The sequence below is a fragment of the Schistocerca cancellata genome, chromosome 1, assembly GCF_023864275.1.
Source record: "Schistocerca cancellata isolate TAMUIC-IGC-003103 chromosome 1, iqSchCanc2.1, whole genome shotgun sequence".
NCBI lineage: Eukaryota > Metazoa > Arthropoda > Insecta > Orthoptera > Acrididae > Schistocerca > Schistocerca cancellata.
The window spans coordinates 711,992,901-712,135,306 of NC_064626.1; the positions used below are offsets into that span (position 1 = coordinate 711,992,901).

Consider the following 142,406-nt stretch of genomic DNA (forward strand, 5'->3'; position numbering starts at 1 on the left):
TAAAGGCCACAAATTCAACCAAATAGTTAGGAATTACAATCACGAACAACTTAAATTGGGAAGAACACATAGAAAATGTTATGGGGAGTGCGAACCGAAGACTGCGTTCTATTGGCAGGACACTTAGAAGATGCAACAGATCTACTAAAGAGACTGCCTACACTACGCTTGTCCGTCCTCTGCGCGTTGTGGTATCCTTACCAGATAGGATTAACGGCGTTCCTCGAGAAAGTTCAAAGAAGGGCAGCATGTTCTGTGTTATCGAGAAAAAGGGGAGAAAGTGTCACGGACATGATATATGATTTGGGGTGGACATCATTAAAACAAAGGTGTTTCTCGTTGCGGCAGGATATTCTCACGAAATTTCTGTCTGCAACTTTCTCCTCCGAATGTAAAAATATTTTGTTGACGCTGACCTAATAGGGAGGAACGATCATCATAATAAAATGACGGAAATCAGAGATTGCACGGAAAAATATAGGTGTTCAATAGTGGAATAAGAGAGAATTATTGTGAAGGTGGTTCGATGAACCCTCTGTCAGGCAATTATGTGCGATTTACAGAGTAAGCATGTAGATGTAGATGTAACGTAGCAGCAATTTGCAACTGGTCGAAGGCAACGCCGGGTTTTCCATATCAGCAGAGGGGAGTTCACAGTCTCACGGAAAGTAAGACAGAACATGCTTCTCGTCACGTCATGCAATAACGAAGAAGTTGTGACTCCAAAATGTACTGTAATTGTGAAGCAAATGTTCTCCACGTTACTCTCTTTTGTTTTGCGTATTCTATAGAGCACCAGGAAAGTTCGTTACCACAACAATAGTAAACAAAACATTTCATATCTCTGTAGGTAATGTATTTCTCATTTACCACCTTGTTCCTTGGCAAAAAAGAGTCACCCTTTAGCGTCCCCTAAATTTGGGAAACTTCGTTAACTACTCCGTGTGTGGATAACGGACAGCGAATTATCATATTCTCATATATCGCACTGCTTGTGTGGTTACGACGTAGGACCTGCCTTCGGCAGAAACTTGGTAAATTCCTCGCCAGGACATTCTGGTTTTGGTTTCCCTTGATTTCACTATACTATTGTAGGCGAAAAAAAATGTGTGTGAAATCTTATGGGTCCTAACTGCTAAGGTTATTAGTCCCTAAGTTTACACACTACTTAACCTAAATTATCCTAAGGACAAACACACACACCCATGCCCGAGGGAGCACTCGAACCTCCGCCGGGATCAGCCGCACAGTCCATGACTGCAGCGCCTGAGACCGCTCGGCTAATCCCGCGCGGCTATTTCAGGCGAAAGTTGTCAACAAGGTCACAGCCAGTTTTCATCTTTTCATGCTGTTCAACTACGCCTCTAATTATTCTACCCTTACTTCTCTCAGGTGTTACTTAGACTTTGATGAAGCCTCGTCGTTGAGGAGATATAAATTGCCAATAAATGTTCAGTAGTGAACTTCGCCGAAAGAAATGGGAAAATATAGAAAGCCAAAGGATAAATCACCCGTGCGGCTCCAGCTGGCCTGGTCTAACGTGGAAGGGCTGATATCGGCCGTGGGATATCGCACGCCATGCAGCGACAGCCCCCCAAGCAGGCACGCATCAGTGTCAGGTGAACAAAGCGCAGCAGTTTGCATGCCACGACAGCATCACCGCTATCTTCTGGGCCGATGCCGTCAGAGACTAAGAACGCAGACTGCGGTGCAGGACAACGGTGTCGAAATGGAATGAAGAAAGTGGTCTAGCGGCCACTGTTATTAACGGTTCACTAAAGAGATCTCCCTCGGCAATTAGTGCATTTACACCTAACTCATTAACGTTAAATTACGCCGCGATTTCTACATCTACATCTACATTTATACTCCGCAAGCCACCAAACGGTGTGTGGCGGAGGGCACTTTACGTGCCACTGTCATTACCTCCCTTTCCTGTTCCAGTCGCGAATGGTTCGCGGGAAGAACGACTGCCGGAAAGCCTCCATGCGCGCTCGAATCTCTCTAATTTTACATTCGTGACCTCCTCGGGAGGTATAAATAGGGGGAAGCAATATATTCGATACCTCATCCAGAAACGCACCCTCTCGAAACCTGGACAGCAAGCTACACCTCGATGCAGAGCGCCTCTCTTGCGGAGTCTGCCACTTGAGTTTGCTAATCATCTCCGTAACGCTATCACGCTTACCAAATAACCCTGTGACGAAACGCGTTGCTCTTCTTTGGATCTTCTCTATCTCCTCTGTCAACCCGACCTGGTACGGATCCCACACTGATGAGCAATACTCAAGTATAGGTCGAACGAGTGTTTTGTAAGAAACCTCCTTTGTTGATGGACTACATTTTCTAAGGACTCTCCCAATGAATCTCAACCTGGCACCCGCCTTACCAACAATTAATTTTATATGATCATTCCACTTCAAATCGTTCCGTACGCATACTCCCAGATATTTTACGGAAGTAACTGCTACCAGTGTTTGTTCCGCTCTCATATAATCATACAATAAAGGATCCTTCTTTCTATGTATTCACAATACATTACATTTGTCTGTGTTAAGGGTCAGTTGCCACTCCCTGCACCAAGTGCCTATCCGCTGCAGATCTTCCTGCATTTCGCTGCAGTTTTCTTACGCTGCAACTTCTCTGTATACTACAGCATCATCCGCGAAAAGCCGCATGGAACTTCCGACGATATCTACTAGGTCATTCATATATATTGTGAAAAGCAATGAGCTAGCCGGTATGGCCGTGCTGTTCTAGGCGCTTCAGTCTGGAACCGCGTGACAGTTACGGTCGAAGGTCCGAATCCTGCCTCGGGCATGGACGGGTGTGATGTCCTTAGGTTAGTTAGGTTTAAGTAGTTCTAAGTTCTAGGGGACTGATGACCACAGATGTCAAGTCCCATAGTGCTCAGAGCCATTTGAACCATTTTTTTCAAAAGCAATGGTCCCATAACACTCCCCTGTGGCACGCCAGAGGTTACTTTAACGTCCGTAGACGTCTCTCCATTGAGAACAACATGCTGTGTTCTATTTGCTAAAAACTCTTCAGCCACACAGGTGGTCTGATATTCCGTAGGCTCTTACTTTGTTTATCAGGCGACAGTGCGGAACTGTATCGAACGCCTTCCGGAAGTCAAGGAAAATCGCATCTACCTGGGAGCCTGTATCTAATTTTTTCTGGGTCTCATGAACAAATAAAGCGAGTTGGGTCTCACACGATCGCTGTTTCCGGAATCCATGTTGATTCCTACAGAGTAGATTCTGGGTTTCCAGAAATGAGATGATACGCGAGCGGCACACTCTTCCTAAGGGATACGTTGATCGCACGTCCACGCTGATTTTTGTTACACTTAGTGCTGTGAGACAACTCTATGCAAATGCTGCAGTTCTCGTTCGTCGGCCTCTGCGTTCTCTGTGGTGACAGGTAATCCATTAAATTTGATATTTTCGGCACAGTCTTGACATCTCGGATCTCGTAATATTGAATCGATTTCCGAAGTGGAATGTCCCATGCGTCTAGCTCCAACTGCCATTCTGCGTTCAGAATCTGTCAATTGCCATTGTGCGGCGGTAATCATGTCGGGAACCTTTTCACATGAGTCACCTGAATACAAATGACACCTCCGCCGGTGCACTGCCCATTCATACATTGTGTACGAGATTCTACCGCCGTATATGAGCATGAATCTTGTCACCTCAGCGTAGCTGACGAAACGTGGGTGAGCCAGAAACAAAAACACTGTATTGGCACCACATGCCGCCACCAAAAAACTAGAAATTCAAGGCAACTCTCTCTGCTGGCAATCATGATGACAGTCTTCTGGGATACTGATGTTGTCACTGTCGTGCATGTATTGTGAAAAGAATCAGCCATTGTTTTAGAGGCGTATATGAAGTCTCTGAATGAACTCAAGAATCGCTTTCAACCTCTTCTGTCCCACAATAATCCAAGAGAAATCTTGCTCCAAGACGACAATGCACACCCACACACAAGTCTCAGAACTTGGAAACACATCACTAAACTAAGAAGGAGATAATTTCCTAATCCACTCTACAGCGCAAGTGTGGTGCCCTCTGATATCCTTCTGTTTTGGGCCGCGTAAGGATTCTCAGCGTGGGAGACGATGAGAGCATAATTCATGCAGTTACAACAATGGTACGAGCACAGGACAAGATCTTTTGCCAACAGAGAATATATGTTCTTAAACAGCGCTGGTGTAAGCCGTAGAATGTGATGGGTACTACGTAGGAAAACAGCACCTGAAAAAAAAGGTTGATTGATATATTGTCACCAAACCGTAACTCTTAAGAAAATGATTGAAGGGCATAGTTTATTGAACGGCCCTCGTATTACATACTTGTTCTTATTTCTTTTACATACAATCACAGATTACGGTTTTAATAATGCCCATTTTCGGTCCTGCATTGGTGTCTTCAGAATCCATCAGTTTCACATGGGTAATGGTGAACATAATATCCGTAAAATGCTTTGAATACGACAGTGCAGGTCGTGGACACTGTGTCAGAGTCAGAGACATACTATCTAATCAAAAATATACAGACACCTGTTAGTGGCCATTAATATGAGATGCGTCCACCCTTCATCTTTATGACGGTTTGAACTCTGCTAGGCCGGCCGGTGTGGCCGTGCGGTTAAAGGCGCTTCAGTCTGGAACCGCGTGACCGCTACGGTCGCAGGTTCGAATCATGCCTCGGGCATGGATGTGTGTGATGTCCTTAGGTTAGTTAGGTTTAAGTAGTTCTACGTTCTAGGGGACTTATGACCACAGATGTTGAGTCCCATAGTGCTCAGAGCCATTTGAACCATTTTTTTTTTTTAACTCTGCTAGGAACATTTTCAGTAAGGTGTCTGAATGTCTGTGAATGGAAGATAATGGCCGAAGTCTGGAGTTAAGTCGACGTTCTCACTCATCCCAAAGGTGTTCCACTGGGTTCAGGTCAGGACTCCGGGCAGGCGAGTCCTTTTCACGAGTGCCACTGTCCACAAATCGTTGCCACGCAGATGCTGGTCTATGACAGGGAGCATCCTCATGCTGATACAGACAATAATCGTCTCCGGACTGTTCCTCTACTGTACGCAGTACACAGTGTTGTAAAATATCTTCACACACTTCCGAATTTGGCGTTTTATTAATTGCAATAAGGGGACGACACCCTACCTTCGTTAAGCATCCCCGCACGTAGAAAAAGAAATCCACTGCTGTGCAACTACACTATACGTGACAAATTACTGGAAACAGTATTTACATTGAAGTACCTAGGAGTAACTATCTAGAGCCATCTTAAGTGGAATGACCACATAAAACAGATAGCAGGAAAAGCATGTGCCGGACTAAGGTTCATAGGAAGAATTTTAAGGAAGTGTATCTCATCCACGAAGGAAGTGGCTTACGACGAGCTTGTTCTATCGATTCTTGAGATTCTTCGTCTATCCTTATCAGGACTGATTGAAGAGATAGAGAAGATCCAACGAAGAGCGGTGCGTTCGTCACGGGATCGTTTAGTCGGTGCGAGATACTCAACAAAATTCAGTTGCAGACATTACAAGAATGTCGTAATGCATCACGGACAAGTTTGGTATCGAAATTTCTAACGAGCACTTCCCAGGAAGAGTTGTACGACATATACTTCCTCCCATATACATCTCACGAAATGGCCCGACAAGAAAATTCGAGAAATTAAGCTAATACAGAGGATTACCGACAGTTGTTCTTCCCATGCGCCATTCGCGAGCGGAACAGGAAAGGGGAGATCAGTTAGTGGTACCACAAGTACCGTCGCCCACATACCGTTCGGTGGCTTGCAGAGTACGATTTTGTAGATGTACCATAACACCACCTTCTCCGTACCTCACTGTTAGCACTGCACATTATGGCAGGTAACATTCTCTAGGACTTCGCCAAATCGAAACCCTTCCATCGGACTGTCACAGGGAATAATGTGATTCATCACTCCAAATGACTCATTTCCTGTCATCTGTGTCCAGTGGCGTAGCTCTTTAAACATTTTCAAGCATAAACGCTGAAGTCCATTGTGCTAGCTGGACTGCTCAAGAGCGATTCCTTCTATTGACTTCATTCCATTCTCTACAACCACATTCCGCAACGTCCGTTAGTACAAGAGTTCTGCTTGGTCTTGGTTTGGGTGTACTTCTTCCTTTGCGTTTCCATTTCACCATCCCATCACCAGCAGCCGACTAGGCAGCTTTAGCAGGGGTGCAATGTCCCTGGTGGATTCGTTACTCAGGAGCTATCCTCTGACTAGTCCACGTTCGAAGTCGCTGAGCTCTCCTGAGCGACGCATTGTGCTGTCCCTGCATCTCCACTGCTGAAGCTCTCCGCCGCGTATTAAACAGGCGGGTCCGCCATTCGTGACGTCCAGTGGCCAAGTCCGCGTTACAAAGAGTTTTCCGGATACCGTTGATCAGGTAGCATATATGCAGTTTTGGAGATCTGATCTTTCATACGTTTCTCATGTACCTACACAATGGCGTAAAGTTTACATCATATTTAGTTTTTGGTTTTACAATTTTCACGTAAAACGGTGTCGTAAACTGTAAACGGTGAATATTAGACTCAATTTAGAGAAAAAAAGCAAAAATGGTGAGATTATGAAAGCGCAAATCACCAGCAGCTTAAGAATGTATGAGACGATGTTAAACTCCCATGAGCAGTGATCACTGTTTAGAGAAAAAAACTCGTACTTTATTTCAGTAGAAAAGGAGTGTAATAAAATAAAGGAGGGGGTAGCGTTCTGACGACTAAATTGTGGACAACTGATGAAATACTTCAACTTACAAATCAGAGCAGAAATTACAAGAAAGTAAAGAATGCAATAGAAAGCCAACATTACAGGTTTGTTAGAAATGAAATTAAGATAGGATATCGTAATGGATAAGGTTGACAACAAAGGAATTGAAAAATATATGGTAATAGCAAAAAGTCATCTTGTTTACAGGTAAATAAATGTGGTTTCAAGCAAATGAAACGTAACTTCATTAAGATCTATCATAATCAGCGGACACTGGACATCGATCTTAAAATCAGAACAATAGAGTAGTAAATGGCAGGAGTACATCGAAAAATCGAAAGCCTTATAAGAGAACGACTGTCCAACACCGTGCCTTATGTGGGGGAAGGAGAGGTCACAGTAAGCGGGGCGCTGAATGATTTGATATCAAAGAAGTCTGCAGGCCTGTATGAGAAATTGCCGGAATTATTGAAGTGATAAGGAAATTAAGGGAATTTAAATTATTGTACTGTGGATAACAATCAAAATGTTCTGAACGAAATATTTACCATAAAATGACGAGAAAATCATTATCATGCTAAAACGCTTCTGAAGAGATACGAAAGGAGAGATGCAACAGTAACTAAACATCCAGTCTGACAATTCACGCTTATAAATTAGTGATTACAACAATGTACAACACCACAGAAGCAAAATTAGAAGACATCGACTAGCAAAGAAGCAATTCGCACCTTGCTCGCTAATCCATGGAAAGAAAAAAAGAAAAGAATTGGTGATTTTATGCTTAAAGGTTGTCTTCGACAATGTTTATTGGGATAAAACGCTTAAACCCTAAAAAGAATTATGATGCAGTTTAGAGAATGAGTAAATATAATACCATTAAAAACACCAAGGTCAGGGATAAAAATATAAAAATCAAGATGGAGAAGGTCTTGTACGACATTAATGCAGAAGGCAGGGCTGTAGCTTATGGTACGCTGTTTCCTGACACATACTCCTCATGGTTAGAAGTGTCTGGACAATCAGTCATGTTGCTTCCAAGAACACTAGGTAATTTGTGATACCTTTTCTAGTTATTAGATTCTGATACAATGAGTGCATTTGTTTTTGTGTACATACAGAGGTGAGCTAAATAGATGCTAGGTTCTTAAGCTACAAGAGACGCTCTAATTCATCCGAGAGATTGTCTGTATAATCGCTCTTTGCGTTAATAAAATTGTTTGAATGTTGTTTGTACAGGATTGTATGAGAAAAAGAGAGAAAGGGCAATTAAAATGATGAGAGGAGGAACTGAATCAGCGGATCCTGTGTTGTTGGCCTGTCTTTAACAAGATGATGCGTCACCGTGGAAAGGTAATTGAAAAGTTTTTTTGTCAGCATGAACCTTGTAACAAAATGACTCTAAAAAAACTGGAACGGACTTCCTAATCTGGCTACTGAATTAGGATAGGTTCGGTGCTTGAACATGCTATAATCATTTAAGGCTGCAACAAAGGGGATGATCCATTGCATCATTGTATTAGAACGACCGACAACGAATATTTGCTAAAAGACATTAAAAATTAGATTAGGACAAGAAATAAATTAAGCAATATGAAGTGAATAAACTAAATATTCATGACATTATAATTAAACCTAAACAGCATGTCAGTACAGGACACCCGCTTTTAATCCACCCGACAGGCAAGAGCCTCAAGAAAAAACGAGTCTAAGAAAGTGCTCAGATACCAGAATCTGTCCTTCTAGAAAACAAATTCAGACCAAAATAAAGCTAGAGGGCGAGCTACAATGTAGTTCACTATATCCTTCATATCAGGAAGCTGTGTAGATCATGTTAAATGTGATATTATATCTGTCAGGCACAGCCTGCAGCTTTGAACAGACCAGTAAGATACTTCCTATACAGTTCCTCGAACTGTGACGCAATGGTTCCTCCCTTGGGAATAAGAATATTATCACATCGATACAGAAAATGCCCAAATTCAAACTGTCTTCACAGTGCGGTAAGCATCTTGTTGAGCAAAATATTTTCCAAAATACTTGCGTTCGCTTTTTCATGGATCAAACTAAGTGGTCCAAATCCTAACCAATAAAAACAGTCCCAGATTGTCACACCATCTCCACCGAGGTCCACCGTCGGCAGGACACGCTCAGGTAAGTACTGTTAGCCTATCCTCCAATCTCATCCACATTCGCACATCAGTGTCGTATCGCGCATAATTTCTCGCCAGCCCGCAAACCTCCTATCGCTAAAAATGCCAGTAACAGCGCTTTCGTTCCACCCCAACAAAATCTTGGTATTAGTGGCTTCTAGGTGGGTGGATGGCCGTGGCAACTGCGTTCTTTAACGCCTCAGATGATCGTTCTGCCACTGATTGCAACGTAAGTCGCCTGCAACAGATGACAAAGAAGACTAACAATTGTTTCGCACAGTAACCTTCTTGGTAAAGTCTGAAACTGGGCGGCTTTTGTCGCTTATTCTTCGGTCTCACAGAGCGATGATTGCGCTTAATGCTTTTCTGACACGCTGTTCGACAACTACAGCGGATTTGTGCACGATTACCCTGTGACATCTCTGATGGAAAGGCCACACTCGTGAACCTGGTTCCAATTTACTCACTTCTCTTCGTTGACTCGCACTGATAAAACACGACTACGACGATGCCACGATGCGCACACGTTTGATGCGCAGCCTGCCGCAAAACTGAGGCGTGCCAGCAGTCTCTTGGCTACGTAAAAAGTGAGAATTCGAGACGTTCTGCTATCTATGAAATAAGGTGGCCGAAGTACAGAAGGTATTAAAAGTAAAATCGTGTAGCTGAAAATAGTTCTTTTTTCAAAAAAAAAAAAAAAAGAAGAAGAAGAGTCTTCCGTATTCAAGTACTGGCGTAGGATTGACGAAGACGTTATTGATAATTACGCGTGTGTATCGTAGCTATATGTGGGAAAGAGGTGTGTACACAGTAGAACCTACATTCATTTGAAGTGTGATGCTAGAGAAGAATGATAAAATTAATGACAGATAAAGTAAGAAATGAACAGATGAAGCCAATGGAAACGCTTACCTGGAGAAGGACAAATTAGTGGAGAATGAGATTGGGACAGGGCAGCCAAGTATGATTAACTTGATACTCTAAGAAGTGGAGGAGAATATTTGTAGAGCAAATGCGGAGACATGTTCCTCAAACTTTTTATGGAAGCATTTAGTGTAGTGAGGAACAAATTATCATAAGATATGAAGGGTGGTGGACGACTTCCTCCCGCCAAAAAATTGATTTTGCTCTGAAGTAAATGTAAGGTGACATGTTTTTCAGACATAGAGAACTGTCTCATGGATTAGCAGATCTAAATACGAAACATAAAACTTCAAGTGTGTGTTTGCGCTATTCCAATAACAAAAATTTCTCTGAGCACTATGGGACTCAACATCTTAGGTCATAAGTCCCCTAGAACTTAGAACTACTGAAACCTAACTAACCTAAGGACATCACACACACCCATGCCCGAGGCAGGATTCGAACCTGCGACCGTAGCAGTCCCGCGGTTTATTCCAATAACATGACACCGTTTCTTCCTCATGAGATACGTTAATTGCTTCCCGTCGCTAAGGCTTCTGTTATAGCGAGATGGCCTAAGTGCTGTTTCTGTCTGTGGAACGTGAGATAGCGGAGGCCTCGAGTGTCTTGCGATATCACATGGCTTGCACAAAAGTGAATGAGCTCCTCAGAGAACATTAAACACAGGAATTTACGCACTTGTATATGTCTCAGACTATAGTCATGCTATTTGCTAGAGTTTTCTAGGTTTGAACAAGTTACTAAGAATTCTGAGCAAAAGCATTGCTCTCAACTTGGGGGCGAGACCCTGACTGTCCACTTCATTACTGTAGCCCCTCACTTTATTTTTTTCTCGTAGATCTCTTTCAGGTCTTGCACGGTATTCAAGATTTATTCTGTGGAGGAAGATGGGTTAGATGAGTTATAAGATCGAAATGGACACGTACGTCAGAAAGTAATCGACAGTTGCCTTATTCAAGGAAACATACGACACTGTAAAGCGATCATAACCTCGGACATCTCGGAAGACACATCACATTTTTATTAATGTGCAGATGATTAAAATTATTTAAATGTAAAAGAATATCTGAATTTACCTGGATGGAATGCCGCTTTGATGTAGCTCTTTAATTATAAAAAAATCACAAAAAGAAAGGTATTTCGTTCAAGAAAGGAACTGTTCAGAAATTTATTGCGCTCCTCTGACGATCGCGTCAAAGGCGTAAGTTTTTTGATGTCTCATGATCATGTGATCACATGATCACAGAGCGAAGCGAAGGTAGACACACCCAGCTGAAGGGATATCATTAAGAGGACAGCGTTGGATATAGATGAGTGGTTGTCGATGGTACAAGAAAGACTCGAGTATTACAAATAAAGTAATGAAACAAGTACAGAAGTTATTTCGATGTTCCACGAAGCGTCAAACATAATTGATGAAGGTTGTGTGTTCGGTAACAGTTTTGTAATTGTAACAGTTGGTGCCAAGAAACAAAGTGACGATAATTATTTACAGTAAAAAACGACTAATAGTGGCTTTACACTTTAATTTAACCATTTCCGCATAAAAATTAGAGCAGCAAACATGTACGGCGACGTCACCGTGAAAGGAACGACACGCTCAAGCAGGATTCGCTACCATGATGCGGTTAAAACAGAGGACATTATTGGCATGTTCTGGAAACTATCACTTCAGGCGTAGAAGACAGATCAAAACACACTAACAAAAAGATGGTCGGATTCAGTGCTCAAGAATTGATACTGCATATCGCACATTCTTTCACAAAGATTTTCTTTAGAGATCAGATTAGATCATACAAAAATAAAACCGTTTGGCAAATAAAAAGTAAAAAAAAAAATGTGATTTGCAGAGTTATAAACATCGATAGACCGTTGTTATGTCACAGAACAAACATTCGGAATTGATGCATTTAATTAATTATACACGAACTGCAGAAGCAAGAATGGATTTTAGCAATAGAAGTGTGGAGTTACGGACTGCTAAGCAAAAAGTTGTATTCTTGTTTGAAGAAACCTGGAAGAAGAAACTAAAGTCGTCATGTTTGCGATTTCTGAGAGAAGGCCTTTAAGTTTTATCTGAAGATGTGGGTAGTTCAGGACGAAATACACACAACAAAAAAAGTTTTGCATCACCCCAGCTGCCAGAACTCCGAAAGATAGACGTTGACTGTGGATATTGTATCACAGACACAGTCCCTATGACTGTTCAGAAAAGCCGGCCGAAGTGGCCGTGCGGTTAAAGGCGCTGCAGTCTGGAACCGCAAGACCGCTACGGTCGCAGGTTCGAATCCTGCCTCGGGCATGGATGTTTGTGATGTCCTTAGGTTAGTTAGGTTTAAGTAGTTCTAAGTTCTAGGGGACTAATGACCTCAGCAGTTGAGTCCCATAGTGCTCAGAGCCATTTTTTTGTTCAGAGATGTCACTAAACCCGCTCAAAGATGTAAACAACCTTGCATGAGCAGCGCCTAAAATACGGAGGGGGTCCAACAGCTGATCAGTTCCAGTCATTCCACCAGGAAGGAGGTACACGGCTCGTGTTGTCTGTACTTCAACCATGCCTAGATGGTCAATACCGCGGTTCGATCGCGTCCACATTGCTACTTTGAGCCAGGAAGGGCTTTCAACAGGGGAAGTGTCCATGCGTCTCGGAGTGAACCAAAGCGATGTTGTTCGGACATGGAGGAGATACAGAGAGACAGAAACTGTCGATGACATGCCTCACTAAGACCGCCAAAGGGCTACCACTGCAGTGGATGACCGCTATCTATGGCCTATGGCTCGGAGAACCCTGACGGCAACGCCACCGTGTAGAATAATGCTTCTCGTGCAGCTACAGGACGTCGTGTTTCGACTCAAACTGTGCGCAATAGGCTGCATAATGCGCAACTTCACTCCCGACGTCCATGTTGAGGTCCGTCTTTGCAATGACGACACCATGCAGCGCGGTACAGATGGGCCCAACAACACGCCGAATGGACCGCTCAGGATTGGCATCACGTTCTCTTCACCGATGTATGTCGCATATGCCTTCAACCAGGAACGTCGGAGACGTGTTTGGAGGCAACCCGGTCAGGTTGTACGCCTTAGACACACCCCCAGCAAATGCAGCAAGGTGAAGGTTCCCTGCTGTTTTACGGTGGCATATGTGGGGCCGACGTACGCCGCTGGTGGTCATGGAAGGCGCCGTAACAGCTGTACGATACGTGAATGCCACCGATAGTGCAACCATATCGGCAGCATATTGGCGAGACATTCGTCTTAATGGACGACAATTCGCACCCCCATCGTGCACATCTTGTGAATGACTTCCTTCAGGATAACGACATCGCTCGACTAGAGTGGCCAGCATGTTCTCCAGACATCGAACATGCCAGGGGTAGATTGGAGTTTATGGACGACGTGACCCACCAACCACTCTGAGGGATCTTCGCCGAATCGCCGTTGAGGAGTGGGACAATCTGGACCAACAGTTCCTTGGTGAACTTGTGGATGATATGCCACGACGAATACAGGCATGTATCAATGCAAGAGGACATGTTACTGGGTATTAGAGGTACTGGTGCGTACAGCAATCTGGACCACCATCTCTGAAGGTCTCTCTGTATGGTGCAATATGTGGTTTTCATAAGCAATGAAAAGGGCGGAAATGATGTTTATGTTGAGCTCTATACCAATTTTCTGTACATGTTCCGTAACTCTCGGAACCAAGGTGATGCAAAACTTTTTTTGATCTGTGTAGTTTCCTGAGGACAAGAGGGCAGTTTGCAAATTACCAATGTGGTCGAAGAAAAAGCATGTCGATAGACTGCGATTGGGATGTTGTGGATGTTGAAGAAGAAGGGATAATGGCGAATCATTATCCTATGCAAGACGGTAAATCGAATTCTCGATGATGTGACGAACTGTTGCACCCTAACGATTTAGCAGAGTACTTGGCGGTACAAAATGTAGAAGGAGCAGAAACTGAACGATATCTCTACAACGACCCAGAAGCAGTCTCAGAACTTTAGGATATGCACCAGCCGGCCGGAGTGGCCGAGCGGTTCTAGGCGCTACAGTCTGGAACGGCGTGACAGCAACGGTCGCAGATTCGAATCCTGCCTCGGGCATGGATGTGTGTGATGCCCTTAGGTTAGTTAGGTGTAAGTAGTTCGCTCAGAGCCATTTGAACCATTTTTTGATATGCGCCATATTTTGACATCCGATTTACAAATTATCCTGAAGAAGTAAATAACGGAAAAGATGGAATATGGAGAATTATATAAAGAAAACAGACGCTTGAAATTCAAATGTTCTGCCATGGAAAAGGAACTGCAAAGCGCTGAAACGACTGCAGAGGAAGGTAATAAGGAAAATCTTCACTCCAAAACCTGATGATTTCAGAGATTGTTAGCAATACTGATGACCCTGTCAGTGGACACTCAGTACAAGAACTATCAAGGGAAGAACAAGAATGTTTTTATGCATTTGTGCAATGCGACGATCGTTGTGTGACGGATAGGAATTTATATTACAACTTGTCCCTTCATAACTATGAATGCGAAGATCATTCACATCAAAGCAGTGGTAGACACGGCAAGTACGGTTTTGGTCGTTTTGGACAAAGCTTTCAGTGAGTGTGAAGCCATTAAGTAGGCCTGCAATGGCGACTCCAGACCAAAAATGACCTTTTAGCCTAGGGTCGTTTACTTATCAGGAGCAAGGATGTCATCAGTTACCTTAGATGTTGACCATATGATGTCACTGATGATCTTGAATGTATGACATCATCACATCCCTTCCGCTCACATCTCCAGCCAATAACACACCATAGTAAATTTCCTCTTTCTCTTTCTCTGTAAGCCTATTTTAATAAGGCAGCAACATTATAACATGTTACAGAAGGAATGAAAGGAAAAACCCAAACAAAAAGTCCTATAGACATCAATTTTATTACTTTTTTTTTACATTTTCGTTCAATAAATCACAGTAACTTTGACTTGCAGCACAGATCATTTGTTATCTTATGTTGACATACAGTGAAAACATACGAATTTAATCATCATTTTCAACATTTTTAGAATATCATTTATTGTGAACAGTAGTTTGTTACAATTTGGGTAAATATTTTACATATCTCGAATAGATGACCATGTTTTGACAACTGTATCCATCTCAACAAAATCGAAATAACGCTGAATACATTTTGTATGCAGACTATGTACAATATAAATAATATATACTAATGTAACAGTCAATCTGTTGTACAGAAACAGTTCAGTGTAATACGAGTAAATACATTCATACCTGTCAATCCACTTAAAAACCAGAAAGTGTTCAGAATCCCTTAAAGCACTCCCTCTCAAGCAAACATATTATGTGAGAACTAAATACTGTTCTGCATTAAATAGATAATCACAAAAATCTTCTTTTAGAGGTTGGACATTAATATCTGTTACAGTTCCATTGCATGCTACGTTATTAATAGGAACTGACACTTTATGTACCTACGAAAAAATACGTCATTTTGTATCACTATTTTCGAAATCATCTGTGTCCTTGTTGCTCTGTATGCCATGATAGATCATGCACATGCATCTGTTGAGGAAGTCAAGTTCACTGATAGTTGATAATCTTGACAGCAGATATATTTCGTACTCCTTCAGATAAAACAACAATGCTGCTCCATATTTGGTGTTGACGTGTCTCACACTCAATACTGGGTGCTGTTGTTCCTTCTCCAATGACAATAGTCTTTCAGCGCATATTGTGCTTCTGGCCTCATCCAGGCAGGTCAACTTCTGCAATAGGTAAGCAGAAGAATCCGTGCTTTCTTGCATTATGACAAGCAATTGATAAGCAAAATATAAATTTTATAGTAGAAGAGATGTGTAGTGCACGCCAGACTTTCATTTTGTGCCCCAAAACGAAGAAATCGTTGAACAATGATGAGCATTATGACTACACTGATGGTGACACTGACAAGCTACTTACAACGAATTTTCTGGCTTTATAACACACCACCGTACTGAGGCAACAAGTTCCAAGTTATTCCACCCAGCAAAAAATATGATTAGTAGCATTAATCAGTAAGTCCTCTCTTGTCAGCACATGTATCATATTTAGTTTCCCTCACTTCAAGCAACAGGATCATGGAGGTTTTCATGCTTTGAGGTGTGTAATGAAGGAAACTCGATCTCAAAAGCGCGTGTAGCATCTCCACATTATAAGCAACAGGAAACAGATATGCACATCCAAGGAACTCTATTACACATGTTGCCTTTCTTCGTCTCTGTGCTGTGTGGATTACAGTGGCTGGTAATAATCACAATTTTGCTGTAAAATTAACTGCTGCTGTTTACGTCGAGCGTAACAAGCCAAGCCGCCAAGCCTCGCACGTCAAAACAGATGTCAGCAGTCGCCATCCTCCTCTGGGAGGTAAGGTAGGCGCTCGCTCTTGCTTCGCAGACTGCTGACAGCCATCGGCCATTGCCCGCCGCTAAATCACACTACAGTGTTAGAAAATAGGGTTGTGTGACGCACCCTCAATTTTATTATTGATCTCTGTTGATGATCTAAAAATAGCCCTGTAAGCAAGATTTTAAGATCTTGGCAGCGATAGTTCAAGAGCTATTTGCAAATGGTCGTTGTTTAAAAATGGATCTAAGATTATATATATGAATAAGCCACAAACACTAAACCTAGTATGAGGATTAAATCGTACATCATGTTCAAATAGTGTGCAGTATTTTGTTTTAGTGCTAATAAACTATCATTTTGAATTACATCAAGTGAAGACTAAATCCGTTCTCTCTCATACCAATACATATGTCTTCATCTGTCAATGATGATTCATCTAATCCTAGGTATTTAACTGAATCAATAAACTTTAAATTTTTGTGATTTATCGTATAACTAAATTTTTTAATAAGCACATAAGGACCTTACAAGTTTTTTTTTTTTTGCCACTTTTCGAACCTTAGAAATACGGTGTCTTGCCTCACAGATCAAAAATGCCAGAGCCAGTTTACATTTTTGGAAAAAATTACTTTTGCATCGCAAAATTAATTCCATATCATTTTATTGGTCGTCTTCCTTAGTGAAGAATCAGCTATTACTTATTTTGCCCCTTCACTATGTGTTTCTTATGTCGTTGTGGCTCTGTTTGTCTTCTTTTTGTATTTTCTCACATTGCCTTCAAAAGGAAAACCTGGTACAGCCATAAGAAATTTCAACAGAACATGATAAATTGCCCATAGTCATAAGTTTATGTTTAGTTACAGATAAGTATTTCGCCATGCATTGCCATTGTTGCCAAGTTGCAGCATAGCTTTAACAAATTGCTCTCCATAATACACCAAAACGCAGCATTGTACATTAAAATGAGGTGTGTCCACACTTTGCCTTTATTGTGCTGGGCACACATTAAGTGAGGTATCTGAATATCTGTAGAGGAATGACAGCCATTTTATCCACAAGACTCGAAACCAAATAGGCTACTGACGTTTGTCACTGGAGTCTGGAGTGAAGCTGACGTTTTCACTCATCCCAAAATGTTGCATCGAGTTCAGGTCAGGATCAGAGCAGCGTAGTCCATTGCAGGAATGTTATCGTCCACAGACCATTGCCTCACAGATGCTGCTTTATGAGAGGTTGCATTGTCATTGTGATACAAACAGTCATCGCCTCTCAACTCTTCCACTACTGTGTAAAGTACAGAGTGATGTACAATATGTTCATACAGTTCTAAATTTAGTGTTTTCTTAAGCACAAAATGGGAATCATATCGTAACCACAACATACACAGCCATAGTGTAATACCACCACACAGTGAGGTATATTAATGAGAACAGGATACAATTTTCTAAGAGTAACTTAAAACAGTTGGTACGGGATGGGATATATACAGGTGAATCACCTAAAACTTTCTGCGCAAATATTGCGGAAATGCCGTAGGGTACTCTCTGTAAAACCGAATTGGGATACCATCCAGACGTGGTGATTCAATTGCTTTCAAATCCTTCAGTTGTTTCTCTACGCCAAGGATGCTTATTACTATATCGTCCATATGGGATTCAGTCCCAGGGTCAAATGACTGTACGTTTGTACGATTCTCCTGTGTGAACAATTTCCTGAACGAGTAATGTAAAACTTCTGCTTTCCTTTGCTATCTTCAACTACCAGACCAGACTGGTCAACAAGGAACTCAATATGCCTTAGACTCACTTAGCCATTTTACATAGGACCAGAATTTTCTCATGTTTTTTACCAGATCTTTTTCTAAGGTACGATGGTGGTAGTCGTTGTATGCTTCGCACATAGATCTTTTCACAGGAGCACGAATCTCTACTAACCTTTGCTTGTCGTCATTTGTGCATTTTCTTTTGGACCAAGAGTGCAACAGCCTCTGCTTCCTCAGCATCTACCGAATTTAGTTATTAAACTATGGCGGATCTTTTCCATCCTTTATCCACTTACTAGACACATAACTCTCTAGACCACGATTTACAGTTTGCTTGTACTTTAGCCATAATCCCTCTAGGCCCATCTTGCTGGAAGAAAGTAATGTCAGTTCACTCTCTAAATGGGATACTAACAACGGCTTATCTGCTCTGTCTAGCAGAAACACTCTCCTAGCCTTCTTGACTGATTATTATTAACTTTCAGAACCACAGTTGTTATAATGACATCATTATTGCTAATACCCGTTTCTGTACTGACATTGTCGATAAGATTCAGCCTATTTGTATCTCAGGGTCTAAGGTATTTCCATTGCCCATTGGCTGCTCAAGGCAGTTTTCAGAAAAAGTGTTCAGAAGTATTATGCATGACTGTCTGTCTGTGGCCCCCACAATGAATCCATAGACGTTCCAGCCAATACTTGGTAGGTTGCAGTCGCCTCCAACCAGTATTGCATGATCAGGGCATTTATGCCCTACTGACCGTAGATTTTCTTTGAGTGGCTCTAGAACTGAGGAATCAGGTGGCCAATAAAAACATCTAGCAGTTAATTTGGTTTCACCTACACCTGTTATACACGACCAGATAACTTCACTGTCACACTCCACTTTGAGCTCAATAGGGACAATGTTTTTGTTAACTGCAAATGAACACTCATCTTCCTATTGTTTCTAATCTGTCTTTCCGATATATGTAGGTGAGAAAAAATTTACTACCCGTTTTGTCAAGAAAATTGCCCAGATTCCCAACTAGCAGCATGATACCACCGCAAGCATATACCTACAAGATAATTAGTGATCAAATAAGCAGTTGACAGGGGTCTAATGCTATTAAGCTATTTAATACTTCGAGTGGGTCATTGCTGTGGGCTAACGTTTGTGTGTGGCAACAGACACATACAATAAAAGGTATATTTTATTATTGTGCAATTAAACAGTGGTTTAGCTTATGTAATGTTAGTTTATTTTATCATTGTTTAATTAAACTAAGGTTAAACTGTAATTTGGTTCAAAGGCCTATATGTTTACCTTGGTAAGATAAAGACATCTATTCTTCACATATGTACAAAGTGTGCTGCATGCCCACTCATGTTATGAAAAATGGCGCGCTCACTTCTGGGTTAAGACTGCATGATATGTTGAAGTACTAAATGTTTCACTCGAAAGAAATGCAGGGACTGCCACTTTAATCAGAGAAGGGTTAACTGTATTCAAAATTGAAGGATTAGAATCAAGCAGCGCAATAGATATAAAAGTTTTTAATGTTACCCTCTTTAATCTGTATACTCCTTCATGAACCTCCAACAAAATGGCAGGAAAGATCATTTTTAAAGAAGAAATTATTTATTTGTTATGAAGAAATCTTAAAGACATTTAATTGGAGGTGATCTTAACTGCATTTTCAACAAAAAGAATCAAACTTCGAATTTTAGTATCTCTAATGAATTAAAGCACCTAGTCACTGAGTTAAAACTTAAGGATTCTTGGGAGATTAGATATCTCACATTTTGTTGAGTGTTCACATTAGTGGCTCCAAGTCCTTTAGTAGAATCTACAGAACCTATGTGTCATAGTGTATGGAAAGATCTTTGATTAAAGTTGAAGCAACTCCCATGTATTTCACTGACCACTGCTGCATGTTGGCTTGCATCAATGTTGTGATATAACTGACACGATGGCTTGGAAATCAGTGGATGCTAAACATATCATTGTTACAAGAACATGACTTAGAAGACAGTTTGAAAGAAGCATGGGAATTATTCCTCCATTCAACTGATAGTCATGTAACAGTGATGGAATGTTGGTGCAACAAGACAAAACCAAAGTTGAGGAAAGTTACTATCCAATATAAAAAATGGTTCAAATGCCTCTGAGCACTATGGAACTTAACTTCTGAGGTCATCAGTCCCCTAGAACTTAGAATTACGTAAACCTAACTAACCTAAGGACATCACACACATCCATGCCCGAGGCAGGATTTGAACCTGCGACCGTAGTGGTTGCGCGGTTCCAGACTATAGCGCTTAGAACCGCTTGGCCACTCAAGACGGCTGTCCAATATAGTCAGCAACCATACCTAGAATTTCATTACACACTGTTGAAGAACTTGTACGATCAGACAAATGCATCCAACATTCACTTGGAAGATATTAAAGAAAAGACAAAGCCAGATTCCTAAACATGAAGAGAAAGCATGTGGAATGACTGAAATTGAAATCCAAGGACAAAACTGTGCTGCAGGAAGAAACTACGTCTCTTTATCATCTCCTGAAGCACACCAAGAATAGACAATAAACCTTCATTCATGAACGCCAAACTACTAATGGCACAGTCCTCACATAACAGGAAGCGATAATGACAGAGTTTCTTATTGTTATGAAAATCTCTTTATTGTGGGTCAGATATGTGAGCAGTCTCTTGAACAATTCCTTGACGTCACGGCCCCACAGCAGTCAGAAGAGGAAAATGACGATCTTCTTTTAAATTTGTTGAGGAGGAAATATGTGAGACCATATGTAACTTACCAATAAAAAAGTCTACAGGACCAAATGGCTTGCCCATTGAACTTAATAAGCGATACTTGGTGATAAGTTTAATCAGTTGATGAATGAAGTTATGCAGAAAAAACCGAAGAATGAAGCAACCAAAAACTTAAACAGCTTTTCCCCACTTAGTTCCGATTATAAAATAATCTCAAGAATCATAAACAGCAGACTTTTGCATTTGGTCAAAAATAATGTAAGTAAGCTTCAGTCATGTGTACTTGGCAGAACAGTATTTTAAAGCATAGTGGAATATAGAGAGATAATGACTGTATTCTCTGTGAAAGTGTAGCAGAGTATAGAGATATAATGACTGTAATCTGTGTGACTGATGTAAAGGGTGCACTCATGTTTATTGATTTTCATAAATCCTTTGACCAGGTGGAGCATAGGTTTCTTACTGAAGTTTGAGAAACAAAATGGGTTTTCATGGACGAATTCTAAATATAATTAAGAACATGGCAACAGGAATCAGTGTTAATATATCAGTAAATATCAGAAAATGAAGCGGATACAGTTAAGATTGGAGTTCCTCAAGGAAGCCCTTTCTCTATCCCATTATCTGTGCTTTATTTAGACCTGTCCTCCTGTAATGTTCATGCCAGACTGTCAAGAATAACATTATCAAGGCATCAGACAGTCATAAGAGTGTATGTCAATATGCTGAGAAATTTTGATGATACTTCCAAATTAGAAATAATTATTAAAAAGTACTGTCTTGTGTTGGGAGCAAACACCAATGAAAATAAAAGCAAATGTTTAAATCTACTGGGCTTTAAGTAGATTAATATAGAATGGGCTAAGGTAGCTGGTCAGTGTAAAGCATTTGGAACAACTGTCATTACTTGTCCAATGAAAATCTCAAATATTAATTGGAGAAATATGTCAGGGCAAAGAGTGCTGCCACCAACTACTTGCAGAAATGAGAAGTGTTCAGAATAGACACAAGAACAGCCCCTCTAAATCTCAGAAATGGAAGTTTAGAATTAGTTGGCATAAAAGACAAGGTCTCCACAGTTTTTCTAAAAATGACTGCTACTATTCTGAAAGAAAAGGCAGACAGCATTACATCTAAATAACTTTAAATTCTAAGGCCCGAAAATCTCCAAGCACCAGTACATGTGTAAAAGAATAAATCAGCGGTTCCAGCATCTAAGGATGTATTTTTTAGAAATAAATTACCTCTCCAATGAGATCACTACTTTGCAGCACATAACACATAATGGTCAGAGACATTATACGTCACAGGAAAAACATGAAAGGAGAAACAAAATTGAAAGAACACATTCAAATATCGAATGGGATTCTGTATGAAAAAATATCAACATGGGCAGACTTTCATCTGAAATACTTACAGCATGATACAAGACTGTAAATATTACAGTCAACACAAATGAAAAGTTGAATACAATTGGGATTAGCCAAACAAACCAGTGTCAGAAAAATAATCTTCTGGATACAGTAGTACATAGATTTACATGTGCTGCCATTACACAAACCTGGAAATGGCTCAGACATTAGGTAGCTACTCTTACAAGATCTTCAACTGACGATTTTGTACCAACGATGCTTTACAGGGCACAGACCCATCTCACTCATAATGATTTCTTGCCTTGTGGTGCATCAACCCTTTCATACATTTCATTCTTGGAATAACACTATAATTCCTTCTCTATAGCTTTCTTCCAGCTATCTGCATTTGGGCTGGCCAGGGCTTCTTCAACTAAGTGACATCCACTGTTGAATGTTTGTACAGCCATATACATCTTATAATCTGCATACAGCTTAGGTTTTATTATATGTGGTGAATGCTGTAAGTATATGTCCTCTGCTGCTGGAGTTTCCTGGATCTCTTGATCCATTTCATCTACAATAAACATATTTGAGTACTGAACAACTTCATCAGGTCCTTTAGTTTCTAACTTTACTTGTAACTTTACATGTACCTGGGCATCTTCTTCAGGATAAGTATCTACACATACTTTTTCACCATCTGTTAGATATCTGCTAGCTATTACCCTTTTGTAATTAGGATTTATGAATCTGCAGCCTTTGGTGTCTTCACCGTATCCAATAAAAATGTGTTTTCCAGGTTTAAAGTCCGACTTTCTTCTAAGAAGCTCGGGAACTTAAACCATGGCCTTACATCCAAAAATTCTTAGATCAAGTTGAGGATTCCTTCCAGTCCCAACATCATATGGAGTGTCATTTGGTACAGCTTTAGAAAGCGATCTGATATTTATATACGCTGCAGTTACTACTGCTTTTGCTCAATGACATTTTGCTAATTCTGCAGCCTTTAATATGCTCCTTGTTTTCTCTACAGTTGTTCTGTTAACCCATTGTGCTACTCCATTTTGGGCAGAATTATAACAAACTGTTGTTTGGTATCTGATTTGAAACTCACTCACTTGTTCCCTAAACTGTTTATTGACATATTCAGTATCATTGTCTGATCTGATAATTTTTATCTTCTTACTAGTCTTTCAGCCATGGCTATGGAAATTGACAAATATTTCGCTCACTTTGTCTCTGTGTGTGTCGGCTGTAAGCTCATTAGATCTATTTTTATTTGTTTTAAACGGTAATCTGGCTGGTGTTTTGTACACGGATTTCACAAAGTAGGTTACAACTGTTACATTCCTTTGTCCCCATAGACATAAGCTGTAACAAGACTATACTTTTCATATTAAGATGTCTGAGTCTTCAACATCATAAAAACTTTTCATACATTGTACTGGATAATTATTTCCAACTTGAAGAACATCTGATTTATAAATATCCTTTTCTTTACTTGCTGTGGCTATCACACTGCCATTCTGATCAATTATTTATGCATCATTCAAAGCAAAAATTATCTTGTTGCCTTCATTCACTACGTCACTGACTGAAAGCAAATTTGTAGCAATATTCTTCACATAATGTACTGTAGTTTCTTATGATTCATCTTTAACATTCAAATTAATCTTTCCTACCAGTTCACATTGTAATTGATAATCATCCACTGTTGAAATTCCAAAGTTTGTTTTTGGAGAAACATCATAGAAAGGTGATTGATCTTTGTTAATATGCATAGACACTCCACAATCCAGGAACCAAATTGTACTCTTAATTTCAGTTTTACTTGAGGAATAATTTGCAGTAACTGCCTTAACTTTATTGCTTGGATTTGTTGCCTTCCTTCTTGGACCTTTGATACCTGACTTTTTTTCTTTTGTACGTGTATTTTTTGTGCCATTCAATGCATATTGTCCCACAAAACATAGTTCTTCTTTTGTAGTTTGAATATAAAGCCGCTTCGTCCTGGATAGGATATTCTTGTACATTCTTAAGATCTTGTAATGTCTTGACTTTTATACTGTCATCTGTGATTGGTATCCCTGAACTCTCTAAGCTGATTAACATGGGGGAATACATATTATGTAGTCCTGCTACTAACAGTGTACCAATTCGTTCTTCTGCAATGTCGAATCCAATATTTCGTTGGTGAATCGAAGTGGAGATGATTTTGTTTACATATTCATCAACATTTTTACATTCATCTAAATGTGTGATGATAAATTCTCTTTACTCATATGCTTCCCTAGTTAAACCTCCATTTTCAAAAGCTCTTCTTAGACTGTTCCATTCGTCCTTCGCTGTACTCGCCTTTTCTGTATTAATGTAATTTACGTGATCAACTGGAAGAATTAATTTGGATTTTGCCTTACGATCTTTTTTTCTGGAAATCTGAATCCATGGACTTCAAGGTTCGATCAATGACATCCAAAAGGTCGTCCAACTGTAGACAAGCTTTTACTGCAAATTTCTGAGCTCCATATTTCTCTCAGTCCATGAGCTTCTCAATCTGTGGTAGCTCGGCAGAAGCCATTCATGTAGTTACAATATAATTACTGTAAATTACAAACAGATCACAAACAATGTTTTCCACCATTCAGTAGTCAAACTTTTCCAATTCCGTCTTTCTGGATCCATAACCATTTAGATTACACATGTCCACTGTAAAATAATGTTGATGGAGATACACTACTTAGCAACGTATGTTTTACTGTTTCTAACATGTTCCCAGCACTTTACAAAGACTTACGGTATATAACACAGAACATCAAGGCATAAATACCTATAAATACATGTAACAAGCAAGAAGATCTGTACACATTAACTCACTGCCAATATAATAAATATTTTTTCCACCAGTTCCAATATTCCCTAATTAAAACACAATGCCACCCATTGGTTAATGGGATAGTACATGAGCTAAGTCATTAATGACCTGGTAGCTGACAATATGACTGAGTTCCTTATGTACATAAAATTGCGAAGTACTCAGACCACAAAGAGAAGAATAGAAATATACTTAATTTTTTTTTTGGAAGAGTGGGCGTAGGATTCCAACAGCAACCATTAAACAAAAGAAATATTATGTGAAATCTTCTGTGGCATTTTTAATCCTTTTTTTTTAAAAGAAAATTATATCTAAACGTACTTCAAGCAATACATCAATATAATTCCTGGCATTATTCCTATCACCACATTCATATGGAAGCAATAACTTACTTTTCTTTATGCATTGAGAGAAGATCCCTTCAATCATGATTTAATTATATAATCAAACAGAGACCTCACCAACTAGTAGATCATCCAGTCCGTTTTTAAGATTTTGTATTACAGTTAACAACTCTGATTTATTTATCAGTAATGAAAAAACCAGGAAAAGATTTTTGAAATCATATGTGTGGAGTGTGGCATGCTATGGGTGTGAAACGTGGACTCTCAGGACAGAGGAACAGCAGAAGCTAAATTCTTTTGAAATGTGGTGCTATAGACGCATGCTCAAAATAAAATGGATTGACAAGGTCACCAACGAAGTGGTTCTGGAAAGAGCAGGTGAGAAGAGAAGCTTCTGGAGTTTCATTGTTAAAAGAAGAGTGCAATTTACAGGCCATCTATTACGACATAAAGGACTCCTGAACACAATCATAGAGGGATATGTCGAGGGAAAAAGACCAAGAGGAAGACCACGACTGAGGTACATGGATCAAATCGTGAAAGATGTGGGATGTGACACCTATAAAGAAATGAAGAGAAAAGCTGAAAGACGCACATAATGGAGACAAGCTGCCATTGTAGCTGTTGCAAACCAATCCTTGGATTGACCACTACAGAAGAAGAAGAATGAAAAAAGACGTTGTGTTACCCTTGGAAACTTAAGTGAGATTCTTATTTTTGAGTTTTCTTGATTTATCAGTTTGTGTGCTACATCCACACAGTGGTGATAAAAAATAATAAAAATTTCATTTAGATTTTTACATTCCCTTTTTCTCTCTTGGGTATTGCATTTCCACTTTGAATTGATTATTTTCTATTTTTGTTTATATAGAATCAAACTTTATTAGAAAATTTGTTTGAAGTAGCAATTTCATTATGAAAAAGGCCAGATTTATTTTCTGTTGTCTTCTTTTCTTGATGAGAATTGTAGCTTGTCTGTCATTAATTTATTCCACAATTTTCAGGTAACAGTTTAAATTCTTCCCTGAACTGAATATATATATATCGATGTGATCAAAAGTATCCGTACACCCCCAAAACCATACGTTTTTCATATTAGGTGCATTGTGCTGCCACCTACTGCCAGGTACTCCATATCAGCGACCGCAGTAGTCATTAGACATCGTGAGAGAGCAGAATGGGGCGCTCCGCGAAACTCACAGACTTCGAACGTGGTCAGGTGATTGGCTGTCACTTCTGTCATACGTCTGTATGCGAAATTTTCACACTCCTAACCATCCCTAGGTCCCCTGTTTTCGATGTGATAGCGAAGGGACACATACAGCACAAAAGCATACAGGCTGACCTCGCCTGTTGACTGACAGAGACCAACGATAATTGAAGAGGGTCATAATATGTAAGACACAGACATCTATCCAGACCATCACACAGGAATTCCAAACTGCATCAGAATCCACTGCAAGTTCTATGACAGTTAGGCAGGAAGTGAGAAAATTTGAATTTCATGGTCTAGCGACTGCTCATAAGCCACACTCCATGCCTGTAAATGCCAAACCATGCCTCGCTTGGTGTAAGGAGCGTAAACATTGGATGATTGAACAGGGAAAAACTTTGAGTGGAGTGACGAATCACAGTACACAATGTGGCGATCGGGTGGCAAGGTGTAGGTATGGCGAATGCCTAGTGAACATCATCTGCCAGCGTGTGTAGTGCCACTCTTCATAAGTCATAGCGTGTGGCTGAGTGGTTACATGACAATAACATCCCTGTAATGAACTGCCCTGCACAGAGTCCTGACCTGAATCCTATAGAATACCTTTGGGATATTTTGCAACGCCGACTTCGTGCCAGGCCTCACTGACTGACATTGATACCTCTCCTCAGTGCAGCACTCCGTGAAGAATGGGCTACCATTCCTCAAGAAACCTTCCAGCACCTCACTGAACGTATGCCTGCGAGAGTGGAAGCTTTCATCAAGGCTAAGGGTGGGCCAGCATCATACTGAATTTCAGCATTACAGACGGAGGGCGCCACGAATTTCTAAGTAATTTTCAGCCAGGTGTCCGGATACTTTTGATCACACAGTGTACTAGTAATTGAAATTCATTTATTGTATTTTGTCAGACTTCTGTAATTTAGTTTCCTGGTTTTCTAATGTTAGCCTCTTTCTTTCCTTTTCAGCATATTATCGGATGACGATTTTCTAAGAAGTCTAAACTGGTTATGATACCACTTCTACAGGATGAGGATGGAAAAATGCAATAAAAGAATATTGTTTACAAGATAGTGGCTGTTATTTCATTAGGGAACTTGCTGAATCTATGTACACTTTTAATTCTTCTAAAATATAATATTACAATAATTTGACAATTGTTAAAGCTTGTGATTATATATCCTGTTAACATATGAATGTGAGGGAGGAGGAAGGTGAGAATGAAATTTGGTGAACAAGACTATTGATCCAATGTGGTTTAAACTTTCAGTGCCATGTAATCGTTGTTTGGATTAATTGAGTCAATAGACCTGTACTCCATGTTCAGTATATTTCCTTCGTTTTTTAAAAAAGATTTTTCTGCAACTTTTTAACCAGAATTACTCTTTTCCATAGACAAGGAAATAACACAGTATCTCAGTAAATAAAAGGTTGCCAGTATGAACACCACAACAAGCTAGCCTACTTTGCTCTTTGTGTGATGTTTCTTATCTAAAGCACTTTTTGGATATTTTGAACCATTGTAACACCAAACCTAGGTGACTTGGTATGAGCATGAATAAATTTCTATATTCCTTGTAGTCATGGATAAGGCGTGGGGAGTGAATCGTAAAGACAAAAAACTGGTACAAATTCTTTAGTAATCTGCCAACGAGGTATTCTTTTTTTGTAATAAAGGCATATGGTTTCGTCCGTTCATTCCAAATCGTTTCTGTGGCACGAAAACAGAAGGCAGTTTTAGGCAACAATGCATGAAAATGGTGCGTGCGTATGTCACGATTCGTTAGCAGAAATAAACTTTTCTGTCTAAATTATGTTCTTTTTATACAATGGCTTCAGGATTACACCGAAAAATTAAAGTGTTAATATTGTGAAACATTTTACAGCCATCTAATTGTTTTGCGAAAGGGAACTAAGACACAATGAATGGTCACATGGTATTATATTACGGCGGAAAAATGCAATTTCAGAGTGGATTTCTTATTTCATTGTGTCAAATCAATAAGTGAATTTATTTGGTATAGTAATTATCTCCGCAATAAAACGACGCTAATGGTATGAGCAACTCCAATATAAATGATTCGATTCAGCTGATAAATGAACTCACGCAAAGGAATGCGGGTGAGCTGCTTCCTGCCGGGAACAAATCTGCCTTCAGATTTAAGCAGTATATAAGCATCTTGAATAAGATTTAGAAGCACAAGATTGGCGAATAATGGTATCTACAATCTGATGACCATTCCAGAGCGACTCATCAAACAAAAGTGAGATACTCTCAAGGTCGGCCAATTAAGAACCAAAATTAGACTCACATACAGCAACGACCACCAATTTACTGCGGCGCTCGGCCGTGCGCATGACAGAAATCTGTGGTGAGTGCCAACACTGCTGCAACTGAACAGACATCTTATTTGGCCTGCCACCGCAGAGCAGTGTATTCGCGAGTGTGGTTGGTATAAAAGTACAAATTCAAGTTTCATTCGTATAAAATTTTACGTGTTAATTCGTAAATAAGGTACAATATTAGCAATTGTGTAAGAGATAGCTACTACCTCTGCTTGTTGGTACGTCTGATAACGCAAAAATCATATCTTTGGTAAAGTTACCTCTTGGGGCCTAAACAGGCGCAGTCGGGTTTCTTTGGCCATGATGGATGGTGTGGCAGCAGAAGTAAATGGTGGAGGTCTTCCTTCGCCGCGAAAAAAATTTCGTTTGCAGAATGTTCCTAAAGTGACAGTTGTGTTGGGCGCTCAGTGGGGCGATGAAGGGAAAGGAAAAGTGGTGGATATGCTTGCAACAGGGGCAGACATAGTTTGTAGATGTCAGGTAAGACTTGTATTATACTACTGTTTTCGCGGGTTTCCCTTTGTGAGCATGATATAAACTGATGCGTTTGAGTGGAGATTCGGCCCAAGTTCTTGTAACAAATTATCAACGATGACCTGTTATATATCTGAGGTGGTAAAACTGTGCAGGTGTTCTGGTAAGTTAATAAAGTTATTTTTACGTGTCTGTTTAGGAGGCCATACACGAAACTATTGTAAGTTTCTGTAAACTGCATTAAAAAATACATTGTTCAGGTTATTTGTTAGACTAGATCTCTGCTTAAGTAACGTGTGTGTTAATAATCGTTATCATTCAAGATGCAGATGTTCAGTACTACTTTTTTTTATTTTCGCTGCAGAATCACATGTCGCGCGAACATTAACAGAATTTCTCAAACATAAGTGCTGCTTAGAAGACAGAGTTGCTCTACAGGTATGGGCTCGAAGTTACACTAACATTAACTATGCGCGTTCATAAATATGTTTACTTAGAGGCATATACTCGCTATGCTAGATGAGTCTGAGTAAACTCCACGGATTCGCTAGTAGCCCGTACTGCCAAACATGTAAATATCACTACTAGTTGTCCACGAAACGCAAATACCAGCAATGTTTGCTCGAAGTGATGTGGCGTGAATCATATTTGCCATTCAGTCAGTTTGTTCTGGGTCTTAAATCTTGATACAGAACTGGGATGGTTTCTTGTGATAATTACCCAATAAAGTCGGTTTTAACAAGTCTCAGTAAGAAGTCTGATTTTGTGTATGCAGAAAGTTGCCAATGTTGTTAGCTACTGTCCACTGAATTGTCACTGCAGATATTTGTACATTAGTTTGTTACAAAACTGAAGAACATGTAGTAAGAAAATGTCGGTTGATGGAAATTCACGTGTTCAGTGTTGCATTGTTAGTGCTATAGGCCCAGTTTATATGAAGATTATGTAGACAAATACTACACAATTTTTATGTATGTCTGTTGTTGATACTATTTCCCTTCTGTGGAGCTTGGCCTTTTGTCACTGGTGCAGCAAAATTTTTTTTTTTCCTTTTCTCTATAGACGTGAACAGCAACATTGGATTTAGTAAGTCATTCTTATGTCAAGTCTCGGAACTGATATACCAGTCCACTCTCATACCTAGCACAAATTAGCTGCTGTAATATCAGATAGTATTATATATATGTGTATGTATGTGTGTGTGTGTGTGTGTGTGTGTGTGTGTGTGTACTCTTTACATGTACCTACAGAGCTTTGAAGATAGGTACGAGTCTTTGACAGTTTGAAGCTTTTGACAGTCCATACGCTGGACCAATTATCCCATTCATTTGTGTTACCACTAATGTATTTCAGAGTCCTAAAACTTATTGCTGTTGTGCTAAAGTTGTAGGCCTACAGTTTGCTTCTTTTATGGCATACTATTTAAAGGCACACTGTAATATGACCTGGATGCACATGTCAGTTTCAAAATCATTAGCTGTCTGATGGTCTGGTTTCATTTAACATTTCTGTTTTTGCAAGTAGTTGACACATCAGAATTGGTGGATATTACGCAAACTGTTTCCCAGTATCTGTCTACGGTTTTTTGGGTTTTTAAAGAGCTGAGAAAGCATCCATAGACGTGTGTAATTTATTGACAATGTGGTGTAACAGGATAATTTTAAAGATTTGAGAATGACTGGCTACTTATTGACTGCCACCCCTCTGACACAATAGCAGCATACAGCTTAATCTGTTGTCCCCAAGTTTTAACAAAGAGAGGGTAGTGGGTAAGTGACAGGAGATTCCATTTTAACTTCTGGTGCAGTATTCATTTCCTGCCATCTACATTTTCAAAAGAAGTGGATTTGATTACAGGATAGTACCATAAGCAATTGTATTTGGGACTTTCTCATTATATGGACGCATACTTATGCAATTCCTTTAATTCAGGTGTAAGACCATCTCCAATAAATGGGCCAGACCACACCCCCTCCCCCTTCTAGTAAGTCACAGTGCTGCAAATGGTAACACATTTCACACACATGTTCATGGAATTGGGACATTTTTCTAAAACCACTTGTCAGGATATATGACACTTAGTGGATACGCTATGAAGTGTTTGTAATTTTCAGAAGATATTTTGATACATTCTTAATTTGTCTGGACATAGTGCCTATAGTTGCTATAGAATCCAGGAATTTCAAATCTATCATAACTACTAATAACGTTATTTAAAACAAGCGAATTGTTTCTATTTGCAGCATAGACAGATTAGAAATATTTTAATTCAGTAGATCCAAGTTTATATTAAATGTTAGAAGTAGTGGCAGCACAGCTCTATCAGTTTGAACAAGAGGCAAAGTATCAGCTATACATGTAAATATTCCCAATATTGCTCATCTGACAAAAGTGAGCAGCACTGAGAGTCTGCACTTATCAATGGTGTGTATTTTTTAATCAGTACCACACTTGAAGCAGGCAGCAAGTATGCCTAAAAACTGATGTTCCAATGTTCGATATGTGACTACCTCACTTGTCATTCCTTGCTACTAGGCGATTAATGTGCACAGCAAGAGGACACGTTTTAAAAGTCCTGTTCTTGCAGTATTTTTGTTTCAGCACACATGCTACAGTGCCCTTAAAAAATTAAAAATGTACTTAAGTCCATTACTTGCTTTAAATCGACTTTTTTGCCTCTAAATGATAAATGATAGTTATTAGCAATGGAACTTGTTAGATGTATGGATTGAAGGTGTACTGGAATTATTTGAGATTCTCATGTCTTTTTGTATGTGAATCTACTGTAGTTTGTCATAAGATGTATTTTATCCGCATCTCAACTTTGTTTGTAGAAATGCTGTTTTGTCAAACTCTCAGATATTGTAGTCAAAGTATAAGAATGAAAACTTATCAAGAGCAGTCGGCCACGAGTAAGGTTTAAATATTGTCATAACTGGTAGCAGATTAACTGTAGTGCTTGATATTGCTTTGTCAAGTCATAATCACACTTGCCTCTTAGCCTAATATCTCTGGATATGATATGGATCAATATTTCACCATATCTAAGAATTTATATTCGCATTTACTGGCTGTGACAACTTGCATCCAAAGTAAAGCAGGCTTCGGGCTAAGCTCCAGACCAGGCTGTCATCACAATGTAAACTTCAAATACCAATATAGCTCCAAATAAAATATTTTCATTGTTCTGTTATCTTAATGTTTGTGCATGAATATCACGACACATTACCTTTACGTTACAAGGTGAAGTTAATATCCGATATTGATTTAGTTTACCAGCAGTAGTTGATTTGATAAGTGCATCTTCGCTCAATGGCGTCTGTCTATTGAGACTCCATCTTGGTGTCTTTTAGTGATGCCAGTTGACCCAGGTTATTCCACAAGTTGTGTATTATGATACAGCTCCTCAGTATGTATTTGTAATATGACAGTTGTGGCCTCTCAGAATGTTTGTCCTTGAATCACACCACAAAAGACCACAAGGTGAGGCAAAATAAAGCTAAATTTGAAGGTGGTTGTTATCAAATGAATAGAAAGTCTAGACCTTGCTTGTATTTGGTTATTGTTACTAAATTAAAACCATTTTGTGACTTGTATCAGTCCGGAAGTTTTAAGTGAAGATAGTATCGGCCGTGATGGCCTACATTGTATGGTTGTAGTTCTTTTCTTTCTACTGTTAATTCTGGATATCATTGGTTTATGATATCTAAATTGGCTCTAATTTGTTGTGCAGTTAGGGAAAGTAACCTGTTTTATGTACTGGTAGGTGTACAATAACAATAGTTATTAACTGATGCTGTGTAGGAACATGCTTGTAGTCTATGTAGTCAGGGGACCAGTGTTACCCAGACTGATATCTTAATTGGCCCATGACTCCAGATATTTAATTACTACAATTAATGTAGGGTAACATTGAACATTATCTGGAGGGGGGAAAATTCATATTCAATGCTCGTAACTGAGGCAGAACATGGCAACACTAGATTTTACTAAAATTAATTAGTTTTTGAGCTTGTTTGAAAATATGATGTACAGTACGATGATAATAAAGGTGGTTCGTTTAGTGAATTTTTAGATAAATTAAACTGTTAGGCTCGCTCGATAATAAAAGCCCAAAAATGTGTCTACCGATTAAACTAATTGATCCGAGTCTGCTTACAAACCATTCTGTCACCTTTGTTATTCTGCAGTAACAAGACTGCTGAATCACACTGTATAATTGATCCAAAACCAGATAATTTAGTGTCTATAACATAGAAGCTGGATTTGCCAGGTTATAGTATGAGTTTATGTAGTTTTCTGTATCAGTGTGTAGCATAGTATATTTTTCTCAGTATTCATTCAGTAGTTCAGTTCTTCTCATTATTAGCTTTAGTTTTATATGAGGGGAACATTAATAAAACTGACAAACTGCAGGGATGGATTCCTCTTTAGAAATAGAGGAAAAGGTCCTGTGAAAATGTTCCCAGAAATGTGTCGTCATCACAGTAGACGACACAGACGAATGAAACTTCTTATGACAACATGCCATGTGTTCCTTGTGTGTTGCAGGCTGTGTGATTAATGCAGTGTAGTGTAAACAGCAGAGTAGTCTGGTATTCCTGTTGGGAACGCGCTGAGATGATGTTTGTGTATGGCCAAGCAGATATAAACAGCCGAGAGTGAGCATGGCTATACCAAAAGAAGTATCCTCACAGATACCAACCACATCACACAGCATTTCAAGCTCATTTTGGGCATCTGTGTGATTGTGGGTTCTTTCAGACAGATGAACCTGCATGGAGGTGGAGGACTGTGCATACACCAGATTTGGAGGATCAGGTTCTACAGGATATTGATACGAACCCTAGTACAAGCTCTAGGCAAGTGGCCTGCCGACATGGTGTAAGGGAAGGAGTGCAGCAATCCATAATGTGACATGTGAATGCATGCATTGCATCCCATGGAGGCAACTTTGAACATCTGTTGTGACGTGGATGTGATGCAGCTCTGTACTGTGTTCTGGGATGATTTGTTGCCGTTGCAGGCCCACTATCCATTTCTGGACACGTGTTCATAGGACCTTTTTTCCTCCATTTCCAGTCAGGAGTCCATCCTTGGAGTTCGTTGGTTTTATTAATTCTCACCCATGTATATGCAATAAATAAATCTTTTGAACTCAATAAGGAAAACCTAGTACTCACGGAGAACACCATGTCACATCCATAGTAACTGAACTGGGGATACTTTAACTTCATTATGTAAATTGGACTAATTGTCTGAGTCAATCATTCCATTGGATATAATATTTGTTCACTTCCTCTTTTGCTTAGGGCTCTTTAGATCTGAACTGACAAGTATTCAGGTGATATGCTTTACCAGCCTTTAAAAATAATATTGTAGCAAGATAGCATTCTTAATAGCATTATAGAATAATTTGTTGTTATTTTGTAGTGTTAGAATATTCTGAAGTTTGTTTACCTGAAGTACTTACTTTTTGCTGCCTACTCAAGCAATTTGAAGTTTGTAGTCACACTTTATGAAGAAAACAAGTTTCCATTTCTTATATTGGGTTAGCATCACTTAGAGATGTATGAAGTTTAATAGCATCCTGCCCCACACGCAGTTCATAAGTGGCAGCAGACTCCCTCAGTCCCTACACTCCATGTTGAGAGGGCTAAAGTACATGTAAACAAATTGTATTTCTCTGTGTGGAGAGTGAGGGAGAATATACATTTTATATGCCATTGAGACACCTTACGTCATATTTCAGCACAGATGCGATTTGTATTTACATATTTTTTATAATTCATGCTTTTACGTTTGAAATACAGTATTCAGTTTCTCTGATCATCTTGTATATTTCTATCATATGCTCTGATTGTTTTACTGTAGCAGCTTGCTTGAGTGTTAAAGGAAATGAAATTCATTATCTTGAGATTGGAAAGAAACTATTCTCGTGAAACTCTTTTGGCCCGTTTCACTCTGCGGTACAAATATGTCAGTTGTAACTCGCGCAAATAAATTACTGCAAATCTGAACCTTCTTAATTAAATTCACAGTAATTGCCCAAACTAATTGAATGAGGTAATATTTGGGAACTTATGTTATATCTCTTAAATTTGTCAGACTTTTATTAATTTTCTTTTAATTTTAAGCCAATTTCAGTTTGATGCAATGTGTGTGTAATCCAGTATTGAAATTAAGCTATTGAACTTTACAGTAAATGTTCATATGTATATGTTATGGTTGCCATTGTGGAATCATGTAGTGAGCTGAACCTGTAATGACAGTATAACTGCTGATAACTGCTGATTCAAACTTTTCAGTATCTCAGTTTATTCTTTGGGGTGTAACATACTATTTTAAATTCCATTAGTCTCAGATATCGAAAAAGCTATCAAAATATATCTTGGCAGAAACTATTTAAGCGGATAAAGAACATTGTCTAAGCCTTTCAATTGAAGCTGGGAGTTTATTAGAACATTGAAGTAACTAAACCACTACTCATCAATAACTCGTATTTTTTGTCTTCCATTTTTATGGAATTAATATAGCTGTTTTCAGGGTGGAAATAATGCTGGCCATACAGTGGTTGTTGATGAACGAGAGTATGATTTTCATCTGTTACCAAGTGGAATAATCAACCCCGAATGCAAATCCTTAATTGGTAAGCTATTTTCAGGGTTCCTTAAACCATCGCGTATTTTAATGAGAGCTATTGCTTCGCACAATCTGTTCCATTTTCTACTAGACAAAAGTATTTTAATACTTCAGAAATTGACAATTTTGCAGAAAAACAAAAGCATTACAGTGCATCAGCTTGTAATAAAGTAAATATTATCCCTTCAGTTTCACTTGATGTGAAAACATATTTAAGAAGTTTAAGTGAATTTATCATTTTTTTTTTTGTTAACTTAAAAAAACAGTGTTTTAAGTCATGTACTACCTATGTGTATCCCAAAGTTATTCTTGGTTTGCTCCTCTGTATTGTCCTTTGTAGCAGGTGTCATTCACAGTTCTGTTTTCTTAGTTTAAATTTTATTGGAACGTAAGTTAACAACCGTCTCTACTGTTGTGCTGTTTGAGGGAAGAATGATGCAATTTGTATTTTCTTTAAGCACACTATTTTTATAGGATTTATGCAGAAAAAATACTGAAAATTATTATTCATAGGGACTATTTATTTTCCTTCTTGTGTTTACGAAGAATTCATTATGGCTGTCTTTGTTAATGTGTTCAGTTATGTCATTATACATGTTGTTGTGTATTGTTTTGGTGGTGGGATGTAAAAGTGCTTACAGCTGTGGTTTTCTTAGTGATTTGTATGTTTAGGGGGTGTATTTGTAATTTTTCTTTAGTGTTCTGTCAGTGTACTAGCCTTCAAAGGAAGAAATGCATGTTGCATGTTTCGACTAAACCAATAGCTGTCTGTGCTTCTGATTCAGAATATATTGTGTATTGAATGTATTGTTATCTACTTGTATCATTATTTAACTCTACAGAAAACTTCAAGGTTTAAATACCACAATTGAGTTGGATTTCATGTTATTAGTTTAGCTGTATGCTAAACTGGTCAACAGCTTGACACATTACTTTTAAAACGAGTATACTACTATTGCTAAAGCATATATGATAGAGATAGAGAATCAAAATCAAAGTATTAGTGATACATGCATCTTGTGGGAATGTTAGTGTCATTAAACGATATATTCATTACCACCTTCCACCCTCCCCCCTTCTCTCCCCCCCTCCCCCCCCCCCCCTCTCTCTCTCTCTCTCTCTCTCTCTCTCTCTCTCTCTCTCTCTCTCTCTCTCTCTCTCTCTCCCCCCCCCCCTCTTTCCCACTCCCCTCTCCCCTCTCTTTCTCCCCTCCTGCCCTCTGTCTGTACTAGTGATTATGACTTCGTGTTTAACTAAGAATTTTTGTGGATTTCTGTAGCTGTATTGGACTGTGTTCATGTGTGTATTCATCTGATTTCATATTCACTTACCACCATTTAAAAATTTGGTGACATGTAAAGGTAACAAACATGTTTATAGTATAATGCTGTTTGGTTGCTTTGTGATATTTTTAAGGCTTTGTTTGTCTCATAGGAGGATTCAAGAGGTAAGATTTCCTTTGCTAACTAATAACACAAAGAAATGTTTCATTCTAAAGGAATAAAGCCATGCTTATGTTTCTCATGAATGTAACTCAAATTATAGGTAATGGTGTGGTCATTCATCTACCTGGTTTATTTGAGGAGTTAGAGAAGAATGCTGCAAAAGGCCTGTCAAGATGGGAGGACCGGTTGCTGGTATCGGATCGGTCTCATCTAGTCTTCGACTTCCATCAGGTATTGTACTGTTGATGAAATAATATTCATTTTATTGTAACACTGATAAATATTTCTTATAATGATGACATGTAGAGGCAATTTACATTCACCAAGAATAAAATCCCCATAAGGTAAATATGCCAAGAACCTTTAATCCCATAGTGCTTTACAAGGCATGTTTCTGTTAGAGGTGATATGCCTTGTCTTCCTCTGACCTTCCAGCTGACTTACCCAGCCAGTGTTTTTTATCTAAAATTTAAAATTTAATGTGTATTCTGAACCTTGGTGCAGCTTGGCATTTTCACATTAACAAACCATGTATATATATATATCAACACTGTAACTCATTCTGGTGTAGAATTCATATCTCCTCCCTGCGAACAACCAAAGAGTACTTTGTTGGTGAAAGTAATGAAAGGTTATGGAAGTGGTTAAGGAGTGCTAAGATGATACTTGAAGGTTGGCATTCCATACACTAGAATAAGTTCTGTTGCACATGATCTGACTTAATCTGATGTAGAGTTCCTTATGTTGAAAATGTTGATTTTCCGCAGTTTTGATTAACAACAGGTCTATAGTTATTGAATAGTATTTAGTTCCATGAAGTTCTTCATTGTGACAGGCCAAATCTGTTGGACTTCTCCTCTGCAGTCTGGAATATTGCTGGATGTAAAATACTTTAACATCTCATCAAATTCTATGGAATAAATACACAAGATATTCATACAGGAACATCACATACGCTGCTATCTCTAGATCTGATGTATGACTACAGGTATCATCTCGATATTTCTAAGTTCGACTATAGAAAAGAATACATTAAAATTATTCACTTGTTCCCTTCCAATACCATTGACATAGTCAACTGTGGCTATTGCCTCAGGGGCGATATGCTTCTTTGACCTGGGGTGAAGAACCATGAAGCATGCACAAATATTATTCCCCTAGGCGCTTTCTCTTACAAAGTTAATGCTGTGTCGTCCCACCGTGAAGGCAAGCATCATCCCTCAAGATGCTGTGGTATACTTAATTTCATAACAAATCAACACAACAATTGTGCTCTGCCAAACATTAAGTCATTGTCATTTATATTTCAGATTTCGTTTGTCAGCAAGGTATATGCATGGTTACATATTACTCTAGTGGAGGAATATGTATAACCTCACTCCTTGTGCATTTCAGCAGAGTTGTGTATTTCCAACTACAATGAAATGTCTTTTGACAGCAAAGCCACAAGTAACTGTCTTCAGGCTATAACACTGTGCTACAGAGTAGCAAGAATTTTATGCATGTTGGTAATTGTGTTACCATGACTTTTGAAATACAGGTAATCTACCAATCCCTATTTCAGTAGATGGTGCAGGTATTGCACATTTAAGTCTGTCAGAAAATATCACCAATTCTACATCATTGACCGATTACAAATGTAACCCAAGGTTGATCAAGTTAGTACACTTGCATAAATACTGTTATAGGTGGAAGAATTTCCACTATCAGCTGAAAATAGTGATTTACATCTGTGTTTAATTGTAATGGGGATTGGAATTTGACTGTTGCGAAAAGGAAAAATAACAACGTGGACTGGGGGAAGGAATGCAAGGGGAAGTTGCCTGGCAGAGTTTCGAACAGTGCTCAGTTTGATCATTGTTAATGCTTATTTCAAGAATAATGAAAGAGGGTTATACACATGGAAGAGATCTGGAAACACTCAAAGGTTCAGGACAGATTGCATAATGGGAAGACAATTACAAAACCAGATTTTAAGCTGTAAATCATTTCCAGTGGCAGATGTAGGCTGTGGTCATAATTTTATTATGGAAAGCAGATTAAAAATGAAAGATTTGCAGAAAAATAAGAAATTAAGAAGATGGGTTCTGAATAAATTGAAAGAACTTGTAGTGTCTGCTTTGCTACTGCGTGTTGTCATTGTGGTTGATTGTCATGTTTCCACTAGACAGTAATGCTTTTCTGTTTAGTGGTGTAGTGTCGCATGTGCATGGTGACAAGGGAATTGGAGCTGTCAAGCAGTGTCTTCACCAGCTGTCTGGGGGTGCTGATTTTCTAACAAGTTTTTACATCTCTGTGCATTTTTTATTTCTTGCTGTGAACTTTTGTGTGCTTTGTGGTTTGTCCTTGAGTCATCCCTGGTTAGAGTAATTGCTTACTGACTTCTTCCTGAGTATTTGTACATTCAAGAATGATTAAATCAGAGTTCACATTCTGATCAATACTTGGCGGACAATAATAATTGATGTGCTCCCTGTTCGTTAAATACAGTGGTCACAATAAAGTATTTTGTTCCAGTAAAGCTCCAGCCTGTGTTTCCACATTTTGCGAAGGCCAGACAGCCCAAATTGAGCTGTATGCTGCAGCTGGTAACCTTGACGTGATGTGAGCTACAGAATGTTGACCTACCACCACCACTGAGTTTAACTATAATGCAAGATGACTGATGCACCAACAGGTCCAGACTAGCAATCCATTTGCCTCCATTTTGGGTGAACAGCATGATTCTGTGGTTTGCACAAGTAGGAACCCAGTGTTTGCTGTGCAAGAATTTCAGCCGACTTGATAATATTCATTCTCATTGTGAGTCAGTTTGATCACCTCTATGCCATGGAAGTAAAAGACGTGATTACTGCACCGCCTCAAGAGAATTCATAAGAAAGGCTTAAATGGGAATTGATCCAGAGTCGCAGTGTCGCATGAGGAGTGGATCGGGCAAGTGTTGACACAAGACAGGCAGTCATAAGCTGTTGCAATATCTGCACCAGTTGTTGAGTAAGGTGGATACAGTTGCTGTTCCTGACAATCTACTGTGCACACTATGGAGCAGCTGACTACCACTACAGGTCAAAGCGATCCTGGTATCACCAACAGAAATGACGTTGGACTCAGTGACGGAGCTCAATGACTGAATTAGAGGCCATTGCACCTTCCCAGGTTAGTGCAATGACCGTGTTGGGCAGTATTATGACTCTGGCAGTAACAGTCGCATGCACACAGATTGGAGTGCTGCCGCAGATTGGTAAGCTGCTGTCGCAAGGTGGTGCTGGGAATAGTAGAGGACATTATCACTGGAGATCCAGAAGCTGGTTGTCGACTAATCTCGTTGTCGAGTGCAGAATGACCTGTGTGGTGGTTCTACTATAGGTTCAGTGTATAAGCACAAAAATGGGCAACACCGTGGTCATACTCAAATGCCAGTGGCAGTTAGTGGTTGGTGCAGCCAACTCCCCCACAGTCCAGTGCCTGTTCATTAATGATAGGACTAGTCAGAAGTATTTGAGAAGACACTTGGCCAGATTTAAGCATCCTACTGAGAACTTAAGTGCTCTGCCATAGACAGCAGATGGCATTCTGTGTATCTGCCACTAATAGCTCGGCCGGCTGCGGTGGTCTCGCGGTTCTAGGCGCACAGTCCGGAACCGCGCGACTGCTACGGTCGCAGGTTCGAATCCTGCCTCGGGCATGGATGTGTGTGATGTCCTTAGGTTAGTTAGGTTTAAGTAGTTCTAAGCTCTAGGGGACTGATGACCACAGCTGTTAAGTCCCATAGTGCTCAGAGCCATTTGAACCATTTGAACTAATAGCTCATGCATCTCAACATATGGAATGCAACATATCAAGTTGAATATGGGAGTGTGCTGCCTGTTCATTGAGCTGATTATAGGTGGTGACCTCTTGGCGTGTTGTGTATTAGTGGTTGTAGCCATCACTTGTCTGGTCAACAGTATTACTGGACTGGCAGCAGGCTTTCACTGTGATACATCAGCTGGTACAGGTGTGTGACAAGGTGTATGTCTCTCTGCTAAGACAAATTTCGACTTTGAGCAGACCTCCACTGCACTTAAGCATGTGTCACACATTATTGAAACTATATATTATCCTTTGTTATCCTGTAGACCCAGGCATTTGACATCCATGTGTATGGCTATTGCTAGAGTGGAATTTGATACAATGCTTAAAGAAGGAATAATCTGGCAATCACATAGCCCGTTGTCATCCACATTGCATCTCATCCTGAAGAGAAGAGGAGCCTTGCACCCGTGCGGTGATTATTGTGCACTTGACTCCAGAACAGTATCTGATGCTCGCCTGCATCTTTGTAACATGACTACAATTACACACTACTTGGCACAACAGTATCCAGCATTTTTGACTGTACCAAAGCATACACGCAGATACTTGTGGTAGAATAAGACATCCCCAAGGTGGTAGTAATTACTCCATTCATGACTGGATTACAAACCAGTGCCGAAATCTGGGGAAGGTTTATTGATTCTATTCTGCGATTCTGCAAGGCCTCCCATTTTGCTTTGCCTGCTTGGATGATATATTTTCAGCAACCAGGGAGCAACACCACCACTTCAAAGGGGATTTAAATGTCTGATGTAGTTTGGTGTGGTGCTAAATATGGTCAAATGCATGTTTCGGCAACTTGAGGTAACATTTCTAGGCCACTCAATATCTTCTGCAGGCACCCCACTGCTAACCAAGAAGATTGAAGTATTTCTACAGATGTCAGGACCAAACGCAATCAAGAAGTTAAGCCAATTTTTAGGAATGTTAAACTTGTACCACCAACACCTATCCCACCCAGCAGGTATGCAAGAGGCATTGAATGCAGCACTCACCAGCCCGAAGGTTTCATGCAGGATTCCAATGCATTGGAATGAAGCACTGAGCTCTGCTTTCGAGGCTATAAAACGAAGTATGACAAACACAGTATTCCTCCTGCACACTACATGTGATACACCTTTGGCATTAGTTGTAGATGTGGGTCACACTGCTGTTGGCACAGTACTGCAGCATCGATCAGTGATGTATGGCAACCACTTGCATACTTCTCACACAAATTGTTACTGTCACAATGTAATGGGGGTGCATGCAACTGTGAACTCCTGGCTGTGTGTATGATACAGTTAAATACTTCTGGCTGCAAACAGAAGCAAGGATGTTCACGATTGACACACATCACAAGCTGCTAATTTATGCTTCAAACAGAATACTATCAGGTGCTCTCCCATCAGTACAACCAACCTCAAATTTATGAGCCAATTAAGCACAGGCATAAAGCATATTCCTGACATCGACAGTGTGGTGGCAAACTCTGTTGCACGTCAGCAGTGTGTCGTGACCAGTAGATTTTTTGTTACTGGCCAAGGCACAGCAGAATGACAGAGTTTTCCAGACCTTCATTGACAGTACCACTTTGGCATTAAACTTTCAGCTAGTCAACATTCCAGTGAAGAGGCTCAATTGTATTGACGTTTCACAGGGAAGACCACAACCATTCCCATCGAGTGCATTTCGGTGGCAAGTCTTCGTCACTCTGGCTTCCATATGCATTTTGCTTCCCAGAGCCGTGACATTACTCCACTTCCACAGTGGGGGCTCATGTAACGTCATCTGCACAGTTGTTTGTTGTCATCGCAGTCGACTGTCAAGCCAAGCTTGTCAACTAGTGATGCTCGTACGTTTAGTAATGCAATGCCATATTGTGTGGTAACAAGTGAATTGCAGCTGTCTAGCAGATTCCACATCAGCTGCTAGGAGCACTGCATTTTGTAATAGGTTTTTACATTGCTGTGTATTGTTTATTCCTCGCTGTGCATCTTTGTGCTTTTATGTTCTTTGTTCCCTTCCTGATCCTGTCACACTGGGTTACAATAGTAATCGTGTACTGACTTCCTGTGGAGTGTTTGTACATTCAAGAATGATTCACCTCAGAATGTACATTCCGATCAATACTTGGTGCATAGTAATATTTGTTATACTCTCTGTTCACTCTGTTCATTAAATACAGTTGGCGTAGTAAAATATATTCCAGTAAGCCTCTAGTCTGTGTGTTCATGTTTTGCAAAGGCCAGACAGCCCAAATTAAGCTGTACTCAGCGAACCAGAGGTTGTTAAACATTTCAAAGGGAGCATTAGGCAATGATTGGCTGAAACAGAGGTGGAACATGATATAAGAGAAATTGGTAGCTTAGTGAGATGAACTATCAAATAGGCAAAATGACAAGGTCCAGTAGAAATCCCTGTATAACACACTGGGTTTCTTTGATGAAAGAACAACATAAAAATACAACAATGGAGTATGGAAAAAGAAAGAAAAAAAGATTTCTAAATAATGAGAGTGAGTGAGTGTAGACCCTCCCAGGGGACACTGCCTTATCACAGGCACCTTCAGTGCCAGGTGGGAGGGTTTGTGTGCTCCATTGAAGCCTAGAGTTGTGCTGGCGGTAGCATAGCTACTGTCAGGGTCACTCAAGCCGGATTGGCTTCGACGGAGGGGAGTGAACCCTAAAAAAATCCAGGTCCTCCAGCATGGAACATTGGGCGTGAGGCACACAACTTCACCCTGGATGAAAGAGCTTGTTACAGAACCGAAGGACAAAGAAATCCGGATGGATGCAGTTGATAAACAGCCTTGACAACGGAAACGGCACACGAATTATTTAGTGACATGGAATGTAAGATCACTGAACAAGCCTGGAGGACTACAGAACCTGAAAAAGGAAATGAAGAAATATAATGGGACAATGGCAGCAGTACAAAGAAGTGAAATGGAAAGGAAGTGGAATATTAGTATCTGGGAGACACACACTGTTTCACAGCTGTGGAAGCAGAGGATATTGAGGCACAGGTTTTCTGGTTGCTAATGCTCAAAATGCTGCCACATTGAACTTTAATCCTGTTAGCGAAAGAATCTGCATACTACGAATGAAAGCCCTTTTCTTCAATATATCCTTCATATGTACATATGCACCAAAAGATGATGCAGAGTCGATGGAAGAAGATGTATTCTATGAGAAACTTGAGCAGGAAATAGCAAGTGGAAAGCATGATATTAAGGTGGTTGTGGGGGACATCGGTGCTCAAGTAGAGAAAGAAATTACATACAGGAAAACAGCTGCTGAGGGGAAGCTACATGGAGTTTCTAATGATAATGGTATTAGACAAACTGATTTTGCCATGAGCAATAACATGATTATTAAAAGCACATGGATGCAAAGGAAGGATATAAGGAAAGTTAGATGGAGCTCCCAAGGTAGGATTGCAAAAAATCAGATTGATCGCATACTCATAGATAGATGCATACATCAGATATATTAGAGGTGGATAGCTGTCATGGTGCAGATGGCGATAGTGATCATTATTTGTTAAGAATCAAATACAGACTGAGGACAGCCAATTATAGATAGACCAAGAGAGCTATTGCACAAAGGTTTGATGATACCAAGTTAAGAAATGATGAAAATGCAGTACAACAGTATAAAACTAACTTGACAGATAGACTTAATGAAGCCGAAGAGCGGGCAGGAGAGGATATTGAAGAAAGATGGGAAATGTTAAAGGAATAATACATGGGACAGCTGAAATTGTACTGGGCAGAAAGAAGCAATCAAGAACCCATAGCTGGTTTGATGAAGACTGTAGGAGGAAGACAGAAGAAAGAATTGAGGCAAGGAAAAGAATGCTGCAGAGGAGAACTAGAGGTACTACAGAAGACTACCCATAGGAGAAGATAAGGGATGTAGGAGGGGAAAAAGAGAGAATTAGAAAAATGGATTGATGAGTTAGCTGAAGGAACAAGGAAATTCTATATGAGGGTTAAAGAAATAAGGGAAGGATTCCAACCCAGAGCAGTTTTCTGTAAAGATAAGGAGGGAAATCTGTTTGGAGGAAAAGATCAAATTTTAGACAGATGGGTGGAGTATTTTAGTGAGCTACTGAATGTGGAATTGGAAAACAAAGGTGGGGTTGATGCCGGTATGGCAGAAGAGGTGGAGCAGGAAGTAAGCAGAGGTGAAGAGAACCAGAAATCAGTAGCAGAACCCACACTGGAAGAAGTTAGTATCAAGACACTTAAAAACAATAAAGCTCCAGGAGAAAACATTACAGCAGAAATAATAAAATACGGTGGAGAAAAACTAGTAAGGGTCTTGCGTGAGATTATAGTGGGAATATGGCGGAAAGAAAATATGCCGAAACAGTGGAGTACAGAAATACTCTGCCCTATACATAAGAAACATGACAAAACTGACTGCTTGAATTATAGAGGAACTGCACTGCCTTGTATAGTATATAAAGTATTAGGAAAAATCATGGCTAGACAGTTAAGAACATACATAGAAGAGTATTTAGGAGACTACTGGTGTGGTTTCAGAACTAATATATCCACTACAGATCAGATTTTCACTATCAGACATATCCTTAAAATATCTTAGGAGTATTACCTGAGTGTCTACCAGCTGTTCATTGATTTCAAACAAGCTTATGATAGGATCAAAAGGGATCAATTTTGGAAGGCAATGCAAGAGACAGGAGTCCTTAACAAACTGATAAGATTGTTTCAAATGAATTTGAGAACAATAATATGCAAAATAAAGATCGAGGTCTCTTTATCAAAGGCATTTGAAGTTAACTAAGGACTGCGGAAGGGTGATGTGCTCTCCACTATTCTGTTTAATGTCGTCTTGGAGAGTGTAATGCGAAAGACACAAAGCAACAACCCTGGGAGAATACTGTTTAATAGTGACTCAGGAGCTTGCATATGTGGATGATATTGATTTGTTATCCAGGAGGAAACAGGACCTAGAAGAAAAGTGTGAAAAAGTAGGAAGGTATGGTGTGGAGATAGGGCTGACCATTTATCAGTCAAAGATCAAGTATATGTTAACATCTAGGAAAAGATATAGTGAAGGAGAAAGAAGCATGACTTTGAATGGAAAAGGATATGTTCACTGTGAGAGCTTTAAATATCTTGGGTCACTGGTAACTGAGAATAAAGGTATGAGAGAAGAAATACATGCAAGAATTGCAGGTGGTAACAGGAGCTACTTCGCGCTGGTTAAAGTGTTTTAAGTAAGGAGCCTTAGTAGGAACCTGAAGCTGATTGTGTATTATACAGTAGTTAGACCTGTGGTGATGTATGGTTCGAATACCTGGACTATGACACAAAATGATGATGAGTTGTTGCTGAGGTGGGAAAGGAAGATACTTAGGAAAATCTACGGGCCAGTGAATTATAGGGGCTTTTGGGGAATCAAAAATAATGAGATCCTAGAGTTGTGCAACAAACCAGATATTGGATGTGCGGATGGATGTGTGTGTGTGTGTGTGTGCGCGAGTGTATACCTGTCCTTTTTTCCCCCTAAGGTAAGTCTTTCCGCTCCCGGGATTGGAATGACTCCTTACCCTCTCCTTTAAAACCCACATCCTTTCGTCGTTCCCACTCCTTCCCTCTTTCCTGACGAAGCAACCGTTTGTTGCGAAAGCTTGTATGTTTGTGTTTGTTTATGTGTTTATCGACCTGCCAGCACTTTTGTTTGGTAAGTCTCATCATCTTTGTTTTTAGATACATTATATTCAAACCAGATATTGTGACAGAAATAAAGAGTAATAGACTACATTGGTTGGGACATGTAGAAAGAATGGTGGAGAACAGCATAGTCAGGAAAGTTTTCAAAGGAAAACCCTGTGGATGTTGTTTAAGGGGCAGACCAAGGACCAGATGGCTAGACAAGGTTGAGGAGGACTCGAGGAGGATGGGAGTTAGAAGATGGAGAGTCAAGGCAGCCTGCAGAGAAGACTGGACGGAGATTGTCTGGGAGACCAAGGCCCTACAAGTCCTGTAGTGCCAAGGAGTAAGAAAGACTGAGCACAGAATGTCTTAAGTGGGTATGGTTAGAGGAGAAATGCAAAACTGTAGCCTACAGGAAATTTAAAGACACTTTTGGAGAAATGAGGAGCAATTTTATGAATGTTAAGAGCTCAGTTCATGAGTACTAAGAAAAGAAGGGGAAGTCTGAAAGTGGAAGAAATATATGTCCTGTTCAAGGGAAACAAATTTGATGCAGTGTTATATAAATGGAAGCAGTAGTAGATGATCAGGCGAGACACATGATAGTGTGTGGCAAAACACAGATGTAAAGCAAAACAAAACTTCGAAAGTATATGACATTCTCTCAGAATTTTTGGAACTTGGGGAGAGCTAGTCATGAGAACTATTGTACCTGCTATGAAAAACGTTAGACATGTTAAATACCTTCAGACTTTAAGAAGCATCTGATAATTCAAATTTTAAAAAGGTCAGGTTCTGACAGATGTAATACTAGTGAACCATCAGTTTAATTACTCGTGACTGCCAAATACTGACATGAATTATTTACAGAAAAATGGAAAAAGCTGGCAGAAGCCAGTGTTATGGAAAACCAGTTTGTATTCCAGAGAAATATTGGAACAAGCGAGACAATAGCCCTACGGTTACCGGTGTCAAAAGACCAACCTATGTTCATAGCATGTGCAGGGTTAAAGAAAGCTTTGTATAATGTTGACTAGAATATGACTTAAGAAATTCTGAAGGGTTAAGGGATACAATATGTGGAGCAAAAGTTATCTAAAACTTGTGCAGAAACTGAACTGCACTTACAAGACTCGAAGGACATGAAAGGGAAGCAGTGGTTAAGAAGGGAGTGAGACAGTAGCCTGTTCTTTGTGTTGTTCAATGTGTATATTGAGCAAAAGAACTTTGATGATTAGTTGAATGGGATGGGTCGTGTCCTGAAAAGAGGTTATGAGATGAATATCAACAAAATTGAATGAGGTTAATGAAATGTAGTAACATTGTGAGGTGACGCTGAGGGAATTTGGTTAGGAAATTGCGCTAAAATGAAAAGAATGTGCTATTTGGGCAGAAAAATTACTGAGTGAGGCTGAGATGCTGAGTCACAGATAGGCACAACAAAATACTGCCACAAATATATTTTCGGCCAAGATGGCCCCAGCTGCCAGAGACTGCAGAGTGTGTGCGTGTGTGTGTGTGTTTGATCTTTGACGAAGGCCTTATTGGCTGTTATTTGTGACAGTCTTTTTGTTGTGCTCTTCGTTACAATGCTGGATTTTCCATTGTTTGACTCAGGCTCAGATAGATGATTTAACATGCAGATTGGCAGTCACAAGAAAGGCATTTCTGAAAAAAGAAATTTAACAGTGAATATAAATTTGAGTATTTTCTAAAGGTATTTATCTGGTGAGAACCGGGGACGATAAATGATTCATAAAGGAAGAGAATAGATTTTGAAATGTGATGCTGCAGAAGAATACTAAAGATTGGGGAGTAAATCAACCAACTAATGACGATGAGGTTGAGAAGAAAAAATTTTATGGTGCAATGTAACTAAAATTAAGGATTGATTCATAAAATACATCCTGAGGTATCAAAGATTAGTTTTTGGTAATGGAGGAAAGTGTAGGAGGGATAAAAAGCATAGGGGAAGATCTAGGCTTGACTGCAGTAAACACCTTCAAATGGGTGTAGGTTGCAGTAGTTGTACAGAGAGTAATAGGCTCTCACAAGACAGACTAATGTGGAGAGCGGGTGCAAGTCAGTCTTAAAGCTGGATGTTACAACAGCAGCTAGTAGATTTTTGAATTTTCTTAGGGGATATGTTTTTTAAACTTATCTATCACTGGTATATATTGTCCATGGAATAATAAATCTAATGCATTGTATAGACCATAAAATCTTTAGGGCTCACTCGATTGGAAACTGTTGGTCCTCCTACATATCTTATTTGGCAGCAAGCTATACCTGAGCTCTAAATATCTTACATGTTTTAAAGTAAACTTCATGGGGAGCAGATCAGAAAATTTTCCTCCACTTATACCAATCCCTTGTCCAGTCAAAAATGGACTATGGGGGCCTCGTTTACTCATCTGCTCAAACGCCTATTTTACACCATCCCAACACAATCCACCTTTGAGGCATAAATTTGGCCACTGGGGCTGTCTGCAGTAGCCCAGTTGAGTCTCTATGCAGACACTGCCAAACTCCTGCAGTGATACCTACACGATTTTCTCTTCAGCCGATAAGTGTGCCATCTATCCCGTATGCCCAACCATCTAGCCTAAGTGTCCTTTTTGATGACTCTGTCTTGTCATTGACAACAGACATTTTAAATAGTGGCTTCTAGAACAGTGCTTCATTTTTTACTGCGAATCTTTCTGCCCTATATCAGGCCACCCAGTACATCCGACAATACAGGCTTCATAATTTTTTATTATGATCAGATTCACTTAATGCCCTCCAGAGTTGTCTGCTATACAAATACATTCTCTTAATACAAAGAATCCATGAATGCCTCCATTTGCTCATTGATGTTGTAGCCAACGTGATGTCCATGTTGGTGCCTGGTCACGTTGGAGTGCTGGGGAATGAAGCTGCTGATGCTGTTGCTTAGGCTACAGTCTGACTACCTACTCCTTTTAGCTATTGTCTCTCTTTAGATCTGTGTTGCTGCATGTCAGAACATCATGTCACTCTGGCATGAACATTGGTTGTCTCTAAGTAGGAACAAACTCTGGAAAATTAAACACATTCCAACGCCTTGGATGACTTCCCCTCACCTCGAGAACATACTTTTAGCTAAGCTGCATATAGAGCACTGTTGTTTCAACCATTGTTATCCAAGTTAAGACTCCACACCACTCTGTGCTTACTGCAACCAACCCTTGGCAGTGCGCCATTTTGTGACTGAATGCTGGTTTTATAACCGTTCACATCTTAATTTATGTTTGCCATTTGAATTATCCAGTATTTTAGCAGGAACAGCATGAGCTGTAGATATGTTTAACTTTTTATTTGTCATGGTGGTATGGTGAAGGAGATATAATTTTCGACAGATTGAGCTACATCCTCCAAGGGGAAGTGATCCTTTTGAGCCAACCATCTTCTCCAGTCTTTCAGGCTCTGAGTGTTATTGACTTGAACTTCATTCGGTAATTGGCCATTTTAAGTTATGACACGGGTGATTATGCTCTCAGTTGTTTTGTGTCCTAAAGCAACAACAAACAAATAATGCATTTTTTTGAATAGTTTGTTCATATGTGCAATATTTGCAATTGCTGCTGCTGTTGGGAAACAGTAATGAAGTAAGGTGAGCAGTGATTTATATTATGCTGTCATTGCTGTTTATTTCTGAGATAGATTTAATTGTTTTTATAGATCTCAGTGTTAATGTAATTTTAAACTGAGTTGTCAAGTGTATTCTCTTGATTCAGTATGCTATTGCATGACTTATGACCTAAATCATTAACTAAATGAAACACATTCTTGCCTTGTTTCACAATGTTTATTATGATTGTACGACCCAAGTTTTGGCTATGAGCCCAGTTTCTAGTACAAAACTGATTGCAACCAAGCAAAGAGAAACACACAAACTTTTTAATCTATTAATTCTTGACTTAAACAAGAAAATCTCTGTTGTAAATTTTGACAGTTACATTTGTATTCCACAAAATTCATTAGGAAAACATTTACTATAACTGTGAATAAACTTACATTGAAGTAGAGTTATGTACACAGCAATGAAGCACCGAAATAATGGCACAAATTCCCATTTGAGTTCGAAATAATTTTCTTAATGAACATGATAAAGCTCATAAAGAATGTCTACGTCAATGCCAGATCTGAAGTTATACATTGTCTACTTATTTCCAGTGATCCTGAAACGCCACTCAGCTGCCACAGTGTCATCTTAGTGTGTGCATGTAGTATTAAGAAAGAATATATTGACAGAATACAGATTGGTCCATTGATCGTGACCGGGCCAAATATCTCACGAAATAAGCGTCAAACAAAAAACTACAAAAAACAAAACTTGTTTAGCTTGAAGGGGGAAATCAGGTGGCGCTATGGTTGGCCCGCTATATGGCACTGCCATAGGTCAAACGAATATCAACTGCATTTTTTAAATAGGAACTCCAGTTTGTATTACATATTCATGTAGTACGTAAAGAAATATGAATGTTTTAGTTGGACCACTTTTTTTGCTTTGTGATAGATGGCGCTGTAATAGTCACAAACATATGGCTCACAATTTTAGATGAACATTTGGTAACAGGTAGGTTTTTTAGATTAAAATACAGAACTTAGGTATGTTTGAACATTTTATTTCGGTTGTTCCAATGTGATACATGTGAACTTATCATTTCTGAGAATGCACGCTGTTACAGCATGATTTCCTGTAAATACCACATTAATGCAATAAATGCTCAAAATGATGTCCGTCAACCTCAGTGCATTTGGCAATACGTGTAACGACATTCCTCTCAACAGTGAGTAGTTCGCCTTCCGTAATGTTCGCACATGCATTGACAATGCGCTGACGCATGTTGTCAGACGTTGTCGGTGGATCATGATAGCAAATATCTTTCAACTTTCCCTACAGAAAGGAATCCTGGGACGTCAGATCTGGTGAACGTGCGGACCATGGTATGGTGCTTCGACGACCAATCCACCTGTCATGAAATTGCTATTCAATACTGCTTCAACTGCACGCGAGCTATGTGCCGGACATCCATCATGTTGGAAGTACATTGCCATTCCGTAATGCAGTGAAACATCTTGTAGTAAAATCAGTAAAACATTATGTAAGAAATCAGCATACATTGCACTATTTAGATTACCATCGATAAAATGGAGGCCAGTTATCCTTCCTCCCACAACGCCGCACCATACATTAACCCACCAAGGTTGCTGATGTTCCACTTGTTGCAGCCATCGTGATTTTTCCGGATTTTCTTTTGCCCAATAGTGCATATTATGCCGGTTTATGTTACTGCTTTTGGTGAATGACGCTTAGTCACTAAATAGAATGCGTGCAAAAAATTTGTCATCGTCCTGTAATGTCTCTTGTGCCCAGTGGCAGAACTGTACATGACATTCAAAGTCGTTGCCATGCAATTCCTGGTGCATAGAAATATGGTATGGGTGCAGTTGATGTTGATGTAGCATTCTCAACAGACGTTTTTGAGATTCCCCATTCTCGTGCAATTTGTCTGCTACTGATGTGCGGATTAGCTGCGACAGCAGTTAAAACACCTGCTTAGGCATCATCATTTGTTGCAGGTCATGGTTGACGTTTCACATGTGGCTGAACACTTCCTGTTTCCTTAAATAACGTACCGTATTTACTCGAATCTAAGCCGCACCTGAATCTAAGCCGCACCTGAAAAATGAGACTCGAAATAAAGGAAAAAAAAATCCCAAATCTAAGCCGCACCTGAAATTTGAGACTTGAAATTCAAGGGGAGAGAAAAGTTTTAGGCCGCACCTCCAAATCGAAACAAAGTTGGTCCATTGTAATATGAGACACAATTTAGGTCGAATGAATGACGATACAGCTACAGTAGTTTGGTTCGAGTCGAAAGCTTAGCAGTTAAGCTTTACCAGGTAGCCATTGCTATGCGTCAGGCGCTCCGTCCGTATTTATACAGATACCCTTCCTTTTTCACGTGCTTCGTTTGGTTTGAATCGATTGCTTATTTTTCTTTGATCTGATAAGTGCCGTTTTCTATGTTATAGGTGTTTACGTCAGTCACTCTAAGCTGAAAATGCATTACTATACTGTGTCATGCATTGTTTGACGCATTCAATAGTGCGTGTTTACGGCCTGTCGTTGCTCGCGGCATGCCTTGCTTTTGTGCGCGCTACCGCCGCCTACAATTAAAAAAAGAGAGGAATCGTCTCATTAGCGAAACAATGGCAAGAGACTGCTATTTGTTGTTACTTACACTGCTGCTTTCTTTGATAATGATCAACAATAACCAAATAATAGACTGCATATGATAGAACATGTTCTGAACGAGAGTTTGGCGAAAATTTTTCTCCGTTTGAAACTCTTTGCGGCCGCTTCTTTAGTACATCAAATTCTGCACAGAAATTAGTCATCTTAGATTTAAAAATCTAGCCAGTTGCCGTGCTTCATTTCTGACTGTATCACTATTAGGCATAAGAGTAATACGAATATAAACATGACACTATACGTATATTCTTCCGCGTTTGCTGTTGTCTCACTCTAGTTTTGTAGTTTATTTGGCAGACGGGATTTAAATGAGATAGAAGCAAACACGAAAGAATACATGGCAAAATGTTTATATTCGTATTGTTCTTATGGTGAAGAGAATACTGCATGTGATTCACATTTCATCAGGTTCCTATTAGCAACCATCACTTCTCACAGGTAGGAAAAAATTCAGAACGTAGAGTTGGCCATATTGACAAAAATCCCAGTATTACCAGTCGGATTTTCGTAGTACATTGAAATTCGAAGATGAACAATACGGAATTTGTATTTACTTCGTTGGATAATGTATGAAAAAGCAGTGGTCGAAACTCGGGCGGAGAAAAAAAAACTCGTCTTCCAATTTTTTTTTAATTTTATTTACTGACGCAGAGGTTTTGGCGCCAGTATTTATCTTTGTGCGTACAAAGGATGCCTGTGTAGCGCTACATATATTTGACGGCAGAAGTTAGTTGTGGCGGCACCTATCAACATTTTTCAGAACTTCCGCTTGCTTTGCACTCGATTCTAAGCCGCAAGCGGTTTTTTGGATTACAAAAACCGGAAAAAAAGTGCGGCTTAGATTCGAGTAAATACGGTAACTATCTGGCGAACTGTCCAGACACTTGGATGATGTCGTCCAGGTTACCGAGTAGCATACATTGCACACACCCGTTGGGCATTTTGATCACAATAGCCATACATCAACACGATACTGACCTTTTCTGCAGTTGGTAAATGGTCCATTTTAACACGGGTAATGTATCATGAAGCAAATACCGTCCGCACTGGCGGAATGTTACGTGATACTACGTACTTATACGATTGTGACTATTACAGCGTCATAACATAGTGAAAATAGTGATCCAACTAAAACATTCATATTTGTTTACGCACTACATGAATATGTAATAAAAAATGGGGATTCAGATTTTAAAAAAATGCAGTTGATATCAGTTTGACCTATGGCAGCGCCATCTGGTTTACCCCTTTAAGCTAGAAGAGTTTCATTCTTTGTAGTTTTTTCATTTGATGCTTATTTTGTGAGATATTTGGCCCGGTCACTATCAGTGGACCACCCTGTATACTGATGTCAAATGAACTAGTGTGCTCTATATAGTAGATTTCCCCAACCCCCCTTTTTATAATTTTTGCCTCAAAATAGTTGTTGGTGGAAACTTGTCCATTATCTATTAAACATTTTCTGAACTTATGTTGCAGTTTTTATGTTGAAAACTGCATTAAATTAAATGTGGCATACAGGCTAGGCTACACTAAGTCAAACATTTACCAAAACCATTTGTTGGCTTCACCAGATTGCAACCTTTCAACATAAGCTAGACTTCATGCTTTGTGACTGGTTAGTCTGTCACCACAGTCAAGATTTCAGTGGGAGGAGAGGGGGCGATTCATTATAACACTCCAGTCAGTTGTTCGCAGTGCTGTTGAAGCAGCAGAAGGGAGGTAAGATGGTTCAGTGAAATTTGAGTGAGACATTGCCTTTTGTCAGACATTGCTGTGGGTTGCCATTAAGACATTGTTAGCACAGATCTGTATTTATTTATTTATTTATTCCACTTTTATTTCTTTTTGTCTGCAGCAAGTCGATGGGCTCCAAGAACAAGAAAAAGGAAAACAGTCCCTTGGTACAACGAAGAAGGGAATTGGGCCAACATATTCATCGAAAGCAACACGCAATGGAATTCGTGTTGCTGATTTAATAGGAGATTTTGAAATATTTGCTGAAAAGTAAGTAAATAAATTCACAACTATACCTCCAAACAGAACTGTAGATAGATGTCCAAACCCACCAAAGTCTTGTTTAACTTTAAGTATCTATTGAGCCTTAAAGAAACTGTATGATAGTGGTTAACGTTTTATTCCTAGCATGACTAGTTGTACAAGGCAAATCATAGAAATGGTGTATACACAATTCTGTTTTGAGAAACTATAAAATGTTTTTTATTCATGTACATTTATCAGCTTAATAGAGTTCTAAATATTAATATGATAAATAGAAATCTACACTCTAAATCAGTAAGAGAAGATTCTTGCAGCACTTTCCACTGCGCTGCATGAAAGAGCTTCAAGTTTCTTCACTGCTACTGTCCTTGCCTGACAAACTACTTTATTTGCTACTTTGTTTCATCTGTCCTATTCTTTGATCTTTGTCTCTTTCCACACCATGGTTCAAAATTTTTTAAAGTCTGATGTTACTGATTTAACAGGCTCAACCATGTCTCATTCTATAAGAGTTCATTTTGATCAGTGATACATGTTTCAGTTCGTGCCCATACATGTTAAGTGGCATTGAAGTGGCAGATGAAATTGTTGGGGATGATGTGTCTGTGGTTTTGTGCTATGGAATCAGTTACTTACTGTATTCTGTGATTAATATCTTCCTCTTGATTCTAAAACTTTCATTTCATTCAACCAGACCAAAAGTTCTTGCTTTCTTAGAGACAGTTTGTGTCTTTGACTATAGGTGACGGTACAGCACAATACCCTTCAGTTGCAGTATCAAACAGCTGCAGGTGAACAACAGTCCAGTTGATAAATGTATAAGCATCCATTTCTTGTGATACTTTGTAGTTAATTTATATTTAAAAAGACTTACCAAACAAAAGCGCTGGCAGGTCGATAGACACACAAACAAACACAAACATGCACACAAAATTCTAGCTTTCGCAACCAACGGTTGCCTCGTCAGGAAAGAGGGAAGGAGAAGGAAAGACAAAAGGATATGGGTTTTAAGGGAGAGGGTAAGGAGTCATTCCAATCCCGGGAGCGGAAAGACTTACCTTAGGGGGAAAAAAGGACAGGTATACACTCGCGCGCGCACACACACACACATATCCATCCACACATACACAGACACAAGCAGCTTCTTTTTAAATATATTTTTCCTACGTGGAATGTTTCCCTCTATTATATTCAGATCATTAATTTGTAGTTAATTTTTTTTAATTGTTGGTGGCTGAAAAGATCAGCATAGTTTCAGGCAGAAACACTAAAAGTTAGCTGCAATTGATAGTTCTGTGTGTGGAGTTGCTCCGAAGCTTACAAATACGCTGCATTGTCCTCAGAACTGATCATGGCCATTTGGTTCGTAGTCCAGTGGAAGAACTGAACCAGAGACCTCGAAGATTGTGGCAAGCTAGGCTGTGATTTCCCGGACTTGCACTGCAGGGCAGAGAACTGTAGAGCCTCTAAATAGGTCAGATGTGCAATACACATCAGATGTTGCTACCCAGATAGCTGACTGTGCCAGGTGCACACAAGGGTTTTTAGATTGGGCAACCCTCCATCCAATACAGATAATGACAGCTGTAGGAAACCAAGAAATATCAGTGTAAGATCGAAAGAAATGGCTCGCATTAAAGTCTTAAACTGCCGAAGCACTTGCAACAAAGTGCCAGAGTTTGAAGTGCTCATGAAAAGCATTGAACCTCGCATAATACTAGGTACAGAAAGCTGGTTGAAACCCGAAATTGAAAGCAGTGAAATTTTTGGGGGAAATTTAAGTGTGTATTGAAAGGACAGGCAAATGGGAAATGCGGGTGGTGTATTTGTCACAGTAGACAAGAAACTCAAGTACACAGAGATAGAAAAGCTGCATGTGAGATTGTTTGCGAATAATCAGTGTCAGGAGTGGGCATAAAATAATCGGATCCTTCTATCACTCATCAGTCTCATTTCCTGATTTAATTGAAATTTTTAGAGAAAACCTCATTTCACTTGTACATAGGTTCCATGATCGTGCTTTAATCATCAGTGGAGACTTTAATCATTCAACATTTGGGAAAATTACAGTTTTGTTAGTGGTGAGCTTGATAAGACATTTTGTGAAACTTCACTAAATGCCTTCTCTGAAAATTACCTAGAACAGATAGTTAGGAACCCCACTCATGATGGAAATATATTAGGTGTAATGGCAACAAAGTGACCTGACATCTTTGAGAATGTCCACATCGAAAGTGGTATCAGTGGTCATGATACAGTAGAGGCAACAATGATTACAAAGCTACATGTGACAACTAAACAAAGCAGAAAGATACATATGATCAGTAAACAATATAAAAAATCAGTAATGCCATATCTCAGTGAGGAACTTTCAGCACAGATCAGAAGCATGTAGAGGCTAAAGAAACAGATAGCTGCATAATAGGTGTAAAACAAAGTGTAGGGCTACAAATAATGAGATGCTGAATGAAACATAATTGGCTGTCAAGAGAGCAATGCGCATGATGTGATGCCTTCAGTGACTACTGTAGCAGAATATTGTCAAGTGATCTTTCACAGAACCAAAAGAAATTCTGGTTGTATGTAAAGGCTGTTAATGGCATCAAAGTTAGTGCCCAGTCCGTAACAAATGAGACAGGAAATGAAGTTGAGGATAGCAAAGTAAAATCTGAACTGCGTAACTCCATTTTCAGATGTTCCAATTGCACCAGTTTAATTCTCATAACACTAAAAAGATAAATGCAGTAAGGGTTAGTGTTGAGAAACAGCTGAAATAATTGAAACTGAACAATGCTCCATGCCCTGACGGAATCCCTGTCAGATTCCATACTGAATTTGTGGCCAAGTGAGCCGCTCTTCTAACTATAGTGCATCATAGATCCCTGGACAAAAAATTGTGTCCAGTTCTTGGAAAAAGGCAGAGGTCACATCTGTCTACAAGAAGGGCAGTAGAAGTGATCCACAAAATTACAGGCCCATATCATTAATGTCGATATGCAGCAGGATTTTGGATATCGTGTTCAAACATTATGAATTATCTTGAAGAAAACGGTCTGTTGACACAGTCAACGTGGGTCCAGAAAACATCATTCCTACGAAACACAACTAGCTCTTTTTTTCACATGAAGTGTTGAGTGTTATTGACAGGGGATTTCAGTTTGATTCCGTATTTCTGGATGGCTTTTGACACTGTACCACACAAGCGGCTCATAGTGGAATTACGTGCTTACGGAATATCGTCTCAGTTATGTGAGTGGAATTGTGATTCCCTGTCAGGCGTTACAGTTTGTAGTAATTGATGGGAAGTCATCGAGAAAAACAGAAGTGATTTCTAGCATTTCCCAAGGTAGTGTTATAGGTCCTTTGCTGTTCCTTATCTATATAAATGATTTGGGAGACAATCTGAGCAGCTGTCTTTGGTTGTTTGCAGATGACGCTGTCGTTTATCGACTAATAAAGTCATCAGAAGATCAAAACAAACTGAAAAAGATTTAGAAAAGATATCTGAATGGTGTGAAAAGTGGCAGTTGACCCTAAATAACGAAAAGTGTGAGGTCATCCACATGAATGCTAAAAGGAACTCATTAAACTTCAGTTAGACGATTAATCAGTCTAATCTAAAAGCCGTAAATTTAACCAAATACCCAGGAATTACAATTACGAAAAACTTAAATTGGAAGGAACACACAGAAAATGTTGTGGGGAAAGCTAACCAAAGACTGTGTTTTATTGGCAGGACACTTAGAAAATGCTACAGACCTACTAAGGAGACTGCCTACACTATGCTTGTCAGTCCTCTTTTAGAATACTGTAGTGTGGTATGGGATCCTTACCAGATAGGACTGACGGAGTACATCGAAAAAGTTCAAAGAAAGGCAGCATGTTACGTATTATCGCGAAATATGGAGGAGACTGTCACAGAAATGCTACAGGATTTGGACTGGAAATCATTAAAAGAAAGGCGTTTTTCGTTGCGACGGAATCTTCCCACGAAATTCCAAACACCAATTTTCTCCTCAAAATGCGAAAATATTTTGTTGACACTGACCTACATAGGGAGGAACGATCACCATGATAAATAAGGGAAATCAGAGCTCGTATGGAAAGATATAGGTGTTCATTCTTTCCGTGCGCTATAAGAGAGTGGAATAATAGAGAATCGTGAAGATGGTTCGATGAACCCTCTGCCAGGCATTTAAATGTGATTTGCAGAGTATCCATGTAGATGTAAATGACTATAATATCAGTGAGTCGCCATTGGAATCAGCCGGCTTATAAAAATACTTGGGTGTAACTGTTTGCAGGGATATGAAATAGAACAATCGTATAGGCTCGGTCGTGCGTAAAGCAGGTGCTTGACCTCAGTTTATTGGTAGAATACTGGAGAAGTGCATTTGCAAAGGAGATTTCTTAAAAGTCACTCGTGTGAGCTGTTCTAGGATATTGCTCGAGTGTGTGGGACCCATATTAGATAGGACTAAAGGGGGATATTGAACGTATACAGAGAAGGGCAGCACGAGTGGTCACAGGTTTGTTTAATCTGTGGGAGAGTGTCACAGAGATTCTGAAGTGGGCAGACTCTTGAAGACAGATGGAAACTATCCCGAGTAAGTCTATGAACAAAGTTTCAAGAACCAGCTTTAAATGATTACTCCAGGGATATGCTACAAGCTCCCAAGTATTGCTCACTTAAGGATCGTAAGGATAAGATTAGAATAATTACTGTATGCACAGAGTCATTCAAACAGTCATTCTTTCCATGGTCCATATGTGAATGGAACAGGAAGAAAGCATAATAACTGGTACAATGGGGGCGCACTCTCTGTCATGCACCTCATGGTGGTTTGCAAAGTATAGATGTAAATGTAAACATTAACTCATCTTCCAAATTGTTAAAAGAAGCTTGTACTTGAGAGGGAAAACATTGTAAGATATTCAGTGTTGGAAATGTTTCTAGTACCATGAGATGTCATGTTTGTAGTATGCATAAGTTTTGTTAAAGTCATATCAATAACTTTGTGGTGAGTTAGATTATGATGATCATGGTTTTAGTACTTCTGAATGTTGATGTTGTGTTGTACATGTCTATTATAGTCCATCTCAAAAGTCTTTTGGAAAACGTCACTCATCAATTCTCACACTACTGTATTGTTAAATTAAAGGAGGTTATCTCAAATATACATATACATTACATACTAGATCAATTTCTGTATTTGAAAGATTTCACCGAAAAGTATTAAGATCTCTGTAAAAGGAGCACTATACAGAAATTCACAATTTGGTTTAGTAAATTTTTGTATCCTAAGTAAATGTTGCTACTCTGTTTTGTGAAGATGATGGCCACCTAGTAATGTTTCTCTAAATTTCTGAAGATATGATAAAAAACTTATGATTCTATGGAAAATGAAAGATGGAATGACAGTGTTATGAAACGATAGATTGCTACTCACCATATAATGGAGACATTGACCCACAGGCAGGCACAACAGAAAGACTGCTAAACAAGTAAACTTTTGGCCAAAAGCTTACTTGTTCAGCAGTCTTTTTGTTGTGCCTGCTTCATGACTCAACATCTCCACTGTGTGGTGAGCAGCAGTCTATCCTTTTCATAATATTGTCTTTAAACCTATCATTCTTATACTTTCAGATTTGTTAACCATGTTAAGGTAAAGAAGTTAGTTTAGCCAGAGAGTTTTTCAGTATTACTAATTTTCATTGTCATTTGGTGTTCATTCCAAATATAAAAATATAATACTGGTGAATTCAACTTCATAATTCATTATTTACAAACGAACACAGTAAGGAGAGTAGCCTGCTTAAAAAATATTCTTTTTTGTTGCAGACTGAAATCTCTAGTAAGAATGTACCAGAGAATGTTTCCTGAGCTTAAGGTTGATGTTGAGTCTGAATTAGTAAGGTACAAAAAATATGCTGAGCGAATTCGTCCATTTGTTGTTGAATCTGTTTCGTACCTGCATACAGCTTTGCGTATGGGGAAAAAGGTTTTAGTAGAAGGTGCAAATGCAGCAATGCTTGACATTGATTTTGGTAAGTCATTCCTGCATTATCTTTGCCTTGTAAAACAAAACTAACAGGGACACATTTTTTAGTTTATGTATGAAGTAAACTGTGTACTTCTTAATGAGGCAGTATACATTTGTTTTAATTACATTTATTTAATCATATTTATGGCTTTGACAATCCTGTTTCATATGTGTAATTTGAAGAATTGAGGCATATCCAACTTAAAAGGAATAGTCCAATCTGACTTCCTGAAGCCGGCTGCTGTGGTCGAGTGGTTCTAGGCGCTTCAGTCCGGAACCACGTGGCTGCTAAGGTCGCAGGTTCAAATCCTGCCTTGGGCAATGATGTGTGTGATGTCCTTAGGTTAGTTAGGTTTAAGTAGTTCTAAGTCTAGCATTTGAACTATTTTTGACTTGCTGTGAAACCCACACTAAACTTTTAATGCAGGAAGAATACAACAAAAAAGACCAAATATTCTTCAGTAGCACCCATACATGATCTGCACTTAGGCGAGCCCTCCACAGGGTGACTCTACTTTCGCAGTATCAGCATATCACAGCACACTCAGTTTCAGCTGCTACTATACAGTGCAAGCATTTTCAAAAATTGTTGAAGTTACTCATATCTGTCATGCGGAAAACAGCTAATGACAGCGTTTTGTGCAGCCTTTCCTACCTAGCGCATGATCGGCCGTGAGGAGAGTGTTGCGCCGTGTACTCCAACAAATTCAGAGTAACAAATGAATTTGGAGCACCTAAACCATACAAAAATGTCAAGTATCATTGTTTTGAACAAGAGGCACTTCATATTGACAGCTTAAGTGTTGCATATATAATTCTAAGGTGACTAGCAAAAGAAAACAATTCAAGGCAGTGTTTGGTGTTACATTAGACAACTTTCATCTGTGGTCGTCAGTGAATCAAAATCAGCCAGACATATGGATCAAAGTGCAAAGTGGTCAATGGAATCCAAACAAATTACATGATGGTAATCTGGTGGTAACACAGCCCAAAAACAAACAGCTGGAAGACGTGTGTCAAGCAAATTGCTTATTAAAGGAGGTAGAATAAAGTACACATACTACTAATTCCAGTCTGTGCATATTCCCAGAACGTGGGCGGCGACTGTGGGTGCTGCGATACGCTGATACTGCGAAAGTAGACAGACAGCCTGTGGACAAGTGCAGATCATGTGTGGGTGCTAGCGAAGAATAGTTGATCTTTCGGGGAGTGCCTGAAATAACCAAACAAGAACAAAGAATGTTCAAATACCATATCTTAAAACTTGTTTAGGAAATATAACAGCGGCAATTAACATGTATTAAAATGCATCACTAATAATGCCCATATAGTGGTGGTAGCCTAAGAGAAACAACATGAACTAAGGATATTTAGTGACTTAAATGAAGACCACTAGATACATACCTTATAGCAAGGAGAATAGATTCAGTTGGAAGGAATAAAAACATCCACCAAATAAACCTTAAAAATCTAAAATATAAATTATAAAATTCTTTTCAGAACCTTTGCTTTTCACAATTCAGAACTTAAAAACCCTAGGATATTTAATTTTTAACAAGTTTTTAAAATGTACTTGAAAGCATGGTATTTAAAAAAAAAACTAGACTTGTGCGTTATAACCATAGAGTAGCATATAAACCGTTAAGAGAAAAACAGAGTGAAAGGAAGAGGGGGGGGGGGGGGGAGACTATGGTGGGGGAGGAGTAAATGGGAAAGGCCAAGGGGGAAAGGACAGCATGATGTTAACTTACTTTTACTTAGATGCTATAGTACCTTAGGAAAGTTCCGTTACTAGGTAGCAGCCATGGAAGAGGTGTGGGCCAGATTTTGCAGGAAAAATTAGGTGACGTGTACCAGGTCACAAACTTTTTCAAGCCAAGTGCATATCTTAGCCATGTGGTAGAGGATATAGGTTCCTTGTGCAAGGATTTTTCAATGCAGGGTCATGTGATGATGATGGGTGGGAGTGGGGAACAGTATTGGTAGGGATCAGGGCTACAATATTGTGACCTGGTGAAAATAGCCTCTGCAACAACCCATACCAATGTTGGGCTGGTGCCTGCTTTCGTTCGGCATCTGGTGCCTACTTTCGTGTGGCATGATCAGCCCTAGTTGAACCGCTCTGTCAGGAGGGTAAATATGGAGTTGGATCAGTTGCGTAGGGCGGCCACTCTGTCAGACATTGGATTGGTTCCTATCGAGGCTATTGATAGGGGGGATTTCACAAAGCATGGCCTACACCTCAATAGGGAAGGGAAGGGTAAATTGGCAGGGTTGTTAGTGAAATCCATAAGGGGGGACACTAGTACTCATGGATGTACCTCTTTTTTAGACTAAAACCAGTGTCCAATGAGAAGCTCAGGCAGGCAGGTGCTAAAGAGGTACAAAACTCACAAGATTCTCACAACAGTAAATAAAATAATGATGTTACCGTATTTAACCAAAATATTGGGTGGATTAAAGAAAAAAGTAGATTCTCACAAAAGTAAAGAGAAAATAATGTTACCATTTTTCACCAAAATATTCCAGGATTGAAGAATAAAGTAGGTGAGCTCCTGGTTTGTTTAGATGACATTGAATGTGATAATGTAATAGATATACTATGCCTGTCTGAGAATCACATTGTGTCTGATACAGAAAAGGTAAATATCAGTGGTTATAAACTAGCTGCACATATGAGTAGAGAGAATAAGGTGAGAGGAGGAGTTGCCATATATGTCAAAAGTTATCACTGTGTAAAAAGCATAGATACAAAAAAGTTTTGTCTAGAGCAACATATAGAAGCATGTGCCTATCAACTTAAACTGAAGGAGGGCTCTTTTATAACTGTAACAGTATATAGGTCCCCTTCAGGAAACTTTTATTTATTCCTGGAAAACTTGGATGCCTTGTTGTGCTATCTGTCAGATAGGGGAAAGCAAATTATTATTTGTGGGGACTTCATTGTTGATTCACTGAAAGAGTGTAATAGGAAGAATGGCCTAGAAGTCTTGCTCGGTTCTTTCAATTTGACATCTGTCATTAATTTTCCTACTCAGGTTGTAAAGGACAGCAGCACATTGATAGATAAAACTTTTATAGACCAAGATAAGTTTAAAAACAAATTCTTGTCCTGTTGAGAATGGCCTTTCTGATCATGGTGCTCAGCTAGTTACAGTATATGACATAGCTCCACTCAGTAATTCAAAACTACACTCCAAAGTTGTGCAACCAATTAAATTTCAGGGGAAATCTTCAGCAGTTAGACTGGGATGAGGTGTACAAGGAACCTGATGCTAATTTAAAATATAACTTATTTCATTATACACTTGTAAGAGAATTTGAAAACTGTTTCCCCAAGAAAGCAGTTAAATCTAATTATAAGAAACCATGTAAAAAACCGAGGCTTACTAAAGGAATAAAAATACCTTGTAACCACAAAAAGGAACTGTACCTAACAACGAGTAAGAGTAATGACCCAGAAACAGCCAAATATTATAAAAAACTATTGTGCTACATTGAGACGGGTTATTAAAAAGTCCAGAAGCATGTGCATCACGTCTGAGATTGTTACCTCTGATAACAAAATCAAAACAATTTGGAATATTATTGCAAGGGAGACAGGGCAACCAAGAGTACAGTATGACGGCACAATCAAAGCGAATGGAAACTTGACAAACAAGAAGCCGGGAGTCGAAAACATTTTGAATAATCATTTTTTAAATGTTGTAGAGAAAATAGGATCTAAATGTTCATTAGAAGAAGCAAGGCAGTTAATGGAAGAGGCCTTATCCACACAATTTGATAAAATTGAAATTCCACCCACCTCTCCTTCTGAAATTGGGAAGATGATAAACTCTCTCAAAAATAAAAGCTCACGTGGAATTGATGGCATTTCCAGCAGGATAATAAAAGCTTGTTCCCAAGAGATAAGTGGGATTCTTAGCCACATATGTAATAGCTCTGTGAAGCAGGGTATTTTCCCAGATAGACTGAAGTATGGCATTGTTAAACCACTGCATAAAAAATGGGATACGTCTGATGTCAACAACTACTGCTCAATCTCTCTTCTGACTGCCTTATCCAAAATTCTTGAAAGTGTAATGTATTGTAGAGTAGCTTCACACCTTTGTAAAAATAAAGTTTTAACAAAATGTCAGTTTGGTTTCCAGAAAGGTTTTTCAATGGAAAATGCTGTATATACTTTCACTAACAAAATATTAAATGCTCTGAGTGACCGGAAGTTACCCGTTGGGATTTTTTGTGATCTCTCAAAGGCTTTTGATTTTGTAAATTATGGAATACTTCTAGATAAGCTCAAGTGCTGTGGTATGAATGGGACAGTGCTCAAATGGTTTAGATCATACCTAACAGGAAGAGTGCAGAAAGTTGAAATAAGCAGTTCACATAATATGCAAAAAACTGGTGAGTTCTCAAACTGGGGAACAATCAAGAATGGGGTGCCACAAGGTTGGGTCTTGGGTCCTCTGCTGTTCTTAATATATATCAGTGACTTGCCATTCTATATTCACGAAGATGCAAAGCTGGTACTTTTGCCGATGATACAAGTATAGCTATCACACCCAACAGACAAGAATTAACTGGTGAAATTGTAAACGATGTTTTTCAGAAAATCATTAAGTGGTTCTCTGCAAATAGGCTGTCATTAAACTTCGACAAAACGCAGTACATACAGTTCCACCCAGTAAATGGAATGACACTATTAATAAATGTAGACTCTGATCAGAAATCGGTAGCTAAGGTAGAATATTCAAAATTTCTAGGTGTATGCATTGGGGGGTTGAACTGGGAAAAACACATGGGAGATCTGCTGAAACGTTTGCAAATTTTGGTGATTTACATCTCAGTAAATTAGCTTACCACACCTGTTTTCATTCTCTGCTTTCGTATGGCATCATATTCTGGGGTAACTCATCATTGAGTAAAAGTGTGTCCATTGCACAAAAGTGTGTAATCAGAATAATTGCTGGAGCTCATCAAGATCATCCTGCAGACACTTACTTAAAGAGCTAGAGATCTTCACTGTAGCCTCACAATATATATATTCACTTATGAAATTTGTTATTAACAATCCGAACGAATTCAAAAGTAATAGCAGTGTACATATTTCAATGTCTTCTTAGGTGAAAAATTACTTTTATAAATAAAAAGTAATTCGGGCCAACATATTGTGTGTTTACGATAAGTTGAGCTTCAGCACAGGGAGAGCAGGAAATGGAGGAGGAGGTCACTTCGTTAAATATTGGTGCAAGAGGGGAAATGTTTTGCTATGCTCGTTTTGTATTATCACGTAATAGGGGAGAGAGTGTGGCAGATATGATACGCGAGTTGGGATGGAAGTCATTAAAGCAAAGACGTTTTTCGTCGCGGCGAGATCTATTTACGAAATTTCAGTCACCAACTTTCTCTTCCGAATGCGAAAATGTTTTGTTGAGCCCAACCTACATAGGTAGGAATGATCGTCAAAATAAAATAATAGAAATCAGAGCTCGAACAGAAAGGTTTAGGTGTTTGTTTTTCCTGCACGCTGTTCAGGAGTGGAATGGTAGAGAGTATGATTGTGGTTCGATGAACCCTCTGCCAAGCACTTAAATGTGAATTGCAGGGTAATCGTGTAGATGTAGATGTATGCTGTATTAATTTTGGTTCAGACGGTGCTAGGATTTGCATTCGTTTCTCATAAGTTACTCTATTGTTATACAAACTTGAAATGCATCTCTAAAGTGTAAACCTTGGGTGGTCCACTATAAGTGGCATGTGGAAATAACAATATATGAGAAAGCGTATTGTAGACACATCTGTGTTCAAACATGGTGCTTATTTGTGGTGATGAGTAAGAAAATAAATTAAGTCTGTTATAACACAATTATTCAGTGATTTGTTAAGGTTTGTGATGTCGGTAAACAGAACAAAAATGACATAACGTCTTCAGATTTCTATCTACAAGAGGGGAGGTGGGGGGAGGTGAAGCTCTACCAACTTGAACTGTACAGACATGTACCACTCACGAGAATGAACCGAAACTCAGCATGGCATTAACAAGGTAATAAAGGAAACATTTAAAAAATATATTACGTACGTGTGCCATACATTCTGTATAGTGATGACCTGCAATTTTGGTCACTTTAACATCAGTGAAACTAATTTTTTGTTCATTATAAAGTGGCAAGTCAGTGCCAGTTTGTCTTCACTTGTGTTGCTTGTCCACATGTCCATTGCGACACTCAATCAGTTACATTTTGTAATGACTTCTTCTAATTTACTTTTTATCTCCTCATATATTTGGATCAGCGTCTATGGCATGAACAGATTTTGTAAAACCTTGATGGCCGAAGTTCTGTATGGTAGCATTTCGGTAGCGATCATTTGTGCATAAAGAGAATAAAGTTTTTTTTTTACTTTTGAAATAGTGTTGTACAACTGACTTGTGTTAAAATTATTTTTTAAAGAGCTTCTCAGTTTTTTATTTTATTTATTTATTTATTTATTTATTTCACTTGCTCTAGCTCATAATTTGATCCCTCACCTTTCATTTTTATTACTAATCCATGGTTCTCTAGTTTTTCACCATGCTCCCTTTTTAAGTGGTCTTTTAAATTAGTCGTATTCCCTGAATTTTTTAATTCTGTGCTACTGATGGTACTCTTCACAAACTGACTGTTATCTGCCTCTTTCTTGAAAAAAGTCCGCACAGATAATTGTTTTTTTGGTATTCGTTTTCAAAACAATAACAAAAATCTCTATTTATGCACTTCTCACATAAACAAAGTAATCTTCAAAGTGCGGGATTTCCTTTGCCAACAGACTTTCGGCGCCACACAAGAAGTCCTGATCATTTCATGTCAGCACCATTCGGAATACTTCGTGGCGACTGAGCTCTTTATCTCACTGCTGCCAACAGCAATTCAACAGTTGTAGCTTTATAGTTGTGTGGCAAAGAATAATCATGTTGTTGTGTGATGTTTAAATACTGAAATGAGTGAAGAAGCCTTTGTTGGCACAGTGAGGTCACCTCCTTTGATACCTTAAAGGACTAGAACTTTTGGGGCAGAATTCTTCCTCATGACACTTGAAAAATTATTAATCAGGTCACAGAATGCTGTAAACTTGAAAACACACAAAAATGAAAATGGTGAGTTAATTCACTCACTTCACAAGTTTCAAACAAGGGGTTTCATTATTACCGGGCAAGAGCGTAAGAAATATGTACAGGATTACTAGTTTTTACAAAAAACATTCCAAGACGTTCACTGTCAACTCATGGCAAGAAGAGATCAGTTTTATCTCACATCCATTGAAACATTCACGTTTTGCCTGAATTACTTATGAATATGCATTGCAATACTGTGGAAGCAGATAGCATATAAGTATAGTTGTTTATTTTAGTGATTATGTCCAGCCACCATACAAATACAAACTTTGACATTCGATACATTGTGCTTTTACTGTATTAAGTTTTGCGGGAACTTGTGCGTCCTTGAAGGAACAAGCTCTGCAAATTGAACCCAACACAGGTAACCAACGTAAGGACAATATTTGTGCTTCTACAAAGGCAGAAGTGATGCGGGGGGGGGGGGGGGGGGGGTGGATTGGCCAGCCGCGGTGGCCGTGCGGTTCTAGGTGCTCCAGTCTGGAGCCGTGCTGTTGCTACGGTCGCAGGTTCGAATCCTGCTTCGGGCATGGGTGTATGTGATGTCCTTAGGTTAGTTAGGTTTAAGTAGTTCTAAGTTTTAAGGGACTGATGACCACAGCAGTTGAGTCCCATAGTGCTCAGAGCCATTTGAACCATTTGTTAGGATTGTGTTGATGTTTTGTGTTCTCAAATATCCTTACACATTAACATGTAAGATTGAAATCACTTGTAAGTCTACTATGAGGACTCAGAAACATAAGAGGATAACAGCAGTGTGTTTAATAACAATAATAATCATATTTGTTTTAAAATGCCTTGTGCAGTACAATCACAAACACTTAACAAATCTTTAAGATGCCATTTTTTTCCTGTACTAACTTCATTGTATTACAGCAACCTTTTTTACATTTCTATTCCTTGCTACAAGTAAGTATGCTCACACATTTAAAGATGATAATCTGCATAATGTGCATTCATGAATCCATGTGATTCATGTGTGTAATTTTCACCATAAGCATGTGTCAGTACAACAGGCTTACTACCATGAGTTATCGCTGGAAGACAAACAAGGAAATTTGCTCTCTTACGACCCCTCCCCCCATATTGACCAATCTATTAGCAACATATGGGCCCCACCATATTTGTTGCTGGTTAACTACCTCCATGTAATGTACTTCCCCTATGCACTCCACATGCCATGGAGGTAATAGAATCAAACAATTTTTTATGCGCCAATCAAAGAAGAATTACATTATAAACAGTATGACTATTAGTAGTTAAACCAGACAACTGGTAGTGATGATACTGCCGACGTCATTGATTAATCGATTGTTTACTGATTTTTAAGAAACACTATCTAGATACTTAACATGTGGCCTTTGTTTTTGCATAAGTTTCTGGGAAGGTCAGTGACAAAATGCCCCTGTGTTTGAAAATGGGTACTGAAGGCAGATTTAGGGGCAGAAATCCTGAGGTGTTCTTTGAACCTAGTAGAAAAGCCTATCAGTTTGTCCAATGTATCACATGGTGCAATCACGATGAGTAGTGTAATATACCTAGTTGTGTTGCATTTGTCTGTTCCCTGTGCCTGTACTTTGTATTGGCGTTACTTGCAATGAAAAGCTGTTCATTGGTTTTGGAGCATTAGTATCTTCTGACCCTCTTGGAAATACTGCCAAATTTTATGATGTGTGTTACAAATTCCTCCTCCCCCTCCCCCCCCCCTCCCCACCTTCCTCCAAATATTGGAACTGATACAATTCTTGGCCAGTAGTTTAGCTTTCTATCTTATCTTTCTGATGATACCCCAAGTGATACTGTTGTTGAACTCACTATTGTAACCATTTATATAGGCTATGCTCTGTATAATTTGAAATTCGTTATTGAAATCTTTCTTTGACAACAGGACCTGTGGAGGCTTTATAGTAAAGACCTGAAAGCTGACTTCTTGTACTTCATCAGGTGGTTGGAGGAACTGGGGTTCACTATATCAGTGGTGGTTTCATTTCTGTAAATATAAGATCCGATCTTGGTTCTGCATAAGGTAGTATTAAGATTTAAATAGGCCAACATTCCCTTCTCATTGTGCTGTTAGTGAAATGAATCATCTTGTGTAAGCCATTTAACTCATTTATGAACTAACAGCATTCCTCGTGCAACCCACCGAAGGCACTTTCTGGTACCTCAGAAGAAAAGAATATTGTTCCATTGAAAGTAATAGTAGTAAAAAAATAATCTACCACTGGAAAATCCAGGATAGAATGTAACAATATTGTGAAAGGGATAGTTGCTACTCACCATATAGCGGAGATGCTGAATCGGAGATAGGCACAACAGACTGTCACACAACAAGCTTTTGCAACAAGGCCTCTCTCTCTCTCTCTCTCTCTCTCTCTCTCTCTCTCTCTCTCTCTCTCTCTCTCTCTCTCTCTCTCCCCCCCCCCCCCATCCCCCACCCTCTCACCCTCCCCACCACTAAATGTTAAATTTTTGACATCCTTAAACTTATGGTGAAATAATGGCACAAATAGAGCTCTAAAGTAGTTTGGAATATAATAGCAAAATATGTACAAAATAGGGCTTCCTTAGGATATAGACATTATTGTTTTCTCAAACTTGTTGTTTGTTGAATTATTCAGGGACCTACCCGTATGTGACATCATCAAACTGCAGCATAGGTGGTGTGTGTACTGGACTAGGTCTTCCACCTTGTAATATTGGAGATGTAATTGGAGTAGTTAAAGCTTACACAACAAGAGTAGGAGATGGACCCTTTCCAACAGAGCTATTAGATGTAAGTAGAAATTTTAGTTTACCTTTTTTCATGTAATATATTGTAAAGAAAGTATTAATGGTCATTTCACATCAGTGACCTACTTTAAAAGATAGTAGTAGCATTACACCAGGATTTGGATATATTCAAATAAGGTTTAGTATGTATCTGTTTACTAGCACTGAAAAATGAATCTTACTATAATTACACTAAAGTGCTATATATTAACAATGTGATTGTCTCCCTGTAGTGATAACATGAGGCCAGTAATTAGCAGAAGACTCATGTCAGAATTGTTCAGAGTTAAATCCATGTTACACCACGTAATTTTGTGATTACTGATGCCCTTTCAGAACCATAGTGAAAAAAGTTTCAATGATTTGTGCCTGTCTTAAGTATAATTTTATAGATCTCTCATATACCAACAATCATGTGGGAGCACATTTCGAGTGATTTTCTGTAATCTACTTTGGCCGTGCCATAATCCTTCAAATTCTTGTTCACTCACTTTTTTATGCTCATAGCTGTTAAGTAGATTAGAGATTTTTATGATCAAGCAATAGGTGGCAGCTTGTTATAGGTTCAGCTGGAAATGAAATTAGTGTTTTTATAGCCATCAGCAAATGAATCACTCCAAAGTCTGTAAAAATTGAATTAATTTAAACAGTTCACATACTTAATACATTCCTCATCCAGTTTAAGAATTTCAACTTAAATTAATTCGCTCCAAATTGCAGTGTCCTTCTCAGCAATTTTATTGTCCCCCTAATAACACAACTTGTGGCCTTCCATTTACTTTATTATTTTTGCTCATATGAAAGCCCACAGTCATACACTGGTGGACCCACCAGAATGACAAGGAAAAGTGCAGACTATAGTAAATGAAAACTGTGTAACATTTTTTCAAGTCAGTCATCGGTCCTTCATAATAAAACAAGTTTTCCTTCATAGCTTACAGATGCAGTCCCATGTTTACATTTGCAAAACAGTCCAACATCATCTGTTGTGTAACTGCAAAGTCCATAGGCCATAAAATACTTAATTGCAGTACTTCCCTTCTCATGATTGAATGTTTTTTTGCACATCATCTACTCTGTATTTTACACTCACAGAGTTAAATTGTGCTCAGTTTCTGAGGTACAAATGATTTCTACAGTCAACAGGGAAAACACATCATTTTTGAGAAATGGGCTGCCTTTGAATTTGGAGGGTTTTTGGCGGTAATAAGTCTTTCGTACTCTGCTCTGTTCTAGGCGTCTAAACATCCAGGTAACCTAGGCACTGCTACTTAAACTGTGAGTAAGATAGTGTTTTATTTTCTTTAAAAAATCAGATTTTGATCAACTTCCATATCACTGGGTGTGTACCCTGTTCTGATCGATGGGAACTCATCAGATATACCCTTCCTTGTGTGTTCTGTAGCACAGTTGATAGCTATTGAAACAAAACTAATGCCACCAGCATTATCTCATGGCTACCAAAGATATTGGAAGTTGTAAGGATCATAGAAGCATTGGATCAAAAACCTGATGTGTTTGTTACTGTTCAGCAGAAATTTTGTACTGTCTAAATGGCACCTACTTCTTTGTGACACACATTTGCAGTATGCAGGCTGAACATCTTTTAAATATGAGGTGCTAGAGGGACATTTACAGTGGTTCGATTTTGAAACAACATGCAGTTGTACGACATCAAGAAGTGTTCTGTATATTTAAACTAGATGTGATCATTTGCCTCTATGTCTCGGCAGACCACACCATGCACCATCAGCTCTGGCAGGCTAACTCCCAACAGTGAATCCTGGCCTAGGATGTTGTACAAATTGTAGTTTTCTCCAATATGGTAGTCATTTGTGTCCAGACAAAACCTAAATTCATCATTGAACTATATTCTTTGTCAGTTCACAAGCAGCTGCCCTAATTGCTCACATGCTCACAACATTACTCCCAGCAAACGTACTTCATATGGCATGTTAATTGGGAGCATTGTGATTTAAGGGCACGTGAAGAGATTGTAGGCCATATGATATTAGAGCACTGTTCTGACTGACAGTGTACATGGTGTGTCTTAATGGCAGGCAACGGTGGGATAGGATCAAGAAATGTTTGGCAGACGAGATGGTCTGTCAGCCCGTAGACAATTGCTACAATCTTACTGAAATTTCTGTACCTTACCAGTTTTTAAATTGCCCAAGAATGCTACTAATACATCCAAAGAAATTTCCACTTGTGAGATAAAACACAAAATGAGTGACACTAATGCTAGCTTTTTGCCTCAAAAAGTTAATTTGTTCAGCAAGATATTGATTGTTTAAAGCAGAGGTTCTTAAAATGTATTATGCACCCACCAGGGAAAATGCCAAGTGCCTCATGGTGTGGAGGTGAAGGGGGAGGAGGGTAAATCAGCATGAGGTGCTCATATAAATCAGGTTTAAAACTCTGTTCATTCATAAATATACATAAGTACTGTACTTCCAAAAAAAATTTTGTGTGAAATAAACATCAGTTCCAGCCAGTGATAGGAAGAAAGGACCTGGTTTAAAGAACATAAGCAGATTAAGCAATTACACTACTGGCCATTAAAATTGCTACACCAAGAAGAAATGCAGATGATAAACAGGTATTCATTGGACAAATATATTATACTAGAACTGACATGTGATTAAATTTTCACGCAATTTGGGTGCATAGATCCTGAGGAATCAGCACCCAGAACAACCACCTCTGGCCGTAATAACGGCCTTGATACGCCTGGGCATTGAGTCAAACACACCTTGGATGGCATGTACAGGTACAGCTGCCCATGCAGCTTCAACACGATACCGCAGTTCATCAAGAGTAGTGGCTGGCATATTGTGACGAGCCAGTTGCTCGGCCATCATTAACCAGACGTTTTCAATTGGTGAGAGCTCTGAAGAATGTGCTGGCCAGGGCAGCAGTCGAACATTGTTGTGAAAATAGCGAATTCTACATACAAATTGCCCAGAAATTATATTTGACATAATGTGGTACCCTATGAAATCACCCAGAAAGAGCTGAACTCTCTAAGTTCACATTGCCTGCAGCTGTAGGGTTAACTAACAATTAAGTTGGGCTTTCTAATTAGTATGCTTGCTGTGGTTATATCTGGTACTGTGATAGATGACAAGCAATTTGGGACCTGAATGTAGAAGAGTGAGTCGTATATTTTACTGAAATAGAGCTGATCATCCAATTTAAAGTCACAGATTGGTATGCTCTAGTCAGATGTTTGTGATTACGATTTAGGTGGTGATGAGAAAATGGGAGTAGATGATGGACGAGACAGTGGCTGAACTTTCACAATCATTGTTCCAATGTACTTTGTGCCAAATAAAACACAATGCTGTCGAATTAAAAAAAAATCTATTGATATATGTCCAAACAAAAATTAGATGTACTTTTTTCTTCCTTTCCATTCTTTATGTATTCTTTGAGTTTAAGGATTAAAAAAGTAGTTCTGTAATGTAGTTTATTAGAATATTTATTTCATTCATAAATTGTTTTGCTGTGTGCCTTTTTTCAGTATTTGTTCTCCATTTTCCATGCAGAAAATAACTGTTTTCCTGTTTTTTTAAACTTAATTGTGATCAAGAGTTCTTTCCACTCCTTTCCAAGCAGTTTCAGCCTCTTCCAAAACAAAAACTTAATGTCCTGTAATAAAAACAAAAAAAATGTATACAGAAGTCATAGTTATGGAATTAGGGATTCCTCTCTCTCTCTCTCTCTCTCTCTCTCTCTCTCTCTATGCGCGCGTGTGTGTGTGTGTGTGTGTGTGTGTGTGTGTGTGTGTGTGTGTGTGTGTGTGTGTGTGTGTGTGCGCGTGCGCGAGATAGAGAGAGAGTTTTACGCAAATGTATCCAAGACTTTGACCGAAATAGAAGGCAGGCAGCTCTGTCTGAATAGTCCAAATACTTCATGTTACTGCACAGGATGTTGAATCAGCAGACTGAAATGATTAGAAAACTCTGCCTCTGGGCAAACTGCTCCTGCTCCATGGCCAGCACCAATTCTGTTACCTCAGAGAACTGGTTTTAATTAATACTTTGTGACATTGTTTTACTTCAGTCCCTGACTAATAAAAGTATGTATATAGAGGATGGCCCGAGGGAAATAGTATTTTTACAACTGACTGCCCTGCTAAGATGTAGATGTGCTCATGCCATTGACTACACTTCATTAGATCCACATAGTGTGTCATTCACTTCATAATGGCCAGCATAGGTGTGTATTGAGACACACAATTCCTTCACTGTCCAACACAGAATGTACCATGGAAGAGATGGCCATTTCCTTGTTCTAAACAGAAAGACAATGTCCAGATGGATAAAACAATAGCATAAGATGGGCTCTGAAACTAGTATAAAGCATAAGGGACCTGAAATGACTGTTCAGTTGCTGGATAATATCTGACAAGCTTGTGAAGCTTTGCAATAAAAGCTACTGATCTGTCAGTCAACATTTCAGGTCATCACAAATCCATAGCATCTCTCTGTGAAGAATTTTGAAACAGGGTGTAAAGTTTCATCTTTATAAGCTGCAAGTGGTTAAACAATTAAGGCTGGGAAATAGAGTAGGAGCAATTTATGCATGATGTTATTAGACAAAATTGACAAAAATGTTGTGATTCTGATATCTTGTGATGTTTTATGAGGTGGATTTTGATTTGGGTCAGTTTGTCAGTAAACAAAACCAATATTACTTGGATGCAGCTTGACAGTTTGTACATAAAAAGGACTGTTGTAAACCAGAGGTTGGCGTCTTGGGTGCTGCTTTTTTAAATAGGCTACAATGGACAGCCAGTGGTGGTCAGTTCTGAGCTGTTATGCGGCCATTATTAACAATTTCTTCATTTCACAACTGGAGTGATATTGCAGTTTAAATGCAATATGGTTTCAGCAAGATAGGGTTCTGGCTATATGGCCCATAGTTCAAATGCCTGATCTAATCCATATCAAATACTCTCACGATTTGGTGGTATCCGTGACTGACGAGGTCACTTGCTCTTTCAGTCCCCAATTTCTTTCTGAAAGGTCAGTTCAAGAACAGATTTTTCACAGTGACACAACAATAGTGAAGAGTTGAAAGCTACAAACCAGAAAGAGATAGAGGTCACTCCTCAAGAAATAATTGAGAACATAATGGGGAGATAATTCCTCAAGAAATGATTGAGAACATAATGGAGAACATCTGTGGACATCATCTGCAGTGCTTCATATTTTTCACTTTTCATTAATGGCAGTGTTTGTGTATATTGGTGTAAATATACATAAATCTGATAATAACCAAGTGAAAATATTCTACCTCCCACGGGCCAGCATTTATAATTTCAATTAAAAATAATAAAGAATGCTGCACGGTATTAGAAGGAAATATGTGATGAATTCAAGAAAATAAAAGTTTTGCTTAGAAAAGCTCATAAATTCATTATCTATGGCTCTGAAAACATCCAGATATTTATTTTGCTGAAATTGCAATAAGGAATATTTGAGTTTAATACTATTTTGGAACCACCAGCAAAATTTTCTCGTATGGAATTTAATATTTCACTATCAACAATCTTGTATATGCATGCAAAATTTGTTTGTTCAAATGTTTGGCGGTTAAATATATATTGATAAAGAATTTTGAACTATGAAGGCACAGTAATATTAAGCTAATGAAGCTTGTAAAAGAGCAGAAGTACAGAGCAGTGTCTCTGTCAGATCAAAGAGGATGCAGTACAAAAACATTTGAGAACTTCTAAGTTAAAAGTAACAAAATTGTAATTCTTAGGAATTCCAGCTATGTTAAATCTCTGAATGCGCATTACTTTTTTCAGCCTTTTTTGTGTTTGCTAATCCACCACCTGCTGCGAAAAACCAGCATTTATTTTTTCTTGTGCCATTGTCTGCTGACACCTGGCAACAAATTTTTTTGTCATTGTGGTCCACTTCCAAACATACCTCAAAGACAAGACATCACACATGTTGCAAGCTTAAGATTTTATTACCACATATATTAACAAATTATATCACTTTCTTTGACACATTTCATGCACTTACAGAAAGTTTGTGGTATTTATTTTAGGCAAATGGTGAGCTCCTCCAAGAACGTGGTAGTGAAGTAGGTGTTACAACAAAGAGGAAAAGAAGATGTGGCTGGCTGGACCTGCCACTTTTACGATATACCACTTTAGTTAATGGCTATAGTTTGTAAGTAAGAGCAAATTTTTATTAATATTCATATTCTGTTGTCATGATATTTGTTTGTTGCTTATCAGTTAGTCATATTAAACATAATTGTGCTGCAGCACAAGATTGATCTGTTGCATTATCTGTTGTGAAGTATATAGTTTGTGCTGCAAATGAAAATAGATTTTTATATTCCTTCTGTGATTCTGTAGCATGTTGGAAATGACATCTTTGACACGTGAAATAGCTTTCAAATTTCATAATCTCCTGATAACAACAGCTTAGGCCACGTGAAACATCCTTTCAATGTTTCATAACTGATGTGACACAAGTGTCAGCTGTGTTGTGATACCATTATACACTCCTGGAAATGGAAAAAAGAACACATTGACACCGGTGTGTCAGACCCACCATACTTGCTCCGGACACTGCGAGAGGGCTGTACAAGCAATGATCACACGCACGGCACAGCGGACACACCAGGAACCGCGGTGTTGGCCGTCGAATGGCGCTAGCTGCGCAGCATTTGTGCACCGCCGCCGTCAGTGTCAGCCAGTTTGCCGTGGCATACGGAGCTCCATCGCAGTCTTTAACACTGGTAGCATGCCGCGACAGCGTGGACGTGAACCGTATGTGCAGTTGATGGACTTTGAGTGAGGGCGTATAGTGGGCATGCGGGATGCCGGGTGGACGTACCGCCGAATTGCTCAACACGTGGGGCGTGAGGTCTCCACAGTACATCGATGTTGTCGCCAGTGGTCGGCGGAAGGTGCACGTGCCCGTCGACCTGGGACCGGACCGCAGCGACGCACGGATGCACGCCAAGACCGTAGGATCCTACGCAGTGCCGTAGGGGACCGCACCGCCACTTCCCCGCAAATTAGGGACACTGTTGCTCCTGGGGTATCGGCGAGGACCATTCGCAACCGTCTCCATGAAGCTGGGCTACGGTCCCACACACCGCTAGGCCGTCTTCCGCTCACGCCCCAACATCGTGCAGCCTGCCTCCAGTGGTGTCGCGACAGGCGTGAATGGAGGGACGAATGGAGACGTGTCGTCTTCAGCGATGAGAGTCGCTTCTGCCTTGGTGCCAATGATGGTCGTATGCGTGTTTGGCGCCGTGCAGGTGAGCGCCACAATCAGGACTGCATACGACCGAGGCACACAGGGCCAACACCCGGCATCATGGTGTGGGGAGCGATCTCCTACACTGGCCGTACACCACTGGTGATCGTCGAGGGGACACTGAATAGTGCACGGTACATCCAAACCGTCATCGAACCCATCGTTCTACCATTCCTAGACCGACAAGGGAACTTGCTGTTCCAACAGGACAATGCACGTCCGCATGTATCCCGTGCCACCCAACGTGCTCTAGAAGGTGTAAGTTAACTACCCTGGCCAGCAAGATCTCCGGATCTGTCCCCCATTGAGCATGTTCGGGACTGGATGAAGCGTTGTCTCACGCGGTCTGCACGTCCAGCACGAACGCTGGTCCAACTGAGGCGCCAGGTGGAAATGGCATGGCAAGCCGTTCCACAGGACTACATCCAGCATCTCTACGATTGTCTCCATGGGAGAATAGCAGCCTGCATTGCTGCGAAAGGTGGATATACACTCTACTAGTGCCGACATTGTGCATGCTCTGTTGCCTGTGTCTATGTGCCTGTGGTTCTGTCAGTGTGATCATGTGATGTATCTGACCCCAGGAATGTGTCAATAAAGTTTCCCCTTCCTGGGACAATGAATTCACGGTGTTCTTATTTCAATTTCCAGGAGTGTAGCTTGTCAGATTATGGGATATCAAAAATGAGCTACTCAAGAGTTGTATGTAATAGAGTTTACTTAAAATAACCTGCTGTGAAGGCAGCTGTGCAACAGTTAGTTTGTTGATAGCTCGATAGGTATTGGCTCTCTAGTATGGCTGTCTAGATAAAAATCATTTTTTAATATTGTTCAGAATTAACTTAGGGTAAAAATGCAATGAATGTTGGGTAGGTTATATAATGTAATTGTCTTTAAATATCATGATTGTTGGACTGTGTGTAATCCATCTCACACCAGAAAATATTTTTTCTATGGAATGCTTGGCTTAATTTCACCATGGGACCCAAACTGTGCCATAAAAACACACACTATAAGGCAAAGTAACCACCTATATAGCACAGTGCATTGGTGGTAATAATGGATATGTTAAATTACTGAACTTACTTACCAAAACTAGATCCTAGTCTGTCTTGTCTGGAGTCTGTTTAGTAAAATTTGTCTGCATATGACCAGGCAGGGCAACTTTTGGTGATTGATGGTTGCTGCTTTATATATGTTATGACATCCCAATTTCAAGTGTGCTATTATAACTAAGCATTATAGTGTTTAAAGGAGGGGAAGTCTACTCTAAGAAAAAAAAGTTGTAATAATTTTTGGTAAAAAATATACATGCTGCCCTTTGGCCATCTAATGCACAGATTTATGTTCATCTATAATCCAGAAGGTACATGCTACCTGTATTATTCTGTTGTACTATGCTGCATATCAGGACTGCAAATTTTAATTCTGGACTGTGCTATATTCATGCCAATTCTTGGGCAACATTTGGTTTGTTCTTTTCTCTAGATAACGAACTAAAAGAGAAAGCAAATAAAGAAAATATATTGAATCCTTATATCTTCAGTTGAAAGTGATTGGAAGTCCTGGTATGCTGCATGTTGATTAGGTCAGTGTGTTAAGGCATTGGGGGTGTCATATACTTATTGAAATGACTATTTTATATTAATTTGTGGAGCAGCACTATCACTGTAGTCACCACATTGCATGCAACAGGGATCAGACAGATCCTAGCAACCACTGGCTCACACACATAAGTAGCAGTACATCATTTTGGTAGCACCCACTGAATTACATACAACAAAAGTTAGTGTTAAATATTGACAGCAATAAGCATTTCACATCTCGACTTGTGGCTTCTCATCCAGTTAACATCCATTATGCCGGGGTGTCTGGATATAGTTATGCCTGTTGGCTGAGGATGACACAGCGGTCGATCGGTACTGCTGGGCTTTCCAGGGCCTGTTTAGATGGAAGAGGAGGATGCCAGGGTGTCAAGTCCTTTTCAACTGAAAGTGTAGTGACACAATTGTACATATGAAGCAGTAACCACAAATTACAAAGTATTCACCTGACGAGGCCTACCTGCAATGGTAGCCAAAATGTTTGCAGGTTTTTTTTTTTTTTTTCCGTATAATCATGTAGTCACACACCCAGAAGAATCATATTGAAATTACCACTGCATTATATTTACTTAAATTGCCATTTCTATGCACATCTCAACATTCTTGTCTTAGTTCTTGCTCCCATATGCCTAGTCTAATTAAATATGTGAAATTGTAAACTAAAAATTATCAAAGCTTGCTTCAGAACTTTTTAGTATTTATTTTGACTTGGAATGTCTTTCTTTCGCAGAATATGTGTAACAAAATTAGATATACTCGATACATTACCAGAAATAAAGATTGCTGTAGCATACAAGAAGAAAGGCAAAGAGCTAAACTACTTCCCTTCAAGCATCAGCGAACTTGCTTCAGTAGAGGTGGGTAGAATCAACAATCGTGTAATCATCTTCTATGTAAAGTAAATAAGAACAATACATTTTTATGGATTATAAGATGCACTTTTTTCTGTGAAAGTGTGCCTCTAAAATTCAGGTGTGTCTTACACTCAAAATTAATATAAAAAGTCCAGTGTTTGATTTAAAAGTCCTGCCATTCTTAAAAATAGCCATATGTTTGATGCTGCAGAGAATCTATCTCTGTCTGGCAACACTGGATTCAACTGGCATCAGCAGTGCACCAATGCGACAAATGTGAGCTTGAGGGGGCATTCACGAGCTTGCTAACGCAGTCTCTCCCACCCCACCGTCATAAACCCAGGACACAGTCTAGCCTGTGATGCATCATTGCAGTTTGCAGTGTCAGTGAACTTTAATTGAAAGTGATTTGTGTTACCAGTAACAGTACATAAATTTTGTTAGTAGCTACTTTCATAATGGAAAAAATAAAAAGGTATTCATATGATGTGGGCTATAAATTGAAAGTAATAGCATATGCAGAACAACGTGGAAACAGAGCAACTGAGCAGAATTTCAGCCCTCCAACAGAAAAATCCATTTGCAGTTGGTGGGCTTGTAAAGAAGAACTGAAAAAAAATCAGGAAGACTAAATGTGCAAATAGAGGACTGAATGCAAAGTGACCAAAACTTGATGACGGCATACTGAAAGGGATTGAGGGACACTGTCAAAATGGCATTGGAATTAATACAAAAATTATTCAAATACACACTTGTAAACTATACCTACAGTGAAGCTTAACAGACTTTAAGAATGGAGTTAGTTGGTGCTACAGGTTTACAAAGCATCATGGACCTTGCATGCGAACCAAACCCAAAATATCTCAGGAAATGCCACAAGAATATGAAGAGAAAATATGTTTCCATCACTTTTTTATTCAACATTCAAAAGAAGACCAGTGCAGAACTAAGCCAAATAGTGAATATGAATGAAACTCGTCTGACATTTGATGTGCCAAGTAACAGAACTGTTACCATGAGTGGTGCTAAAAGTGTAACTAGAAAAATAAGTGTACATGAAAAAATGCACTACACTGTTGTTCTTCCCTGTTGTGCTTGGTCTAAACTTAATCCAGTGTTCATTTTCAAGTGCAAAACAATGCCAAAGTCCTCTGAAATACTGCCAGTTCTTGTTGCTCATGTACATGACAAAGGTTGGGCGGATGAGGCTGGTATGAAATGCATTAACAGAGTGTGGGAGAGAGGGAAAGGTGCTTTATTGGAGAATAATTCTCTTCTTGTGCTAGATCGGTTTAGAGGTCATTTGAAAAATTCTTTGAACGATAAATTGAGACAGGTAAATACAGAGCTTTCTGTTATTGTGGGAGGACTTACTCCCCAAGCGCAACCTCTTGATGTCTCAATAAATAAACCGTTTGAAGTGTATATGAGAGAGGAATAGGAAGCTTTCAAATGACCTCCATACAAACAAGTGTGTCAGAATGTAAAACTGTCATGGTCTAGAGTCAGAGAAGACATTATTGTTAAACCTTTCAAGAAGTGTAGCATAAGTAACACTCTTGATGGCAGTGAAGACCATCTCATATATGAAGAGGACAACGATGACGACGAATAGGAAGAGGAGGAGGAGGAGGAGGAGGAGGGAGGAGGAGGAGGAGGAGGAGAAGTAGTTCTGATGATTTTCAGGAATTTATCTGGCCTTGCGATCTTGTAATAAAAACGGTAAAAATTTATTTAAAAAAGTGACTTGAAAATTAAGGTCCGACTTGTAGTCTGGAAAATGCATATGGAAAACATTCAGCCAATAACAGTGTGATCATATCTTTGAGATTTGCAGCAGTGCCATTATTGATAGATATTGATACAGCAGTCATGTTCCACAATGCTTGTTTAAAATTGTCAGTTCCAGAAAAAAATTCTTTAAATTGCCATTGTTTTTCATTATTTGCTGTCATATTATTACTTTCCATTTATCTCAATTGATAGTACACAAGCACTGGAGTGATTACCGTATTTACTCGAATCTAAGCCGCACTTTTTTTTCGCTTTTTGTAATCCAAAAAACCGGCTGCGGCTTAGAATCGAGTGCAAAGCAAGCGGAGGTTCTGAAAAATGTTGTAGGTGCCGCCACAATTAACTTCTGCCGTCGAATATATGTAGCGCTACAAAGGCAAGCTTTGTAGGCACAAAGATAAATACTGGCGCCAAAACCTCTGCGCCAGTAAAAAAAAGAAGGGTGCAAGACGAGCTTTTTTTTCTCCGCCCCGAGTTTCGACCACTGCATTTTCATACATTGTCCAACGAAGTAAATACAAATTCCGTTGCTCATCTTCGAATGTAGCATAATTTCAATGTACTACGAAAATCCGACTGGTAAGACTGTTTGGGATGTTTGTCAATATGGCCAGCTCTGCGTTCTCAATTTTTTCGTACCTGTGAGAAGAGATGGTTGCTAATAGGAACCTGATGAAATGTAAATCACATGCAGTGATATTCTTCACCGTAAGAATAATACGAATATAAACATTGTGCCACGTAATTTTCATGTTTGCTGCTATATCATTTAAATCCTGTCTGCCTAATAAACTACGAAACTAGAGTGAGACAACAGCAAACGCGGCAGAATATACGTATCGTGTCATGTTTATATTCGTATTATTCTTATGCCTAATAGTGATACAGTCAGAAATGAAGCACGGCAACTAGCTAGATTTTTAAACCTAAGATGACTAATTTCTGTGCAGAATTTGATGCACTAAAGAAGCGGCCGCAAGGATTTTCAAACGGAGAAAAATTTTCACCTAACTCTCTTTCAGAACATGTTCTATCATACGCAGTCTATTATTTGGTTCTTGTTGATCATTATCAAAGAAAGCAGCAGTGTAAGTAACAACAAATAGCAGTCTCTTGCCATTGTTTTGCTAATGAGACGATTCCTCTTTTTTGTAAGCGGCGGTAGCGCGCACAAAAGCAAGCCATGCCGCGAGCCGCGACAGGTCGTAAACACGCACTATCAGAATGCGACTAACAATGCATGACACAGTACAGTAATGCATTTTCAGCTTAAGAGTGACGTAAACACCTATAACAAAGAAAACGGCAATTATCAGATCGAAGCAAACTAAGCAATCGATTCAAACCAGACGAAGCACGTGAAAAAGGAAAGGTACCCGAATAAATACGGACGGAGCGCCTGACGCATAGCAATGGCTACCTGGTAAAGCTTAACTGCTAAGCTTTCGACTCGAACCAAACTACTGTAGCTGTATCGTCATTCATTCGACCTAAATTGTGTCTCATATTACAATGGACCAACTTTGTTTCGATTTGGAGGTGCGGCCTAAAACTATTCTCTCCCCTTGAATTTCGAGTCTAAAATTACAGGTGCGGCTTAGATTCGGGAAATTTTTTTTTCTTTATTTCGAGTCTCATTTTTCAGGTGCGGCTTAGATTCGAGTAAATACGGTAAAAATAACCATTCATTGTACGAAGGCAACATTAAGCAGTGGATGAAGGTGGTGGTGGTGGTGGTGGTGGTGGTGGTGGTGGTGGTGGTTCTGAAATAGGTGATAAAATTAACATAGAAGCAACAAATTTTCTGTTTGAAAGTTGCTTCAGTGAAGACCACAGAGCAGTTCCTAATTTTAATCACCGAGATGTGAAAATGATAAAGATATACAGTTATACTATGCAAACCATTGTGAAGTGCATGACAGAGGGTGCCTTATTTAGGATTCTTCCCATTCCATTCACATGTGGAAATTGGGAATAATGATGCTTAAACACCTCTGTGCAGACTGTCTTTAATCTGTTATATCTGTGATCCATTCAGGGGCAGTACATAGTGGGTTATGGTACATTCCTAGATTCCGCATTTACACTGGTTCTTGAAAGTGCTGTAGAACTTCGTAGAGACTAAAATCTCCTCTGTTGGAATTAACACAAATACTGCAAACACTGATGATGTGATAAACAGGCTTGTCTGTTCATTCTTGATATCTAGAAGGCTGTATACTTCAGAGCTCAGGTTGATGCCACATATTTCCCCCCCCCCCCCCCCCCCCCCCCAAGCATTTGGTAGAGTGCTGCATGATTACAGATTATTGAAAGATGTATGCTATTTGATTGATGATGTCTTTGCTAACAAACCCAGTACATTCTCCTCAAAAAGGAGATACTATCAGAAGCAAAAGTAGTGTCCCCTGTACTTGAATGACTGATAGCACCTTTTGTGTTCCCAATACATATAAACAATGTGACAGGCAGCGTTAAGGCTCACTGAGACTGCCCAACAGTACAGTGGTATATGGGGAAGTCTCATTGTTAACAAATTTTTACATCAGGAAAACTCGGATATGATCACCATTCGGTGCAAAGAGTTCTTATTATAGGGCAGCTGCAACTGTACAAGTCCATGTTAAAAATGAAGAAAACTGCTGGACAGTTGCTTAATCCACAGTTTGTAATTGGGTTCATGACGGCTCTCGGAACAATTATAGTTCCATCATCTGATGTAAATAATAAAAATCACTTAATCGTCTGAGGTCATCCTGACCCAATACTGTTACCCAGTGCCACGGAACACAACTTGTATGTAGGAATGGGTGATATGGAATTTTTGTCCCTTTTCCTCTTTTGACACAGACAGAACCTTCGGTTCCATGACAGCGTTGGGATGAGGATGACCTCAGATGATTAAGCGATTTTAGTTTTTACACCAGCTGATGGAACTGTAACTGTTCCGAAACCGATCGTGTGCCCAATAAAAGACTGTGGATTAAACAGCTATCCTGCAGTTTTCTTCATTTTTCAAAATGCACTTGGTACGAAGGTTGACAGTCGGCCCTGTACATAAATAAATGTTCTGTAATGTAAGTAAATAGACAAAAAGACCACACATCATATGATTACACAGTTGGTGCTCAGTCTCTGGAATCGGCCACAGTTTTCAAGTACCTGAGAGTACATGTTCAGAGAGATTAAAACCAGAATGGCCATATGAGTGTATCATATGGGGAGGGCAGATGCTACATTGTTTATTGCTGGAATCTCAAAGAAGTGCATTTCACCCACAAAGGAGGGCACTTACAAACCCTCATCGGACCAGATCTTGAGTATTGTCTGTCACTTTTCACCAGTTGCTGATTTTGGTCCACAAGTATTTTCTTATGCACTATATTTCATGACATAGTTTCCATCTTGCTGCTGAAACATTCAGTATGATTTTGTAATAAGAACTAGTCAGTTTTATCCTTTTCCAAATTGACGACCACCTGGGAGGCCAGACCCATTGCGTTCACCATTCCAAGTAACAAATGATTTTTCTTCTGGTGTGCACATTTGTCTTCACCAACACACTGTTCAGATTGTAGTTTTGTCTGTAAGATACACTGCAGAATCCAGATTTGATCTACAGTCACTCATTGATACCAGAATTTCTCTGGATTATGTGTAAAGTTTTCAAAAAACACATTTAGAATGTTTCTCCCGTGAGAATTTTTGGTGGGAACTTAATAAGTATTGTACCAATTGCGCATTCAGATCCTCCTCCTGTACAACTTTGGATGATAACATACCCAACAGTGAGAGATGCCTACTATCTCAGCTGCCTTGTATATCTTATTAGTACATTTTTCTATTACAAAACTGTGGATTTTTAATGAGGATTTCTCCAGAAGAAACTGTGTTTGCAAATGGTCATTTCTCATATGACCACATTTAAATTAATTTGTTGAGTAATAAGTGCCAAAATGGCACAGAGACCCATGTACTTACCTCACCTCAATTTGAATCTATGGCACAGTACATTTTTTAAAAAATAAATATGTGATGTCACCCCCATCATACTCATCTTTACCCATTCCTACAAACTTTGTGATGTAGTCAATGATGAGGTGGATAATACTTATGTCATTTACATGTAATTGTCAGTTATGTTTAGAAAGCAGTTAGTGACAGTGTGATGTTTTGGGACTAATTAACAAAGGCTTGGGTTTAATCCCTGTCTCACAATTTTCATCTATCTGTAGACTTATGATCATGTATTTTAGGCTTTCTGTTAAATTGGTGTTTACTGCAAGTTTGTTATGTCATACGAGTGCACTGATAGTTTTCTGGTTGTTAGCATTAACTGCTTGCACATATATATTCCACAAGATATACAGAGATCTGATAAAAAGATAATTAATAATTAGCCAGTATCATAGTGATTTCTTTTTTAAGTTTCCTCACATAAATTGTTTGCCCTCCCTATTTAATTTGAAGTGAAGCAATAGTAATTTATTGGGGTAGGTCAGAACAATGCTTGGCCCAATTTTGAATCTCATATCCTCAACTTCTGCAGGTCGAGTATGAAACTCTACCAGGATGGCAAAAGAGTATTGAAGATGTCCGAGAATATGATAAATTGCCACTAAATGCCAAGAGGTATATTGAAAGAATTGAAGAGTGTCTTGGAGTTCCAAGTAAGTACATATTTACTCAAGAATAACTATTGTTGGTGGTATCTTTGTATATTTTTATTTGTTAAACTACTCATAAATAAATTAGAGATACTTGTCTGTTCCAGCTGTGTGAATAATTTGATTTCCATTATGATGAAAGCAATGGTTTATTGCTTCACACTTGTAGATGGTAATCTTTTTATTCCATTGGTCAAAAATGTAATGTTAGTTGACACAAAGTATTGAATGTATGAAGTCCTATGTAACAGGTTAATGAAAACTGCACGAGAGCATTATTGTGTCATGTTTTCTTAAACTGTGTTAGACAGGAAGTCAACCCTGAAAAGATGGCAATTTTATATTTAAGTAAACTTAAAATCAACAGATATAGTGGTTAAAGTAAATCTGTCACCATAAGACATGATTAAAGTTTTGTAAGGAAAGCCAACAAAATTGAAAAAGTCCAGATTGATATTCCATTGCAGCATTTTAGCAGATAGCACAGTATAATCTAAATGTCAGAAGGTAACATGGAATGAAAGTAAAGGAGAAAGGTGTTGGAAGTAGCACAGGAGTAAATGAAACACTGAATTGTAAGTATATTGTAAGTAAGGTTCCAGTATCACTGCTTAAAACATTTATTGATTGTTATGTCATCCTTTCGGAAGATTTCTAGTTGTCTTGACACATATGTAACGTCAGTGTGCCTGTATCTGGTGACTGTTCTCATTACATTTACATGAAATTCTAAAATACTGATTTCATGTTGATTTTGTGCTGTTTCATGCAGTGTGGCATAATATCTTGATATAATGTAATATTTCCTGTAATTTTTGACAGCTTACACCATAGATGTTTTATGTTTACACTGTAGACGTACTTGAAAATGGAAGTTTTCTGGAACAGCTGTTGCAATAATCAATAAATGATTTAAGCAGTGATACTGGAAACTTACTTACAATGTTCTTTCAAGACATATTTCACTGCAGGCCCAATTATCAAGAAACTAGAAACATAGAATACCAAAAGACAGATTCTTCAGGGTAATATTCAAAAATTATGTGGAATTATCAATTTCATAGTTGCTAGCATTTGTACTTAACTGTTGGCAGCTGCCACTATTCTCTCTGTTGTATCATTCCACTTCGTCCTAGTGACATACATTACATTATAATTTAATACAACTTTTGAACAAATCTGCCAACATTAACAAAAAGGTTTTTCTAATAAATTGCATTCAGACTTAGATCAAAAGGTTATAAAAATATATACAATGGTCACACCAAAAGAAATGCACACTATTTTTTTAAAAAGTCCATCTTTTATTCTACATGTTTGAAAGTTTTACAGTGTGTAGATACATCCTTTAGGCACAATATTTTCATTTCTCCACATAATTTCCATCCCTCTCAACTGCCTTACGCCATCTTGGAACCAGTGCCTGTATACCCACATGGTAAAATTCTGGACCAGCCTGTTGGAGCCACTGTTTGGCAGCGTGCACAAGGGAGTGATCATCTTCAAACCATCTTCCACGAAGAGAGTCTTTCAGTTTCCTAAAGAGATGATAGTCACATGGAGCCAGGTCAGGACTATAAGGCAGGTGTTTCGGTATTGTCCATCAGAGTTTTGTGATCGCTTCCTTGGTTTTTTGACTGACATGTGACTGTTCATTGTTGCGCAACAGCAAAACATCCTGCTTTTGCCGATGTGGTCAAGCACTACTCAGTCGAGCTTGAAGTTTCTTCAGTGTCGTCACATATGCAGTAGAATTTATGGTGGTTCTGTTTGGCATGATATCCACAAGCAAGACTCGTTCTGAATCGAAAAACACTGTAGCCATAACTTTTTTGGCAGAAGGTGTGGTTTTGAATTTTTTTTTTCCTTGGGTGAATTTTCATGATTGAAAAATGATGGAGCCATGTTTCATCACCTGTCACAATTCTTCCAAGAAATTCCTTTCCACCATTTTCGTACTGTTCCAAAAGTTCACTGCATACTGTTTTTCTTGTTTCTTTGTGAGCCACTGTCAACATCCTGGGAATCCTCCTGGCACAAACCTTTTTTAACGCCAACACTTTCAGTATTCCGCAAACATTTCCTTCCCCTATCCCAACGTAGCGTGACAATTTGTTCACTGTGATGCGTTTGTGAGCTTTCACCAGTTCGTTAACTCTCTGCACATTGTCTGGAGTGTGTGCAGTAAGAGGCCTGCCGCTGTGAGGACAATCCTCAATATTGCTGAGCCCCCTTTCATCATGTAACCTGCTTGCCCACCGACTAACTGTACTGTGATCGATAGCAGCATCTCCATACACCTTTTTCAACCTCTTGTGGATGTTTCCCACTGTCTCATTTTCACAACACAGGAATTCTATGACAGCACGTTGCTTCTGACGAACGTCAAGTGTAGCAGCCATCTTGAAGACATGCTGTGACGGCGCCACTGAAGGGAACAGGTTGAACTAAGTTTGAAAACAGGTGGGAAGGATGTATCTACACACTGAAGAACTTTCACACATGCAGAATGAAAACAGTGTTTTTACAAAAATCGTGTGCATTTCTTTTGGTGTGACCCTCGTATGTTTAAAATGAATACCTTTTCATAAAACATTATGGTAACATTAACACTCTATTACGAAATTATTTTAAACTCCACCCTTCCCCTGTCTGTTCCTTCCCTCCCCCTGTCGGGTCCTTCTCCCCCCTGTCGGGTCCTTCTCCCCCCTGTCGGGTCCTTCTCCCCCCTGTCGGGTCCTTCTCCCCCCTGTCGGGTCCTTCTCCCCCCTGTCGGGTCCTTCTCCCCCCTGTCGGGTCCTTCTCCCCCCTGTCGGGTCCTTCTCCCCCCTGTCGGGTCCTTCTCCCCCCTGTCGGGTCCTCCCCCCCCCCCTGTCGGGTCCTTCTCCCCCCCTGTCGGGTCCTTCTCCCCCCCTGTCGGGTCCTTCTCCCCCCCTGTCGGGTCCTTCTCCCCCCCTGTCGGGTCCTTCTCCCCCCCTGTCGGGTCCTTCTCCCCCCCTGTCGGGTCCTTCTCCCCCCCTGTCGGGTCCTTCTCCCCCCCTGTCGGGTCCTTCTCCCCCCCTGTCGGGTCCTTCTCCCCCCCTGTCGGGTCCTTCTCCCCCCCTGTCGGGTCCTTCTCCCCCCCTGTCGGGTCCTTCTCCCCCCCCACCCGTCGGGTCCTTCTCCCCCCCCACCCGTCGGGTCCTTCTCCCCCCCCCACCCGTCGGGTCCTTCTCCCCCCCCACCCGTCGGGTCCTTCTCCCCCCCCCACCCGTCGGGTCCTTCTCCCCCCCCACCCGTCGGGTCCTTCTCCCCCCCCACCCGTCGGGTCCTTCTCCCCCCCCCACCCGTCGGGTCCTTCTCCCCCCCCCCACCCGTCGGGTCCTTCTCCCCCCCCCACCCGTCGGGTCCTTCTCCCCCCCCCACCCGTCGGGTCCTTCTCCCCCCCCCACCCGTCGGGTCCTTCTCCCCCCCCACCCGTCGGGTCCTTCTCCCCCCCCCACCCGTCGGGTCCTTCTCCCCCCCCCAGCCGTCGGGTCCTCCCCCCCACCCGTCGGGTCCTTCTCCCCCCCCACCCGTCGGGTCCTTCTCCCCCCCCACCCGTCGGGTCCTTCTCCCCCCCCCACCCGTCGGGTCCTTCTCCCCCCCACCCGTCGGGTCCTTCTCCCCCCCCACCCGTCGGGTCCTTCTCCCCCCCCACCCGTCGGGTCCTTCTCCCCCCCCACCCGTCGGGTCCTTCTCCCCCCCCCACCCGTCGGGTCCTTCTCCCCCCCCACCCGTCGGGTCCTTCTCCCCCCCCACCCGTCGGGTCCTTCTCCCACCCCACCCGTCGGGTCCTTCTCCCCCCCCCCACCCGTCGGGTCCTTCTCCCCCCCCACCCGTCGGGTCCTTCTCCCCCCCCACCCGTCGGGTCCTTCTCCCCCCCCCACCCGTCGGGTCCTTCTCCCCCCCCACCCGTCGGGTCCTTCTCCCCCCCCACCCGTCGGGTCCTTCTCCCCCCCCCACCCGTCGGGTCCTTCTCCCCCCCCACCCGTCGGGTCCTTCTCCCCCCCCCACCCGTCGGGTCCTTCTCCCCCCCCCCACCCGTCGGGTCCTTCTCCCCCCCCCCCCACCCGTCGGGTCCTTCTCCCCCCCCCCCCACCCGTCGGGTCCTTCTCCCCCCCCCCACCCGTCGGGTCCTCCCCCCCCCCACCCGTCGGGTCCTTCTCCCCCCCCTCTAATTGAGGCATAAACAATGTACGTATTTTAGTATGAAACACGTGAAAGTTTAGAAAATAATGTGATGTAGTTGTGCATGCCATGGTGTGTGCATTACATATTTGTGCGTATGAATTGGTGAAACATCCATTGTAGTCCCTTGTATCAAGAGCTCCAACACACTGTGGAGAGACAATGGTGCCTGCTGGCTAAGCTCCGTTGGCCAACCCAGGTTATATGCCCCTGTACCTGCTTCAGCCATTGTGTGTCTTGACACTCAAAATGGGTCACCAGAGAATGTTTTGTAACACAGCAGCCCCTTCAGCTTTCTGAACTGGAAATACCTTGTTACCATTTACACACACCAGTACCCTATTATGCAATGTTTCTAAAATAACTGTCTGCCTGCTTAGCTGGGGTGTTACATGCTTGCCTCCCATGCAGCAGGCCTGGTTTCAGTTCCCAGCCATGTTGGGATTTTCTCCGCTCATGGCCTGGGTGTGTTGCGTTGCCCCCACCCCCCGGATGGGGCCTCCTGGCCATCGATGCCATACGCTCATTTTCACTTTGAAAATAACTTAATTCTTCCTCTTAAGGCTCTAAATTCAGTAATTCCTATCCGGAATTGTGTTAACAAATTGAAACGACCCAGTAGTGCCCTGTTGACCACTTGTGTGGCTTGGAACAAATCTTTTCAACAGTTGGAAAATGGAAGAGATGTAATAATAAAATCTCACTCTGAGAGATTTTTTATATTTGGTAAATAGAAATCGCAGTTCTTGCAGTGTGTTGAGAGACTTGAATGTGTTATTTAAACATCATGACAGCATCACAAATAACTTACCATGTAGTAGATTATGTTTATGGGAAAATCTAACAGAAAATGCTCTTTACTTTGTTTGAAAGTTTCAAGTCTGTATTTATTTCGTATATGGGTGTTTTCTCATCCTAAATCTTGAATTACCCTCTGACATCAGAAAATCAAGATTGTGTATGTATGTTGAACATTGGGTTAAAACGAAAATAATTTAATCCATATTACCACTTGTTGTTGTTGTTGTTGTTGTTGTTGTTGTGGTCTTCAGTCCTGAGACTGGTTTGATGCAGCTCTCCATGCTACTCTATCCTGTGCAAGCTTCTTCATCTCCCAGTATCTACTGCAACCTACATCCTTCTGAATCTGCTTAGTGTATTCATCTCTTGGTCTCCCTCTACGATTTTTACCCTCCACACTGCCCTCCAATGCTAAATTTGTGATCCCTTGATGCCTCAAAACATGTCCTACCAACCGATCCCTTCTTCTAGTTAAGTTGTGCCACAAACTTCTCTTCTCCCCAATCCTATACAATACCTCCTTATTAGTTACGTGATCTACCCACCTTATCTTCAGCATTCTTCTGTAGCACCACATTTCGAAAGCTTCAATTCTCTTCTTGTCCAAACTAGTTATCGTCCATGTTTCACTTCCATACATGGCTACACTCCATACAAATATTTTCAGAAACGACTTCCTGACACTTAAATCTATACTCGATGTTAACAAATTCCTCTTCTTGAGAAACGCTTTCCTTGCCATCGCCAGTCTACATTTTATATCCTCTCTACTTCGACCATCATCGGTTATTTTACTCCCTAAATAGCAAGACTCCTTTACTACTTCGTCTCATTTCCTAATCTAATTACCTCAGCATCACCTGACTTAATTTGACTACATTCCATTATCCTCGTTTTGCTTTTGTTGATGTTCATCTTATATCCTCCTTTCAAGACACTGTCCATTCCGTTCAACTGCTCTTCCAAGTCCTTTGCTGTCTCTGACAGAATTACAATGTCATCGGCGAACCTCAAAGTTTTTACTTCTTCTCCATGAATTTTAATACCTACTCTGAATTTTTCTTTTGTTTCCTTTACTGCTTGCTCAATATACAGATTGAATAACATCGGGGAGAGGCTACAATCCTGTCTTACTCCCTTCCCAACCACTGCTTCCCTTTCATGCCCCTCGACTCTTATAACTGCCATCTGGTTTCTGTAAAAACTGTAAATAGCCTTTCGCTCCCTGTATCTTACCCCTGCCACCTTCAGAATTTGAGAGAGAGTATTCCAGTTAACATTGTCAAAAGCTTTCTCTAAGTCTACAAATGCTAGAAACGTCGGTTTGCCTTTTCTTAATCTTTCTTCTAAGATAAGTCGTAAGGTCAGTATTGCCTCATTTCTACGGAATCCAAACTGATCTTCCCCGAGGTCGGCTTCTACCAGTTTTTCCATTTGTCTGTAAAGAATTCGCGTTAGTATTTTGCAGCTGTGACTTATTAAACTGATAGTTCGGTAATTTTCACATCTGTCAACACCTGCTTTCTTTGGGATTGGAATTATTATATTCTTCTTGAAGTCTGAGGGTATTTCGCCTGTCTCATACATCGTGCTCACCAGATGGTAGAGTTTTGTCATGACTGGCTCTCCCGAGGCCATCAGTAGTTCAAATGGAATGTTGTCTACTCCCGGGGCCTTTTTTCGACTCAGGTCTTTCAGTGCTCTGTCAAACTCATCACGCAGTATCTTATCTCCCATTTCGTCTTCATCTACATCCTCTTCCATTTCCATAATATTGTCCTCAAGTACATCGCCCTTGTATAAACCCTCTATATACTCCTTCCACCTTTCTGCCTTCCCTTCTTTGCTTAGAACTGGGTTTCCATCTGAGCTCTTGATATTCATACAAGTGGTTCTCTTCTCTCCAAAGGTCTCTTTAATTTTCCTGTAGGCAGTATCTATCTTACCCCTAGTGAGACAAGCCTCTACATCCTTACATTTGTCCTCTAGCCATCCCTGCTTAGCCATTTTGCACTTCCTGTCGATATCATTTTTGAGACATTTGTATTCCTTTTTGCCTGCTTCATTTACTGCATTTTTATATTTTCTCCTTTCATCAATTAAATTCAATATTTCTTCTGTTACCCAAGGATTTCTATTAGCCCTCGTCTTTTTACCTACTTGATCCTCTGCTGCCTTCACTACTTCATCCCTCAGAGCTACCCATTCTTCTTCTAGTGTATTCCTTTCCCCAATTCCTGTCAATTGTTCCCTTATGCTCTCCCTGAAACACTCTACAACCTCTGGTTCTTTCAGTTTATCCAGGTCCCATCTCCTTAAATTCCCACCTTTTTGCAGTTTCTTTAGTTTCAATCTGCAGTTCATAACCAATAGATTGTGGTCAGAATCCACATCTGCCCCAGGAAATGTCTTACAATTTAAAACCTGGTTCCTAAATCTCTGTCTTACCATTATATAATCTATCTGATACCTTTTAGTATCTCCAGGATTCTTCCAGGTATACAACCTTCTTTTATGATTCTTGAACCAAGTGTTGGCTATGATTAAGTTATGCTCTGTGCAAAATTCTACAAGGCGGCTTCCTCTTTCATTCCTTCCCCCCCAATCCATATTCACCTACTACGTTTCCTTCTCTCCCTTTTCCTACTGACGAATTCCAGTCACCCATGACTATTAAATTTTCGTCTCCCTTGACTACCTGAATAATTTCTTTTATCTCGTCATACATTTCATCTATTTCTTCATCATCTGCAGAGGTAGTTGGCATATAAACTTGTACTACTGTAGTAGGCATGGGCTTTGTGTCTATCTTGGCCACAATAATGCGTTCACTATGCTGTTTACCACTTAGATGTATTAATTTACTCTGTAATACTTAAGAATTTGTAATAGCTTAATAACAATATACAGCTGTCAGTTTATTAATATATTTTTAAGGACATAACAGTGATTGACCTAGTCTCATTTTTCTCTGAAATAGTAAGTACATCACATTGTGCAGAATCCTGTATTGATATGATATTGCTTCCCAGTGTAAATTTATACAAATCACTTATTCTTGGTGTATTTATAAACAATATGTTTTGTTTTGCAGTTAAGTGGATTGGCGTTGGCAAAGGAAGAGAATCCATCATCAATGTGTTCTAGTAACCATCAGTGAAGTGATCACATATTGCGGAACATTATCTTTCTTCATATTAACTGTAGTATGGCTCCCACCTTCTCTAGGTCTAGTCAGGACAGAAGTTCTTTGCACATAAACTGCATCAGTCACATAAAATATGCCAAAAGTGTTCTGTTGTCTTCTTTTCTGTTATGTTGAAGATACTACAGATTCCTTATTTCAGTATTCGTGTATGTTATGTGACCAGTTTTAAAAATCTGTTATGGTGGAAATAGTATCTTTTTAAAATGTAAATGGAGCAATTTTTATCTTTTGGAATCTCACTTTATTGCAGCAGCTCACAGATGTTTGTCTTTTGAAAACACAAACGTGGTGACTGGGTGCTTATTATTCTTTTAATAGTTCATAATCGCACAAACTGAGGCAGATTATAGGCTCAATCTTTAACACAAATTTTACTGTAGGAAGAACTTATTCAGCAAAGGTGTGCATATTTGTGTTACTACACAATCTGTGATAATACAGACCAGCCACATAAATTCATCATACAGTAGGACTTAACTTTTGACTATTGTTGAATTTCATCAAGTACTTATGCAGTTGATTTCTGAAAGAGGGAAGAGACTGTAGATTATGATTAAAATGTTTATTGTAATTGTGATCCTTGAGAGCAGCATCTTGTATGCATGTAGCTTTGGTCACGACTGTATTTTTATTCTGCTCCATAGCTCTAATACAGTTGTATATCATATTGTGCTGTGGATGTTAATGTTGAAGACACCAACAAACTGCAGATTTTGTAATGGCATAAAGATGTGTGTTTGACACTAATCAGTCAGCACTAATTAATCCTAGAAAATCATTCCAAAAGAGCGAAAGTCACATGAGTGCAATCTCTCTTCACACTGTTTTTGAAATTATATCAGACATAATTAATTTTGCATTATTAATTCAAATAATTTGCTTCCATATTTTATGAATTATTTTGAATGTCTGTCACTTATTTGGTATTTTTTAGTGATTGAAATTAATGTTCGCTTGTAGTCGCCTTTCTGTGTAATCTTTAGTATTTGGCGTGTCTTATCAAGTGAGTAGTAAAAATATAGAATATTTGTAAACCAATGTACGACATCATTAACCTGTTGTCTTTTTTGAATATGTTTCTCCTTTAAGGCAGAAACCGAAAAACAGTTTTTCTTGTCATTGTTAAAGATTGCAAACAACCCACATGGGAAAAATCATTTAAAATTTGATTGTAAATTGGAGCACTTTATAATCGTCATTCACGTTTACAGTTCTAAAAATTCTATCTTTAACATAATGCTGTTCGGTCACTTTCGAATGAAGTGAGCTGAAAACGTTCACCCAGTGTGGACACTACTTGACTAGTGTCCTGTTAATGTAAATGTGGTTTGCTTGAAACAGTGTGCAAGACACACAGATATATTCTCTGTTCAGTGAACATAAATCAAGTTCCTAATATACCTTTCTGTGCTTAATACCCTGACATGACATGAAGGAAGTTATAAATGTCATGAATGTGTGCATTCAGCTGCAAAATTTCATAAATTGTTATAACTCAGAAAGCAGGAAGAGAAGTTCAGTTAAATAATGAATCATGAAGATTTATGCTAACACAGAAATTAAATTTTCTGTGTTAATAGTAGTCTTATTTATATATGCAAGTAATGTTATCAAAAGACAGCCAGCTATAGCGTTAAATATCTGACACCTACTTGATTGATACATCAGCGAATGAAAGGTGCTATTAGCTGTATGAGGTGTATATCTGAAATGAACCTTTTGGGTCCTGTGTTAAGGCACAGGTGTTGAAATTTAAGATTTTTAGAGCATTGTTTGTTACATTGTATAATTGTCATTTACATTTTAATTTTTGCACAGTTTGTTAGATTGATCTCTATTGCCCAGTATTAGGTTAAAAAAGAATTTGTGGTTGAAACAATGCAACAAATCTCTCAGATGAATTCTGAGTATCTTTAGAGTAGAAAATCTAATAAGGGTGCTATTAACATAGTACCTTATATACTACTTAAAATGTGAAATTGCTGTTACATGTATTTAAAAAAGAAGCTTCTTTTAGAGATAAAATTTAAAGGCTGTGTTGTCATGATATAGTCCAGTTAAGTGGAGAGCATTTGAATTAAATGGCTTTTGGACTTTGTAATGAAAGGAATGGTGTTACATTGTAAGATGGGGACCTTATCATAAACATTTAGCAACATCATTCATCATGGACAATGTCAGTGTTCCCCTTTCATTTCCATGTAGAAAGGAAATTTATTTAATCATCAGAACTTATTTTGATACTTATTTTTATTGTTGGAAGAAAATGATCACTTGTCTATGGTAAGAGACTGTGCCTCTCCTCAAAAACTGTATTAAATCAAGATGTTAATATTCATGGAAGTATCAAAGCAATAAAATCTTTTCTGGTCTCTGAATAGTGACTGTTTTGTGTGTGTGTGTGTGTGTGTGTGTGTGTGTGTGTGTGTGTGTGTGTGTGTGTCTATATACTTGAAGTTACGTGCCTCTCTACTGTTCAGTACGATGACTGTGTTCCTTCTAAGAATTTCTATTCTTATTAGATTATCCACTGGAAGTAAAAAGAAATGAAGATAGAAAGATGGGGAATTGAAATGTCTCTAAAAACTTAAAAGCGGTAGAGTGCTTGTCATGATATACAACGCCTGTTCAAAAAATTGCGGAACATTTGTAACTTCGCACCAATGATGTGTTGGAGCGAAATGTGGTTGGCATTCCTGCACATGCCTATGTTCAATATGTAACTGCCAGAGGTTTCATTGTTGTATGTCTGTTAGTTATTGTTCGGTGCCATATTGAGTAGAATGTTGCACAGTTTGCAAATTTTGAGATGACAGAGTTAGAGGAGCATTGCGTCTGCATTATATTTTGTGTGAAACTCAAGAAAACCTTTACAGACACACACTAAATAATGTAGGACAGAAGTTAAAAGATTACCCCTGTTCAGGACGCCCTTCAACATCTACCAACAACTTTAAAGGATTAGTTCATCATGAATTTGTGCCACAGGGACAAACTGGTAATCGATGGTACAGTCAGGACGTGTTGTGATGCCTGTGACAATGTGAGGAGGAAACGGCTTGAAATTTTGCGAGACAATTCATGGCGGCTCTTGCATCATGATAGTGCACCCACACATTCATCCCTGTTGGTGCATGATAGTTGCACAAAAAATGAAATCACAGTGCTGCCTCATCCTCTGTACTCTACAGACTTGGCCCCTGCAGACTATTTTTTTTATTCAGAAAGTTGAAAACCCACTGAAAGCACGAAGATTTGCAACAACAGATGAGACAAAATTAGCAGATGGCAGATGGTGCTTTGCATGATCCAGCAAGAGGCGTACCACGACTGCTTCCGGGAGTGGAAACGGCATTGGGACCAATGTATCAGATGTGAAGGAGAGTATTTTGGAGAAGACCATTCACAATAAGTAAAAGGTGTCAAAAATTTTGTGGACAAAGTTCTGGAATTTTTTGAACAGACCTCATAAATGTGAAGTATGTAAAATTAGAAGTAAGTTGTGTCCAATGTAAAAGACAATGTGGATACAAAGTCTTGAAATTTAAGTCACTTGAATATTAAGATAAGTTATATGTACCACTCAGATTTAAAAGTTGGCGTAATTAGCATCCCACTATTCCTTTCCTTTTAAAATAGAAACACTGACATTGTAATCTAAGCAAGGAGTTTGTACTGTGAGACTACAACACTAATAGCTGTCATGACTAAAAAAATAAGACAACACTGTGCTCACTGAATGGAAAAGGTAATTTTTATGAAGATAGGTTTAGTTATCAAACTCTGGTGCTGCACTTTCTAATTTCAAACTGAATCTTTTTCACAGTCTGGGAACATCCATTGAAAATTGACGATCAACAAGAAATATGCACATAATAATCTCGTATGGGACTGTTGTGATGCCTCTGGGATCACATACTGAAGGCCCAGTTTTTGTTCTGCAAGAGAATTTTGTTGTCAGGATGATGTAATTTCTCATTTAGACCTCTTTCGTCACCACCTATTTTATTGTGGGCATGGAACATTTTCACATTGTAAGGATGCAGGAGCCATTGACAGTATTTCCTTCTGCTTCATCTAACCTATTTGGCAGTGCATGCACCCTTCAGAATCCACTTTTGACCCTCCTTCGAAATTGATCATATTTGCAAGTCCATGAGGCAGCAGCCAGGTTCACTTGACCTCAATACAACTGTTTAGTCAAATAAATAATTAGTTTTACTGTTATTGTTCATTTGCTTATAATGCTCATACATTTTATTAAAATGCATTATCATGGTAAGTCGTCTTCTACAACTGCTGCCACATTTCACTCTTTTACAGCTTCCTTCAGATATCCTGTTAAATTATTCTACAGGTGTGCTTGTACTCTTATTCCAACTCTGTACTGTGATACAGATCTACTCATGTCTGGTATCACCTTTCACTATTGATCTCTATCCTCTAAGCCATTTTAAATAGTGCATTCATAGAGAAACAACATGTCCACTAAACTACTCAACATAGTTGTGAATGGTATAATTCTACTGTTGTGGAATGTGAATAACTGCCACTGTTGTATTTGGCGCCATAGATCCACTAGATAAATTTTACTGTAACTATCCTTAGTTGTCTGTGAGTATATTGGATGGCAGTTGATTCCAACTTTGCAGACAAGGATATCTTTCTTCCTCCTCCTCAGTCAATGCCAGCTCCTACCTGTGTTCCCTCATAAGCATTTAACATGCATCAGTCTCAGGTACAGAAGTCAGGACATAATCTTCACAACAATATCCTGGAATGTTGCATTTGCGGAAATATCAGTTTTGCTAGTGTATTGTTCTTCTGGAACAATGTCACCTTCAGTAGCAATTGATGTACAATGGCCAATCTTCGTTAACTATTTTAACACAGTCTGTTGTGTTACAGAATTCCAGGCAGCAACAAACATACTCAGTCTGTAAAATGCTGAGTTTCATCTCCTTCCTCTCAAAGAACAAAATTGACTTCCACACAGTTGCTACCCCGTATCTGGGATTAACAGTGTATTATGTTCAGGTCCAGAGGCTGGAGATAATTTTGCAGTTCAGAGGAAGGAACAGTAGTCTTACATTCCTCAGAAATCCTGTTTCCTTGTAATGTGTAGGACATAGGTCAATAATTAGTCCAATTCCTTTCTGCTGCACCCATCTTGGCACTGAAATGTATGAGAAACTGTAAAGATTTTTGATGTCTCCAGGGTTTGCTGGTGTGCTCCGAGTACACAGTAGTGTTTCTGTTTTGGAAACATCTGGGAATTAATAGTGGAGGCACCTTTTCACTTCCACCATTAATTATGCACAGTGGTGTCCTAATCATTTCTTTACTCTTTTCCTCCATGGCATTTTTCTTCCTTAACGAAATATGTGTTGTGGGAAGTAAATTATAATAGACGCCAGTTTCATCAGTGTTACAAATGTGTGTTGGCTGATCACCCTGTATCAGTGTATGTAATGTTCTTCCAATAATATACACCTATGACCAGAGCCTCACTACAACATTTAATCTTTGTAGTGAAAGATTATGATGTTTTTTTAAAACGATTCAACCAGCAGTTCGATACAATAAAAGTTTCCATGTCCATCTTAAGAGCGATTTCACGAACTTGCTCTTGCAGTATGTTTCTGCTTATAGGAATGATTCTGCCATTCAGTCTTTGGAATTAGATTAGAAGAGTGTTTTCCACTGTGTTGAATGTAGAAATATGAATGTTCATCCTTTTTGAATCCCTAGGAATTGTTAGCTTCGGCACTTAATAATGCTTTCTTATTTCTGAACATGCCACACATGTAGACGGCACTAAATTGTATTTCTTTGCCATGTAGGAAACATTTACGCTAAAACTGCCTTTGATGTCATGTATGCTGAACTGTGGCATTAAAGTTCTGCAGGCTGTAACTCCACAAGAGTAAAATTGATAACTGTGATACTTCAGTAAACAAACTACTACACTTTTTGTGCTTTGTAGTTCGTAGACTCAGTGACTGTGATGTGACATCACGTGCTCAAGTAGCATGGAATAAGTTTGATTCTTTCAACACATCTGCTTGTGTATTGCTACAAGGGATGTCGAATTATTGACTACAATCTACATATGTGTCGACTGGTTGAATTGATTACCGTGTACTGCATCACATAACAAAAATACAACCTGTGTGAAATGAAATCAGAAATTCATTCAAACATGTTAGGAAGTACATAAAAATTGGATTTCAGTTTGCTAAATGTTTTTATTCCTTAAAAGTGGAATTTTTCTTAAAATGGGGTGAAATAACACTATTCTTGTGGGGAGTTTTGTCAGGGCAGACAGAAATTTTCATTAAAAATGGGATTTCCTTAAAAGTGGGTTTGTTAATTTGGGGTTTTAAAGTAGCTGTCATAACTGTTACCACTTGGCTACTGGCTGTGAGCAGGCTTTGGTCTGATGACACAGATAGAAAGGAGAGGTTACTGCCTATCTACATAAAGCTGATGACCCTTTTGCTGCCTGTGTGTCTCAGCCTAGGCTGTCTAGCTGTGTACCCCCCCCCCCTCCCCTCCCCTTTCCTGCTTTCCATTGACAAAGCTGTTTTATAATACTACTCTTAAGGTCTTGAAAGGTCCTGTTAGAGCTCAGGCTGCAGTTCTAGGCATGGCTGTATCTTAACCTGATGGTAATGCTTCTCGTAACTTTATTGTTCAAGGATAATTTTCTTCTGTGTTTGGTGGTAGTGCTGATCACTCCTTAAGAGCCCTTTATTTCAGTTTCAGCTCCTCAGAAATGGGCTAGAGCAACAAGTCCTGTATACCAGTCTCATTGCTTCGTTGACAGGCTTTTTGTTAACCAACTTGTACTCTGAAATTAATTATCACACAAAATATAACAGATGTTCAGTAAACTTCAGTTCCAGTTATTTCTTGTTCTGAGTTACATTTTGCCCACAATAACATCTTGTTCTTGTAGTATTAATATGTGTGATCTGAAAAGTTGTCATTTAAACATGCTAAATATCTCCAGTAATTGTCATTCTTTGTCTTCAGCATACTCACCATGTGAAGGCAGTGTCTGTCTTTCTTGTTTTCTTTCTAATCACTGTAGATATACCAATCAAACTCTATACCAATCAAACTCTTAGTAATTGTCCCATGCATCCTGGAGTCTGAGTGACCTGCACTGCCTTTTTAACCTTTCCTAACCTATTTCTGTCTCTTCTCAGAGGCAGGATCTGATAGTTACAAAAGGTAGGATAGTGCTGTCACTTGTATACCTCTGTTGGCAGTAACAAACATTTCAACTCATGAAGTAAGTACTGCCAGCAATTCTGTCTCATAATTTATTTTCTGGATTGAATTTTCCTTTGATACAATAAAATCTGTTGCTGGCATCCTGTTTTGTTATGTCTGTGCGGCATTTGCAATTTTTGTCGTTTGGGATTTTTTGTACTACTTCAGTAATCATTCTTTTGTATTCAGATACTATTCTGCCTTTAGTGACCTTCCTCCCTACATTTAGTGACCCCTTTTCTTTGTTAGTTGTCTTTCTTTGTTAGTTGTCTTTCTTTTTTATGACCTTTTGTCTGTGTCCAGTGACAATTTTTCTTTATTTGGCGAATTTTTAATTTGCAACTTTTTTCTGTGTGGTATACTTTTTTGATGTATTTTTGTTTGGTTATCTGTTTTCATTATTGACTACCCATTTCCCTTGTTGAATAGTGTTTCCCTGTTCTGCAATAGCATAAATTTGTTGTGCATGAGTTAAGGTGTTCTTGAAACGTACCAGCATATTACAATTGTGCCAGCCGGGACTTCAGTATGAGACCTGTGCCTTTCATAATCAAGTGCTCTACTTACCAAGCTATCAAAGTTGACTCATGACTGGGCCATGAGTCGTGCTTGGGTAGCTCAGTCATTAGAACAGTTGCCTGTGAAAGGCAAAGGTCCCAGGATTGAATGTAACACTTTCTAGAAATAGCAAATGCTCACTGCTTCTGGTTTATTAGAAATATATTTCAATAAATATCAAATTTATTTACAGTGCAGAAGTGACTTCTTTTATTGACATACTTCAACATCCACCAAATATGTGTAAGTGTTAATTCCCAGTACAGGCTACAAACCTTAGTACTTAAAACGGAACAGGGTACAGTATTCTCTCTGTGTAACTCCACTCAGAGACTAAGTATGTTCTTATTTCTTTTATCAAACAAAAGGCTGGTGAAATTAATTTTCACACCTATGGCATGAGATTATGTGCTTGAAATCCAGTGATTAAACTGATCATTTTATTAAAAAAAAAAAAAACCTCACTGACAGCCATAATAGTGGATTATTTTAGCTGTTTTACATCCCCGCAGTATCTGGGATCATCAGATTTCATTCCATTTCCTTGCCATCTTATTTGCTTTTCAATGATAATTTTACATTCGTGGCTATCTCCTGTTTCAGTTTACTGTCTGTTTTCTGCATAATCTTTCAGCAGCCATTTGTGCTCTTCATCTGTCAGCATTTCTCTCACAACTTCAGATCAATTCCAAAGTGAATTACAGTATACTGCTAGAGCTTCTGGAGCAGGATGTAGGCTTTTAAAGGACAGGTGTGTAGCAGTAAGCCAAAGTGCACCTATGATACATAACTGACAGTGTCTCTCTAACATTCTTTCATTCTGAGATATTTCTGATCTTAACGTTAATAATTCATTTCTGTTACTATTGATTGCATGGCAATCATTCTGTTACTTAGTGTTGTTGGCAAGAAATAGAAAGCAAACATACCAAGCAATACACAAAAGAGATAATATGCTGTGTAGATTAATTATGTGATAGGCAATCAAAAGCTGGCACTGAGATGCTCGCCAGAACTTGGACCACACATGGAAAGAACTATTACTGTATGGTAAAGAAGGTAAATGAAAAAAATGTACAATTAGATGAATAGAAGTGACACGCTTATTCAAAGACAATAATTACATTGAAGTCACTGTGATTCCTGATGATCCTTTGGACGTAAAAGAACCTTCAGCATGATTCTTAATAGGGTGTGTGATCTCCACAGACAGAAAAGCATGCTCTGCAACATACTGCAAAGTTGCTAACAAGGTTGGGAAGGAGTTCTTGTGGTGGACCCTTCCAATCCTCTACCCACGTGGTTGACAGCTGCTGGATCGTTGCTGGTGTATGTGGATGTGCTGCAGTATGTCTCCAGCACATCCCACAAGTGCCTGCTGGGATTTTAGTTGAGGCAAGAGGCAGGGCTGTCCATTCGTTGAATATCCTCTTGGTCCAAGAGCTGCTCCATTTGCACCATTTGATGTGAACACATACTGTAATCCATCAGGATGAAGTTAGGATCAAATGAGGCACTGAGAGCACAAGCGGACTAACCCACACTTTTTGTGAATTTGAGGTATTGACATGTTGTGATAACAGTATACGAGTATTATGCAATGCATGTTGATCTGTTTGTTTATCTGAAGGTTTGTCTAATGTAGCAACGTAAACATTGCTGTTGCACTCAACCGCCAATAGATACCGTTGAGAGCAGGGGTGGACTATGCGTCATAGTCCATTTGTGCTCTATGCTCTCCGTCCACTGCCATTGCGCGTGACGCCGGCGAACGAAAGACTTGTGTATTTAGTGTGGAACAACGTATTGGACCAGTGACCACGTGGACGTGTATTTCAGTTGATCAGCATGGCAGCCCCTGCGAAAAGCGTGGAGGAGCAGTTGGAAGGTTAGTTTGTATTGTGTTCCATTCCTTTTTTGCGGATAACATTGTTGATTGTACACTAACGCGTTCATATGCAAACACGTCTAGATGTACCGTATCTCGAATGGTGACTTTGTTCAGAAAATGAATGACATACAAACAATACTTTATGTATTGCTATTTTGTGTAATCAAGTAACGATCACTTGTAATGTTATGTGTACAACAATGTTTTACCGCCCGCCGAGTTGTGTTGAGCAATTGCTTCGCCTGTGGATACCAATGCACACGTTGACCATTACTGTAGTGTAGTTAATATTACATTGAGGGATGGATATTGTTATTACAGAGATGTTTGCGTCCGATGGGGACGTGCCGGGAGACGCGAGAGCGAGCACGGCTGCAGCAACAACTGTTCCAGAGGACGTGCCAGAGACGAACGACGATGCCGTGGTACGGAGCCGAGGAAAGAAGCGCCTTAGAAACGAAGATAAATGGCTTCGTAACGTTAGGAAAGAACGGAGAGCTCTAGGTCAAGAGTATGTAAACCGTAAGGGTAACCTTGTACCTCGAAAGGAATTGCGGAAAATCAGCGAGTGTACGTGCCGGTATGAGTGCCACAAACACATCAACGAAGAACAGCAGGAACAAGTGTTCAATGAGTTTTATAATTTAGGCAGCCACGATCTGCAGTCGGCTTTCCTGTTTACCATGATTAAAGTCGTTGATAAAGCACGGTCTTACGTAGGTCAGCAACATTCACGTACGGAGAAGACGAGATTGTATTACTTGCTCAATTCAAATGGGTCTGAAACGAGGGTGTGCAAAAGATTCTTTCAGAATACTTTAGCCGTATCTGCTGGAAGAATCGATAGGGTACTCAAGAATAAAGGGGAAAAAGCCACCCCTCCTCGTGATGGTAGAGGTAAAGGTGAACCTGGTAATAAAACACCTCGCCACAAAGTTGATGTAGTAAAACGTTTCATAGAAAAATTCCCGGCGTATGAAAGCCATTATGCGTATCATAAAAATAACGGTAGAAAGTATTTAGGACCAGATTTAAATTTATCAGTCATGTATTCACTGTACTGTGCAGAGGAGCAAATGCCCGTTTCTCATTTTATTTTCCGCAAAATTTTTTACGAAAACTTCAATTTGTCATTTCATCCACCAGTGTCCGACTCTTGTCGAACATGTGATGCTTTGCAGGTAAAAATAACAGCTGCCGATAATGATAAGGAGAGGACGGAGTTAATTGCAGAACGTGAATTCCATCAGCAAAAAGCTGAGTATGCACGGGCAGGTTTACATAGTGATACATTGCTTAGCAAATCAGATGGTAACGTTACAGTGATAACATTTGATTTGATGAAAACTTTGCCTACACCGATCATCTCAACTGGAGTTTGCTATTACAAACGTCAGTTGTGGACCTATTGCTTTGGCATCCACAATATGCACAATGATGATGTATACATGTTTCTGTGGCATGAATCCATTGCGTCGAGAGGGCCACAAGAAATTGGTTCTTGTTTGCTGTACTTCATACGCAATTTTGTCAGGACTGAAAAACTAATTATGTACTCTGATCAGTGCGGAGGCCAGAATAGAAACATAAAGGTTGCTGTACTGTGCCAATACATTGTCAACAGCTCAGAGTTCTCTGTGAAGGAAATAGACCATAAATTTTTAGTTAGCGGACACTCGTACCTGCCCTGTGATCAGGATTTTGGCTTAGTTCAGAAACGAAAAAAATATTTTCCTAATATTTACCGTCCTAAACACTGGAATGATGTGGTAGTGAGTGCCAGAAAAAGGAATCCATTCAAGGTAATTAATATGACTGCGGAATGTTTCTTTTCAACAAAACAACTCGAAAGAAACATCACGAATCGAAAAATGTCTTCTGGCAATTGTAAAGTACAATGGTTGAACATACAGTGGCTGCGGTATGAAGCAACCAACAGATTCAAAATATTGTATAAATACTCGAACCAAAACCAAGAGCCATTTCAGGAAATTGATGTGGCCAAACGAACATCCACATGCATCAGCAATCTCGAACTGCTTTATCCTAATGGAAATGTAATTACAGAGGCAAAAAAGAAGGATCTGCTAAGTTTGCTTCCGTATGTACCTCCACTTCATCATGATTTCTACAAAACTTTACAAACGTCATCAAATGCTGTAGAAACATTGCCTGTGGATGATTTTGAAATGTAACACAATGCGTAACATTACAGAAACCAATGTAAAATGGTACATGTAATGTGTACAATGTATACTAGTAATGAATACTATTGTCACATGCATCAGCGTACTAACGGACCTGTCATTGAGAATGTTCAACTACTTGGAGCGAAAATGGACTAAGCCACAACAAAACTGCTAATATTCTACTATATAGTACTTTTGTAATTTATCTATGTCAAAATATTGTTCAATAAAACCACAGTTACATCATATGCATGTTACAAGGCTGCAATGTATCACAAACATACATTATTTGTGGGCCCGTATTATGAGACCTGTTTCCTCCATATTGACTTCTCCGGGGTTAGTCCGCTTGTGCTCTCAGTGCCTCAAATGTAACCCTGAAAAAGATGCACTTGAGGCTGTTTTACAGTGTCCTGTTAACATTCGCAGGTGAGTATGTGTGTTCAGAGTTGGTCACTATACTTATGCAACATTATTCCTCCCCACACCTAAAACCTGGACCACTAAAAAAATCATGTTCAACAAGCTTCCTGGATGTATCACGTGTATCCACCCCTCGCTGTATGAAAATGTGAGTTAGACTTTGTTGTTACCTACTTTCAGCATTTGGCTAGGATATGGACTTGCTGTCCGCTAGATACGGTACTGTTTTCACTTGCTGCTCAAGAAACAGTTGTATTTTCAGGGAATGAGCCAAGGCCATATGGGTGTACCGAGAGTGTTGTTCATCTTTGAGTGCTTCCCAGTCACACATACAAACGTAGTTCTGCTGCACTACCAGTGAGTTATCCAACAGACTTTAAGAGTCTTTTTTTCACCAAGAAGTATCCACCTCCAGAAGTAGTGTGTCTTGTACATTTCCAGAAGAATTAGGAACTATCACTTTTTGTGATGTTACTTATAATCAGTCTTGATTGCAAAATTTTTTATTCGTATGACCGGTTTCGGTTCATTCAGAACCATTTTCAGATCTGTAACAATAATGATAATTTACTATTTTCCGGAAGCAAATCTTTTTCATCCTATTTAATCAACATCAAATGTACCAGAACGTACCTGATATTTCAGTTACAGGAGTAACCCGTCCAGATCAATGAGTGCTCTTGTCACCCACCACAATACAAATGGGCATATTTTACTTTGATGGTATACAGGCTACTAAGGTTGCCACTAAACCAACAGGAAGTGGAAAAGGAGCTAAGTATTTTAAAACAAGTGGCCGTAGCGAACAGATATACGTGTAAGCAAGTGATGAATATTTATAGGAAGATAAAGAAGAGAGAAATGAAACAAATAGAAGGAAGTCAAGTCGCAGTTAAGAGGAACAACAAGAAAAATATGTGGCTCTCACTTACAATGGAAGAATTGCAGATAAAATTGAGAGATGCTTTCGTAAATCCGACGTTAAAATAGGGTTCCGAACAAATAACACGTTAAAATTGTAGCTCCGGCACAGAATATGTAATAGTAGGAATAAATTTCAGGATTCAGGTGTATATAAGATCAAATGTAATGACTGCTGTAAACAATATATAGGGCAGACTGGTAGGAACCTTGAAACCAGATTCAGGGAGCACACCTACTCTCAAAACAGAACAGCTTTTAGGGCGCATATGGCTGCGTTAAAGCACTGTCACGGACATTGAACACAATTTAGACATCCTGCATGGAGCTCATAAGGGATGGTTTCTTAATATTTTGGAAGAAATTGAAATATACACCCATAAAAATAAAGATCCAGATTTAATCCTCAACGAGCAAATCGAATTAAACCATAACGCCTATTTTAGCATTTATGACGACTTACTAAGATGACAACTGTTGCGTGTGGAGATCCAGGCCGAGGAATGAGAAGTGGTGAGTGGTGGAGAAACCGGAAGATGCGTGCAGCGCCTGGCGTCGTTGACGGGGCCCTCCTGCGCGGCCCTCTCGCCCACGGCGATGGACATCAGACGACTGAGCAGATCGCGGCAGAACAACGAAATGGCGGGAAGCACGGAAGCAGACCGTAGAGGAAAACAAGTCCACACCAGCACCATAGATATATAAATCGCCCTATGTTTTTTAGATCGTATAAAAATGATAATTTTACTGTTTTTTAATTTTGATAAGTACAGATTTTAACCTTGACATCTACGTATTTTAATTAAGTATTTTTTAATAAAATAAAATCTACTGAATATATTATGTGCAAATGGAATGTAACAAATGTACTAGACGCCACCTGTTGGTAATAGTGTTATAATTAATGTAAATGACGTTCACTCTGCCAACCAATTTTATGTGACGCTGCATGTGAAATTTGCTGGATTTGGACGGGTTACTCCTGTAACTGAAATATCAGGTACGTTCTGGTAAATTTGATGTTGATTAAATAGGATGAAAAAGATTTGCTTCCGGAAAATAGTAAATTAGTATCATTATTGTTACAGATCTGAAGATGGTTCTGAATGAACCGAAACCGGTCATATGAATAAAAAATTTTGCAATCAAGACTGATTATAAGTAACATTATAAAATCACTGATTGCTGTTATCCCAATCAGACATTGTCTGTTTTTGCAAAAGTTTTTGTGATATATTTGTATGTAATTTTTCTAGTTGTCTTGACAGAATTATGATGTTATCAGCTAACCTCAGTTTTTATTTCTTCTTAGAAAACTTAAATTCCGTTTCCAAATTTCCCCTTCGAAATTGAGTAACATCAGGGACAGGTCCTTTCTCACTCTTCTTGACCACTTCTTCCATGCCATGCTGTTCCTGTCCTATAACTGGTTTCTGTAAAAGTTGTAAATAACCTCTCAATTCCTATATTTGATACTTTCGTTCTTCAGAATTTCAAAGAGTGTATTCCAGTCAACATTATCAAAAAAGCTTTCTCTAAATTTGCAGATGCTATAAACATAGATTTGCAGTTTTTTTTTACATTCACTCTTCTCTCTCTATAACATTATCCTCAAGTTCAGGAACTGACGAGGGATGCATCTATCTTTCCTGTAGGTATGCATGCTTGTACATCCTTGATCCTTGCATTTATTTGCTAGTTATTCCTGTTTAGCCATTTAGCACTTTTTGTGTCTCATTTTTTAGAAGTCTATTCCACTTCATCTGCTTCATTTGCTGCACTTCTGTATTTTCTCCTATCGTTAATTAAAGGTAATCTCCTGTTTTATCCAAGTACTTCTGGTAGTACTATCTTTTATTTATTTGATTCTTTGCTGCTTTCCCTGTTTCATCTCCCATAGCTACCCATTCATCTTCTGTTGTATTCCGTTCCCCTGTTTGTCCATCGTTGCCTAATACTCCTTCTGAAACACTTGGCAACCTCTGGTTTTTCAGTTTATACATGTCCTGTCACCTTAACTTCATACCTTTTTACAGTTTTTTCAGTTTTAATCTGCAGTTCATAACCAATAAAGTGTCTCAATACGGCGTTCTTAGTAAGTTAATAATAGCCAACGATTTATCTTTAAATTTGTGAAAATGTTGTTTTTTGATCACACACATTCTATTCTATGTAAATACTAAAAAAGATTATATATAGAATATTATATAGTTGGTACTATGAGCAGGTTGCACAACAATACAAAATTAACTCTTTGTAGCTCACTTCAACTGTTTTTTTTTTATATACAGGGTGACCAAAAAGTCAGTATAAATTTGAAAACTTATTAAACCACAGAATAATGTAGATAGAGGGGTACAAATTGACACACATGCTTGGAATGACATGGGGTTTTATTAGAACCAAAAACATACAAACGTTCACAAAATGTCCGACAGATGGCGCTGGACAGCAAAGCTGCTACCATGACTGGTGAGAGGTACGCCAATATGTTATAGAATCGCATCAACACCAGCCAACACCTGCTGGAACATACAATGTTTATGCAGGATGACACTCCACCCCATCTTGCTGGACGCGTGAAAGATCTCTTGCGCGCATCGTTTGGTGATGGTGTGCTCAGTGGCCACTTTCGTTATGCTTGGCCTCCCAGGGACCTCAGTTTGTGTGATTATTGGCTTTGGGGTTACCTGAAGTCACTAGTGTATCATGATCGACCTACATCTCTAGGGATACTGAAAGACAACATCCGATGCCAATGCCTCACCATAACTCCTGACATGCTTTACAGTTCTGTTCACAACATTATTCCTCGACTACAGCTATTGTTGAGGAATGATGGTGGACATATTAAGCATTTTCTGTAAAGAACATCATCTTTGCTTCGTCTTACTTCGTTATGCTAATTATTGCTATTCTGATCAGATGAAGTGCCATCTGTCGGACATTTTTTGAACGTTTGTATTTTTTTGGTTCTAATAAAACCCTATGTCATTCCAAGCATGTGTGTCAATTTGTACCCCTCTATCTACATTATTCTGTGATTTATTCAGTTTTCAAATTTATACTGACTTCAGGTTAGTCAGTTTTACAGTTGAAAAAACTAAATAATGCTAGTATCTAATGTGTGGGATGTGTATGGTACTATATTGTGTATGTTTCAAAGACTAAGGAAAACAGCAAGAAAGGAAGAATAACGAATAACTAAGTTGTAGGAAGTTATAGGGATGGGAAATGAGAGTGTAGGCCTCATGAGAATCTCGAGAATATAACCATTCACATTAAGTTATGGTAACGAAACTCAGAGATAAAGTACAAGCATTGAATTCCGCCCAACGGAGAAATAAGTTGTTGCAAACATGCCTGCCCTATCGCTCCCAGAGAATAACAGCTGAGTAAGTGTGGCAGTCGACATTACATTATAATTCATAAGGGAAAAATTCTGTAGTCTTGCTCCACTTAACCACTCAATTAGTGCCAATAAGAAATATGTGTTTGAGTGTATCTGTTGGTTAGTGTCACACCACTTGATTTCATATCAAGAATGAAAAGTATTAAGGATTAGTCTAAAGGTAGGAGGACTAGTATATGACAGAAAAGAGATGAGTGTCAAACTGTAGCTGCTTACAAGGTTGGAGACTACTAATATCTAAGGGCGATAAGAGAGAGGTTGACAAGAAAATAGAAACCAAGTGACAGGAATCCCTGGTATTAAATAGTACAGTAATTTAACATATAAAATATTGTTACATCAGCACCCGGAATTTTTTCCTGCAAAACCAGGGGCATTCAAGGCCTGTCAACATTGCATGAAAATTAAGAACCATCAAATCACCTACTTGACTGCTCTCAAAGATGCAGTTGAGCAGAAATACAGAAAATGTGTGAATGGTATGTTATGCACTCACAGACGGGTTATAACAATCCATTACCTGTGCTGAATGAGGTGTTCTTGACAGTAACTGCTTTAACAGCTATTTGGTACTATTCAATGTTGTAGTAACTAAATATTTCTTGTGAGGCAGTTGCTTGTCACATACGGGTGCTGATGCGGCATATTACCATAGAACTACAGTACAATTAACATCATCTGACACTTTGCCAAAAACCCATATAAACATACCAGTAGCTGTTGTAAGGAAAATTGGAGGATCAGACTGGTCCCAGTCATACAGATTTAAAAAAAAAAGTGTCGATACTGAAGGATACCAACCTATAATGATAGCTGAATTATTAGTAAACTTCCCGGTAGCATGACATTTAAAATCCCTTTAGTTAAGGAATGAAGTTCGTATACATTTATTTTGTTAACTTGAGGCTTTAACTGATCTGTTGTTGACTTAAGTTCTCTTGATCAGTCGTCAGGGGAAGGCTTTTTACAAAAGCTCACAGATTGTCGAAGGAATTGAGTGACAGTTTTTTTGAAATTTTCTGAAATATTTATTACAGCCTTAAGCCAGACACATCCAGAATAGATGTTAATTCTGAAGTGTATTGATCCAATGAACGAGAAAGTTATGAGCTTTCTTCTGGTTATCAGTAGTTTATAGGTGGTTTGCAAAGAGACTGTTTTAATTTTTAGCATTTATTGGAAATTTTTAGCACTTATTGGAATTCATCAAGAAACAAGTAAAATGGGATTGGGACAATAACTAAATGGGATTAGGAGCAGGTACTATGGGCAGCCATTTCACGTCTCATGCAAAATTTTGCATGACCACTGACATTTCAGAATGTCTTAGAGTGAGAGATACTTTGGAAGAGAGAGAGCTATGAAGAGGAACAATACTGTACTTGAGCCCTTTGAGCACTGATAAAGTATGAACTAAATCAAGCATTTACCAAAAAAGGACTCTTAATTGTTGTGTCTTTAAAAAAGCCGAAAAAGCTGCTGAAAGCATGATAAAGGAGACCAGAATAACAAAGAAAAGAAAGAAAACTAAAGAAGATGAAAAGGATACTCAAATTAACACAATTATGGTACTGAAATGTTTCGACATGTCCTCACTGAGAAGAAAAATACAAGCAAATCTTAAAAGTTTGTTTCCTGTAATCAACGTTTTTGCATACTTAGGGATCACAATCACATCTAGTATTAAAGCTACAAAAGCAAAATTTTGCATCAATTATAATGCAGTTGTTGCCCACACAGTGAACTAGATCATTGTGTTGAATGCTCCATCTTAAAATATTTAATACATGGTTATGTATTAAATAGTGGGTGGTTCTAATTAAACTTTCCATGCTTATCACATTGTTACACAGAAACTAATTACTATATGAGTTCCAAACTTGGTAGGTTTAATGTTCAGAGTATGGGGTGCAGGATTTTCATGCGTCACAATGCCACCATCCAGTTCAAACTATGGCCATTGGCTGCCATGATCAGTCATCATGATTCATAGTCTCTCTCACCTGACAAGTCGCAGTGCACTTGTTGACATGTCAACATGAGCGAACAGTAATGCTGCAGGTGCACTTCGAGAATATCACTGGCTGGAAGGATTGTGGAAGGATCCTCTTTCTCCACCTTCTGCGCAGAGCACGATGAAGTAGTTCAAATCAAGTGGATAACTGGGGTCACTCCAGGAATAGGCCAACAACTGGTAGCACCACACGTGGTTGAAGAAATCGCTGTTGCTGTGGCAGATAATGCTGTGTGCAATTCCTGATCATCAGGCAGTGTGATTGCTCTGTTACAACAGTTGAACATCCTGTGGTTCACTGTCCAAAAGATACTTCAAACCATTCTCAAATAGTATCCATTCAAGATCCACATCATACACAGTAGCTTGCACCACAGGATGCACGACAACATGTTGACTTTGCTCTCCACTTTGGTGTAAACGATTAAAGTTGACAAGAGCTAGACCATCCTATGGATAGACAAAACTCATTTTTCTCTGATGGGTGAGGTGAACACACAGAATTGACGAGAGTGGGGATCTTCACCTCCAGTCACTGTGCATAAAGTCCCTCTGTATGGTGTGACTTCACAGCTACATTCGTCATTGGCCCATTCTTTTTGAACAAGTTGGCACTCAAGGACAAAAGACTTGCAGTGTAACTGGCCAGCACTATTGGGATATGCTCAGCATATTGAGAGATAGCCAGCATATCTACAGACATACTTTGTTCTGCTGTGAAGAATGCAATCCTGCACTTTCAGACACTGATGGACGCCATGTTGTGCCCCTTTGTAGCAGTAATGGTAGTGGTATATAATGGTATGATGTACCATATCAGCACATTAAAAGTGTTTCAATTGAACTGATTCTGCATTATTTCTCTTCCCAAGACCTTAACATTAATGCTGCCAAGTCTGGTCCTTGTACGGTAATTAGTTTCCTTGTTATAACATGTTAAATATGGAAAGTTTATTATAACCCCACAGTACTTCAAGCTAGAGCATGTCGTATGTTGTTACATTAATAGGAGAAAAAACTGGCTTCTAAAAAACATTTATTAAATATACAGAACAAGAAATTGATAAATATTCCTGCTTTTTTTCTTTTAACAAGTTAATAACTTAAAAAAATAAAATTTATTTATACATTATTTTGAATAGTGTGGAAGAACAGTTTATCTAATTTAAAACTGAACATAATTCAGTATTTTCAAGACACAAACGAAATTAAAGACATTAGCCACCCGAGGGCATAGATTTATATCAGTGGGGCAAGCTGAAAATTTGTGCTGGACCAGGATTCGAACCACATTCTCCTGCTTGCTAGGCAGATGTGCTGACCAATACATCATTTGGATACAGTGGTCACCACAACCGCATGGACTACCCTAGTGTGCCTCTTGTCAGACCCAAATCCTCAACTTGTAGCACAAACAACTGATGTAGTGCCCCCACTCATTAGCCTCATTACTTGGAGCATTACATCAATTCTCAGAATGGTTCGAGCTAGGTCTGCTTCTGCACTCAAGGGATCATTGGCCATCACTGCCTTAATTATATCTGTGGTGTATTTTCATGCCATTATGAATTCCACAGTATTTAAATTTTTATCACATAGAGGTCATAACATACTAATTGTTTGGTTAAAGTTTCATTTCAATATCTGCTAAAGTTTTTCTGTTGTTATATTCAAAATACTAGTATAATGTACAGACCATAATGTCCAGGTCTCCTTAAATAGTAGTAGCATCTGTCCAACATTCTTGTGAAAGTGATTCACATATGAAAAATAATTCTACTATTACTATTAGCCAGGGCAATGGTAGATGGACAAAGAAAGGTCTTGTTGCTGGGTATCAAAAAGAAATAAGACAGAAGACGACCTAATGGAAAGCGAGTGGATAAAATTAGAAAACATGGATGAGAATAGTTGAAGGCCCTATCATGGACAAGTCTAGAGGAGCTGTTTATCAAGCAGTGGATGAACGACGACCATCCCATTTCGGCACTGTGATAGTGCCGAAGTATGTAATGGGTTGCCAGATACTTGGAGAGCTTTGTTATGATATTTGGGAAAACAGAGGAATTTCACTGTTAAACACATTGGAGAGATCACGTGGTGGAAAGAGTACATCGATGACCTCTAGGATGGGGAGGAACTGTCTGATGTGATAACAAAAGAAATGAGAGTCGATATGGAAGACCAAGGGGCATCAAGTATTAGTCAGAATCTAATAGAACTTTGGAAAATGTGGTCAAATAAGACAGAAGTCACAGATAACATTCCTTTTGAATTTCTAAAATCACAAGGGAAAGTGTCAACTTCTCTTATCTCCTGCTTCTCATTATTTAATGTTGTAAACAGTTATTCAAAACAATTTACTTTCCATTATATTTATTATAGCTTCTAAACCTCAACCATGCCCAAATCCAAAGACAGAACTGTCAATAAAGTTAAATGTGCTTTCAGTATTAAGTGTTTATTACTAACACCAATGTACATGCAGAACAGAACTGACCTACTAGATAGAGAGTGCAGCTACACTGCTGAAAAACAATTTGTACACCTCTTTTAGAGGTTCCCATTCACTCAAGATTTATTGATGCCACAGTGAATTTGGAGGATACAAAACAATTATGTTTATAGATCAATAGCGTAAGTGGTTCTGAGGCATCGGGTATCTAACCTGCTGCAAAACCTATAATAGTACGTGGTGTAGCCTTGGGTGGCAGTGCAGCTGTTGATTGTACAGATGGTGAATACTGGCCTGAGATGTGTTACACGATGCCTGCTCGACCTGTTCATGTAGTTCTGTTAGAGTTGTTGATTGAGAAGTCACACGAGTTACTTCGCTTCCCATCGTATCCCATGCGTGCTCAATTGAGACAAGTCTGGAAATCATACTGGCCAGGGAAGTTGCTGCACACCTTGACTGAGCACATTGTCATGGGCAGTGCTTGGGCAAGCATTATCCTACACTGATGATACAGCACATCACCTTCCTGTTTCGAGAATGTCAAAAGAACAGGTCTGACGACATTCTGTGTATACCAAGTGCTGGTTAGCATCCCCTTCAGAAACACTAAATGTGTATGAGAGCATTAGCTTATTGCCCCCAGACTATAAGGCCTAAGTAGGGCCAGTGTGTCTTGGATGAATACACATTGCAAGACAGTGCTCACCTAGTCTATGTTGTATGCGCAAATGATCATCACTTGCATGCAGGTACAATCTGGTTTCATCACTGAGCACTAGGGCACACCATTCCATCTGCCAAGTCATCATCTGATGCCACTAGCTGAGCTGTGCACATTGATACTGTGGCATGAGTGGGAAATAATGAGATAGAGGGGGGACCACATGCGTCCCACTGCAAATAACCAATTACCAACAGATCATGTTGACACTTCTGGGCTCACAAGCCTTCTTACCTGTGCTGTTGTAGCTGTACGATGTGCCATTGATGCTCTTAATGACAGTCCTGGCAGGCATCTGTGTGGCATGGATGTCTGGAAACTCATCTATAGGGGTGAGAATGTTCATGTGACCACTGATACCAGCATCATTGCACAGCTGATGTAGCATGTGCAACTTGTGTGGCAATTCTCCAAAAGGCCCATACTGCCACTTGGGAGGCCACAATTTGACCCCTTTCAAACTTGCTCCATTGGCTGTAGGAGGCACGAGGGCATCCTCGTGGCATGATTGCCTGGTTGCTTCACATGTTTGTGCCACACTGAGCCTTGTGGCTGTGAGCATTCCCTATTAAATGGTAGGCACATATGGCATTCTGATAGCTATGCCACAATGCTGTGTGTTGGCGGACAAAGCTGAAACAGTAACAGTACATCTACTGTCCCCCAGGTGGCATATGCTTCAGTGGATCAAAATTGACATTATCTTTCCAGACGCACTATTTTTTTTCCAGGATTGTATTTATACAAACATTGAAGATTCCAGAATATTCAAACATAAGATATTAGTATTAGAACCTTCAATAAAAGTTAAATTCAAAGTAAAAGTAATTGCTGATAGTTGAGTTTGAAGTGACAGCTCCCAGCACCCAAGCCAGCAACCCTTACCACTACACCAGACTGCTAGCACCATAGCTTGTGGATCCCTCTCTCTCCTGGAGAAACAGCGACTTGTTTCAAAAGTTCTCCTGGGAGCTGACAACACCTTGGATCTAGAAATTGCCAATGCCAATGATCCTGGTCCTTGCATTCCTATTGTGTTATTAAATTCTCATTATTGTGATGAGTATCACAAGTAGCTCTTCCTACTAAGACTTCACAATCATCTAGTAGTTATCCAGTTTCCTTGAAACTCCCATCATCAATCTGCTCCTCTGGCCAGCAGCAGGGCTTCATATGGAGGACATGGGTGACATCTCTGTGCTTTTGCCTTCTTCATTAAGGGTCATAATCTTTGATGTCATATGCGACATTCAATAATCTATCAAGAGTATCATATGCCCAAAGTAGCATTTTAGTAAGTTTTCAGGTAGTTCCACTTCCTGCACAGGCGTAACAATTGATACCATTTCTCCTGGGCCTAACCTCACTGGCTGGTGTGTTGTGCTGTAGTGCTCTTGGTCTTTCTCCTGGGTGTCTGCTTTCCCCACTCCTTCTCATGTCCACCTTACCCCCCCCCCCCCCCCTCTCGCCCTTTTCTGTGTCCTCTCCCTCCATCGGCTCCCCCATTTTTTTGCCTTTCTTCTCCTCCCCCTTTTTCCCCCCTCCTTTGTCCGGGTGCTTCCCCCCTCCCCCACCCCATATGCCTTCATACTCTATAGTGCAGTGTGTCTTTGAGTGTTCAATATTTGCATCCCCTTTTTAAGTGTTGCGAACAGCCACCATACTGTTGCTAGGTGTGTTTTTTAACTGTTACGAACAGAAACCAGACTGTCGCCGTGTTTTTAAAATTGTGTCTGTCTATTTACTATGTGTTTTAATCAGCATCACCGACCCTTTGTTTTTATGACTTTTTTGCCATGTTTCAGTTATTAACAGTCACCGTTTTATTGCCTGCTTACCCCATGCAGCCTGACTGCAAATTTGAACCTCAATCTGATAATTCTACCTGTTGTGCTGCCATTCATAAACTGCATTTTATGTGCTGTTTTCCAACAGAATAATGCTCTCCCATATACCATTGTTGTATCTCAACATGCGCTGCAGCAGGGGTGTCTAACCTCTTAGCTTACCTGGGCCAAACTGGAAGAAGGCAAATATTTTTGGGCTGCACACATAATATACTTGATACCAAAAATATCTAGGGACGAAGAAAAAGACCAATGAGAGAATAGCACTGTGTGGCTAGAATTTCAAGCTGAAGATATAAGATATTGAGTTGATCAGAACTCTACAGAAACGAAATTTTATGATTTTTAAATTTTTTAATATTCTGATTGCTTGATAGAAGCTCACTTCTTATGCTGCATTGATACTTGTTTTGGGCCACGCTCGGCCCATGGGACACGGGTTGGAACCCCTGCTCTACTGAGTGTCGGCAGGTTGCCCTGGCCCTCTAGATCACCAGATTTGTCTCCAATCGAGCACATGTGGGACGTCCTCAAATGATAACCTCAGTGTTATCTGCATACAGCATTAACTGTCCTTGTATTGACTGACCAGCTGTAACAGGTATGGAACCCCATACCACGAACTGACATCCCAGATCTGTAAAACACAATGCATGCACATTTGCGTGCTTAAATTCAACATTCTGGCTGGTATACCGGTTATTAATGTAGCAGCATTTGACATTTGCAATGGTTTTTCTATTGCTTATTAACCTGTGATCTTGCAATGTTAATCCCTTAAATCTGGTACCTAGACAAATGTATTCTCAAAATTTCAATTTGGTACATTAATTATTTTTTAGTACTGCAATTTTTTCTGTTTTTGTGCATTTGAGTGCCCAAATGCAGCTAATGTCATTAAAACCTTTGAAAGACATGATGTTGATGCATACACCTTGCTAAACTGCAGATATTTGCTGGAGACCAAATAACTAAATTGTGTTTCGTTTCAATTGTTATTTAGCTTGGCTGTGTGAGAATTAAAACCGTCTAATAGTCATGAACATACTTAACTTCTCTCACACTTCTCTTACACACAATCTTAAAGGGAACTGGATCAAATGTGTAACACTGACTGAAACCCAATTTTCATTCTAGGTGCTATAACATTCAATTGCATTTAATATGAAGCTCTAGAGACTTTTATCAGTACTTATCGCCATGAAACCATGCATTTGCACTTAATATAATTTCGCACTGCTGGTTTGATACCATTATTCTAATACCACAGTCACAGACAAGAACATCGAGTTTTATTCAATGACTATTGAGGAAAAAATATGATGCATTTCACATAGTCAGTTAGCTACACATTAGGAAGCTTTGTGTGGGTTCCGTACCCTGTTACCTGTTAACCAGATTTGTTGTTTTTCTCTGGTATGCAGAAAGAGTTGATCCTTCTTATTGACTACCTTGCAACGATAAACTAACTATGGATTTTATGAAAGTCTTCTGGAGCGAAGAAAATTCAAATTGGGGTGGTAAATCAAATGTTGTGAAAATATCCAATTTGTGGTTTGCCCATGATTGTGTGCTCAGTCCTATAGGTGGTTTATTCATTTAGTTTAATTTTCATAACTTTTTGGAATTTTTCGTTATTTACAAGTGTCTCATTACTCTCAACCACCTACAGCCTTGACACAGTGGTAACACCAGTTCTCATCAAGTCACCAAAGTTAAGCACTATCAGGCTTGGCTAGCACTTGGATGGGTGACTGTTTGGGTCTGATGAGCACTGTTAGTAACTGGGGTGCACTCAGCACTTGTGAGGCCAATGAAGAGCTACTTGACTGAGAAGTAGTGGCGTTGGTCACAAAGACTGACAGTGGCCAGGAGAGCAGTGTGCTGACTGCATGCCCCTTCATATCTGCATCCAGTCACACTATTAACTATTAACTGAGGATGACATGGCAGGCCTTCTGATGCCTGTTCAGATGGAGTTTGCTCTCAACCATAGGGGCTGCACTCTACCATCTTGTATCTGAAGACATGTTTCACCACTTACACTACTTTCATCATTTTCCTAGCTATGTTTTCAGCATATTTTTTCATGACCAGTTTACATCATGTAAACTGGTCATTTTTCCACAAAAAGACTGAGATCCAGGAGGAGATTACTTATTTGCTTGCATTCATTTTACCAGATTCATATGTTCTTCCTATATGGTAGTCAAAGAGTCGCAAAACTTAACATACCTCTGGCACCTTTCAAATACAAACAAGCACACATACAGGGGTTGGGAAAAAACATTGAAAAACCATGAGAAATGCATGCTTGAGCATAAATGCAGATGCTTGCAGATTGTGCTGCTGTATTTGACCATGTGCTGCTCCTGTGCAGTGCTCTCAATACATTACATGTGTCATTCATGGTCAGAAAAGGGTTTCGCGTAGTTGTGAATGCATTATATTGGAGCTAAGGACTTTAAACACTGACAGAGTGTTGGTTCTGGTATGGTGGAAGCCTCCATAAACAAGGTAACTGAAGTGTTTGGTGTTCCAAGAGCCACCAGTCGAAGACTTATACAGCATACAAGGAGAGAGAAAAAGCATCATCCTGAAAGTCACAATGCAGACAAAAGTGTCTGTTAAGCAGTCATACAGACTGTTGTTGAAGAGGACTGAATGACATGCTCACGAACACTGTCAGCGCCAAAACAACACAAGGGGAGCTTCGTAATTTGGGAATTGCAAGGCGAGCAGAAATTCCAAAACCATCAGTGATACAAACATCCATAACAGGAAAACGTGGCGCTGAAGCCCTAAAACCTGGTCGATAGAGCAATGAAAGAAAGTAATTGTGTAACATGAGTCTTGTTGTTCACTGCTTCCAGTTTCTGGACACATTTACATCCCAAGAGTGAAACATGGTGGAAGTTAAGTGAGGATTTGGGCAGCCAGTCGTGGTATTCTATGGGCTCATGGTTACTTTGCGAAGATGTATTACCATATATTATATTACCATATATTATATTATCTTACCATATATTATATTACCAATATATACCATATATAGAGATCTGTGCGGATAAGAAAAGTGCAATCCGCATCCGCAGCAATTAATCTGCATCCGCAAGTTCCTTATCTGCATCCGCATATATTTAAGTTTTGAATGAGTAATTAATAGTAATAGACAGTAGTACTTAGAATTATGGTATGAAATGACATAGTTATTGTTAGGGTGCCATTTCTGTGACAACTTAACTACTTTTTATATATATTAACATGGTATCTGTTCTTTCGGACATCTCCGAAAGAACAGATACCATTGGTGACCATGCAGCTCGTTAGAATGAAATTACAATGAAACGAACACCCTTGGCTGCTTACAGGTGTTGACATACGCCAACTGGGACAGATGAAAATGTGTGCCCCGACCGGGACTCGAACCCGGGATCTCCTGCTTACATGGCAGACGCTCTATCCATCTGATGGTAGATACTGGGCAGGTTTGCCACCCAGAGAGCACTTCATAGGCCACACAAAAGATGCGGTCGCGGAAACTAATATTGCAACATACGTCCTGGGCAGATGCCTTGCTCATTATCCACAGATGACCCACGGATATCTGCACCGGTCGCGATTTTATCCGCAAAGTAACAAATACCACGGATATCCGCATCCGCGCAGACCTCTAACCATATATTATATTACCAAGGATTACCATTTTTGGCTGATCAGGTTCATCCCATGGTACAATGTTTGCTTTCCGATGGTGATGCTGTGTCTAGAGATGACAGGGCCTCTGTTCATGCACAGTTCACATCATTCCCGGGCTGCTTTTGTGAGCACAAGGATGAACTGTTGTATCTCCCCTGGCCACCAGTCATCAGATCTCATTATTACTGAGCTTTTGTGGTCTCCTTCAAGAGAATGGTGAGTGATCGCTATCCACTCCATCATCGTTACCTGGACTTGCTGCTGTTTTGCAGGAGGAATGGCATAAAATTCCATTGAAAACAATACAGGACTTATACTTGTCCATTCTGAGTCAACTGGGAGCTATTTAGAATGCCAGTCGTGTTCCTACACCATATTAGGCTTGGTAGTGTGTTGTGTTTTGGGTGTTTTTATATTCTGTCCACACACCTGTATATTTGTCCATATACATGAAAATACACAAGTATTCCATGAGACATTCACAAACATGCACACCCAGACATCTGACAACCACCTCACCAACATATAGCCATTAGGTATTACTATAAGATCAAATAAGAGATTCCAGTCAGCGACACCTGGCTTAGTTAGTTTCAGCCAGTTGCTCTCTCCATTGGTTCTTAGAAAACAACCACCATTATCATTTCAACGTGGCTCGCCTCTTAGGCACACTTAACAGTGTCCCTCTCGGCTCGAATATTCGATATATTGATGAGGTTTCTCACTCTTTTGTCGATTGCCTGTATAAAAAGCTTCCAGTGGCCACAAATAAAGGTTGCATTGACAGCCTCACATTCCTCCTCCTCCTCTTCCTTTGACACATCATGTGTAAAACTCTTGGCATTGGTTTTCCACACCGTGACCTATCAGACATGAACCTATGTGATACAGCTCTGTCTGCCACTTTTTCACAGGAGTTATCAGTTGGTTCCAACATACACTACTGGCCATTAAAATTGCTACACCACTAAGATGACATGCTACAGACATGAAATTTAACCGACAGGAAGAAGATGCTGTGATATGCAAATGATTAGCTTTTCAGAGCATTCACACAAGGTTGGCACCAGTAGCGACACCTACAACGTGCTGACATGAGGACAGTTTCCAACCGATTTCTCATACACAAGTAGCAGTTGACCAGAGTTGCCTGGTGAAACGTTGTTGTGATGCCTCGTGTAAGGAGGAGAAATGCGTACCATCACGTTTCCGACTTTCATAAAGGTCGGATTGTAGCCTATCGTGATTGCAGTTTATCGTATCGCGACATTGCTGCTCGCGTTGGTGAGATCCAATGATTGTTAGCAGAATATGGAATCAGTGGGTTCAGGAGGGTAATACGGAACGCCGTGCTTGATCCCAATGGCCTCGTATCACTAGCAGTCGAGATGACAGGCGTCTTATCTGCATGGCTGTAACAGATCGTGCAGCCACGTCTCGATCCCTGAGTCAACAGATGGGGATGTCTGCAAGACAGCAACCATCTGCACAAATAGTTCAACAATGTTTGCAGCAGTGTGGACTATCAGCTCGAGACCATGGCTGCGGTTACCCTTGACGCTGCATCACAGACAGGGGCGCCCGCGATGGTGTACCCAATGACGATCTGCGTGCATGAATGGCAAAACGTCATTTTTTCGGATGAATCCAGGTACTGTTTACAGCATCATGATGGTCGGATCCGTGTTTGGCGACATTGTGGTGAATGCACATTGGAAGCATGTATTCGTCATCGCCATACTGGTGTATCACCCAGCATGATGGTATTGGGTGCCATTGGTTACATGTCTCGGTCACCTCTTGTTCGCATTGACGGCACTTTGAACAGTGGACGTTACATTTCAGATGTGTTATGACCCGTCGCTCTACCTTTCATTGAGCTGGCCACGGTGGCTGAGCGGTTCTAGGCGCTACAGTCTGGAACCGCGCGACCGCTACGGTCGCAGGTTCGAATCCTGCCTCGGGCATGGCTGTGTGTGATGTCCTTGGATTAGGTAGGTTTAAGTAGTTCTAAGTTCTAGGGGACTGATGACCTCAGAAGTTAAGTCCCATAGAGCTCAGATCCATTTCATACCCTTCATTCGATCCCTGCAAAACCCTAAATTTCAGTAGGATAATGCACTACCTTTCTTGATACAGAAAATGTTCGACTGCTGCCCTGGTCAGCACATTCTCCAGATCTCTCACCAATTGAAAACGTCTGGTCAATGTGGCCGAGCAACTGGCTTGTCACAATACGCCAGTCACTACTCTTGATGACCTGTGGTATCGTGTGGAAGCTGCATGGGCAGCTGTACATGTACGCGCCATCCAAGCTCTGTTTGACTCAATGCCCAGACGTATCAAGGCCGTTATTATGGCCAAAGGTGGTTGTTCTGGGTACTGATTTCTCAGGGTCTATGCACCCAAATTGTGTGAAAATGTAATCACATGTCAGTTCTAGTATAATATATTTGTCCAATGAATACCCCTTTATCATCTGCATTTCTTCTTGGTGTAGCAATTTTAATGGCCAGTAGTGTACTTGAATATTTAGCGCCATTTTTACTTAACACAACATACTATTTTAACCAGACTTATTTCTTCTTCAAAATTTGTATTTCTCATTGTCAAGATTAAACAGGTTGTAGGAGATGGTTATGCTATGTAAACACATAGTGAAGCCACAGGCTGACCACTCTCAAAGAATCTCTTGCACATTAGCCAAGTCGATCACCAGCAATGTTCCCTTACAAATCACTATTCATACAGAGAACCCGCCCCCCTCCCCCTCCCCTCCAGTTTGGAGTATGCCAAGGGAGGCTACATGAACTGCCAAGGTGGTTATCTGATTCAGTGGTAGGGAGTCCTCCCAAGTGAATAGCCATCTGCAGCGTCCAGCGTCAAGGTCATTGGATGATGAGGTACACCAGATGGTGTACAGCTGAAAATCGTAGAGGCAGGCTGGCACACCATTGCACTAATGTGTAGAAGGAGAAGGGGGGATCATTGGGAGCAGAAGATGCAGGTGGTGTATTGTCTAGTGCAGAGTGTACTTCTGACAGGGCAGGGTCCATTGGGATGGTGTGGCGAATGGCAGTGCTTTCGAGTTGTCGCGCAAAAAGCAGAGACGTTCCAACGCAGCGGAGTATGACGGCGCACGGAACCCGTTTGGTTCCTTGATTATTCTTAGTTTTCGTATATGACTACTTCGTGTTTTTTTCTGGAATTATTTTTTTAGGTTTTGTGTGATTGCTAATTTGATTGTGTTTTGTGGATGCAGTCAAACAATAAAAGGCAAGTGACACTCTCAAGAAGTTCTGCGTTATTTTAGCAATATATATTAGTAACTTCAGTGGCGACCCCGATATTACGAACACGAAAATTAGCTCACAAGGAAAAGTGATAACAAGAATGGAAGGGACTCGATCACGTACAGAAATTGGACGGCAGGAAGACGAAAGCAGCAGAGTTCAAGCAACTCCAACTGAAAATTCATCCGTGCCGTTTCGTAACAGCGGCGAATCAGAAACAGGTTTAATGTCGCGGGTGGCTCTACGTTTACCGCCGTTTTGGCGACAGAACCAGAAAATTTGGTTTACACAGGCAGAAGCAAATTTCTTGTATAGTGAAATAACAACGAGAAAACAAAGTTCGCTTATGTGGTAAGCCAGTTGGACCAAAACTACGTATCTATGGTGGAAGATATAAAATGTTACCAACACCTGAAGGCAGCGTTAATTCAACGGGTTTCCAAGTCGGTTGAGCAACAAATCCTACATTTATTGCACCATGAAGAGATGGGAGACAAGACGCCTTCGCAATTTCTCCGGCGCCTGAGAAGCCTCGCAGCGGACACGGAAATGCCAGACTCAATGCTGCGAGTGCTGTGGACAAGTCTCCTACCTGTATCAGTGCAAACCGTCGTACATTCACGCATGGAATCGAATTTAGATAAGCTGGCAGAGATGGCGGACCGAGTACAGGAAACAATTTCATTTCCGCTACCTCCAATCACAGAGCTTCCACGACATTGTACAGTAGCGTCAACAGAGATGGCCACAGCAACACAGCGGAAGTACCATACAGATATACAGGATGAGTTGCAAAAGTTGTCAAAGGCAGTACAGCAACTGTCATGCCAAGTAGAGACGTTAACAGTGCAGCATGAGCAAACGGAAGTTGACGATAAAGAGAAAATGATTCAGAGACGACGGGAAACGTTTTCTCAATCACCAGGTAGGAGCAACAGTCTGAGCTCACATCGACGTAAATTTTGTTGGTATCACGAGCGTTTTGGTGAATGTGCAACACGCTGATCATCACCGTGCAATTACCCAAACTTCTCGAGCGGCCGGCAATAGGCGCGACCGGGAGTTATTTACAGCGCCAACAAAACAATTCATTCTCGCACAGACTCTTTGTGGCAGATAAACTTGCGCGGTGCAAGTTCCCATAGACACAGGGTCGGATGCTTCCTTATACCCACACAAGATGTTACGTGTTCGTGTGAAGCCTATGCCCTTACAGTTTTCTGCAGCAAACAACTCTGATTAAGACATTTGGTGAAATAACTCTGCCGTTGGATTTCGGACTGGGGCAGAGATATCAGTGACAGTTTATTGTAGCTTATGTAGCAGAACCAATAACAGGAGCAGACTTCCTCGCGAATTTCAGCTTGCTGCCTGATCTCAGGAATGGCTGTCTAATCGACAATACTTCCGTTTGAAGTACAAAAGACACCCAGGCACCTTATCCCATGAAACAGGTGCGAGAAGCATTCGTCACAAATTAGTTTACGCAGCTGTTTCAACACTTTCTCGAGATTGTTACACCACAATACGAGAAGAAAGACGTGAAACATAATACGCAACACTTCATCAAAACCACAGCAGGTCCACTAGTGTCTGCTCGGCCACGGAAATTACCACCTGACTGCCTAATAATAGCAAAACAAGAATTTGAGAAACAGTTGAAGGAAAACATGATCCGTCCGTCTGACAGCCCGTGGGCTTAGCCGTTGCATTCAGTTCCCAAGAAATATAAAACGTGGAGACCTTGTGGAGATTTCATGGCACTAAACGCAAGAACAATACCAGATAAGTACCCAGTTCCGAATTTACAGTAGTTTAACTATTTTCTAGCGGGATCACATCTGTTCAGTGCAGTGGATTGTGCGAGAGCTTATACACAAATTCCAGCGGCGGCAGAAGACGTCCCAAAGGCAGCAATAATTTATTTATTTATTTATTTATTTATGCATTTATTTTACCTGGCAAGATTAGGGCCTTCAGGCCCTCTCTTACACCTAACCAGGAATACTCAGATTCAAAAAATTTCAGTTTCTACAGAACATTAAGGACATATAACATGTTATACAGTATTAATGTTACAGAAAAAAATTAGAGATTATGAAAGTAGTACAATGATAATTATAACAATCAAAAAATAATTATAATAATCAAGAATAATAATAATAGTAATGACTATGTATAGGAAAGTAAACATATTTTTTCTTTTATGAATGTCAGTCCTATTGCTAGTTGGGAATTTTCTCGTTATATTCTTGCAGCTTGTGAGTTATTCTCATCAAGCAGAGACATAAGACGATAGAATGGGGTGAAAGAGATATAGAAGAGGTAGATAGGTTAGAGGAAGAGAAATAGAATGGTAAAATTCGAAGCTATGATGGAGAGGAGAAAGAAAAAGATGAGAGGGGCACGACAATGGTGGCTATACCGTCCCTAATATGTAAGTCTTGAGTTCCCTCTTGAATGTTAAGTGGTTCTGGATAAGACGCAGATCACAGGGGAGCGCGTTCCATAGTCGTATGGCTGAGATGGAGAATGACACGGAGAAAGATTTTGTGTTATGTAAAGGTACAGCCAAGATGCTAGACGTATCCGATCTGGTATTGCGGTTGTGGAATGATGATAGGTGTTTAATGTGAGAAGATAAGTATTGGGGGCACCAGTGGCTAAGAAATCTATGAAGTAAGCACATCGTGTGGACATCGCGTGCCTTATGTGGGCGTATCCAACCTAGCTGGGAGTATGAAGGACTGATATGATCATACAACCGTATATTGCATACGTATCTAACGGAAGCATTCATCACTAGCTCGAGGCATCTCGAATTTTCACTATTTGTGCCGTGTTGAACTACATCACAGTAGTAAAGATTAGGCAAACTACCCCGTTTGGCCTTTTCGAACATATGTATATGGCTTTTGGACTTAAAAATGCAGCCCAGACATGGCAAAGGTTTATCGACGAGGTTTTGCTTGGCTTGCATTTTTGTTTACATTGACGACATTCTAGTATTTTCTAAAACTATAGCCGACTATAAGGATCATCTGACACATGTTTTCAACGTCTCAGTGATAATGGTGTGACCATTAATTGCAAGAAGTGTGTCCTAGGACAAAACCAAGTGACTTTTTTAGGGTATTTAGTTACCGCAGCAGGAATTACTCCAACGCCGGAGAAGATGCAAGCGTTACAGTATCTCCCCCGACAACATACCAAGAATTACGAATATTTCTAGGAATGGTAAATTTATACGGGCGGCACTTACCAGGGACGGCAGGGAAACAGTAGCCGGTGACAGCAGCACTCGCGGATACCAACGCTAAAGGTAAGCGCAGAATTCAGTGGTCTACGGAAATGCAACGCTCGTTCGAGACGGTGAAACAACGTGTAGTTGACGGAACGCATCTAGCACACCCTGATCCGCCTACACCTTTGGCAATTGCCATGGATGCAAGTCAGGCAGCCATAGGCACAGTCCTGTAACAATTTTTACTTTTGCGTGGCAGGCTTTGGCATTTTTTCCCCTAAAAATTAAAGGCGCAGCAAAGAAATTGGAATGCATATGATCGTGAGTTACTGGCGGTTTTTGAGGCAATCAGATATTTTAGAACGTCATTAGAGGCCAAAGATTCCACCGTTTTCACGTACCATAAACCCTTAAAGTTTGTTTTCAAACAGCGAGGCAAACACAGTTCTCCGAGGAAACACAGACAGTTTGAATTTATGGCTCAATTCACAACCGACATACGGCATATAGAATATAGGAGGGGCAGACAATTTTGCAGCAGATTATCTTTCCCGAGTAAATGGCATATCCCAAACCATTGGCTTTCACGAGTTGGCAGTGGCACAAGAGAAGGATGCAGAGTTGCAGCATTTCCTCTTGAACGACAATGCGGGTCTCCATCTAGTGCACATTACATTACCGAACTCGAGTCTCAAAGTTTGTTGCGACGTCTCTACAGGTAGAAAGCGCCCATTTGTGCCAACAGACTACCGCAGACCAGCATTTCATAGAGTTCACGATCTGGCCCATCCTGGCATCAGGAACACGGTCCGCCTGTTGACAGAACGCTTCGTATGGCCCGGGGTAAGCAAAGAATGCAGGAGATGAGCGCAAGAAAGTTTGGGCTGCCAAAGAAGCAAAGTGGGTCGTCACGACCATCCTCCGTTAGGGATTTTTCCTGACAGATGCGAAAGTTTCGTTCATGTCCACCGTGACTTGGTAATACCATTACCGCCCTCAGATGGTTTCCGCTACTTTCTTACGGTAATTGATCGATATACCCGTTGGGCGGAAGCCGTTCCGATAGCGGACATTTCAGCAGAAACGACAGCAAAGACCTTCATGGGCGTGTGGATAGCTCGTTTTGGATGTCCTGTACATGAAACCGCGGGTAGAGGGGGACAGTTTGAGTCAACTTTATTTCAACAGTTAGCCAAGCTGTGTGGAATGAACCACCACTAAACTACCAGTTATCACCCCAAGAGTAACGGTATGGTTGAAATATGGCATCGGACTTTAAAAATAGCTCTTATGTGCCATAAGGACAAATGGACACAGGCTCTGCCTTTGGTATTACTTGGTTTGCGCAGTGCTTACAAACCTCACTTACGCACGTCTATCGCAGAAATGGTGTATGGCCAGGATATCCACGTCCCAGCGGACTTCATTGAAGACAGGAGTCCTACTACAGGAGAATCTGATACACCACCTACGTTCAGATCGCAGTTACGACAAGTGTAGCGTCTGGGCACAATTCCAGGCACTAGGCGTGGACATCAACCACCTTTCATGTACAAAGACTTGATCAGTTGTATCCACTTTATGTTGAGATCAGACATCGTCAAACCACCATTGCAGCAATCATATTCGGAGCCTCACGAAGTTTTGCGCCGAAACACGCATACGATGGAAATCTCCTATAATGGGAAAGTCAACAGTAGTGTCAATAGAAAGAGTCAAGCCAACTTACACGCCTGCTGACGGTAACGAAGAACCTCACCCAGCAAACAAGCCAGCACCGAGGATACCGGAGGAAAGAGTTTCTCTTGTGCCTCCACCGTCCAGTCAGCAGACATCGCCCGAGCTAGTACCGCATACACACACACGAGCAGGTCGGCGGGTACGCTTCAGGTACCCATACGCCCCGGGTGCTCTGCACTTTCAGCAGGGAGGCTGTGTGGCGAACGACAGTGATTTCGAGTGGTCGCGCTAGAGGCAGAGACGTTACAACGCGGGGGAGTATGATTGCGCACGGAACCCATTTGGTTCCTTGATTATGCTTAGTTTTTGTATTAGACTACTTCGTGTTGTTTTCTGGAATTATTTTTTTAGTTTTTGTGTGATTGCTAATTTGATTGTGTTTTGTGGATGCAGTCAAACAATAAAAGCCAAGCAACACTCTCAAGAAGGTCTGCGTTATTTCGGCAATATATATTAGTAACTTCAATGATACAGTGGCAAAGAGGGTGCTGTCTTTGGAGAAGTGGGAAGTGACGGTGGCTAAATCGATGTCACATGGCAGTGCGACAGTTTATGGAAGTGCCATATGCTGGAACTGTGTGTAATCTGGCAATCCGTGTGTTGTCCTTCGATGATGAGGTCATTATCTACAATTTTGACAGTGAGATCTTCGCGAAGGAAATCACTGATATCTAGGCACAATCTGAAGGTCGGCGGTATACCGATGATAGCATGAGGGTCGTTGGGCATCAGAATTAAGGGTGCCTCATCTGCACCATCATGAAGTATGGCATCGTTTAATGTCCACAAGGGTTTCAGTCTACTATTGGATACGGTTACTGGTTTACTGTTCAGTAAGGTGAGGACGGTTAGAATGTCATATCAAAGCACTTTGTGTGGTCCTGTATAGGGAGGCTGTAGAACAGGATGTACTGTGTATCAACATGATGAAGTTGCAGTCTACAAGAGCTTCGTGGGCCAACACTATTGGTAGTGTGTGTGGGAGAGGCAGCGGCGTTCTGAAGTATGTTATATGTTTTTTACCACAAGCAACTAGGTATGGCAGCTCAACAGGGACGATTATTCTGAGCTGAAGGACGAAATTAGTCATGATGGACTGTGACTCACCATATAGGATTTCAGCAATTGGCGCTCCAAGATCATGTTTGTGTGCTGAAAAGACTCTGAGAAGCTTGCGAGGGAGTGTCTCCCATCAAAGTTCACTGTGTGACACAAGGAATGCTTTTAATGTATGGTAGGAACTTTCGTTTCACCAGACCGTTACTTTTTGATGACATGCAATGGTTCTGAATTGTGTGGTGCCTGCCAAACTGCATAGTTCAGAGAAGAGTGCCTCCTCTGACTGCCTGATGTGGTCGATTGTGATCGATGTGGGCAGCCAAATCTTCGTATCCACATTTCAATGAATGCTTTGGCGGTGTTTCAGGCGCAATTTCTTTAAGTGGTATCACCACAACCCATTACAGACTTCGTCGATAGCTGAGGTTGTAGAGGTAACCACTGGAGGCTGTCAGTGGGGCAACGAAATCATTGCCATTGTGTAGGAATGTCAAACTGACCTACTGGTGGTTGTACGTAACATGAAACTTGACTTTGTTGTTATGGTATGCATGTGTGAGCCCAGAGTCTGCAGTGTTTTTCAACATCAGGCCAAGCAAATCTGTCTGTGAGTAGGCCGATGGTGGTGAACGGCTGGATATGCTGGACTGTGATGCAAGCACATAGGTTTGAGAGGGTGTATCCTCTTTTGAGAAGTATCACATAGTATGGGGAGGGTCATGTCTGAGATATGACGAAGTTCAGTTTGAAATGTCTCTCACAGCGGTCTCTCCGCGATATTTTCAGAAATTTTTTATAAATTATATAACTCAGTACATATCTCGAAATATCTCTTCCTATCTTACCGATTCCTAAACTTGAATATACGATGATTATCAATGCAAAGTAGTTTCAAGCCCTATTATTCCTTGGAGCGTTCATTTACTCCATGGAATAGCTTCTCTGCTATCTACGTTTTCTCTTATGAAAAGAAGGATTCAGAGCTTGCCGATTAGCCGTGAAAGAACGATGTATATGAATGTATTGTTGAGCTAGTCGCCATCTTGATGAGATTCTGTATGAGAAGGAATTTAATACATGAACTAAACTAAAGTAAGTGTGTTCGCGTATTATTTAACTGATTATTATTGACAGTGTCTACTTACTACGCTGTGTTGCACGGGATCAGTGGGGAACGGCTGATTTACACTGGACGAACCTGCCGTTTTGTATGCTCAAGATATCCAGCTTATTACTTTCAATAAATAGGCTAACACGGTCTTACCAGCAGATCTCCGGTCTTCCCCATGTGATCACCGAAAGTTAATAATTATTACAAATGTTTTCAGAAGATCGACTGACAATTTTCGTCGCACCGAGACTTCGAAATTGCTTCACTGCCTTATGGAATTTAAGTTAAGCTCAATTTAATCAGGATAGAACAGTATTGAACTGTGTGAATGTGATAAGCCTGCTTTGTGAATGAAAATTCCCTTAATATACGCATGTTTTTTACTATCCTGATCAGTGAAGCCAAATCAGGCCGGTGTGAGAGAGGTTTTTAAATTTTAGATCCCCACACACAAAAAATATTAAAAGTTCTAAGGTTTGCGTCTGGAAAGTGGGTGAGGCTTTGTAACTGATGGTAATTTTGTTGTCCCTCAGTGAACTGGTCTTAATCAGTAGTGGAAGACAAAGTGCTGACACCCAAAAAATAATACGTTCCAGCATTGTCTGTGCCTGTGAGGTGGCAGATATCTCTTGTAAACTGAGCTACTTTGTCCAAATATCGATATTGTTGGGAACAAGGGTCTTTGGGTGGGTTGCAGATAGCGTGTATGAGAAGGTGGTGATCAATGTAAATAATCAGGGGCTTTCTTGAACATTCAGCCTGAAATATTTTCCTGCCTCATAGAGCAGCAGGAACTCCCTGTTATAAGCTGACCGCTTGCTTTGGGATGGTGTAAGTTTAGGAGAGAAGAACTGGAGCGGCTGCAGTGTGCCACCTACCTCTTCTTATGACACAGCCTCGATAGTGGAGTCACTCGTGTTTGTTGTTATGATGAGTTGTGCATCTGGGAGGGAGCGTACCAAGGTAACAGCTTATGTGAGGCAGTCTTTGATGTGCTCAAATGCTGTCTCTATCTGCTCCATCCATGTGAGTTTACATTATCAGTCATATGTTTGCTGGCCAGGGCTTATATCAGGGGTACTTGCAGAGGTACTACATGTGGAAGATGTCTTCTGTAGAAGTTTATCATGGCAACGAATATGCATTATTCCTGACAGCACTTGACAGAGGATCTCAACACTTTGTGGAGTGGACCTAATTCTAGGTGTATTCATAATGTGTCCGAGTAAGACAATTTTCTCGTGGCGAAGTTGACATTTGTCTCTGTTTATTGTGACACTGTTGTGAGTGAGGCTGTAGAAAGCTTGTTTGATGTGGTTGTTGTGTGATTCCTCATTGGATGAGATAATTACGATTCCACCTAGGTATGCCTAAGAAAATGAGAGCTTGAAAAGTAGTCCGTGAATGAATCATTGCCAAGTTTGGCTGCATTTTTAAGCGCATGTGGCATGAACTTAGTTTGGAACAGAATGAATAGTATGATTATGGCTGTTTTTGGAATGTCATCAGGATGTACAGGTATTAGTAAACATGCGATTTTCAGTCGATAACATTGAAAACAGAGGTATACATCAAGCAGAGGGATAAGTCCTATATGTGTGGAACAGGGTAGTTGTCTATCATGGTGTGAGTATTAACAATTCTATAATCACCATGAAAACTAACAGAACCATCTTACTTTGGAACCAGTTTTATGTGTGTAGCCCAGAAACTGACAGAGGGGTGGACTATGCCACTAAGAACTCATTCACTGATGCTTTGGCAACCTTTAGTAAGTCATGTGGTGTTGGCATGGTCAGTGATGCAATGGGAAGTGGGGGTGGCGAACAGGTGTGGTGATGATTTTATGAGCTGTTCTGTTTGTAACGGCACTCTGTCTGACACACACGTGCAGAGAATCATACGAAAACTTGGCAGGGAATGAGTGAGCGAGCTATGCTGCACTAACCTTAGAATGACTACTGAAAGTGATGTTTCGGGTGTCTCCATAGGTGGCAACAGGGGTACCGTGTCAGTGTGTTATGTGAGAGGCATTGAGGAGGATGCAATGAATGGAGAGTTATTGTAGATTGTGGAGGCGCTGCTGTGCCACGAGGAGTTCCTGTTTCACTTGTTTAATCTTGTCAGTCATGGAGTCATTGTGGTGACATAACTGATGATTCATTCACATACGTCAGAATAAAGTTGATGGACGTGTTGCAACAGCTTGATCATACTGATGCACTCCTCAGGTGTCAGATGATTGTTGGCTTTGTTCTCGGGTAGAGGAGGTCGAGGTGTAGAGAGGATTGTGCCATTATGTTAGCCATTGATAGGGGGTGACCGAAGATACTGTAGATGCAGCAGCCGCTGGTTATGTGGATGAGGCTGTCACTGAAGAAATCCGAAATCAAGTTAAAGTCTCGTAGAAAATCGGCCGATAACAGTTTCTTCCAGGTCCACGACGAGAAATGTCCAGGTGAATTGTTCGATGAGACTGAGTTTGAGCATGTGAACCTGTGAGCCATAAACATGGATTGTCGAATGATTCACTTCACAGAGATGAACAGATGTGCAGACAGATGAATAGGTGTGCAGACCAGTGATGCACATGACGAAGAAGGTGGTGTAGTGCTAATCTTGGAGATCAGGTGTAGTTGACCGCAATGTTGTCGCACACAAAGAGTCTGTTATTATGGAGTTGGCGTGATGGTTGTGATTCGTCACTGTCTTCAGGGATATTGAAGTGACTCAAATATATCCGGCCGCGGTGGCCGAGCGGTTCTAGGCACTTCAGTCAGGAACTGCGCGACTGCTACGGTCGCAGGTTCGAATCCTGCCTCGGGCATGGATGTGAGTGATGTTTAGTTATAGGGGACTGATGACCTCAGATGTTAAGTCCCATAGTGCTCAGAGCCATTTGAACCATTTTTGACTCAAATATCCTGCATGGTCTGATGCACTTATAGCAAACCATGCACATAGTTTGGGAAACTGCATGATTGTCTGCAGTTGTGGGCGGCAGCAGTGCATGTCAAATGATACCAGAAGAAGCGGTTGTGCTCAGACTGGCTGTGTTGCAGCTGTGTCAGTCTGATGTGGTTGTTGTTGTTCTGTGCAGACACAGTTATGGCAAGAATGGCAGAAAAGCAAGGGTTTCTTCATTCCATGCATAGATCTTCTCTCTGCGCTGATGCAGTGACATCAGTGTTGGGTGGAGTTGTCTCAGCTTGTGGTTGAAAGGCCATTGTGTATGCAGCTGGAGAACCTGTATATCATGTCCACTGCCACTGTTGTCTACATTACTAATGCACTATTTATGTTGCGTGACCGAGTGAACTCGATCCACTAGTTTAAAACAAGTGTCCAAAGGTTCGAGCTTATGGGCAACCATAGCCAGTTGTATTCGCAGAGGAAGTTTCAAAACCTACAGATTCCATAGCGTATGGTTGGGCGTGAGATGAACGTTAATCTGTGTTCAAAGGCGGCACCATAACTGAGTTTGTGTTTCATCATTAAGCACTTTATTGTAAAGGACACGGTAAATTTGTTCCTTTGGGGAGCAGTTGATGCAACAAAGTAGAGCAGCTTTAGCAGTTTCATATTTATTGCGTATGAGAGGCACAAGGATTCTGTAACTTATTGTGTGTTATTTCCTCTTAAGTGGCTTAGGAGCATAATGAACTTGGTGGCATCACAAACTGGTGCATTCGAAGTGAAGATATTGTCCACAATGGTAAACCACAACACTGGCTGGTCTTGTCTGGAAGGCAGTAGTTCGAGACGGCTGGTTGCAATGATGATGTTCGTATCGGTAGTACAACTGGACATATATTGTCTTGACAGCAGCACAATGTGTTGCACGGTAAACAGCGTGCTAGGAGTTGCAGCCAGCTGCATGAGTTGTGGCATGGTCGCATTTAAGTGCAGCATGATTGACTGATCAAATGTGATTCAATATGTGTGCGGTCAGTTGAGCAGTCTTGAATAGGGTGTGAAAGGACATTGTTTGGCACATTCTATTGTTCAACTTTGTTGCACACTCTCCAGGAGAGTGTCAAAAAATGGTTCAAATGGCTCTGAGCACTATGGGACTCAACTGCTGAGGTCATTAGTCCCCTAGAACTTAGAACTAGTTAAACCTAACTAACCTAAGGACATCACAAACATCCATGCCCGAGGCAGGATTCGAACCTGCGACCGTAGCGGTCTTGCGGTTCCAGACTGCAGCGCCTTTAACCGCACGGCCACTTCGGCCGGCAGGAGAGTGTCACTGTTACTTTTTATCACAAGGGCTGCATTCATTGTTTTATCCATAGTGACTGGCACAGTGTATGAAGAGATGTCTGCCAGTGAAAGTTGTACAGCGCCAGCAAAATTGTCATTGCGCAATTGTCGGAAATGATGAATTTCTATGTAATCGACAACACTGGGAGTCACCAGTGTCGTTACACAAGATGATTATCTTAAGTAAACCCAAGGTCCTAAAACTCTGTAGAACTCTTTTTATTGGTGAAACAAACATTCACAATTCAACAATCTGAACACAGTGAAGTCCACCGACTAGCCAGTCTCAAAGAGTCTTGTACCAAAGCCAAGTTGACTGCCAGCAATGTTACTTCACAAATCAGCGTTCCCCCTTGTTTTTACGTATGATAAATGACATCCTTCTGCCATCTTGAAGTTTTATATTGCACAAGTAATCTGATTGGGCCATGCTGGGCTTTTTATTACTATAATGTGAATTTCCCATCATTGTTCCGCAGGACAAGTAGCCTGTTTCTGCCATCTTTGGTTTGGACGCACATCAGATACAGTATTTGCTATTGTGATGGAACTGACACTAAAGAAGTATTCATCAGACGCACATGTCCTAGTTATACCTACCTTCTACAGGTTAACAAGATGCATAAGAGAGGTTTTCCACTGTAAAGTTTAGTCTGCAAAATAGAATGTCAATTTACTATCTTGTCAAATACTTGAAGGTGATAATGAACCTGCATGTGTGTGTGCTACTGTGCTGCCGTCAAATACAGAACATCGTGGATGTCATCAATTTAAGGGGATATTGCCGACATCGGTATCAGTTACACAGTTTTATTTGCTCTTAATTTTTGCCAGGTTGTCATAACAGGAGTCATCAGAATTGGTTGGTGCACGATATGAAAGTCTGACTTCGAGTTAATACATCTGTTCAGAAATATGAGACGTTGATCTCATGGAATGCCAATTGTCATAGGACATTTTCGAAAGAAAAATAGTTATGCCACTTGTCGGAATGAAGAAGCACTTAACCAGCGACGACCAGAAGTAATGAAGAAGAGCATGAGGAAAATACTTGTAATGACACTCACCAGACGCAGGTGTGTGCAACCGCCCTAGCCCTCGGTCAAAAAAAAGAAAATAGTAATAATAAAAAATCACGCAATCTGATTACAGAGTTAAGACCCCTTCGATACTGAATAATCCACCGATGTACTCATTTCCTTGGTATCAATTTTATTTCAGGTTTCTTTAATTTTAAGTTGCTATGCAACCCGTTAATAAAAGTTCTGAGTTAATAAGACTATTATTATTATTATTATTATTATTATTATTATTATTATTATTATTCCTGAGTACTGAGAAACTGAAATATGGAAACGGTTTTCGTCTACTGTCATTTTGCGAGAAGATTCAAAGAGGCGGCAACCAGTGAAAACTCTTCAAGTTTCAAAACGGTTACCTCTTCCACATGTAGGTACAGAAACACAGTGAGGACGGCTTTTCATGCGGTTGGGACCGAGCCAGCATCTAAAACTTCTGTCGGCAAAAGACGTGGTCATTTCCCTACGTCACAGCAGGTAGGCTTTGGCAGTTGTCCCTCCACATAAGATGACCAATGGATACGTTTTAGGGTCAGAAGCTTAGTGGTGGCTCTTCCAGTGCCATTAAAGGTCGGACCACCACCGCCCCAGCCCAGCACCACCTGGACTAGAAGTCGGTGCCTAGTACCATTCAATTCCAGCTTCGATGCCAACTATAGCTCCGGCCAAGAGTACTGGCGGATGGTTTGCAAGAGTGCTGATGCCGCACTTGTATCTAGTCTCGCGTAGTGCTGTATCTCAAAACATTCGAAACTGAGCGTCCGTAGTTGCCTCGTTCGAGCACCAGTAGCGAGGCGGTGTGTAGATTTTCGCACAGCTCTTGTTTTTCATTCCTTATTGAGTTATTAGTTTCAGCAGTTTGACTCGAAGTGAAGAAGTATATCTCGTGGTATTATTTGTGCAGTTTATTTACTGATTGTGATTGGAAGTGTTTGTGTAACTCGAAAATGGAAAAGCAGGAAGAAAAAGATACTTCCCCTGTGCCATGTGGGTAGGGTTTCTGAGAAACTCCACCAAGTAGCGCTTTGACAGCAAGAAAGAATACGACTGAAAGAGGCAGTTGAGTTCAATGGCACAGCAAATCCATAATCTGCAGTGTCTACAAATATTAAAACATCCTCTAGACAATGATGGCGAAGTGTTAACATCTACATGTACGTTCGTTAGAAAAGATTTGCGGAAGGTAAGCAGAATCAATAGCGATGATATCAGGAAACGCGGTGATATGTTACTGAAAAAATAATCATTCTAAGAAAAAAACTTTGCTACTGTACTGGCTACTTCTGGTGCTGGTTTAAGAACTGTCCAGCGCGTGTGTCTTGAAAGAAAATCTCGAACGTTCATTCAGTTCTCCAAGGAAAAATATTAAACAACACAGCTCTTTAACCGAACTAGACAACTTACCAAAAGACATTGTCAGGTGGACAGTCTATGGATTTTATGACAATGGCGAATATCTAACATCAGACAAATTGAGGAAAAAATTGACTGAAAAAAAATTTACTGGATCTGCTAGATTTTTGAGACGCAGATTAAACAATATATGATTTAAATACAAGCAACAGAATGCCGGTAGACAACTTTTACTTTAACGCAACAATATAGTGGTCTCCAGAATTAATATTTTGTGAACGGTGAATTCTCTGGGTACTTCATGTGACATGCAACCTCTATTCTATTTGGATGAAATTTGGGTTTCTCAAAACCATTCACTAAAGTACACATGACAGAATTCTAATCAAAGTGATGGCCTTACGCTACCTGTTGGGAAAGGGGCTAGGCTGACTGTTGTGTATGTGGGGTCAGTGAAGACTGGTTTTCTTAAAGAACGTAAGATAGTTTGCGGATGTAACTAAACAAACAAGGCAGAAGACTGATATTCGGAAATGAATACAACTAAATTTGAGCAATTATGCATTTTCGTTAACTTGCTAATTTGATTCCAATTCCACAAATTATAGTATTTTTTATCCAGATATGCGTTTTTGTCACTGATTTACGTGCACTTACACTTCATGTAAATATTTAATTCCTGATGTTGTCTATAATAATTTTACACCCTGTAGCTTGCAAATAACGAATGGAACAGCGAGGTTTTTCAAATGTCTTTAAGCCGGCCGTGGTGGTCTCGCGGTTCTAGGCGCGCAGTCCGGAACCGCGCGACTGCTACGGTCGCAGGTTCGAATCCTGCCTCGGGCATGGATGTGTGTGATGTCCTTAGGTTAGTTAGGTTTAAGTAGTTCTAAGTTCTAGGGGACTGATGACCACAGCTGTTAAGTCCCATAGTGCTCAGAGCCATTTGAACCATTTGAACCAAATGTCTTTAAATTCAAATAATGCACATAAACATCGCTTCCAAGTCGGTATGACTGACATAGCCTAATCAGTATTTCAGCGCAAATGTAATTATATCGATTCTGACCAAAGCGGAAACTATTACAACGAGTAACAGAGGTACATGTGACTGTCAAATGTTTGTAACTCACGATCTGGCAACAGTGCACTAACAGCCATCCTCCAACACGCCTGATCATTATTTTGTAGAACAGATACAGCACGCAGACGCGTTTTGCTGTACCCATTTGCCGCCTTGAATTCAGTAACATTTTAATTTGAACAGAACTCGGCAATGTCGCTCGCATACGCACATTGCTTCGTTCGCATGACAAGTTCGACGATCTAGGCCACCAACTGATAAGACCAGTAAGATCTCACCGTGATCTTCCCTTTGTTACTTGAATTAGTACACACTCTTTCTCTGGCTTAAGCGAATTCCCTCCAATATTCTCCATCTAGCACAATCCCGCTCTATGCACAACGCAAGTTACTTTGCATCGAGTTGTGTAGTTTCTGTACACCTTAGCTAGATTTTCTATTCATGTACTCCTATTTAGCAATGCTTAAAGTTAATGAAGGCTTAATATTGTGGACGTATATTATCTGAGTACATTCATTTTTTTCTGTTAAATCTGCAACTGGAGATTTTTTTCTTCTAGAATGAAATTTCCTTTTTTTTTAAAGTTGTGACATCTTTCCCCAAATCTTCCTCAGTCACTTTAAAAATCAATATCCATGAAAGCAGGAACGTTTCTGGCGCTTTACACTGTCGGAGACTGAATAATCATCGTTAGAATCACGGCAGCAAGTTCACCTCTACTACCTCTCCAAACACGGGCATTTCATATTAGCTGTCAGGGGTGTACACGGCCTTTGACGTACCTTCCTTGTGCAGAATTGGTGTGTATGAAACTCGATAGGACATAAAGAAGTACGGCATCTGATGTGCGGTATAGTTACTGAGTATTACAAACAGCCTACTTGTTAGCGCTGAAAAAGGTGTAACCTTTCAGAAGTCAGTAATTTGTAGTGTTTCACCTCTGTCCATTTTGCTGTTGTTATTGTTGTGGTCTCCAATCCAAAGTCTAGTCTGAAGTCGCTCAAGTCTCTTCATTGTTGCATAACTACTATAACCTATGTCCATTTGGCTCTCCTTACTGTAGTCTAACCTTGGTGTCCCTCTACAATTATCACC

General features: G+C 40.0%; 1 protein-coding gene across 3 annotated transcripts; it reads left to right on the forward strand.

Annotated features, from left to right (window-relative positions):
• The first annotated feature begins 28,989 nt into the window (after positions 1-28,989).
• LOC126184868 (adenylosuccinate synthetase) lies at positions 28,990-98,046 on the forward strand. 3 transcript variants are annotated; one of them, XM_049927500.1, is made up of 11 exons: positions 28,990-29,068; positions 29,178-29,379; positions 35,920-36,022; positions 37,561-37,691; positions 55,125-55,273; positions 61,110-61,315; positions 71,083-71,237; positions 77,303-77,427; positions 80,866-80,992; positions 87,333-87,453; positions 95,555-98,046. In XM_049927500.1, exons 2-11 carry the CDS (start codon positions 29,200-29,202, stop codon positions 95,605-95,607), a joined length of 1,350 nt encoding a protein of 449 aa, XP_049783457.1. In that variant the 5' UTR covers positions 28,990-29,068; positions 29,178-29,199; the 3' UTR covers positions 95,608-98,046. The 3 variants fall into 3 exon arrangements, with proteins under 3 accessions (XP_049783457.1, XP_049783448.1, XP_049783466.1); XM_049927491.1 differs by lacking the exon at positions 28,990-29,068 and having other exon boundaries at positions 29,158-29,379; XM_049927509.1 differs by lacking the exons at positions 28,990-29,068; positions 35,920-36,022 and having other exon boundaries at positions 29,246-29,379.
• The last annotated feature ends 44,360 nt before the right edge of the window (positions 98,047-142,406 follow it).

Bases quoted from the DNA above. Each gene is read 5' to 3' on its own strand.
- LOC126184868 (XM_049927500.1), top strand. From the start codon at position 29,200: ATGATGGATGGTGTGGCAGCAGAAGTAAATGGTGGAGGTCTTCCTTCG. The intron at 37,692-55,124 runs GTATTGTACTGT...TTTTGTCTGCAG, and splicing joins TAGTCTTCGACTTCCATCAG to CAAGTCGATGGGCTCCAAGA. The intron at 55,274-61,109 runs GTAAGTAAATAA...TTTTTGTTGCAG, and splicing joins TTTGAAATATTTGCTGAAAA to ACTGAAATCTCTAGTAAGAA.